We start from the raw sequence: 144,179 nt of genomic DNA on the forward strand, positions 1-144,179 counted from the left end.
GTGAAAATTTGCCTTCGTTTGCCCCCCTGGAAAAAAATACCTTCCTTGCCCCTCCCTGGAAAAAATCCTGCGGACGTCATGTACAGAAATATGTCTTGTTATAACAAAATTGAAGATATGTTGTAAAAACTCGAAATTGGTGAAAAATGTCAAAATATGCTTTGTCAAGTTTGTATATTTCGGCTCATTTTCATCAGATATGTAAAGATCTCACCCCAATATTGATCCGAAGCCAAATGAAAAATATGTTATAACATAAAGTCCAGGGCCCTAGTAATCACTGTTGTAGTTTTTCTTGCAGAATTACGTTATCACGAAAAAAGCTAACATTTATTGTTCATATTATTATTGGGGTGTAATAGGTAACTTCGTATGCAACGGCGTGTCAACCAATCGCCAACCTACGTGGTGAAGTGGTCCAGGGGAGGGGCCAGGGCGGCCGCCCCCCTCGAACCATGAAATCTTTAAACATGAACATATACAAAGCTACGAAAATAACAAATTTGTAAAAAAAAAGTCAGTTTTGTCTTTGCATAAATGACTGTGTTGTGTAGAGAGTTAGGCTCCAGAAGTCTGCTGCCTGCACTGCATTATTTGGTAGTTTCAGTTTTATAACCATTGATCCAGACCTACCAGGAGTGGCGGAGATTTAGGGGCATGGGGAACAGTTGCCCCGATATTTTCCACTTTTGCCCCTGCACAATGCTAAGCCTTGTCTACCAAGCCAAATGAAAAATATGTTATAACATAAAGTCCAGGGCCCTAGTAATCACTGTTGTAGTTTTTCTTGCAGAATTACGTTATCACGAAAAAAGCTAACATTTATTGTTCATATTATTATTGGGGTGTAATAGGTAACTTCGTATGCAACGGCGTGTCAACCAATCGCCAACCTACGTGGTGAAGTGGTCCAGGGGAGGGGCCAGGGCGGCCGCCCCCCTCGAACCATGAAATCTTTAAACATGAACATATACAAAGCTACGAAAATAACAAATTTGTAAAAAAAAAGTCAGTTTTGTCTTTGCATAAATGACTGTGTTGTGTAGAGAGTTAGGCTCCAGAAGTCTGCTGCCTGCACTGCATTATTTGGTAGTTTCAGTTTTATAACCATTGATCCAGACCTACCAGGAGTGGCGGAGATTTAGGGGCATGGGGAACAGTTGCCCCGATATTTTCCACTTTTGCCCCTGCACAATGCTAAGCCTTGTCTACCAAGTCTCGGTAAAGGCATATAATTGTTCTGATCCCACTTGAAACTATATGTCCAGTCCCGATTAGCCTAATTGTACCTAAAACAAAAACTGAAACTCGTCTGCCTAGAGAAAGAAAATTGTCCTTGTCTTACGCCCTCTTTTAAAACATTCTGGGTAGCCGCCTTAGCAACATATACAAAAATATAGAAAAAATTCGAATGCAAGACAATATAAGTATGGAATTTGAATTTTATATATATATATATATATATATATATATATATATATATATATAATTATTAATAGAAAGCAAGAATTAATTGTTGTCTTAAGACTCAATAAAATGTTACAAGTATTTTGTAATCTCTTTACATACATAGCACACATTTTTGAACTGGATTTTGTCACGGTTGAGGTCCACTTTAAGTCAATGTAGGCTAAATGGGTCTAGACCTACAGTATTAACTATGATATGAAACATTGCGCAACGTGCCTCCACGTGGTCGAAACCGGGAACCCTAAACTACAAGGCTAGCACGTTACCGCTACCTCACTCAGGAGATTCGGTGTGTTCAGCGTAACACGCTACGAAGGTTCCAGGTTCGAACCCTGAGCAAAGCATGCGTATCATTGTATTTGTAGCATCATCCATCATAACCTCATCGTCGCGATTAACACAAGGGTTAGAAAAGAAATGTAAATTAACAGAAATACAAAATGGCCAACCACATTTGCACGTAATATATTCTGGAGTCTGGAAACTGCATTATAAACAGCCAACGAGGCTTTGGCGCGATTGACTAGTCGCTAGGGGTCTTGCTGCCAAGTGAGGGAAGAGAGTTCGATTCCTGGAGTGTATGCTCTCGGATGGGTCCACCCAACTTCTCATCAATGTGTACGTACTTGCAAAAAGGTTGCTGGAACAAAAAGAACAAACTACAGATTGAATTAAAATAACTCACTCACACATTCGCCCAATGTGAAGGTACTCGATCTTACTCACCGCTATGTTGAAATACGACGCCAACTTCATTGGCTTTTTTGGGCTGAAGTTAAGCTACAGGAGCTACGATTCTTATAATGCGCAACATTTAATAAAATATGAAGTATTTATATATTTATTCTTGGCTCTCCCAGTCCAATGGAAAAAATTTTAAAAAAATATTATTTCCATTCATTCGAAATTTGATAGTTTTATCGGAAAACGTGTTTTATGAGAGCTTCATTTAATTTAAGACATAAAAAGTGACATTTTGTTGGAAATTAAGGGCATCGTCTCGAGAAGTCTCGTTTGGCTAAATAAGTGCCGATCTAGTCTCGTTTGTCTCGACAAGTCTCGATATGGTCTTGTTTGTACCGATTTGTAAATGGGGATCTGTGTCGTATCAATTTGAAAGTTAATTTGACGAAGTTTTCTTTTAAAATAAATAAAACTAGACCACTATGCACTATAAGCAGTGATGTGCCGTAGACTATAAGTTTACGTCTACATGCGTTGTCTACACGTAATCTACGCGTAGATTACATTGGGTTGTAGTTTACATAGACTACGTAGACAATCTAAAGTACATTAAAATTAATTTACAAGGGTTTCATGAAAGGAAAGTGAAATTTTCAACTATACTGGTTCCTAACGAAATGAAAAGAATCCTATTTAAAACAAAATTTCTCTTCTCTTCTATTATCAACTATGGAGGAAGATAAATAGTATGCAAAAAACAACAACGGATGGCAGTCGTGAGGCAAGAGTGATCTTTTCTCCATAAAACACTAGAATATTTCCTATGTTAGGTTCCTTCCTACGTGAGAAATTGTTCGAATTTGGAAGAAAAAGTATGAAAAGTTCTTCTCACACATCAGCAACTGATACGTGGTATAATTTTGTTTTACTTCCACGGCGCCCTTTGCTAAGATATCACCTTTCGCCACGTTGTTTACATAGATTACGTAATCTACGTGTATAAAGTAGTCTACGTGTAGATTGTAGACTATCGTTGTTTACGCGTAGACGCACATCACTGACTATAAGTCAGTAAATAGTACAGTGGACTGAGCAACCAGTCCTCTAAACACTAAGTCAAGGTCGAGACGACCAAACAAAGCTCCACTTTGCATATTCTCCTTTTAGTAAGCACCTCAACACAATGGACTCGATTCGCTACCTCACGCAAGAAACATCTCGGTCAGTTTTTTCTATTCACCATTCTCTTCCCCTGAGGTCGTTATGCAACTCGCATAACGCATGTAATTAACTCCGCAAATTCCCCGCAGGTGGCAGCATTGTAAGTGGAACAGACGCCATATTGATACTCTCTCTCTCTCCTGACCAGCTCTTGGTCATGAAACTCAGGAGCATAAGGCGGGACACGCCTTTGTAGACAAGCATCAAAAGCTTCCCTTGTTAGCGGAACAAGGAAGAACAAAGGATAACGATTGTTGCGCAACGACAACAATGGAATCGGCAGAAATGTAGGTCTTGTCTAATCGTTCACTTAACTGGTTTCATTATCACCATTCGGTGAGGCATTTTAATAGGTTTCAATCAGACAGTGAAACCTCGTACCAAATGCTCCATTTAGGTGTGGAAATGGTTTCCAGTGAAGTTGATTATGGTTATCCAGAAAGTACAAGTTGGAAGACAGATGGCGCAGCTGTCTACTGCGGGTCAGTGCAGGAAGTAAGTGATTTCTGGGCAAACGTATGCAAGGCAAGTCACACAATTTATCAACACAAAATTGAATAAATAAATAATGTTACATCTTCATCAAGATTATATGTTTTGTTGTCAACTTGTCGTTCATTGCATTACGGCAATCACTGTTATTAATTAATATTCGTTACTTACAGAATAATTGACCAGGTGATGCAGGTCATGTGACTTTACTGGCAACTTTGCATCAACACGCCATCTGCTTTGTCACTTCCTTTTCTATTCATCTTATGTGCACCTCTCTTCTGTAGCACCCTCTCATCTTTTATGTGGTCGAGGAGACCTATAGTGAGCGTGTCTGACCGCAAGATTCGAACCCAAGACTTATGGTATGCAATTCCGTCACGATAACCGCTTACCTAATTCCTAAGGTAAGAAGCTATTAAAATATTTCAGAAATTAATTGAAATCGCAATTAGGTCCATATGAATGAAGTGAGAAGTTGTTCAAAATAGAAGAAATATGTATGCACTGTTGCTTATTTAATGGTAACAATTGTCCATATGAATAAATTATAAAGAAACAGGCATACGGTGATGTGCTCAAGGTGCGGGTTATAACCCCATTGGTCCAGAAATGCTAAAAAAAAGGAACATCAAGTGCCGTAATAGGTGGCAAAATTTAATTACGAGAATCCTGTGTACGCCCAAATTCGGTTCGAATTTTACGATTGACTATTTTATGCATCCATTTCATGTCTGATAGTTCTCCACCAATGTGTAGTGGTTGGATATTCAAAATAGCTGTTTTATGGAAGCGGGGGTGTCTCAGAGAATATACAGGGTGATTATAAAGTCTCTATACTTTTTAGTGACATCGTGACAAAATACATTTCTTTTTCTGATTATATGAAGCAATGCTAACTGTAGAAGAAAGAACAGCCGTTGGTTGTGACGTATGTTCAGGTGCGGACGGACTTCACCCGGAAATTCAAAAAACCAGGTCCCACCAGGCTCGCTATCAAGGATCTGGTTAACAAATTCAAACAAACTGGTAGTGTTGTGGATGAAGAATGTCCTTGTAGGCCAGCCATAACACCACAAATTGTGCAAAATGTACAGAACGTGTCAGGACGTGTGGTTCATAGCGCCGTGGATTGGAGAACACCAAGCTCCCTACTGTGTACTTTTTCATCTGCGGGTTTATCAAGTCAAGAGTGCACATGGCGAAGATCCACATTGTCCAGTTGAAACAACGCTGTTACTGAGATTACACCAGCTATATTGGAGAAGATGGTTCAGGCTGTGGCTGGAATTTGTGCCTTTTGTGTCCTACTGTGATATATGTCTCAGAACATAATTTGTGCAACAAATCCTGTTCACGCAGAAATGTATAGTGACTTTATAATCACCCTGTATTCTGAGGCGAACAATGGCAACGAAAAGGCCGAGGACAGAATGAGATATTAGGTTTAGGAGCCATGGTACAGATAGGGATGCAGTATTCAAGATTTGAGAAATATGCTGATCGATGATTGGTTACGGATTTCAGTGAACCTGTACAACAAAAGACCAAGTAAACGTATGGCTCCATTTAGTAGTGTATGTTAAAGTTTAAATTTTCGTCGATGATAACACCAAGATCTTTTTTGAGATTAATTAAATGACTATTTTATTCCTTTGAATGGATTTGTGGGCCTTCGCCAGTTGTCAGGGTACAGCTGTAATTGTGCATATATTGTTTTTTTTGTCAGCTATTGGCCTCTATTCAGATCGTCAATTATTTAAAAGAAAATAGGACTTTGGAGAAAATATACAACAGAGTGACTACTCACCGGGAATTTCTTGAATTCAGGGAATTTTGCGTGAATTATTGTCTCCGGGAATTATGCATGAATTTTGCTTGAAGTTTTTCCCGTAGACGGGAAAAATCGCAAATTCCAAATCCCATTCAATTTATACATATTTATTAATGCCCTGAGGCAAGTTGTTCACCACAGTTTAGGTTTTATTTTTATCGAGGAAGGAAAAGAAAAGAAATCTGCGTGGAAAATGCAGAATTCTCTCAATCCGTTTGCTTTGTTAGTGTCCATTGTAGAGTAATCTATCTGGCATACGGAATATTATTGCAAGATAAGATATCTTGAAGTTGATTAGGTAAATTTGACATTGTAATACAATTAACAATATTTCGTAGATTAGTATATCCCGTAACATTTGTGACTTGTGTTTGTAGATGCATTTCTGGTCTGAGTATGTGAAATTGCAAATGCAAACTCCGAACATTAAACTAAATATATTATCATATATTATATTATCATTATCCAATATACCTGGGTATATAAAGCCCCAATCCCACCACTCACTCACTGACTGACTGACTGACTCACTGACATAAATGTTCTCCATGAAGGAAGCTACGGAGGCGAAAAATGCCCGATTACGGCCCCCCATGAAATCGTCCCAAAAGGCCGAGAAAATAAAAAAAAAGCGCTCAATTAGCCCTTCCTTAAGGGTGAAAATGTCCTTTTTTCACCTCCTTAGGAACAGTTTCCAAGGGCATTTTTTGCAGCACACATTGTTTCCTTCAATTCCTAATTGTCAATATACATTATATTTCTCAGATCAATAGCACACAGATGAATGAACTCATGGTTTTGAAAAGGTGCCTGAAACAAGGGTGACATCTACATAAGAATAAGATTCAGTCCAGATAAAATTACATATATATTGATGTACTCAATGCGAAAATATCTACATCGTGCTTGTTTTAACTAAATGTCTAAGGGGTAAAATGACATGCAATACCTTACATCTTGCCATGCCATGTGTTGTCCACCCTAAAACCTTTTTTAGCCGAAACAAAAACACATATTTCTCCCTTTGGGGCCCTCTATACACCTGCCAAGTTTCATGGAAATCGGAGGGGGACAAAGGGTTCAGATCCCCACTTCACTTTGTCCTCATCTTGACATTTGAGGGGGGCTTTGCACCCTAAAACAGTTTTTTAGCCGAAACAAAAAAAACACATTTCTTCCTTTAGGCCAGTCTATACACCTACCAAGTTTCATTGACATCAGAGGGGGACACAGGGGTCAGAACCCCACTTCACTTTGTCCTCATCTTGACATTTGAGGGGGGTTTTGCCCCCTAAACCCGTTTTTTAGCCAAAACAAAAAAAATACATATTTCTTCCTTTGGGTCACTCTATACACCTACCAAGTTTCATTGACATCGGAGGGGGACACAGGGGTCAGATACTCACTTCACTTTGTCCTCATCTTGAATTTGAGGGTGGTTTTGCCCCCTAAAACTGTTTTTAGCCAAAACAAATATACATATTTCTTCCTTTGGGTCACTCTATACACCTACCAAGTTTCATTGACATCGGAGGGGGACACAGGGGTCAGATCCTCACTTCACTTTGTCCTCATCTTGACATTTGAAGGGGGTTTTGCCCCCTAAAGAAGATTTTTAGCCGAAACAAGAAACACGTATTTCTTCCTTTGGGACCCTCTATACACCTGCCAAGTTTCATGGAAATCAGAGGGGGACAAGGGGTCAGATCCCAACTTCATTTTGACATTTGAGGGAGGGTTTTGCCCCCAAAAACAGTTTTCTAGCCGAAACAAAAAATACATATTTCTTCCTTTGGGCCCCTCTATACACCTTCAAAGTTTCATGGAAATCGGAGGGGGAAACTTAGATAACCTCCCTTATGAGTTGGACAATGGACTTTGGCCGCATCTCCCGAGACCTCACCCGCCGGTCCAATGCATCCCAAAGGAGTTCTATGGGAGATCAGGACTCTGTGCAGGCCAGACCAATCGGTGAACATTGTTGTCGGCATACCACTGTATAGCAGCCTCCGAAACATGCCACCTAACATTGTCATCATGGAAGTAACAGGGTCCCATTTCGTAAAAACGCCACAAGGTTGGGAGCATTTCATTGTCTAGTATTGTACAGTATGCCTGTGAGTTCATTGTGCCACGAACAACCACCAGTGGTCCCACGTAGTACGAGAAACAACCCCACACCATTACTCCACCACCACCAAATTTCCTGGCAGGCACTATACACTCTAGTAGAAGCCGTTCCCCGGGTAGCCGCCATACCCATACACGTCCATCAGACCGAAACATTGTGAATCTCGACTCATCACGCCACAGAACCGCTTTCCACTGCTCCAGTGTCCAGTCGCGACCGTACAAACACCACTTGAGACGCTGAGCTTTATTCACCTTGGTGCGGCTTATGTGCCGCTGCTCTTCCGCAATATCCGAGTTGGTGGGCCTCTCTTCGCAATGTTCCTATGGAAACTAACGCCCCTGTTGCTGCCGTAAACTCCTGTCTGATGGTAGCCATCGGCTGTGTCCTGTTTTTGACAATTTCACGTTTTATGGTTCTCCGATCTCTGTTAGTCAGTTTTTTCGGTCGCCTGGAACATTCACCATTGTCACAATGTCCATGCACCTTCCACTTACGAAGTACAAATGCTATTGTTGATTTGGGCCTGTTTAATTTGACAGCCCACTGAGGTGGCAGCCCACAATTATACCCTTATCAAAGTCTGATAGCTCTGCACTACGCACCATCACTTTCACAAGTGGTTCTCTTGCTCGCGGAACAACATGAAGCCCACATGAATCAAATTAGATACTAAATGATTCAAATTAGATACTAAATTTACCACCATCATAGGTGCCCAATTACATTTTGGTAGATAGTGTAGTAGTAGATGATGTTAGAGCTTCAATTTTATCATCCAAACCTATTATACTACAAGGATATTTCCAGAAAGACCCGGGAACATCATAGACTTGTTAGCGAGGTATGGTTAACTTCTTAAAATTCATACTGAAAATGATAAAAGCAAGACGAAATACTGGCTTCAAAACAGATGTTGAGTGGCATAATAGATGACGCTCTAAAGGCACCATATCCCGCCCTTATTTTGGATACAACCCAAAATATTACTAAAATTGATCAAGTTGTAATAAGATACGTCATTTTTAAACCTGTTTGTCTTAATCTTTCGTACTAGTTTTTACAGTGATTCAAATCACATGCATGTATTTTCAAATTTGTACATACGTAATATAAATGTATGCGTGAATTAATATTTTAGAAAGGAACTACTCATTTTTAACAAATAGGAGAGCACAACTAAAAGTTGCGGAGGGGCGTAGAGCTTGTTAGTTACACTACTGGTTGACTGGTTGATTTTAGGCTGTTTTTACGTAGCTTTTCTGCCACTTCTGGCTACTCGCGGATATGAGGATGAGTATGATCCTACAGGGTATTCGGGCTAGAGAACTGCTTACAATGCGAGAACTACTCCTTATATTGTCTCGTAGTAGAGCTCAGTCGATAGATCATCAGTCCCAGATTTCAGTAGTCCATTTGTACTGTGGACCAATCGTGCTGTTGAGTCACGCATGCGCAGAAACTGCCTGGCCACCGAGATCACCAGATTTGCCACCATTAGACTTTTCTTGCATTGGGCTTCATTAAAGATGTTGTGTACAAGAGGAAAGTTCACGATTTGCGTGATTTGAGACATTCTATCGTTGCAATAATAACGCGTCAAATATTGGATAACACTTGACACGAGCTTGAGTATCGTTTGATAACTGTCGAGCTACAAATGGTACCCACATTGTGGTGTACCAGCGTGCATAAAAACTTTCTAAGTTACTCTGTACAAAACCAGAACAAGAAAGTTAATAAACTTTACAGTTGCTAAAAAATGTCTGTATTTTGAATACCTCTAGCCTGAACACCCTGTATAAATATTATAAATTTGAAAATCATAAATATCAGATGAGATATGATGACACTGATGAAGGAGCACCCATTCCAAGGCCGGGATTCGAACCCGGCACTCCTGGCGTCGTACCACGCTGTGCTAACCACTCCGCCACAGAGGTGTGCTTGTTCCAGACTTGGCAGTATCGAGGTGGCAATTGGATAAACGCTTACGACCAGCTCGGTGGACAAGAAGTGCGTTCAGTGGCAGACTCAGGGTTCAGGGTTCGAGCCTGGTCATGGATGTTCCCACAAATAAACTTGATGTTGCTGTCTGACCATCCATCAATATCTTCACATCGTCATTCAACCTCTTCGTCAAAATAGACGAAAGTGGCACAAAGCGAAAATTGGAAGGGCACGCACAAGGAAACACTTCTATTGAAAACACATGTAAATGGCTTTATTTACAAAACATTGACTACATAACATAAACAAGAGTTTGTTTAGAGCTGGACTTCGTTATGACTCCAACCTTTACCTCTTGCATTGTTGGGTGGCCTCATACAGGACGACAATATGTCAACAGTGAAGAATTCTGAAAGACAGAAAATAATAGATATTAGACCATTATGAAAATAGAGATGATTACTTTTTTAGTCTCCTTGTTTTGATAACTTATTTTAATAAATGCTTTAAAAACAATTGGAGGCAGATTACAATTTGCTTAATGTTCCATATTTATATAGAATATGAATCCTAAGGTTTTATTTAAAACATTCTTACAGTCCTGTGCGAATTAATCGGAACAAGATATAGAGTCTCAAACTTTACTATAGTTTCATGATGATGAATGTATGATAAATTGTGTAATACAAATTATATAACAGAAAGAAGAACATATTAGCTATTAAGAAACATTACGAATATGTAATTTATCGTTTCTGAATAGTGTAATTGATGAATTATGGTATAAGTATAAAAAAAATACATAACGTGTGTAGTTATTGTCGTATTTCAATTAATTCGCACGGGACTGTACGTGTGTGTGAATTCGCCCACTATTTAATGTATGAACGTTGAGAAAATATTTCAAATAAAGTAGGCCAATCAGAAATGAGGTCTACTGTCCCGTGCGAATGAATTGAAATACGACAATAACTACACACGTTATGTATTTTTTTATACTTATACCCCAATTCATCAATTACACTATTTAGAAACGATAAATTACATATTCGTAATGTTTCTTAATAGCTAATATGTTCTTCTTTCTGTAATATAATTTGTATTACACGATTTGTCATAGATTCATCGTCATGAAACCATAGTCAAGCCTGAGACTATCATGCATAAAAATATCTTGTACTGATTAATTCGCACTGGACTGTAAATTCAATATTTAAAAAACAAAAAAACTCCTGTATCGTGGATATTACATTTGTTTTGTTAAGGGTGTTATGAATGATTGACAAATCCCAGTTCAATACAATGGTGATTAAATAAATCCATTGATTCCATACAATTTGACATCTTAAAAAGGTGTTAAACTAAAAAAATCTGTAATATAATTAAGCCTTGTTTCCATATTAAAAACACTAAGTTGCTGACCAAGGCAGTTTATTAAGATATAAAAACACATAACAAATAACGTTTCAACCCTGTATCAGGGTCTTCCTCAGACGAAGAACTAAACTAAATACACTAGTTTAGTTCTTCGTCTGAGAAAGACCCTTATAGAGGGTTGAAACCTTACTTGTTAAGTGTCTTTATATGTTAATAAACTGCCTTGGTCAGCAACTTAGTGTTTTAAAAAAATCTGATTAATTAAGGAAAACATTTCCCAATATTCCCACTTTTCATGGATTTGCTCTATAGTCACTGAGTATAAATATTTTGGTTAGGTTATGAATAGTGATACCTGTGTGTTACTTGGTTTACTATACTGTCGTATTCTGTGCGGGAGTGACATGCATATACACTCACCGGCAAAACAAATGGGACACCTAGCTCCTGAAATACTCGCTTCCCTGCAAGGCGCTATGTGTGTTGCCTAACTCTACGGCGGCGGTAGAAGTTGCCAATGAAAATTTCCAGCACACACAACACCTTTCAGGGAAACTTTTGAACCGGAAGGTGTTACACATATAATGCTTATACCAAATTGAAGCCTTGTTCATGCATATATTTTTAAACCGGGGAACAATGATTGAGTTTCATTAATGTGCACGCAGTGTTGCCAGATGTAACGGGAAGTGTAAATGAAATATTTTACAAAGCATGAAAAGTGGCACATAACACACATGTACGGACATGCAGTCGGTAATTTTCAGTTTGGTTAGGTGGATTAGCTCGGCATCTATGGCAGTGAAAAAAGAAATGTTCATTTCTACAGATAGACAATCGGATGAGGCGTCTTTAAGAGGGAACTATGAAAATCGTTGTTTTTAGAAATGAAGACTGTGCATTGGCAACACTGCTGATGTTTCAGTGCCACAAAAGGTGTATTTCGAAACTGTGTACATCATGCAATTAATGAAAACAATAAAAAAGAAACTTGGAAATTTTCATTTTCAATTGCACCTGGCAACCATGCGATGCATCAGCAATGCTTTACAGCAGATACTGGTAGTGCCCGCAGTTTTCATCCAACTCAGCGGGGGGGGAAATGCAATCTCGTCGCATGGTTGCCAGGTGCATGTAAGTAACACTATTTTCATGAACATTTCCAAGTTTATTTTCTATTGTTTTCAATAATTGCGTGATGTATACAGTTTCGAAACACACCTTTTGTGGCACTGAAATATCAGCAGTGTTGCCAATGCACAGTCTTAATTTCTAAAAACAACGATGGTGAACTTGTAATCTGTAATTTAGAACCATTCTGCCTGTGAATACCACAAAACTGATAAAGTAATGAAAATCCAAGCTTATGATTGTTTTAAATCTCCCGGTGGAAAAGTGGAGACGTGCATTATAATACTGGAATGTCCAACATATAATCGGGAGAGAAATAAATTATACAAATCTATATGTAGCTAATTTAAGGATTCAATTTCCAATAAATTTGACAAGTTTGGTGGTCAATCCAGATATTTGACTGGTGGGTTAATATTCATAAGAAAATGTAACATACAATTGTAAAAGGGAATCGTTTTTACTTTTGTCTAAATAGTCGTCCAATAACTTCTGTGAAATATGGGGACATAAGATATAAGGATATTATTTTATGCAAAGCAGTAATGTATATTCTAGAAAAATAATCATGGACAAGAAATCTGCTTAAAAATTACTATTAGGCCCAAAATGAAATAATTAAAGAATTTTCCGGAAAATAATTGATAATACAGGGTGGCCCAAGAAAAGGTAACCGAACACATAAGGTAACGGTTCTATATTTCGGTCACCTTTTATGGGCCACCCTGTATTAAAGGAGCTCCTATCCCATAAATATTTGAAGCCCGATCAGGAGAAGTGATGTAAATTATAAAACACATAATTTTTTTTATAGATATGTGCGTGTAAATGTAATGATAAGTGTTCTGTCTGCAGATATCGAAAGTTGACTTAAAAAAATGTCAAAAATTCCCAAATAGAATGACCTTGAAATTTTTTTAAAAAAATGACCTGAAAACTTTTAGAAATAACATAAAAATAATTTTTGCTCCGATAATGAAAGCTGATTTTTTTTATAAATTACAAGGGAGTAGTTGAACAATTCAATAACAAAAACCGTTGTTTGGCGGTTTAAGCTACTGAAACAAGGGGATAAAAGCAATTAAGTGCTATTGTAGTTTTTCTTATCTTTACTTCAAAATACACTGTAACGTTTTACTGTATCTTTTTTCAGAGTGAACCTTATACAGTAGTCGACCAGCGTCTGAAATTACGGTTGTGTTTTCGTGGTTATATTTTAAATATTATGACTAATTTTAGTTTAAAACGAGAGATAATAGAGGTCGCTAAGTTAACCTCAAAGTAGACACACAAAAGTATTTTAAGTTTCCTGAAGGAAAAATGAATTTACCACAATAAATAATTAAATGCATTGCCAAACATTTCAGTTAAAATAATATTGTACTTTCCCATTGACCGTATTTTCGATTAACGGCGAACTTGCTAAAAGGACCATGTCAGGATTGTAAAATGAAAACTATGTAAGCTAAGCATAAAAATTCAGGAAACGAAAAATAAGCCTCGAAAATGAAGAAAAATGCAATAAAAACCTCAAAAATACTGAGAATTTACTTAAAAGCCAAAAAGAGGCCGAAAAATGCAAAACATAAATAATGTTTTCTGGTTCTAGCTGAAAGGAAATGGACTGTTATGAGTTTAAAAGCTCAGAAAATAACATGATTTGTCGTGAACTTCCGAGCCGTAGACAAGTATATAAACTGAACAGTTTACCTAAGAGATCCAATGAACTCGCTGCTCAGCCTTTCAAAAATCCATATCCAAGGTCCAACCCGCCATACCCTAGACCAAGACTCAACGGAGCGGCAAGCGGAGAAACCGGAACAGCTACGGGCTGTGGAACAGCAACAGGATGCGGCACAGAAACGGGAACAGCTTGGGGAACCGGTACAGCCACGGGGTTAGGAATCGGTACTCCCACAGGCTTTGGATAAGGAACTGCTACCGGGTGGGGAATGGGTACGGGGACAGGACTGTCTATCGGAACCGCAAACGGCTTCTCTACGGGTACGGGTACGGCATGGGGTACCTTTACAGGGTACGGTGCGTCTACAGGTACGGCTACAGGATGAGGAACTGCATGGGGGATGGGGTTGTCTACGGGAACGGCCACTGGATGGGGAACAGGTACTGGGACATGGTTTGTGACGTGGATAGATTTGTGAACTGCCGGTAGAGGCGCTGATAACCCGTAGCCGAATCCGAAACCATATCCGAGTCCTCCAAGAGCTCTCTTTGGTTTCTTCGTCTCCTCTGCGGCTGAGAAGGAGAGGAGGAAGAAGGAAAGGACTAATACCTGTAAAGAGAAGAGAGAAAACACTATGTAGCAAAGCTATATAACACTAAATTATCTAGGCTTATCAAAGAGCAACATTACAGAAGTTCGAAATGCTTTCTACCCCCTGAAAATGATACCTGAGTTACATTTTATTCAGATTTCACAAGCTGGAAATCTTTTTTATTTCCTGAAGATGCTTGAAAGCATGAATTAACTTCTAATGTGGGTAATAAGCGCCAAAAAAAAATCAATTCCGGATACTACCCCAAACGCTTGGGGTTTACAAAATACATACATATCAAAGACTATAAACAGCCGGGAGGCGTATTTACAAACCCTAAAGTACGAGGGTCACTATATATATTTTGAGCCTTGGCAACAATGATTGAAGTTAGGCGCGATTTGACGTTTGCACGGAATCGTCTGGCATTATTGACCATAACGTACTTCAAATGTTTTGTCAATAGCTTCATTTGTGTTGTTTATGTTGGCTTGGAGATTGCGCGACAACAATAAAATGGAATTAACTCGTGAACATTTTTGTGCGATGATTTTTTACGATTTTCGACGTGGATTATCAAGACAAGAGTGCATCGATCAACTTACTTCCACATTTGGAGATGAAGCCCCATCCTTTGCCACGGTCAACTCTGAATGGTACACAACAATTTGTTTGCCAGAGGTCTTCGGTCAAATACGGAAAACAAACAAACGCCGTCGGGTCATTCTTCATCAAGACAATGCCAGCTGTCACACATCTCGTCTAACAACCGACTTTATGAACAGTCAAAAAATCGAATTGATGGGTCATCCGCCGTACAGTCCTGATTTGGCACCCAATGACTTCTTCTTGTTCCCGAATGTCAAGAATAAATTGCGTGGACAACGATTTTCGTCGGCGGAAGACGCCGTTGATGCGTTCAAAAACCATATTATGGAGGTGTCTCAAGAAGATTGGAAAAGCTGCTTTCACAAATGGTTCGAACGAATGCAAACGTGTATTGACCATAAAGAAGAATACTTCGAAAAACAATAAAGCAGTTTTCAATGCCAAATTCCTGTTTTTTCATTGTTAGGCTCAAAATATAAAATATAAATAGTGACCCTCGTACTGTAGAACCAGAACGCTTTCTGATTGGCTGTACGCATCGGAAGTGTTTAGTGTTTACGTCCCTTGTCCGTCATTCCTTGTTTGACTGTATACAGGATAAGTATGGAAATATCTGACTCGTGATTATTTAGGAATAAAATTTGTAATCAAATTGTCGAAATTATGCTAAGAAATATATATTTGAATGAAAAAAAAACTGTTAATTTTTTTTGGAATCGTTTTCAAGTGATAAAAATCAATATGAGGCCATCGAAAATAATAATGTTGATATCTCTGAAAGAGCTTGTAATGTAATGACTGCCTACCGGTAGAAATAGGGAGCCACCACATCATGGAGGCAACAGTGCCTCCGGGAACCAGTTGGGCAACAAAACAAGACAAATCAAAAATTAAATCCACGGCTAGCTATGCATACAACCTCAACTGGCTCCTTGTAACGCACACATTTGTAGGTGAAACTCAATATGAGGAGGTAAATCGAGATGCAAACACAACCATTATTATTTTGATAATTTTAATTTATATTATTTTAGCTAACTGAGGCATGAAACAAAACTGATCCAAGAATCAAGACCTATAAACATATTTATAAAATTTATACACACTGTCACAACTAAATTAGCAATAAAGAGTTGAAATTATTGGCCAATTACATAATGCATGCAGTACGCGTACTACACTACAGTTTGCACATTACCTTGTCTGCCGATGCACATTGGAAAGAAAAATATATATATATATAAGCGCGCACTGAGTTCATCGTTGGGGCCCAGTCTTCTAATATGGTCCTGGCGCCACGTGTGAAGAGATATGGATGGGGGGGGGGTAATAGATGAAATGATGGCGGTTTTTCAGTAGAGCATCTACAACCACTGGTGGGTTCCTTGGTCGTCTCCGGTTCAGTCCATTTCAGCACGCGTGATTACTGTATAAGCTGTTCTGCAGGCATCTTAACGTTGGACTCGCCGTACTTTGACGGCGCTTCAACACTTGCCCGTTCACACTTCCGAGCGTCAACAAATCAGCACTGCACACAGTTCGTACTTGGCGCTGTTTTAACACTTGAACGTTCACACGCCCGAAGGTCAACAGATCCGCACTGCTCTCATATGCGTACAAGGCAAGGAATCAAAGAACTTTTCGAGAGCGACCACTTTGTCTCCTTACTTCTTCACCGTTAAAACTTAGACTGTCTGTCCCAGGACTCTCCACACTCCTGGAAACACTATTTTGCACTATTGTGCTCCTCTGACCAATCAGGAGCTTGCACTTTCTTCTCCATTATGCACTACTGACAATGAACATGGAGGGTATGTGACCTCGCAAGTTTACAGCGTTATATATATCTCACCCTTTTACTAAAGTCGACAGAAACATGCCTAGATTCGAAATTTATGAAGGTAAATAGTTCTCCTTCGAGCTTAATTCTGAAATTTACACGCAAGGGATGTTTCGAAATGGTGACAGGCTTGTAAATATTCGAGAGACAAATATATGGTCGCACAGATGGACTGAGAAAAGGCTTGACGTGAGAATGTCTGAAAATGTGGTGCGACTCGAATCGGAAGAGACCCCCCCTAGAATGGAGGGTGTGGAGCCATCTAGCATGGAAGAAAATCACTAGATTTAGAAAGTTGAAAGAGGAAAAGACAAAGTGATACCTTTACATACTTATGCTGGTGAAATTTTGACATGGCTGGCAACACTGACGTCCAGGCGCGCATTTCGTTGGGGAGACCTAGCTCTATTGTTACATTTTTTTCAGCTTTCTAGACTGGCTGCTGCATTCTGTCCCTTGGCCGTGAAAGTCGCATGGTGGTAAATTCACATACTGTGACAGCACCATGCTGTGCGAAGGAGGTGGTCAAAAATAGGGGTGACGTCCATGAGAGTTCCCACGACCCACGCTAACTTTCCAAAATAAGAAAAAAAAATAAACCTTGGGGTGGACGCTGGGAAAAGTCCATCACAGAACCCCCCCTTCGGATTAATCACGATGAAAATCTGAATAATCTGAATATCTACACAATAAATTATTTGGGGCATGTGCCTGTTCACCCCCTCACAGTACGCCAAAAAAAAAAAAAAGTTTACTGGGATGAACCTACAAGACATAATATCCTTATGAATAGATAATATACAGAAACAAAAATAAACTTATACATGTAACCATAAAAAAATAATAGAAATACAAAAAGTTTAAATATTCAAAAATACGAAGAATAGACAAGTACATAAAAGAAAATAAAGATTCCCTTCTGGATCCGGAAGAGGTCTTTCCACTTTCTTTCCTTTCAAACTGTCCCTGGAAGGGTCGCAAACGACCTGTGGTCATTCATTCCTTCGCCGGCGACCTTCAGGCAAGGTTTCCTTCCTACAGCTTGTCGACCGTTTTCTTTGCGCTTCAGAAGTGGTCGGGTAGCTTTACTACAAAAGGACCCCTCTTGTTCGCCGCACAGCCATAACCTGATGTCTTCCTTTTTCCAATATTCCGAAAAAATATATACATTTATAATCTTCTTATCCTCTTCCCTTTTCTTTTCAGCAATTCCTGGCGAAACTTTTTCATTATTATTTACAATTGGCACTTTAAACATGATGCACATTACAATTATAAGAACACTAATGATGATAATAATAATAATAATAATAATAATAATGAAAATAATAATAATAATAATGACAGTTACTGTTAATAATACTAATGATACAATAGAGAAACACTAAAATCACTAAATTACATTTAAATTCCATCATCAGCCTCACTGTGCTATTCCAGTGTTGCAGTGTATCGGCGTAGGTTGGTGGTGTTGTAAACACCAATCTCCTTGTTGCTTCGTGGGTTGCACAAGAGATATGCATTGGGCCCTACTTCCTTCACCACCACGAATGGGCCTTCAAAGAGATGAACGAATTTTCTGTAGATCCCTTTGTCTACATTTGAGGTCGCAAAGGACCTTTTTAGAACATAGTCTCCTTCGTTGAATGTTGTCAAGTGTCCTTTGTCGTGCTGTTTCTTTCTAGCAGCCGCAGCTTTTTCTAGATTTTCCCTGGCTCTCATTAGCTTTACCTCACGACTGGAATCGTCGTTTAGTCGAGGGATATTGAATATTCTCCTTATTTCCTCCTCCGGGTTTCTGTTGAGAAATAGCTCGTAGGGAGCATATCCCGTCGAACTGTGCACGGCCAGATTCATGCACTTTGTGATGTCCGGAATGTGTTGCGGCCACTCACGATGTTTGTCCTTTAAGCAAATGCGAAAAAGCCTTCCTATCTCCCTCATGGTTCTCTCCACAGGGTTAGCTCTAGGATTCTTGGCACTAATGAATCGCACTTCGATTCCCCTCTCATTCAATTCCTGCTTCCATCTCTTCCCCGTAAACTGAGTCCCTTTATCTGTAAGGAACGTCTTTGCATTCGGACAGAGTACCAAAAAGTAATTCACAATCTTATTTAGGATTGCGTTTGTTGTGGCTTTCTTCAGCGGATAAACCATCACAAACTTGGAGAAGACGCACAGAAGTACCAGGCAGTACTGGAGACCGTATCTCGCCTTCGGTAATGGACCGTAGAGATCAGCTGATATAATTTCGCCAACGTTACTTGCCACCACTGGGTGCATCGGTCCTTTCATCTCCTGGTTAGAATATTTCGTCCGCAGGCAGAGATCACATGCATTCACGTGCTTCTTGATGCTTGCTCTCATCTTCTTCCAAGTGAAGAATTCGGAGATTGCAACGTGAGTTTTCTGTTGTCCGTAGTGGCCTCTCTTGTGATAAAAATCCATTATGCCATCCGTTAAGCACTTCGGAATGCAAATCTTAAACACTCCGTTTTCCTTTTTGCACAAGATGTCATCTTTTATCACATAACGAGAATTTTCCTCTCTCTCCTCTTCTTGGTGTCCCTCTAGGGATCGAACTATTGGCCCTAGCACTTCGTCTTCTCGTTGCAGCTTCGGAAGGTCCTGCATCCTCCTTTTGAGATCCTCTGGAGGCCTGAAATGTATGGCCGCTATGACCTCACACGGTTCCTTTGTTCCACCGCTTTCCTCTATCTTCCCACTGCTAGGATACCGAGATAGATGATCAGCGAGGTTAGTGTTGCCCTTTATGTATTCAATAGTAAAGTCAAATGACTGAAGTAGCAGTAACCACCTGGCTATCTTCGGATTCGTGAGGCGGCACGTAAAGAGAAATTTCAGTGCCTTGTGGTCTGTGCGAATCACAAACCGCGCTCCATTCAGGTACACCAAATTCTTTTGTATGCCGTACAAGATGGCGGTGAGCTCCTTCTCCGTGATGCTGTACATCTTCTCACAGTCGCTTAACACTCTACTGTGGCACGTTATAACTCGTACGTCACCTTCTTTAAGCTGGTACAGTATCGCACAGATAGCTTTGTCACTCGCGTCTGTTTCCAGATAAAATGCACTTTCTGGATCAGGGTGGTGCAACATTACCTCTTCTCCAAACGTCTCTTTGATCTTCGTGAACGCTTCTTCGTGCCTTTGTGACCACTTGAACGAGGTTCCCTTCTTCAACAATTCTAACAGCGGCGAGATAAGCTCGGCGTGCTTCACATGGAATATTCTGTAATAGTTAAGGTGACCCAGAAACGAGCGAAGCTGTCTGACGTTCTTCGGCCTGGGAAAATTGTGAATTGGTGCCAACTTTTCTGCGTCCATTTTTATCCCCTGCGGACTGACTTTGCATCCGAGAATGGATACTTCTTGCCGTGCGAACTTACACTTCTTTAACTTTAGTGTTAGGCCAGCATCTCTAAGTTTAATAAAAACGGCGCGCAGGTGTTCCAGGTGCTGATCGAAGTCGTTGCTTGCTATTTGCAAGTCGTCGACATACCACGACAGAAAATCGTCCATTTCATGTCCCATCACGTATCTAAGTACTCTCACCGCACTCGACATGGCTGTCTTTAAGCCGAAGCTCACTCTGGTGAAAGTATATGAAATGCCGTCAAAAACGAATCCCACATACTTCTGATCACTTTCTCTTAATTTTATTTGAAGAAAGAAACTCGTGAGGTCAGCGCAAGTAATATACTTCTTGCCCTCGAATTTCTGTAGTACTTCTAACACTGGAGGTGGCTGATCGTGTTCTGATCTTATACGCAAATTTAAGAGTCGCGCGTCGAGACACGGACGTACACTTCGCTGTGAGTCTTTTTTTCTGACACACACAAGCGGGCTCACGTACGCAGTAGTTTGCTGTTTTATTATGCCCCAGTCCAGCCATTGCCTAATCTGTGTTCTTACCTCCTCTCTGTATGCATACGGGACTGGATAGACTTTCTGTGAAAAAGGCGAATCATCTGTGAGCTCCAGTGTGTGTTCGTATCCCTTCACTAAACCTGGCTTTTCATCGAATATATCTCGAAAATCGAGTAAGACTGCCATCAATTTTTCCTTCTGCTCTTCGGAGAGATTGGGCGTGGCATCAACGTGCTTCCGAATATCCTGCATCGACGCTCTTGTCTCCTGCCCCTTTGCTTTCTTCTCGTAGGCTCTGGCAACACTGCGATTCTTTTCTCTGGCTTCTACAACTTGTGCCGCTGCGACCATCGTAGCCGGGGGGGTTGGTTGACAGCTGTCCCCCGTCACAACAAACGGATTTGCTACCTGGATGCGAAAACTGCATTCCGGCTCGCGACATCCCTCTCCACATGGTTCCAATTGTTTCACTGGAAGGAGCGGTGCCATTATATCACCATCGCACCTACAGATGGGCCCTTCGCACTCGTAGCCAACAGTAATGTGGTTCGCTGCTTGTTCAATGCTTTCGCACTCGGCGGAGACAAATTTTATTTCTGTGTATAGGCCTCTGCATCTCAATCTCATCGTCTTCTTGTGGAAGTCCAGGTGGGCGTGGTTGTCCTCTAAAAAGTCGTTCCCCAAAATTACAGGTTTAACCAGGTTCCTAACAATAAGGAAATTGACGTCTACCGTCACACCTCCAAACGATACAGGCAGATAAGTCTGCGTGACAATCTTTGAGGCCCTGGAACCGAAAGCTGAAATGATTTTCAAACATCCAACGCTTAATTGTGGCAGATTGGCGTTTTCCTCCAATAGGGATAGCCATATCTCCTCGCTCAGGCAGCTGTGGCTGGCCCCGGAATCTAATAGCGCTTCACACATTTTTCTCTCTACGAGGACATTTACAAGGGGCAAGGGGCGCGGCTTGTTAAGAGCATCTTGATTATTTTCATCAAAAACCTTATCAAATAACGTATTCACGTGTGCACTCTCTTCCATGAAACTCTTCACATTTGTTTCACACTCTCTTCCGTCACTGTAGTCACCTTGGTAATCAAAATTCCTGTTTTCGTTTCCTATGTCGTTTTCCCGGGGCCGGGGAGATGACGTCATACTTTCACTCCTTTCTCCCCATTCCCGTTCTGGCTGTCAATCGCTGCTTCGCCTTCGATCCACGTCGTCTTGCCTTGCTTCCATTATAGAATTGACGTTCATTTGTTGCCTTTCTTCCGCATCATCCCTGGTCGGTCCATTATTGTAAGAGTCATTATAACCTTGCTGCCGTCTGTCGCCTCTGTCCCGACGGGGGGCGTTGCCTCGAGGTGGCTGTCGGCCGTGTGGTTGAGGGTCGAACCTGAGTGACCGCGAAGGATTGTCATCCGATCTGAATCCCCTGCTGCTTGCACCGGCGCGAGAGGACCGACCGCGAGTCTCAAAAGTATTTACTTCCCTGCGGTTGCGATTCTGCACAGAAGCCAAGTTTTGCGTCGGCGTGTAAGATGTTTCTTGCACCTCCCTAAGCACGTTAAGTAGCTCGTTACACGTTGTAATTTTGAGTCCTACAACTGCTCTCCTAACATATGCTGGGTACTGCTTCAGAGCCACTTGCACCAATGTTTGCTCAGAGAGAGGATCTGGCAACACCGCATTTCGCTGCACCAGGTCCATGAAATATTCTGCAAGGGTCTTCCCGTCTCCCGGCGCGTACCTGCTTGTGTAAAGTTCGGCCTTCATTTTTATGAGTTTCTCTTCACCCAAAAACTGTGCCATAAACCGCTCTTTAAAAACCTGAAAATCCGTGAAATTGCGCTTATCGATGTTGAACCACGCGAGCGCACTTCCTCGAAGGGACAGCCCGACGACCTTGATCTTCTGGTTCTCCGGAATCTGCGCGAGATCCATATAAGTTTCCATCTCTTGGATATAGGTGCAAGCTTTTAATTCATCCTGATTTTTGGCGTCGAACTTGGGTAGCAACAGGTCCCTCTGCAGATACACATTTGCCGCTGCTATCCCAGCACCACACACTGAAGCGGGGGAAGGGTTGTCGCGTCGGTCGCCGTTGCTTTCCAGCGTATCGACTCTGCGTGTCTCTGACGAGGCTGTGCTTGAGATCTGCGCTCTGAGAGCTTGAATCTCCTCATTGATGGTCTCCCGCACTCTGCTATCTCTTCGTTCGATCGTGGCTTCAAGATGTTGAGACAGGGTGTCTCGCAAGTTCTCGGATATTTCTTGCATCCGGGTCTCCTGGACCTGATCCATGGATTCCGCAAATTCAGCCCTGATGTTATGCAGGCTCTCTTCAACAGTTTCCGTCCGCTGCTCTAATGATTCGGTTCTGTCCGCCACTTCATCGATCGCCTTCCCTAGCACGGTATTCACCCTTTTGAGGTCCCTCTGCATCTCTCGTTTTAGATCCTCGTTCGACCTCTGCATCTTGCGTTCAAGTTCTTCGAATCTCCGGTCCATTTTTTCATCCTGCCTTCTTTCCAGGTCTCGAATATCTGTCTGAAGTACATCTAGCTTCCCCATGATGGATTGTAGCATCGCAAACATCTGAGCGTTGCCGACCGTTGTCATCTCACCCGCGATGGTTGTCACATTAGCTTCGCTTCTTCCCTGCATCTCTGGAGTCTCAGTCACGTCCCCACGATCGGCGAGGTCTCGCCTTTTACCTTCCCGATCGCCCGACTCTTCAGCAGAACCAATAAATCTAGCCAGCCTAGTGTGCTCGCGAAAATTATACCTCGAATTCATGGTCGGTTATGACAAAAACGCTCAATTGCAACAACACAACAAACACTACTACTACTACTAAATATGGGAGGCCAATATGTGAAAGAGAACGAGAGAAAAAAAAAGTGAACGGCACAAGTATATCAAGATATAACACTTTGAGAGGGAGAGGGGGGGGGAGAGTGGCGTATCAAAAAGATGTAGAAAAATTACTGCATGAAATGTAAAGGATAATGCAAAAGAAAACAATCGATAACGCTAGCAGATAACAGCTTAATGGGCAGGAAGAGAAAAGAAATAACAGAGAAACGAAAGAAAACGCTGCTAGCGGCAAACCCTGTCACCATCTCAAAACCAATCTCACATGCGCAATAATTTCCGTTTTCAAAAAGATGTTTCAAACCTTTGCATCTCGATTTCCTTTTATTGCTGATATTATTTCCATGATAATTTAACTAATTAGTTGAAAAAAGTGAATCAAGGATTACAATTATTAATTTATGACAGATGTCCAAAATTCAATAAACAGGGTTTCTTAGCTGATTTAACAGATATTGCCCATTAGTTGGGGGCCAGGCTGTAATGACTGCCTACCGGTAGAAATAGGGAGCCACCACATCATGGAGGCAACAGTGCCTCCGGGAACCAGTTGGGCAACAAAACAAGACAAATCAAAAATTAAATCCACGGCTAGCTATGCATACAACCTCAACTGGCTCCTTGTAACGCACACATTTGTAGGTGAAACTCAATATGAGGAGGTAAATCGAGATGCAAACACAACCATTATTATTTTGATAATTTTAATTTATATTATTTTAGCTAACTGAGGCATGAAACAAAACTGATCCAAGAATCAAGACCTATAAACATATTTATAAAATTTATACACACTGTCACAACTAAATTAGCAATAAAGAGTTGAAATTATTGGCCAATTACATAATGCATGCAGTACGCGTACTACACTACAGTTTGCACATTACCTTGTCTGCCGATGCACATTGGAAAGAAAAATATATATATATATAAGCGCGCACTGAGTTCATCGTTGGGGCCCAGTCTTCTAATATGGTCCTGGCGCCACGTGTGAAGAGATATGGATGGGGGGGGGGGTAATAGATGAAATGATGGCGGTTTTTCAGTAGAGCATCTACAACCACTGGTGGGTTCCTTGGTCGTCTCCGGTTCAGTCCATTTCAGCACGCGTGATTACTGTATAAGCTGTTCTGCAGGCATCTTAACGTTGGACTCGCCGTACTTTGACGGCGCTTCAACACTTGCCCGTTCACACTTCCGAGCGTCAACAAATCAGCACTGCACACAGTTCGTACTTGGCGCTGTTTTAACACTTGAACGTTCACACGCCCGAAGGTCAACAGATCCGCACTGCTCTCATATGCGTACAAGGCAAGGAATCAAAGAACTTTTCGAGAGCGACCACTTTGTCTCCTTACTTCTTCACCGTTAAAACTTAGACTGTCTGTCCCAGGACTCTCCACACTCCTGGAAACACTATTTTGCACTATTGTGCTCCTCTGACCAATCAGGAGCTTGCACTTTCTTCTCCATTATGCACTACTGACAATGAACATGGAGGGTATGTGACCTCGCAAGTTTACAGCGTTATATATATCTCACCCTTTTACTAAAGTCGACAGAAACATGCCTAGATTCGAAATTTATGAAGGTAAATAGTTCTCCTTCGAGCTTAATTCTGAAATTTACACGCAAGGGATGTTTCGAAATGGTGACAGGCTTGTAAATATTCGAGAGACAAATATATGGTCGCACAGATGGACTGAGAAAAGGCTTGACGTGAGAATGTCTGAAAATGTGGTGCGACTCGAATCGGAAGAGACCCCCCCTAGAATGGAGGGTGTGGAGCCATCTAGCATGGAAGAAAATCACTAGATTTAGAAAGTTGAAAGAGGAAAAGACAAAGTGATACCTTTACATACTTATGCTGGTGAAATTTTGACATGGCTGGCAACACTGACGTCCAGGCGCGCATTTCGTTGGGGAGACCTAGCTCTATTGTTACATTTTTTTCAGCTTTCTAGACTGGCTGCTGCATTCTGTCCCTTGGCCGTGAAAGTCGCATGGTGGTAAATTCACATACTGTGACAGCACCATGCTGTGCGAAGGAGGTGGTCAAAAATAGGGGTGACGTCCATGAGAGTTCCCACGACCCACGCTAACTTTCCAAAATAAGAAAAAAAAATAAACCTTGGGGTGGACGCTGGGAAAAGTCCATCACAGTAACATAATTATATGAAGTGATTATTGCATTAAAGGAGAAATTTCATATCTTGGAATTTACTAAATAATTCCATTTCTGTATAATCAACCATAGACGTGACATAGTAAATATACAATAAATGAGACGGTGCATAAGTAGTTTCAATGTTTGCACTGATGTGACTTTAAATAAGAAATCCATTCACTTCAAGAAGAGTTCTGATTTGCCTTTTTCAAAGCATTAACTTAAAAAATGTGCTAAAATATTAACCTCAGTTTGAAGGGGTTTCTTATCTTGTTGGGATGAATCTCTGAAATCTACACTGTCAGTTTCAACCCTGCCATCTAGCGTTAACTTTAAGGAACACTACATTAACTTCCGGAATGACAGCCAATCAGAAGCCACATATCGCTGGAGGTTCTGCACCACTATAAGGTTTGTAAATACGCAGCCGGGAGTCAACCTTAGAAATGATTACGTCACGCGTAGTGACGTCATCAAGATGGCCGCCCATCAGATTCTTTCAAGTCGAATATCTGAGAAACTACTGAACGGATTCTACGTGGGTGAGGAAATAAAGAGCAGAGTTAATTCAGGATATGCGTGTCACTTTTCTCTTCATAAACTTTTATCTTCTCGTATAACATCTAAGAAACTAAGAGTTAAAATATACAAAACAGTAATTTTGCCAGTAGTATTATATGGATGTGAAACTTGGTACCATTAAAAGAGGAACATAAATTAAGAGTGTTTGAAAATAAAATCCTTAGAAAAATATTTGGACATAAACGGAATGAGGAGACAGGTGAATGGAGAAGGTCACATAATTTAGAACTCCATAATTTGTATTCATGTCCAGATTTATTAGAATAATTAAAACAAGAAGACTTAGATGGGCAGGCCATGTGGTACGAATGGTAGAGGAAAGAGGAGTTTACAGGATTCTTGTTGGGAAATCTGATGGTAAGAGACCTGTAGGATGCCAAGACGAAGCTGGAGAGATAACGTTGAGATGGAACTAAAGGGAATCGGTAGGGAGGGAAAAGAGTATATAGATCTTGCTCAGGATAGGGACATATGGAAGGCTTGTGTTACTGCAGCGATAAACCTTCGGGTTTTAAGAAGGCTAGAGAGTTAGTTAGTTAGAGGGTGAAGTTACTCTTGGAAGTTTGTATTTGCTGCAAATGGGGGTGAAGTTAGAAAGAATGAATACAATAATATACAAAATACAAAAACATACAATAAACAAGACTTCCAATGCAGAGGGAAGACTTAGCTTCATAAAATAGAGATAGGTTGTAATTCGTTCTTTTTTTCTTCTAGATGGCAGCAGCGTACTTATCAAATGAAGCTGATAATTGTATTTGTAAGCAATGAAACAACTATCCAAGTATTATGCAGATAATCCATTTTAAAACGCTCCAATACTACTTCCTAGGAGAAAGGAAAACTAGATTCTGTATATCGTTTCCACTCCAACAAATTGACAGTGAAGCTTGAAGTTGCTTACATTTCATGTTAATGACAATGGAATTTTCTCTGTAAAGCATCAAAATTGATTTTTGATTTAGTTCTTGAAAACTTCCAGTGTCGAAAATGGGAAAGAAGTTAAGTTTAAAGCTTGTTTTAAGTCCATTGTATGCACAGATGGGTTAATAGGAACCGGATCTGCAATTTAAAGTGAGATTCTAATCTCTATGTGTCTCCACTGAGTATCAAACCCGAGACCCCTTGATTACAAGGCAACGATTTACCACTTCACCACCGTTATGGTCAGTGAAAGAAGTTAATCTTCAAAGAGTTTTAGAACGATTTACACGAGAAAGGGTGAACACAACAACACACAAAGTACATGTTAAAATTTTTTTTAAAAAAAAGAACAACGAAACAAGTTTCCAAGAATGATGTAGATAATTATTTATAAAACTAACCCGAAAAAGGAAAATCTGTTTCTGTATGGAAATGTTCTACAGGACTACTATAAATTGCTACATTTTGTAGCTATCCCTCGTCAATGGCCATCAGAGAAGCATTGATGCGTTCCCTGAGCTCAAACAGTGTCCAGAACAACGTCTCTTCTGAATGCACGCTTCACTGCAATAACAGATGAACATCTTGTATATTCCAACACACTATTGTCGGTTTGTCGCCATTTTGTACAGGCACTGCACTCGAGCTGCCAACTGGTGTGTCACGATGCAAACTTGATGAGTTTACAGTTATTTTCATGTATCATTCATATCTGTATGTGCAATACTTTGGAAAATACAGTGTTTTGAAATCGAATGAATCATTTATGGTAGCCCTGTACTTATGTCTACACAGACCGAATACTTGCCAATACCTTAACACGCGCCAACGATATTTATAAACGATTATGTGTGTTTGGTACTTAATCTTTATGGGCGAGGTGCTTCTACATCTTTTATTTCATCTGTTATTTCACTGTTCGCGTGATGTAACTGGGGGCTGTAAAATTAGTGTTGGAACTTAGCAACGAATAGTAGAGCAACAGTGTTGCATAGTGGTCGGTATCAGAATTCGTGGTTAGATTCACCTTAAACCTAAATACAGAGTGTCCGAAAAGTCACGCAACCCGGTGTTTACGACCGTATAACGGAATAGCGAAACGGAATTAGAAGAAACGCTTTCTGCCAAGAGAATGCCCTGTATATTGGGAAAATTTAGAGAGACAAACATATGTAAGAACATGCATGTTTTAATAACAAATAAGCAAAGTGTTGCCAAAGGCGGAAAAAAAATATTTGCAAATCGTGTGTATTGATGCACAGAACTCACTGAGGTAAATTATTGCAACATTTCACAATACCAACGAACAATTTGGATGGCCATCTATTGACAGAAAAATAACTTTGACGAAGTTTCAAAAACATTGCAGAAGGGAATAAATGGGCTGTTCCAAAAATCGATGTTTTCACAATATTACGAGGGACACTGGCAACACTGTTGGTGTCACGTGTCACTAACAGACGTGTTTCACCTCAGGCTATCACACTAAGTCACTTTTAACGACAAAGGAGAAAGTTGGTTATTCTCGAACATATGCAATAAATTACATACACCTTGCAGCCCTGAAATGTGGATATCCCAAAATGCTTCTCTTACGCAAGAATATGACGATGTTCGGATATATTCTTCAACAATAAACACTCTTTCCTGTGTAGAATATGGCATTTTAAAAACACACACACGACGTCAGCATAAGTAGACACAATCTGGAATGCCGTTCGCGGCAAACAGCAACCACCTAAGGCAGAGAAAACGTAACAATTGATACACGTTCTTCTGAACACACATTTCAGGGTTACAAGGTGTATGTAATTTATTGCATATGTTCGAGAATAACCAACTTTCTCCTTTGTCGTTAAAAGTGACTTAGTGTGATAGCCTGAGGTGAAACACGTCTGTTAGTGACACGTGACACCAACAGTGTTGCCAGTGTCCCTCGTAATATTGTGAAAACATCGATTTTTGGAACAGCCCATTTATTCCCTTCTGCAATGTTTTTGAAACTTCGTCAAAGTTCTTTTTCTGTCAATAGATGGCCATCCAAATTGTTCGTTGGTATTGTGAAATGTTGCAATAATTTACCTCAGTGAGTTCTGTGCATCAATACACACGATTTGCAAATATTTTTTTTCCGCCTTTGGCAACACTTTGCTTATTTGTTATTAAAACATGCATGTTCTTACATATGTTTGTCTCTCTAAATTTTCCCAATATACAGGGCATTCTCTTGGCAGAAAGCGTTTCTTCTAATTCCGTTTCGCTATTCCGTTATACGGTCGTAAACACCGGGTTGCGTGACTTTTCGGACACTCTGTACATAACAGTCAAGCCAACGGAAACGTCCCCCTGATTTGCCACAAGTGTGCAACCTATTTAAAATATCCTTATTTATTAAATCTACGATTGATGTATATTGCAGAGCTGTTCAAATCCAAATACAAACTTTATGTCCTGTCAAATCAGCCTAGCAAAGAGTAAAGTGTATTACTGTGACACATCCTTTTCCCATGGACCAATATTTATTGTTGAAAATTTCCTTTCCGTTCTACAAATGTTTATTGTTATTCGTCTTAATCTCTGTTATTTAGTATGTGATTTTGTCTTAAATAATAAATTGAGTGGATTATTTGTTTACATATACCGAGTGTTCATAAATAGTTGAGGGGATACAAAAATTCATTGCAAATAAAGTATTGAACGTACGTTAATGAAACCAGTCCATAACGAACGAGTAACGCAAACAGTTTGTGCGTGCATGTTTTGTTAAGCTGAGGGTTCATGTTCCTGTCGCTAGGCGACACTCAAATCAGCCACATCACTCACAGTGTTTTGCGCAATGTTTTGGTCCCCAAGATCACCGGACCTAACACCGTGTGACTTTTTTCTGTGGGGTTTCATCAAAGACAGGGTATTCGTCTCAACAATGCCGCGTGATATCCCAGCCCAAAGGGACCGTACCATCGCAACGATAGGGCCTCCCCGATGGCGTCGTCGCTTTACTGTGCATAAAGTGGACGTGGACTTAAAACACCAAATCAACCAACCAACCAACCATCGCAACGGTAGTCACTATAGATAGGCCCGTGTTGATGCCGATGCAAGTGTTGCAAGAAGTATAATATCGTATCGATGTGTGCGTGTGGTGTTAAAAGAAACTGTTTGCTTTCCTCGTTCGTTCTGGACTGATTTCATTAACGTAAGTTCAATACTTTATTTGCAATAAATATTTGTTACCCCTCAAGTATTTATGAAACACCCTGTATAATGTAGTGTTCACGAAATTGCAAGTGAACTTTTTTCTGATCTGTACTACTTTCCTTAGATCTTTCGTTTGTTATTATTTTCCCATTGGAAAATAATGATTAACGTTGAAATAAACAGTATTCATCTAGTAACAGAAATATGTATTGTATAACTTATAAAGGTAGGATAATAAACCTTTTCCAGCTCCCACAAAAATAGGCAATAATTAGGCAGGAGAGTTCAATGAACTAACCGATCTCTAACTACGCACTGGTAATGATCAGGCTGGAAAGTTCATACGAACTAACCGATCACTGAAAATGCCCCTAACTTATAAAGGTAGTCATCAATAGTTAGTAATATTCTGATTCCATACAGCTATATCCAAAGATTTTGGTGGTTGCGGATTTCGAATTGAAAATAAAGCAATCATAACCGAGGTTTATTGTGTTCAAGTCTCGTTGAAGTATTAATTGTGCCTTTATATCCTGTCCATTCATGATTTATCTCTACGTTCAATGTGGCCCACTCTTCGAATCTGATAATGTCTTAACTGCGCCATCTATTGAGGGAAGTGAAAAGAGGAGAATATCTATGCAAAAAAGCAATAACATAGAACCAACTCTTTAAGGCACCTAGATAAGTGATATAGATATATACAATATAAACGTGGTTACTTATATATTCTCTTAACGTTGCTCAGAAAACTAAAAACAAAACATGATAATGAACAGTTTGTTTTAGGGATGTTTACAAAACCGCCCTCTAAAAATCGAGACGAGGCTCCGAACGAGATATGTATGTAAGAATCGATTGCTGAGTCTACTCTTGCAAGTAAAATACATGGAAATTTTGTCAAATCAAAATTAGCTTTTATTAGGAACCTTGTGTTTTTCTTAGTTTGTTTCAAGACGAGACAGACATGATATTGAAACTTACTCTTGAAGATTGAAGCGGGAATGATACAGTTTCAACTCCCAGAACAAGACAGGCTAGCTCATTCATGAGACAAGACGAGAGGTTGGCAAGTCTCGTCTCATCACATCTCGTTACGATCCTGACTGCGAAGCTTATCTCGAGTCTGCAAAGATGAATGAGTAGCAATATGCGCAGAAAATAAAAAAAGAGGAGTTTCCCCATTGAACGTCACACAGCATATGCGCAAAGGCATGCGCAGTAGTTTTCTTGCGCTTGCGCAGTAATATGCGCAGAAAACTGAAAAGATGTGTTTCCCCATGTAACGTCAGACAACACATGCGCAAAGCTATGCGCAGTACGTTTCTTTTACTTGCGCAGAAGAAGAGTGGCGAGTGGGACTAGTCTAAGCAACATGAGACTCGCTTCCAATGTGACCACAACGTGTGACAATTGATGCGAAAATAGATCACCCCCAGCAGTTGGTCCCAATATACAACATGCTAAATCAGTACCAGTAAAAAAAAAAGTAAAATAAATGCAAGCTACTTTCTTCCTTGTCCCACAGCCAAAGAGGAAGCAACTTCAACGCCCTTGGGTGATTCACTTACATAACATCTTCGATTTCACACAGATCATAATTCAGTCCAAACCTGTTATCAGGTGATAATAAAAGGCGATTATAAAGAATTCCAGGTAAGCTTTACGCAAACGAAGTTTCACCGCGCCAATTTTTCCCCCCTACCGAGACGCACACACGCACATAAGACACAACACATTATTTTGTAATAATTTTTCGCACAACACGGTCTCCCTTGAGCAAATCAAGGTGTGCCTACATACCAGAGCCCGCATGCTAATTGGATTGACCGCTGTCGATTCTTGATCTGCTGACGGTGGAATGGATGACGGTCAACAGTGTGATTGGACTTTTATATGACGTCCCCTCCAGTTCGCTTTCACTGGTCATTTTGTTTCTTCGACAGAATTATTCCAGGAACTTTCTCTTATGTAACCTGACCAGGAGGGAGGACTGTTACTTGCCAATGTAAGGTTTTTCCTTAAGGGTTGGCTGGCTCTGAAAGACCAACACCTTGCCAGGACATCTCTGCTTGCTTTTCCACCTTTTTTTTCATTACATTTATTGCTTGTCAGCTTTTCCTTCTGAGGACCGGTGTGTCTGGACGAAGACCAACTTCTTGTCTTGGTACAGTTTCAGAACATGGCTACCTTAACAAGTTTCATCCACATTTGCTCAATTGCATTTCTTTTGTTTTTGGAGAAATCCCAATTAAGGAATCGTACCTTTGGGGCGGGTCTGAAGGGGGAGGAGGCGTAGCAAGGCCAAGGACGCGACCTCCAGCGTGAAAGTCAACTTGGCACTGCACAGAGAGGACGGAGAAAGGTGAAATTGTTGGCCGACGCTCGTTGCGGTTGTTTGCACGGTTCTGGTATTATTCAGACGTGCGAAAGGGCATTGCACTCCGTGATTGAATGAAACCAATTGGTCAGGGGCGGCCGACAAGCCGGGGCGTCAAATCGAGGCGTTTCCCTTGAGTAGCGTCAATTAATTTATTTATTTACATTATTTCATTTCGCTTTTTGTGCCACTTTTGGCTAATTTGCGAAGATGGAGATCAGTGATGATGTGATGAAAAAGACACTCACAGACATCCATGCCCAGGCTGGGATTCGAACCCGGGATCCCTGCGTCGTAGCGCGATGTGCTAACCATTCCGCCGGCGTGGGTAGCGTCAAAACCTTAAAAATAAATTCTACTGTTTTTCAAACAAAGAGCCAAGCTTATATAATCAGAAATAATAGTGGCTCTTTGTTTGAAAAAAACAGTTGGATTTGTGTAGACAAGAGTTAATTGAAGTTACTGTTGCATAACATAAGTATATTGATTGATTGAATAAAAATTGTTGACTGCGTCGGCACATATAACCAATTTACTCCCTTCGATGTATACGGTAAATATCAAAAGTTCTTGTTCCCATATTAAAAACCATAAAGTTGATGACCAAGGCAGTTTATTCAGATTTGAAAACACTTTGCATGTAACGTTTCTACCCTCTGCCAGGGTCTTCCTCAGTTGAAGAACTAAACTAATTTTTAGTTTAGTTCTTAGTCTGAGGAAGACCTTATAGAATAAAAACGTTACATGCAAAGTGCTTTTAAATCTTAATGAAGTGCCTTGGTTAGCAACTTTATGATTTCTAAAATTCTTACTAAAGAATATACAAGGGCATAAAAAGCCCCTTGAGAAAAGTTAATAGCGCTAGGTTGTAAAGGAACCTGCCCAAGACAAACAACACAAATTAAAAAGTCAGAATAAACAAAGCTTCCTCACAGAGAGTGGAAGAGACCATCTCTTCGCAAAAAGCTAAAACCATTTCATAAAACAATGTCGCCATCTCTTAACAGAAATGACAAACACTTGGGAAGATTAAAAGTCTGCCTGAGGAAAGGAAAATATGCACATTCAACAAGAATATACTTTAACGACATGACAAACACTACACAGAGGATGATCCAGTCCTGACAGCAAGTGACCATGGGTTAGACGGCTGTGGCCGATACGCAGTCGGGTAAGAACAACTTATTCTCGACGAGAGGAACGGGGCGAGGAACGTCATGCATCTATGATAGGCTTAATAGTATAATAAGTATATTGCGAAATCATGTACGAATTTGAGCACTGTGGTAATTAAGTTTTTGCTTTGGGGAGGAGGGGTGCAGGTGCCCACTCAGTGGCGTATTTTTATTTCATTTCCGGGGGCAGGTTTTTTTTTAGGGTATGCAAATTTGCGTGTTACCAGTCAGTATACTAAACTATTGACAAGCGGCTCTAATTATTTTTTAACATTGGTTCTAATTTTGATCTTGAAATCTTATGATAACATTTACACGTAATTTAGAAAACACTTAGTATAGCTATTTACATTCTATGGCAATCCAAACTTATACATAAAAAGAGCTATCGAGCTAGTAACAACGCAAATTTGACTAAATTTCAATTGCCAAGTTTATCTAACCTACCTATAAGAAGGGATGTTAAACTGATTGATTGATTAGGTTGGTATTTTAAGTCCACTTTATGCACGATAAGGCTAATCAGGACTGGACCTACAGTTTAAAGTGAGATCCGAACCATTATGTGCCAGGTACCGAACCCGGGACCCCTTGATTACATGGCGACGGCGCTACCACTGCGCCATCGGGAAGGCCCGTAGGGTTCTTAAAGGTCCAGGAATTTTAATTAAATTCGATTCCGGTCCAGGAGAGAAAAATCAGTAAATGGTTTTATCTGTAAAGTATTTCAATTCTTTCCAAGAACCTTTTATCCAGATCAATTTAAATACGATCCAGGAACCTTTTTCCAAATCAATTTAAATACGGTCCAGGAACCTTTTTCCAAATCAATTTAAATACGGTCCAGGAACCTTTTTTCCAGATCAATTTAAATACGGTCCAGGAACCTTTTTTCCAGATCAATTTATATACGGTCCAGGAACCTTTTTTCCAGATCAATTTATATACGGTCCAGGAACCTTTTTTTCAGATCAATTTATATACGGTCCAGGAACCTTTTTTCCAGATCAATTTAAATACGGTCCAGGAACCTTTTTTCCAGATCAATTTAAATACGGTCCAGGAACCTTTCTTCCAGATCAATTTATATACGGTCCAGGAACCTTTTTTCAAGATCAATTTAAATACGGTCCAGTAACCTTTTCTCCGGTTCAATTTAAATACGGTCCAACTTTTTTCAATGGAACAATACGCAACTTAGACCGAATTTAAATTGTGCGAGAAAAAAGATTCTAATCCTGCAGCGGAACCCAATGGAACCCAATAGAATTTATGGATTCCTGGACTTTTAACAACCCTGCCTATACGTTTCTACTCAACATTTTAATACAATGTAAAATATCATCACTATGCCATGAAAACGTAAATGGAAAACAGGCTGCTGTTGTCTCGGCATGGTATGGTTGGTTAGTTCAGAATGATGTCCTTTTCTTATCCACAAGGCTGCATATTGTTCGGCATGGAAGGCTTTGATAAATGGAACATTAATGGACACGAATAATTTTTAAATTGTGTTTCTTACATAACTAAGAAATGGTTATATGCTCTCAATCCCATTTTCTTTGACGGACATATCAAAGATCCCTGGCAATAATTTGTATAATATTTTCCATGACCCAATCAGTCAATGAGCACAGAACACCAACGCTTGCTTTACAGTCTGGGCTATAGTGATCAACAATGACTGCATCCTTTATATGAATTCCCTGTTCATTATTGGTTCAGTACAAGATACATCTCGCAAATATGTTCAACATGTATAGACCGAGATCCGGAGCGGAGTGGTTTCCTCAGCGCGCTACCACGTCATAGATCACGGGTTCAAATCTCGGGCTGGGGTTGGATGTTCTTTATGAGCGTTGCTTCATCAATTTCAACCGATTATTACAATACCTGGCACATGAACGAAAAATATTAAACGAACATTATTTACACACACTTAAAAATACTTATATAATACGTTTGAATCTTGCATAAGTTTCCATGTTCATACATTTCTCTTCAGTGGCACATTGAACAGTGGTTCGGATCAATTTGAACTGTACGTCCAGTCCCGATTAGCATATCTGTGCATAAAGTTCATAACAATTCAATTTAATTTCTTCAATGATGTACCAAATTGATTTGTGTAAATAATAATCAGACCAATAGAGGGCAGAATTACTAACATTATATTAATATCAATTCTCAAATCTTGTGATTAGAATTTTTATCATTTTAGTAACTAAATTATATTCCTTCCATGTATTAATGAATAACAATGATACATTAATAAATATATATTAATTTGACTCTTCAATAATCTTCCATCTATATATATTTCTTTCCCATGATTTACCGAATAGATTTGTGTATATGGGTATTGTTAAAAGGTGCACACATTTTTCATGAATAGTAAATTATTAAAATTTATGACTGCCATTATTGTTATTTTAGTGCCATAAATATTTACTAATTCATTTTTCTTCCATCTATATATACAATAATTACATTTGATACAAACCTTTTCTGTAGAAAATTTAATTCGTCATACCACAAGGAAGAAACCGCGAAAAACATTTTCAAATTAGATATATTTGAACATGGTACGTTGGTTGCTTATTTCTTAAACTCAATGTGATGAGGAATACAAACAGAATGAAATTGGAAATTTCGTTTACTGTGTAACCGATATGGGTATTAATCATAATCCATATTCGGAAAAATGAGAACATTGTAATTTTTATTCTTCCAATAATTTCTCGAATATATATTTAAAACTCAAACACTAGCATTAGATTTATAATTATTATAATTAGAGATTCGTAAATTTGATTGTCGTTTTTTACAACAATTATGAGGGCCTCCAACCTATTTCAAACATAATTATGAAACTATAAAACTAGGTGTATATGTGCAGAGAAGTAGCATTGCATTGCCTACGAGAAAACTTGCCAATTATCCATCTCCGTCAGGTTAATGATGCACCTTTATTTTAACAACCTGTAAATGTATGTTTCCGTGATATTATACAGAAACAACATGAAGGATTATAGTATAACGAACCTGAGCGTTTAAGGTTTTATATTTGTAAGATATTAAGATTTTAAAATGTTTGTTACTTCAAATAATGTGCAAGCTGTCACAGATAACTATAGTTAGAATGATACAGTTGTGGTTGGAACTTGTGTATATGTTTAGAAATACGTCATAATCTGTTCGTGTTGACGTCACTTTTTCATCTCAGCAGAGTAAGTGAACCCTATTGAATGTTTTTCACCTGACGACAGACTCAGTTAGAAAACAGGTGAAGGTGAGAAATCAACAGAAACGTGGTAACGGTTAATGGAATACCCGAATAGTGTAATTGGTAATTATTTTCGTTTCATTCTGGCTATACTCGGAAATAATAATTAAGTACAGAAACTTTCGTGTATTTACGTTTGCCTTGTCCAACGTTAATGCTATATGCAAGTGTGTTTAGTGATTGTGATGTGATTTAATATGGTATAGAATTGTTCCTCTTCAGGCAGAAACGTAAGCAAATCTGTACCTTGCATGTAAGTCCACATACGATAGGAAATATAAATGATTATAAAACTGCGTTTAACTTTCAATACTGTGTTGGGTTTCTTTTCTACCCAGCAAGCCCTGATGATTTGCAAAGATTCTCATGTTCCCGACTAAAGGAGTAGCGGACTAACTTTCTGACGACTGGTGTCTAACTGGAGTACGTTGCAATAGAGATTTCACTTTGCTTTAATAAATTATATCGTGGTTAACTACATCAAATACTGTAGAAAAACTATCTAAGTCACATCAATTGCCTCCCCGATTGCGTAGTGGTAATGTCTTCACCTTGTAATCAAGTGGTTCCGGGTTCGAACCATGGTGGAGGCACATTCCACAGTGGTTCGGATCACATCATTAAACTGCAGGCCCAGTCCCGATTAGCCTATCTGTACATAAAGTGGACTTAAAACAACAACTCAAAAAATCAAATCACATGAACTTACTAATAAAATCAGTGATGTCTCAGAGATACTGGCTTATAACTAGACCTCGGATTTTTAGATTCTAAAAACAGTGGTTTTAGGTTCCTTAAATAGGCTCTAAAATCCTAAAATAGGCTCTAAAATCCTAAAATAGGGTCTAAAAATACTAAAATAGGTTCTAAAATCATAAAATAGGCTCTAAAAATCCTAAAATAGGCTCTAAAATTCTAAAATAGGTTCTAAAAATCCTAAACTAGGTCCTTAAAATCATAAATTAGGTTAAAGAGCCTGAAGTTGGTTCCAAAAAATGTAAAATGGTTCAAAATTCATGAAAAATACTGATAAGGTACAACCGTTAAAATACAAAATTTCAATTTTTGGATACATTGGAATAGCACCATTTGTATTGTTAATATATATTTGTGTATGTGTGTGTGTGTGTGTGTGTGTGGTGAGAGGCGGCAATACATAAAATTGAAATAGAGAAAATATCTGCCTGTACCATTGAATTCTTGAAAATTTCGCCTTGAAAACCAGGAATTATAGTTGAATTTTATCATGGTCCTAGAGTGACCACCCTGAATACATAACAATTTTTTTCATGTTATCCCCAGTCAAACTTCGCTTTTTTTCTGTGAGGATCATCTTACGTATTTAACATGATCTTTCGACAAAAACAGTCAGTGATGCAAATTTGAATCTTGAAACGTTACTTGGCAAGGCTTTATTTAGAGCAGTAGTTTCAAAACTTATTTGTTTTACTGCGCCCTTAGTGTTTGAAAATCTTTCCTCGGCACTCGAGTCAGAATGTAGGCTTGTCTAACACTTGCAGCGCTCAGTTAATGTGATTAGGTTGGTTACCTTAAGTTGAAAATTAAGCACATATATCAAATTCAGAAATATTTTATGTCTAAAAGTACTAAATAAGCACATATTTCGAACAATCATATCATTGATTGAATAAGTTTGCTTCAAACGAGTTAATCATTGACTTTCTTCAGTACCATAGCAAGAAAATACCTTTGTGTGATACAAAAATCCTTAAAAACCTTAACCCTTAAGCGCTGTCATGAACGTTTCGGGCACTAACACAGTCGTGCTGTCCACAAGACCTCTAAGAAAAAAAAGGAGTATAACTATATCAGGACATATTTTAAATTATATGAATTTAACCATATTGTATGCTTTGTTATTCACTGAACACGATTACATAGTTTTGAGAGCGTAACATTCTTTTTTAACTTCTCCAAAAAAGTATTTCGTTTATATTGCGAGTTTAAGGAAAACAAATTCACTAAGCCAAAATATATCTTAACTGAGTATTTACTCTGATCAACGTGAATTTAGTCCTTAGTTATTGTTTAACATTCATTCTTCAAAACCATGGGTCCTTATAGTCAGTATATGCCACAAATAAAAAATCTGCCATTCTCTTGACTATTGATCATAATAAATCGTCGGTGATTTTTACTCCCAAACACAGTCGTGACGTCCGCAGGACCGCAGTATATAGATAGAACACCACAGAAGCAGATAATGGAAAATTTACCTTCACGCTTTCACAGCACACTGAAGTTGAGGAAGGTACTGGAAGATAGGTAGCCTCAAGGTCAAAATCAGTGATGTGCGTCTACGTGTAAACAACGATAGTCTACATTCTACACGTAGACTATTTTATACACGTGGATTACGTAATCTATGTAAACAACATGGCGAAAGGTGATAACTCAGCAAAGGGCGCCGTGGAATTAAAAGAAAATTATACTGCGTATCAGTTACCGATGTGTAAGGAGAATTTTTCATACTCTTTCTTCCAAATTCGAACAATTTCTCATCTAGGAAGAAACGTAACATAGGAAATATTCTAGTGTTTTATGGGGAAAATACCACTTTTGCCTCACGACTGCCATCTGTTGTTGTTTTTTGCATACTATTTATTTTCTTCCATAGTTGATAATAGAAGATAACAGAAATTTAGTTGTAAATGGGATTCTTTTCATTTCGTTAAGAACCAATATAGTTGAAAATGTCACTTTCCTTTCATAAAACCCCTGAAAATTAATTTTAATGCACTTTAGATTGTCTACGTAGTCTATGTAAAGTACAACCCAATGCAATCTACGCGTAGATTACGTGTAGACAACTCATGTAGACTTAAACTTATAGTCTACGGCACATCACTGGTCAAAATTAATGGCGGGGCAACAAGGAAAAGGAACGCTCCGGTCCGTGGGACGTCACAACTGTAGTTGAGGGTTAAAAAATCCATGAAACCTAAAAAAGGTTTGATTTAGGGGCATAAGCATAAAATAGGTTCTAACAAGCAAAATAGGTTATTTTAGGTACTATAAAACTTAGTCAGTTGTTTCGTTTTTTAATGAAACGCTGACGTAACTCGTTATTTTTTATTTACCTGTAAAGGGAAAAATAGGTTAAAAACCTAAAATTCGACGTCTACTTATAACGTAAGAACCCATGTTGAAATCTTGATACAACACTCTGTACATGAGTATATACATACGAGGGGCGATCAGGTTGCTCTGACCCTAACATAGAAAGAGCGGCAATAGGGTTTCAATATTTTTTTATTTCTGAACATACTCCGCTGCAACTCCAATACACTTTTCCCACCGGTGCTCCAACGCCTGGATACCTTGCAAAAAAAAATTCTTCCGACTAGTCCTCCAACCATGAGTCCACAGCCCTTACCACCTCAGAATCATCAGAAAATTTTTGCCCACGAAAGTCATTCTTCAAATGTTTGAACAAATGGAAATCACTGGGGGCCAAATCTGGGGAATAGGGAGGGTGAGGCAACAATTCGAACGATGCATCTGTGATAGCAGTCTTCGTAATGTGTGAGGTCTGAACAGGCGCATTGTCCTCGTGAAGGAGCACACTACGGGTCAACATCCCACCCCTCTTTTTCTTGATGGAATCACGTAATTTCTTGATTAGGTCACTGTAGTATGTGCCAGTGATGGTTTGGCCTCTTTGTAGATAGTCCACAAGAAGGACACCCTTGCAGTCCCAGAAAATTGAGGCCATCACCTTCTTGGCTGACGTTTGCACCTTGAACATCTTCGTTGGTGGAGAATGTGGGTGTTTCCACGCCATGCATTGTGATTTTGTTTCTGGGTCGAAGTGATGGACCCATGTTTCATCCATAGTTACAAATCGGACAAGGAAATCGTCTACATCAGCACGAAAGTTCTCAAGAAGTTCTTGACTGATGAACACTCGGGTGCGCTTCTGATCTGGGGTGAGGTTTCGAGGAACCCATCTTGCAGCAATTTTTTTCATTTGCAAAATCCTGGGTAATTATGTCTTGCACAGTGCCATATGACAGGCAACACATCTCAGCAACATGACGGATAGTGACTCGACGATCCTTCAGCACGACATCGTGGACTTTGTTAATGTTTTCGGTCGTCATGACAGTTTTTGGTGCTCCACCTGCATGTTCATCCTCACACGACTCTTTCCCACAATTAAACTCACGACACAAACTCTTCACCATACTGTAGGAAGGAGCAATGTCCCCTAGTGTATCCACCAAGTCCTCATGAATTTTGGATACCGTCCACTTCTTCTTCACAAAATATTTGATCACCGCTCTCACCTCAGATTTCTCCATTCTGCGTCATTGACATAACTTCATTCAGTTAAACTCCTGTAAAGAGAAAACTGTACGCCACTCAGACTTGCAATTCGGAATGAAAGTATATAAAGGATCACTAAACAATAACAAAATAAAAAATCAATCATAATATCATTCCTTCTATGTTAGGGTCGGAGTAACTTGATCGCCCCTCGTATAAAGTTGTTCCGAATATTTTGGCTAGCATAGAAGTGAGCCCACACACCTTGACGTACAGCGCGCTACGACGCCAGGGGTTCGAATCCCAAACTGTGCATGAGCCATCTTTGTGAGCGTCCCTTCATCAATTTTATCATCTCATCTTCGCGATTGGCCAAGAGTGGCAGAAGAGCAAAGTAAAATATACCAATAGCTTTGCATCAATTAGTTTTCTGCTTGTTGCAGCATCTCAATTCGTCATCTTCATCTCCTGTTGGAGAAACTTCCAAACCATCGCGAAACACGAGAAGAAGTTTACCCAGACTGCGGGTACCAAGGGCGTGGTGCGTCTTGAGGAACCACACCTGATGCTTGACTTGTTTTTCAGCGAAGGAGCGAGCTGCCCCACTAGACTGGAAGCAGTGCGTGATGTGCCGTAGGAGGTCGTAGAACTCTGAAGACAACCACCCGGAAACGGAATAGCTTCTCGGTGGGTGGAGGAAATGGGTTGAAGCCGTTACTTCCTTCCACTCAAAAGAACTGTGATATTAGTGCAGTGGGGCTATCGTTTTCCTTCCTTCATAAGCTATTGTGCCACTTTTGTCTTGGAAGTAAACAATCGTTACGTGATATACGAGGAACGTTCCGAAAGTAAGTTTCGTCATTTTTTTTCACAGAGAAGCTTTATTACGAACAGAAGAATACAATGTCATAACAAAATACAATATTTTGGCTATTTTTCCACATAGTCGCCACCAACATTGATATATTTGTCGTACCGTGAAATCAATTTCAAGAAACCCTCCTGGTAAAAATCGGTGCCCAGCTATTTAAGGAAGTTCTTCACAGCCTGTTGCACCTCTTCGTTGCTTCCGAAGTTACGTCCCGATAGTGCTGACTTCAACGCAGGAAGAAGGTGGAAGTCTGATGGGGCAAGATCAGGGCTGTAGGCCGGGTGATTCAATCTTTCTCATCCCAGACGTCGAATGTGTTCTGCAGTGACCCTTGCTGTGTGGGGTCTTGCATTGTCGTCCAACAACAAACCCCTCGACTCAAGAGCCCTGGTCTCTTACGTCGAATGGCGGACTTCAGTTTGCTTAGTGTGTGGCAATATCGTGCCGCATTGACGGTCCCTGTAGTGAGGTATATTAATCAAACCAAACGACACACTTCGCGTCCCAGAGCGAATGAGCTCGGGCACGTCGCTCTGCTGCTAATCTCTATTCTTCGGCACTCTGCGCATGCGCCATCGCTCCTCGGCTCTCGCTCCTCCCGTCGTGAATTCAGGAAAGATTGTCTTTTGTTATGGCAATGTGTTTTCTCACTTTGTAATACAGCTTCCCTGTGAAAAAATGACGAAACTTACTTTCGGAATGTCTCTCGTATCTCTCCATGGGCGTGTGCAGAAGGAAATATTGATTTCGTATTCTTCCCTTACAATTCGCATTTATTAAGTTATAATTAGCAAATATTATTCAGACTCAAATGTAAAAGCAAATTAAGTCAAAATTTACTAGTACTTAACATAATTTTAGGTAAAGAAAGGAATACAACTATTTGTCTTGAAACAAAGTTTTGGTATTGACTTTGAACGAATTCTTGAATTTGGCATTTTTTATGTAGTTATATGAAAATGAAAACATTGTGCCCTCTCTTGGTTGAATTTTAAGTAAAGTTATGTGTAGAATTTCATATAAGAGTGTGCATTCAATGAACAATGTAGAATCTTTACGCCGATTTTCTATCTATGTAGGTTCATCGTAGTGATAATGATGAATTGATGAAAGTACTGAAGTCCATGCTTTATCAAGGAATAGAACCTAGGACCGCAGACTTCGTAGCGTGCTACATTAACTATTCCGCCACGGAGCCTGCGCCTTCAATAGAGTAAAGTAGGGATAATGCTAATGAGAAACAAAAGAAGGCAAAAATTTTCACGCTTGAATCACTTTTAACCATATCAGAACACTGAAATGCGGATACTGTGGTCAATAATTGTTTGAGACTTGCAAGTTGGTTATGGCTTGTTTCATACGAAGAAAAGGTGTCAACGAAAACTTGTACACGTTTTGGAAACGTATGTGCAATAAATATATCAATTGAAGCCTTCGGCGGGCAAATATTATAAATTGTATACAATATACTCAACAGAAGGTTAGTTTATAATTCTGACACACCACTTTCACATTTTAATGACTGTTTACAACTTCTCGGTAGAACTTTTCTCCGAATGATTGTAGCGTTTTGTAAGCAATGACCAATGATTACTTAACCGGACTGTCAATCTGCATAAAGATATTATGCATTGATTGTGTTAACGTACAATCGGGCAACTTAAACAATGTATACAATGCTTAATATCCAGGAACACTATTGTGTGGAACATACCACACACAACACTCAATAACAATCAGTCCCGGATCTACAAGCTGCAAAAACCCGCAGTGCGGGGGGGTGGGGGTGGGGGGCGCTGAGACAATTAAGCCTTTAGGGGCCTTCAGCCATTGACATAGTATTGATTGATTGATTGATTTGCGGTTTTAAGTCCACATTATGCACAGTAAGGCTAATCGGGACTGGACCTACAGTTTAAATTGGGATCCGAAGCACTATGTGCCTCCACCGGGTATCGCCATTGTAGATGGTTCGTATATGCATATGTAAAGAAAATAGTTACTCAGGGGTACAGAAACCAATATAATGCCGGTAAAATTCTCTGTGAATATAGCACCGTGCCATGAAGCCACATTTAGAGTATGTGGGCCCCATATATTTTCGATGTAGGTCATCTTGGAGGTGATGTGATCAGCACCACGCTACGGCCGCCTTTTTCCTCCGAGTACCATTTGATTTGAGGCTGGGTGGGCCCTAGAGTCGATTTATTCGGGGACAAAACCGGAAAAATTCTGATCTTAGATCACCCACCCCGGGTTTCCCGCGCGGCAGTCAGACTAGAATAAAACCAAGCTAGAATTTCACATGAAATGCAGTTGTGAAGGTGAAGGTTTCTTCAACCTATCTTTAATCAGGAAAGAGTTACGATTGTAACAAATGTATCATTTTCCAGGTGTGAGAAAACAGTGTCATGTATATCACATCATCCCCTTCCCATTTAAAAAAATTGAGTTGAATTCAATATGGCGGACATCCGCCTGGAACAAACCAATATGGTCCCCCCTGAGCCTAACCTGTGTCTATCATGACTAATTGTACCCAGCCTAACTCCTTTACTTTCTAAAGGGAGTCTTAAGGGACTTTTGAATCACCCTGTACTCCCTTATATGTGAGTTTGTCAACATGAGATCAAGAATTGCATATATATAATTGATTGAGTTGGTGTTTTTAAGTCCACTTTATGCACAGTAAGGCTAATCGGGACTGGACCTACAGCTTAAAGTGGGATCCGAACCACTATGTGCCTCCACCGGGTATCGAACCCCGGACCCCTTGATTACAAGACGACATCGATTACATCGGGGAGGCACTGTATATGTATATGTATATATGTGTAATATATGTAAAGGTAAGTAGCGGGGGCCCCAAGTTTTGTAGATCCGGCACTTGTAACAATACATGATTTTACCTCTAAATTTCATAATAAAATTCGCAGAATTGATCAGAGGGAATAAGATATATTGCTATTGTTAAGGGCTGTGGAAGCAATATTCCACGCAATAACCTTCCAGGTTATTTAAATATCTTTCTTTCATGTTCTAGTTGGGTTATCTGTCGTACGTTAATACAATAAATGAATAAATTCTTCATTCAATATAAAAGTCGAAGAGTGTCGCCCTCTAGAAGTCTAAAATTAAATTACGTTTAAAACAATCAATAGGCGGCACACGTAAAAGTAGGTAAATTATATATTACTATTTCAGTTCCTAATCAAGAGGTAATAATCAATATTATGTCTGCTATTAAATTGACCACTTGATGTATACAATCGACGGCTAAAGGTTTTACAATTTAAGGGAGGGGAAGGAGATATGAGTTTGGGTATTTATTTTTAGTCCATTTTATGTACAGAAAGGCTGATCGGTACTTGATCTATAACTTAAAGTGGGATGGGAACTACTACTAAGTGTCTCCTCCAGGTATCGAACCCGGGACCCCTTGATTACAAGGCGACGATGTTACCACTACCACTACGCTATCGGGAGAGAAGAGGTATGAAAGAAGCGATAGAGAATAAGAGAAACAAAGAGGAATGAATAAGTAAAGTACACGGAGAGAGAGAGAGAGAGAGAGAGAGAGAGAGAGAGAGAGAGACTGGAAGAGAATGATGAAAAATTGAGAAGCAAGGAAAAGAATTGAAGAAATCAGGCAGAGAGAGGGTAGAAATTAAGAAAAAAGGCAGCGAAAGATACCAGAGATGGAAAGAGAAGCAGAAAGAAACAGAGACAGGAGGTAGAGAGGGGAAGGAAAAGAAAACATACAAAGAGAGAGAGAGAAAGAAAGAAGGAAAAGAAACAGAGATAGAAAGAAACGAGGAGAAATTAAGAAACAAGACACATACAGTGAGCGAGAGTGAAAAAGAGAAGAATCATGGATAGAGAAAGAGGGGGAAGAGATATTAAGAAGAAAATCAGAGACGGAGAAATGGAAAGCGAAAAGAAGAAATAGAAACAGAGAGAAATGGAAAGGGAAAATAAGAAATAGAAACAGAGAAATTGAAAGGGAAAAGAAGAAACAAAAAGAAATTGAACTGGAAAAGAAGAAATAGAAACAGTGAGAAATGGAAAGGGAAAAGAAGGAATAGAAACAGAGAAATGAAGAATCAAAACAGAGAAAGTAAAATGAAAAGGCAAGCAAGAGAGAGTCAGAAAGAAGGAAATAAGCATGAAGAAATAGCCCGAGAAAAGAAGACAGCTAGAAAAGCATGGAGACAACAGTTACAACAGTTGTTCCAGTAATCTCTGGAGCAAGGCCCTGCATATCGACAGAAATGGTTAAATGGTTGGGGGGAAATCGAGTGGACAGAGTGAAGCAGTACACGCTGCTGGGAAGGCTGGTAACAGCAGTCGCTTTCCCGCTCCACGCAATCCTATTCCCTCTCACGTGTTCATTGGTGTTGCCGTCTCCCGTCACTACTTGCGCAGAGACTTGTTTTCGTTCGCTGGCTCAAGAGATAGATGGGACAGAGTATAGTATATGTGTTCTTATAAATAGTTACTAACTATAAATCAACTTTCCAACGATTAGATCATGAACTTTGTTGTCAAAGGTACTTCCGGTTTCAAAATAAAGGACCAAAAATTGTTGAATAGGGCGGGGAAGCTTACCATTTCTTGCAAATAACAGTAACCTTTCAACAAGGCGAGATATTGGCCACACAGGGCTAACCTATGCTTTCACCATACCACAAAAACCAACACGAACCGCTGCTTAAATTTCAATTATAACTTTCCCCTTCTTTGTTTACTGTCCGTACAATCATCGTGCCTTAACGTATGTGTTCCGTACAACGTTTATCAGATTTCTGGTGGCTTTTTTGCGTTCAGTACACTTAGGAAGAAGAGGGCGCATGGTGGGGAGTGCTGACAATCAAACAAGAGGACCAGGTCGGCCAAACAGGTGTTCTTTCAGCGTGGAATATCAGGGCGTTCGATCTAGCGTCTTGTCAGTTGATTCAAAGCGGCTGTTCGGCTCACTATTAGCGGCAATTTCAAAGATTGACGGCCGCTCTGACCTGGTAACGATCGCCATTATATCAGTGCCATTATACAACACAGTCTTTACTTCCTTCAGACATTCTTTGTTGAGTCTGTAAAGTTCAAGTCCTGATTGGAACGCCAGTTCGGTATCTTTCACATTATCTCGTTTCGAGCCAGCATCTGTTTTTCTGAGAAGCGCTGTCGCCACCTTTACCTACAGTGTTTAGACATCCATCACGAGCTCCCAAGGTCTACACATTGTGTTAAAAAATGCAGAGCAACACGATAGCCTCGTCTAGTTGGCTGCACCTTTTGACACTCGGTGCAGTGCAGGTGTATCAAGTGTCAGAGTGGTGCAAGGAAATGACGTTCAACCAAATAGACGGAAAGCGGTGTTCAAGTTCAGAAGATTCAACAAATGCCTGTCTGCTGCTTTAAACGGTCATTTGATTAGTTAGCACGCACCACGTGACCATACACCATACATACACCGGTCCGGAAGGTAGTGCAGACGGTGCAGACACCAAGTACACTACTTGACACCAAATCAACGAACTAGACGTTTCGGTGCAAAGAGAGTCAAAGCGAGTCAAAAAGTAGCCAACTAGACGAGGCTAGTAACACAACCTAGAAAAGATAACCGCAGCCTCACGTTATGAAATCTCTAAAGAAACTGAATTGGCAACATTTAATTTACTCCACGTGGACTTGACAAGTGCTGTCAGTTCCTAAATCGGACGCTATTGGTGGAAAAGGTTTGACGGGAGGATATACTGGGCTCCACGTGGACATGTGGTTGTCAGAGGGAAACTGATCTTCGGAACTTTCTTTGAAGTAAAGTGGCGTTCCAATGAGGACTTGAACCATACCATTGTAGTGTTGCCCACGAGACGAGACGGGACGAGACTTTTGTATGTCCCGTCCCGTCTCGTGAAAATGCTGTCTCGTCTCGAAAATATTCGTTTGTCCCGTCTCGTGTCCCGTCTCGAAGGGTTCTGTCCCGTCTCGTCTCGTCCCGTCTCGTTTTGTCTCGTCTCGTCTCGTAAAAGTGATCCGGGATATCATGCCAACAAAAGTCAAAAGTAGCAGAAACACGAAATATTTTTCCGGAAAGTGGGATAAAGCTCCAAATATTTTACCCATTGCGTGGTGAGAATAAATAAGGTTCGTTAATCATGAGGACATTAATATTAAAAATGCAGTTTGTTGGTTACTGATTGCTAGGTATCTTATGAAATCTACCTTGTGGTTTTTCTGGCTTCCATACAAGAGTGCTCTTTTTATTACTGCTATACCTTTTGGAAGTTTTGAAATGTTTTCCACTAACCTTCTTTTATTTAAAATTTCAATACTTAGTATATTACAAATAGAAAGCATTTATTGTTTTTAATATTGTTAAACATCTTCTATGACATAAGTTTCAAAAAGTGTTTCTTTGTGATATTGTGCTGTTTCTTATGCTCAGCTTATGATGCACATACTTCTTTGTTTTCTCTTTAGCCTCTAAGTCAGATACCACCACCGCTTGATCTAATTTATCCTTCGGCAGGCACGCATCTAGAAATATATGTCGGGGGAGGGTGTCCGAGCCAAGTGTTTCAGAAAAAATTATAATAATAACATTAACGACAACAATTAAGCAAATGTTTAAATTAATACATTAATATAATTCATAGGTCTATTCACTTGAATATGTAAATTAATCAATTATATTATTGTTATTACATGAAATGTTACAAAGATTGTAGAAGAATAGTAATATAACAGCACGAATATTAGCTAATATCTAGCTTACGTGTAGTTAAGATCGCCTAAATTTGCATAAAAACAACTGTCCTGGCAAGAAGTTTAATGTCAAAAAAGGTGATGAATTGAATATTTGATAAATAACAAAAAAGGATGTTAAGTCCACTTGACGAAAAATAAAATTCCTGATTAATATTTTATTCTCATTATTATAAGTAGTAGTGTACATAAATCTTCATTGATACTGTCATTCAAAGTCGTATGATCGCAATAAAATCCTTGTTCGGCATGAAAAAGTAACCCTCGATTATGCTAAAGAAATATATTTTTGTTTAGCTAGAGCAAGGCCCCAGGAGGATGCAAGAAGCCGTTCTTGCAAAAGTGTATGTTGTACGAAGCGAAGAAACGTGACAAAACCACCACGTATGGAAGGCAAACCTGCATATATTTTATATCGCACATTTACAGAGCCGTGCCTTCTGAAGTTATAAAAATCCCAACTTCAATGATTCGTTTAGACATGCTATAGTTGAAAAAAATATGTTTAGATGCACCAAAAGTGCATCATTATCAGATTATACATATAACGTGTTATTGGAATCAACATATTTGTGTAAATTGGGTGCCTCCCCGATTACGTAGTAATAACGTCGAGGTCTTGTAATCAAGGGTCCCCGCGTTCGATACCCAATGGAGGCACAAAGTGGATCGGATCGCACTTTAAACTGTAGGTCGGTTCGCGATTTAGCCTATTTATGAATCAAGTGGACTTAAAACCCAATATCAACCTTAAGAATATTAGAACCCACTAATTCACCCGCAGCTAAGTCAAATTTCACATATCCCTCTTCATCCTCGTTCATAGACTTCCTGCAATACTCTTGTGCATGTGGGTTGCATCCCACCAGGTGCGAGAAATGTGAAGAGTTATTCTTTCCCTGTACAGCGTTATTTTTTTTTCATAAGAGTAAGGCTAAATTCTCGATTTATCTGAACTTTGAAAAAATGTGCGAAATACGTCACTATCTTTAAACAACCACCCTTTCTCATGTATGTGTAAAATAATCCCACTCTGTCTCAGAAAACCTCTTCCTACGATCAAATGAAGGAAACAACTCTCAAGTCTCAACAATTATAATTTTTTGCTTAAATTTCCTATAATTTATACAAACAGTAGCACACATCACGTCCTTTGGTGCAACACTGTCAACAGCTAATGTTACTTTCCTCGTCCTAATAAATTTACTTCCAACCAGTGACGGAGCCAGGGAAATGTGACTGGGGGGGCGGAAGGCTGGCAACAAAATATTGTAAGGGGGCAGTCACATTAAAACGCGAGAAAACACTACACATATATATATACATATATAATAATACTTATAATAATAATTATAATAATTATTATTATTATTATTATTATTATATTCATGTATGGTGTTTTGTGTTTGTCTTTTATTTAGAGTGGACGTTTACTGCCTAAATTTACTTCTTGATTACGAGTTTATCTCCAACATGATTCGTTTTAATAAAGACATTAATTCTTTTTTATTGATAAGTTGCGTTGTCTCTAGCGGCCTATTTCAGTATTGGAAGACATTCATAATTTTATAATTCATCGTCTTTCTTGAGATGAAACTACTGATATAAATATTTTAGTTATAAGATATTAATATAAATGACGAAAAAATGCTTCGAAGAGTTTAATTTTCTTGCAAAATAAACGTGACGTTGGAAGAAATGAATCTTCTTAAGTATTAGAAACAATGTGAGGCACTTCTCCTGTAGGAGAATTCTGCTCTATGTGCTTTGGAGAACACATTGCCCACCTTTGGTACGTCCAGGACTTGTCATTTCTTCTCAATGGCAAGAACAGTCAAATGAGGCAGTTTGCATCCAGCATCCTGTTTCGAGAAAGCCTTTTCAAAGATTTTAAGGACAACCATCTTCGTAATGCTGAAGAGTTTTGGGCAAAATTTGTGTTTCACCTTTCAGGGAAATGTTATCACAGGATAAAAAAATCAGACAAAGGTTACAGTTATCTCATAATTCAAGAAATATTCTGACCCTGGCATTACTTACTCTTACTCTATGGGGTTCATGGGAAGAAGTTCTTCGATTTTGATATGTACGAGAAAGAACAAACCTGCATCCAATGATTGAAGAGTAGCAAATCCTAATAAGCGTTATTTTACCTGCACGCGATATGTTTTGAATCGAATTTTAAGTGTAATTTGCATTTTAAGGTTCACGTTCAATACATTTCCAAATAATATCCCCTCATTAACTTCAAGAGTATCGAAGAAATTCCCTTTGTTAAGGTTTTCCCAGACTCATCATCTCGAAATTCAAGTCCCTGAATAGTAAGAAACCGCGATGAATCCACAACAACTGACATGGAGTGTCGGGTTTTCTTCGATCACCTTTGGTCCTGGATTCGATACCCAGTGGAGGCACTTTAAACTGTAGTTCCAATCCCGATTCTAAAAATTTCGCAACCCGTGCAAATAATCACGTGGTAAAATCTTGTCATGGTTCCCTGTAAACACTAAAATCACCAAATTACTTCTTTCCATAATACCCGTATTTTCTCCTCCTCTTTAGCTCTCAGCTGTTCGGAGTGGGATAATGCAAGATTATTTGTCCCTAATTATCTCTTTCTCTTGGTCTTGCTAATATCTTGGACTCCTTAATAACTTTCCCAACAACTCCTTATCAATTTGTACTGACATTTTTCCCCCAATGTTTTTCCTACTTCCTAATAACATTCACTTCTGTACACCCTTTGATGTAAAAATTAAATAATAATAATAAACCCTATCCGTCGGTCCGTTTATCTTTCCAACCTATAGAGCTGAGACTATGTTTACAAGATAAATCTCGGACTCAGATACTCCACGATCTTTTGGCCCCTCCTTCCACCTTCTCTACCTGCCCTTTTACTTGATGTTATTCAGAATTGTATTAGTATCTGGAGTACTATCGTAACATAAAGTTATTAACCTGGAATAAATTGAAAAATAAAAATGGGGAGTAACCCTGTGTTTCGAAAGAGTATTGAAAATAAGTTTAGGTATTCATTCATTCATTACTCTCTCTAGAATAGTCTTCTTTTGACTTAACACGCGCTTATCAACGTTTCTAATTGAAATACCTTTTTCCAAGCAAACAAGTATTTGCAACTGATTAAATATTTTGCTTTTATTTTTTCGAGACATTCGAGACCAGACGAGACTTTTCAAAAGCCGTCCCGTCCCGTCTCGTGTCTCGTCTCGAAAACGAGACGAGAAAGGCATTCCGTCTCGTCCCGTCTCGAATTTCAAAAGGCTTGTCCCGTCTCGTGTCTCGTCTCGAAAACGAGACGAGACACGAGACGAGACGGGACATGTCCCGTCCCGTGAGCAACACTACATACCATGCAGGTGTGCCATTCTAATCTAATACATGTCTGAATGTTAGTGACAATTACTCTTTTATTGCATAGTGCTTCTTATTATACACTAGGGCCTCTCCGTCGTCGCCTTGTAATCAAGGGATCCCGTGTTCGATACCCGGTGGAGGCACTTAGTGGTTCGGATCCCACTTTAAACTGTAGGTCCAGTCCCGATGAGCCTTAATGTGCGTAAAGTGGACATACAGCACCAAATCAATCAACACTATGTGTCGTGTATAGAGAACACCTCTTCTCTCACCTTCAGTCCAACAAATGTTTTCTTTGCTGGGGCTGGAGATAGAAATTACGACAGACTCGTGTCTTCTGTACTTCAAAGCCATCAATTCTGAGTGGTTAGCACAGCGCGATACGACGCCAGGGGTACTGGGTTCGAATCCTGGCCTGGGCATGGGTGTTTCTGAGTGTCCATTCATCGATTTCATCATATCATCACTCATTTTCATCTTCGCGATAAGCGAAAAGTAGCAGAAAAGCGAAGTAAAATAATACAAAATTAATCAACTACAAATCTGGTACTCGCAATGAGCAATTTAATGCTGCTCAGTATAATATTCTGATAGTTCCTTCTTTTATTATATTTAAGTGATTAATTTGGTTTATTTCACTTCGCAATTCAGCCATTGTGGCTAATCGTGAAGATGAGGATGAGTGATGATGTGATGGAATTGATGAAGGGACGCTCACAAACACCCATGCGTAGCTGGGATTCCAATCCGTGACGTGCTCTAACCACTTCAACACGGAGATCGGCTAATACAGTAAAATCTCGTTAATCCTGACTAATGGGGGATAAGTTGACCGGTTAAACGGAAGTTCGGATTAACTGAAATAACCTAAAAGAACAGTAGAAAGTGCATTAAAACTCCGTTTATAGCAACAAAACACGTTTATTATAGTGTTTTTAAAGGGCATAGGCCCAAATACACTATACAGTACAGTAAATGTAAAGCAATACTGTACATACGCGATACTCATATTATGATGATGTGTCCGACGGACCTGGCTCTGCATTTAAAACCTTGCATTCTGCTTCTTTTTTTGTCCTTTCGCCTGTCCGGATTAAGCGAAGTCCGGCTTATTGGTTAACGAGGTTTTACTGTATATTAAAATAGAGAGTAAACTAAGGGACTATGAATATTTGCGTACATCAAACATGGGGCGCTGAATTCTATTTTCACCCGTGGTGAAAAGATCTCTTTTTAGCAATGTTTGTTCTACATGCCTAATTTGTGTTGATTATGTTTTGAACGAACTGGATTCTGAGCCAAGAATATATTAAAATATGACAATAGATGTCACATCAAACTTCATAATGTAAATTTAAAGATTATGATGACAATTTACAATCAATTGAAACTATGCTCAAAGTACTTTCTTGAGTTATTTACTGCGCGCACAAAAATAATTTTCTGATACTTGAGTTTTGGATAAATTTCAAAATTCATACATCACATTCATGTTGCATTTCAAATGAAAGTACATTAAGAAGATAGAATATGAATTTTGTGTTCTGACTCGTCAAACAAGCAAATTCTACATCTGTTGCAAGATCCCAAAATGTCAAATGTTTGTGATATTTTCTAAGTCAATAACCCAAGAACTAAGAGGCGACATGAATCTGAAGTTTTACAGTTTTGTCAACTTTACTGGTAATTATCAATTTGTGAGATGTCAAGGTTCATTGGTTGATTTGGCACCATGGTCTAACCTTAAGATAACATGCCTAAGAGCTTCGGCATAAAGGCACCTAGAGATATCATAGCTCAAGAAGAGGATACATTCTAGATAAGCACGAGAACACATCCTGAAATCAGCAGCAATAGCCCCTTCTAGTTCGCTGCACTTTCGCGTCTGGTTGGTGCAACACTAGGCTTACCATACGTCCGGGATTAGCCCGGAGAGTCCTGGTTTTTTGTGCTGTCCGGGGTGATGTCCGGGATTGCAAAATGTCCAGGGTTGTGAGAATCTGAACATGAAAATAGCTACCGGTATTGAATATTCACGACCAGAATTTATGACCGGCAAGGATCGATCGATTATAAGGATCGATTATACTTTTTCTTTCTTCGAGATATCGACTTCCGAGCGGTTCCGTTTCCGTACTTCCGTGAGCGTCTTCGTGGTCTTGCAAGCGTGTGAAGTAACTCGTCTACACGTTTTTGATAATTATAAGTATTTACAAGGGCTTTGCATTTGGCAATGGGCAAAAGAAAGTGTGTATTTAACGTAAACAAAAAAGTATTATCCCATAGCAGCACAAGTTTCCTTAGTTTGTTGCCTGCAATAGAAAGAATTCTTGCCATTTTTGATGGGCTAAACTCATACTTCCTCTCTTGTGAGAAACGCCAAAAATTATTATTTGATTTTTTTTAATCCAGAAAGTGAATTGTATTTGAAGTTTTCGCATGGTTCTCTACAGTTATTTAATAATGTAGTTTTGAAATTGGAAGCTAATTCTATAACAGCAACAGAAGTATTTCAGACATATTCTCAATTAATTTGTCAACTTCAGGAATGAAGAACCCATAAATTTATACCATTTTTTGCCAAAGAATTCCTATGCACTCTAAAAGAAAATAATGATGTTCAGGAACAAAAATTATTTTTAAGCGTAGACAATTTTCACAATTGTAGTACCTAATACTTAGAGGTGTGGAGAAACAATAATAATAATTAATAACATTAATAATGTTCCAATAAAATGTTAAGGCTTTTAAGTAACTTCAATTTATTTTTGTAAAAAAAAAAAACTGAAATTCAGCAGTAATGAGTTGATCGCGAATATGTTCTGGGTTGGACACAAGAAAATATGGTAAGCCTATGCAACACTGATTCGTCTACTTCGTTGATATGGTGTCAAGTAGTGTATTTGGTGTCTGCACCGTTTGCACTGCGTTCTGGAGCGGTGTAGCGTGTGGTGTATGATCACGTGGTGTGTGTTAACTAATCAAATGAATGTTTAAAGCAGCAGAATCTTCTGAACTTCAACGCTGCTATTCCTATACTTGGTTGAACGTAATTTCCTTGCAACAGCCTGACACCGGGATACACATGCACTACAAATAGTATCAAGAGGTGCAGCGAACTGGAAGGGGCTATTATAGTATGGGAATGCCTGGAGCAGGCGAATAGAAACAAGTCTCTGCACAAGTAGAGACGCGAGATGTCTCCACCAATGAACACGTGAGAAGAAGGAGATTGCGTGGAGGGGGAAAAGTGAATGTTGTTACTATAACTTGACAAGTTTAAAAAAAAACATGACGCTGCAAATAGCTGTTGCGCAGCTCACACCACATTTCCCCACTCCATTCTCTGCAGCGACGTTGGTTCGCAGTGTTGCAACCTGGAGGGAGCGGAATGGTCTGAGGATTTTCAACGAAATTTGTATTCGCTTTTCCCTGGGCTGTTTTCTACCTGTCGGAGTACATAAATTCAGCTCACCTTTCGCCAACGACTGTTTTCCTTCTTTAAAAACTTGAACTACCCGATGGCGCAGTGGTAGCGTCGTCGCCTTGTAATTAAGGGATCCCGGGTTCGATTCCGAGTAGATGCACAGTGGTTCGGATCCCACTTTAAACTGTACGTCCAGTTCCGATTAGCCTTACTGTGCATAAAGTTGACTTACAACAACAAATCAATCCAATCCAGTTCTTTTAAAACTTGAGAAACCATCCATTTAGATACTCCCGTGGCGGCGCTTGTGGACTCGACACCATTATACTTAAATTTATGTAACTCCTTCTGATTTCGCAAATATGTTGCAACATTGTAAACAATTTCTCTGGCCTGTCCTCTAAGGGGCTTTCCAGAGCAGATTGTGGATTTCGTTATACCCGGCATGATTTGATTTTTGCATTTCAAAAATATGCAGCCAAGAGTAAAGAGCAAAAACATTTCAGTGCTTTAAAAAAGAACACAGGCAAGCGTGTTATCAGATTGCCTTCTCGTAGTAATTGTTGTACGATAAACAAAATAACCCCCACTCCACTCGGCTTTAAATAAAAACAAAACAAGCCACTGCTCGATGTCGAATTCAGAAAATGAAGTCATTTGCCCCAGTAGTTTATCTTCGTTATAAACGTTAATGCGCATGCGTAATAGTACAGTTTACGATCCGCGCACCGCTCGCATTTTCAAAGACCAGATTAAATCAAATGAATCACTGATAAACTGATATGAGCCGGCACCGTCAATCTACACAGTAAAAATAGTTTGTAATATTTGTTTTAGCTTAATTTTGCTGAGTTGGCACCACTCGTAGTCTCAAGGCCAGACCAGTACGTAGAAGAGTGGTCGGGAGGATGACGTAATAGGAAGTGCTCCGCAGCGATTTGCGCATATCGGGACTTAACTTGTCAGGCTGTAGCCCTCCCAGCAGCGTGTTCTGCTTCGCTCTGCCCACTCGATTTCCTCCTTCTCTGCCGCTATGCGCTGCCTTGCTCCAGAGATAGTTAGGACATGATAAACATTTGTTGACTTAAAAATCAATAAATATGAAATGTCTCTCAGCAGTGTTATTTGTTTGAGCTTTGTGGTCCAGAAACAAGCAAGGGTGCACCGAGTATCTTACGATCTCCACTTTATTTATTTTTATTCTGTATACACGTGCGTGCTTGCTTGCTTGATTAGGTTATTTTACGTCGCTTTTCTACCACTTTTGGCAAATCGTGACGATGAGTGATGATTTTAAACTGATGAAGAGGCACTAACGAAGCACGCCAAATCTCAGGCCTTGATTCGAACTCGGAACCTCTGGCACCGTAGCGCCAAGTTATAACCACTCTGCAGCGGGGATCGACTTATACGTGTGCATTGTGTAATTACGTAGAATCAGCGGCGGCTCAAGGGGTAGAGCCGCCGTGCCATGGCACTACCCTCAGAAGATACGCATACGTCGCCAAGTAAAGTTAAATGAATACATTGATAGTTTACAGACAAGGAGATTCGAATCTTGCAGTCGGTCAAGCTGACGTGACGACCGCCCCAACCTCCTCACTGCATCGCCAGCTGTTTCTTTCGTACCCTCGCGAGGCAACAGTCCGTGCCGCCCAAGAGCTGGCCTAACCCATGGACCTAACCAAGTTGAGACACGTGCAGAGGGTTGAAGAAGTCTCAGCGAGGAACATTTCCACCATGAGCTGAGAACAAAGTGGCAGGGGGCGGGGTTAGCCCATAAGAAACCGTGCCAGTCTTAGCCTGGCCCGGCGAGGGAACTTTCGCAGTATTGACACGACACAGTTGCCACCTTCAGAAAAAAAGTCGCTAAATACGACTGGTTTGTAAGACCCGTTGGGAAAGTACTGTCTACTTTTGGAGAAACGAACCTAATCTTTTTCTAAAGTTCAATGAACATTTTCCATAATAGATAGATGCACCAAGAGGGCCATCCAGACTTTTTTAAAAATATAAAAGTAAAAAATCCTATGATGATGCGAGTTTCCTTTGGCATTTCGACAATTTCTTTTCATAACAAAGATATTTTCGACATCCAGTTAGAATACGTGTGCATGGAGGAGGAGAAGGTGATAGGATTTGTTTTTCTTTCCTCTTGTAATTGTTATATTTTTAGGGAAGTGTCCTGTAGTGTATAAAGATAGGTTAGTGAGTGAAGATGAATCGGATTAGTACGTTATTACTTAAACACACACTGTTTTCCACGTTACCAAGCGAGGATAAACATCTTGGCCAGTGGCGCAACCTAAAGGAGGGGGCGGGAGGGGGGTCATTGCGGAGGTTTTTTTCTATTTACTTGATCACGTTGGCACTACCAATCATAGTTGCCGCCGGCCGCCACTGCGTAAAATAGGATTTGCTGTATGTTATTGTTTCTTCCCAAGCGGGCTAGTACGTTTTAAAGATGTTCTTCAAACACTAAGAAATAACTCAAATATATCCTTAGATATGCTGAACTATTTTTAAAACGGAAATTCAAACTACGAATCTTACGCCGAAGTCGCGCAGAAAAAATAAACTTCTGTCATTGGTTGCGCGGATCACTATTATGATCCATAGAATATTATCGCTTTTAAGCATTACTGTTCAAAATTTCTCTGGCTTTATTGCGAAAATATCATTTTCAAGTATTCTGGTTCACTTAATAAAGAATCGTAAGTTATTTATCTCAACACATTATTATTTGGATGTGATGAAACCAACCAAAAATAGATATGTGATCTTACTTTTTGTTCTATTGTTTCCCCCCAAAAATTCAAAAATATGGTTTGAGTGGTCTGCTGGACCACTTCGTATATTTATAACAGATTTATAACGTACTTATATTGTTTATTATACGTACCCGAAAACACTCCTGTCAATGATCGCGTGGGTCACAATTGTGCCCCACTGAAATATGAGCTGTAATAAAAAGGCAACAATGGATACATTACAAATAACGGCTGAACGATCATAGTCCCTGGACTGTTTCAGGAACGTAGACTGGGAGCCAAGGTCAACAGTGTTGCCAAACTGCAGTAGCATCATAGACGTAGTTTTGTCCGTCCACTTGTGGGGGTGGGGATGGGGCTAAATGAAACTAATATTATTCATGTTTTTATCCATTATGAAAACCATCATGGCCATTCTCCTTGGGAAACAGATGATCCCCAAAATAATCTTATCCAAAAGAAATGGAATGCCGACTGTTACTTTTGTGAAAGGAATAAATGCACTATTACAGATTGGTGCAAATTTATTAAAGAACACACTCCTTCTTTAGGATGAAGAAAGTATATTTTTAGTATGTTATTATTGTTTGTTTGTTTGAGTTGGTGTTTAAAGTGGGCTAATTGGAACTGGACCTACAGTTTAAAGTTGGATCCGAACCACTATGTGCCTCCATCGGGCATCGAACCCAGGACCCCTTGATTGCAAGGCGACGACACTAGCACTGCGCCACCGGGGAGGCCCAGACTGTTATTGGATAGCCCGGTGTTCATGGTAATAAACAAATAATACTGCTGCAAGGCAAAACACTGAGAAGCACGTACGATTAGTTTCGTGGAAGAAACTAAGGTATTACACAAATTATATAATTGCCTTATTTAAGTGCTATTTTTTTGCTCTTCTGTATACATTCCTTAAAAATTCTATGTGGTTCGCTACAATTTCCCTTTCTATGTTCAACGTTTCTATTTCCGTAATTATTGTGTGCATATGCCGCATGCGTTTGGGCGGGGGCTAATGCCGGGCTCTGGGGGCTAGCCCCTACCAAACTACGCCCATGAGTAGCATGTGAAAATAACGAGTGAATCGCTATTGTGATTCTCGCGACCACTGCAGTGTTATAACCTGCATCGCTTTTAAACAAGTTTTTCTTTGTTTCCTCATTTCAAGATTTGTAGGATGTACAAACCATGAGAAAATATCGAGGCACGCACATATAATGTTGGTGCGGGGGGCGCTAAACAACAATTCTGCCTAGGCCGCCAAAATATCTAGCTACGAGGCTGTCATCCCTCCCCTCTTCATTGTAACCAATGAGAGGGTTTCACATTCATACTGACCAAGCGTAATTATCGACCTGTTTTGTATCGAATTTTAAAAATGGGAGAAATTTACCCGTATGAAGTGACAAGCCATGTCCTCATTTGGTGAAAACCGGAAATGTCTGCATCTTGCATACTCAGTTCTCTTGTACTATGTATATCATTTAACGTTGTAACACGTTTTGTGTAAGTGATACTTTCTCCCCTTTCGGATTTCTAACCTATCCCGAATGGAAAAAGAGAGTAGATAAGGTAAAATACCAAAATAAGACACACTTTTCGTTAATTGCCTATGAATGAGGGTGGAGATGGATATTTCTAATCTGATTCGGTATAATACGTATATTTTCTCTATTTTTAGAATTTACAATAAAACTTACAGATAATTTTTATTATTATTTATAATTGGGAAAGAGTGGTGTTTTGGACAGGAGTTCCAAATAAGAGATAAGTGCATTTTTACATTTGTTTGTAAGCATAAACAAACATTTGTCACTATTGAACTCAAAACTGAAGGAATTCTTATCATATATACTTCAATAAATTTTAGGAACATTTCAAAATTGTTTATTTGTTGACATTTTCCAAGTAAAATTAAAGTGTTTGTTTTTCTAAATATTTTAATGTTAAGTTGATTAACTTATATAATTAGTTTGCGACCACTTCTTTTGATATTTGCGCTGTTTGGAGCAAGTAGTACAAATGAAAGGTTCTTCGTCATCGAAGGGTTTTTCTTCATAATGGAGCATTGAATTTAATATTTTTAACAGTTATTACCTAAGGTTTTCTTTCAACACGATAGTCTAGTTCTTGTAACACTCGCATCAACACGGGCCTGTCTGTAGTGTATATCGTTGCGATGATATGCTCCCTTAGTTCTGCGATATCACGCAGCATCGGTGAGACGAATACCCTGTTTTTGATGAAACCCCGCAAAAGGAAGTCACACGGTGTTAGGTCCGGTGATCTTGGGGACCAAAACATTGCACAAAACACTGTGAGTGGTGTTTGAGATTTGAGTGTCGCCTAGCGGCAAGGATATGAACTCTCTGCTTAACAAAACAGAGAACGCACAAACTGTTTGCGTTCCTCGATCGTTCTATTCTGGTTTCATTAACGTAAGTTCAGTACTTTACTTGCAATAAATGTTTGTAACCCTCTAGTATTTATGAAACACCCTGTATTAAAAACAAAGATTCTAAGCAAGAGATACTATCTCTTAATATGATCCCTAGCTATCTCTTCTTTGGGAACAAAATTGAGAAATATAAAATGGTCGCTCCAGGTCAAAATTGTAATCTTCTGTTTTAGTAATCTTTCCTATTATATGTAATATTTTGTCAGCAAATTGATTCAATTAATATTAAATTTGTTGTAGCTTAACTTTACAACTGTACTTTTCGTAAAAAAAAATCACTATAAATATTCAAAAATGTGCAAATAATTCGGCGTGCTCTCAGCTTCGTTGTTCACTTCAAATGGCGTCAGACAAAAGACCACGATGCCTTCGAAGCATAAGCATTGAGTTCTCATATTTGCCAACTAATAACACTACATCTTATTAATGACCTCTCTTATCTGTGTACTTTAACTTATAACCAAAATCTACTTTCATTACTAAAGAAGTCAGTAAGGTTGTTTAGTTATAACAATTGCAATAAACATAAAATATATTAGAGATACTTATTACAACTAATTCATTTATGTCCTTTCAAATCCTACCTTTTGTTTGCAATTCTTTGGCTCTAATGTATTTTCAGGAAGGTTCTAAATATTAGTAAAATTCAGAGTCATCTTGAAGCAGTATCTGATAACACTGCAAAACATTAAAAAGAAATAACAGCATATTTAGAAGAATGTGCCAACTTGGTGGGCAATTATCAGAGTTGCCGCTAGGGTGGGCAATCGCTCAGCTAAAATTTCCTTATACCATACATTTGCCCACCGGAAGGAATTCAATAAATAAAGAAGATTTTTTTTTAAGATATTCTGTCATGGATTTATGCATATTTTTTCTGTGGATATTGTCGATGCTAGAAACGATAATGCAATCTAATTCAAGAAAGCTGTAACTTTATTTACTGGGTTTAGGAATGAATATAGTAATGCAGACATGCAGATCATTCGTTTATTGAAATTTATGTGTCGCGTTGATCGATTACCTTTGCTCTCATAAATAAACAAATAATCGATAAAAATTAGTTTTTTCTACTTAGTAAAATAGGATGACGAAAAAATGTTAAACGTTTAATATAAAATATAAATAGAGATAGGGATGAAAGAGACATAGTGTAGACATCCGTGACGGAGTGGTTAGCACAGGGTGCTATAACGCCAGGGATCCGGGTTCGAATTCAGACCTGGCCTTGGGTGTTCATTGTGAGTGTCGCTTCATCAAGTTAATCACTCATCCTCATCGTCGCGATTAGCCAAAAGTGGCAGATGAACGACGCTAAATAACCAAAACCAAAGTTAGAGGAATAGAGGATAGATAGAGACACAAACAAAGAGCAAAAGATATACAAGCAAAGAAGGAGTAGGAGAAAGGTATAAGTAGTTAGCCATAGATAGGAAAAGGCAAGAAATGAAGTTAGTTTTAAGCTCACTTAAGGCTCATAGTGTACTAGAAACAGAAAGTATACAGTAGAGTGCGCAGGAAGAGGGTTTCGCTCGATCGCCAAATAGTTCGTAAGATTGACGCTAGATAGCGCACGGAATCGAGAGCTGCTTCGTTCGAGCGAATAACGCGCGAACAGTTATCGAGCGGTATACACTCGAAGGGCAGTAGTACACATATAACCAACCGTAATTTGTCTATAGGAGTGAGCTGTAAAATATGGATCTTAAAGTGAAAAATGCAGCAAAACAAACGAACATAGCCATCATCTCCATGTTAAACTGAATTTTTGTCTACCGTACCAATACACAATGATATGTGAACATTTGATAGATGATTGTGGGCTGAAACTACCAAGGCAGATGTGTGTCTACGGTTATTATCACATTAAATTATATTTGAATGTATAATATCGAGGGTGGGAGGCTCGAGCGAGCGAAAGTGGTCGACTCTAGTATACAGCTTGAAGTGGGATTCGAACCACCAGGAATCGAACAGGGGAGACCTTGATTGCTAGAGGAGAAGGAAAAATGAGTTTATAGGAGAGAGAGGAAAGTGGGGGATGGATATGATACCGGACATATTTGTAAAATACTAAGCCTACATTTTATGCCTACCTTCATTTCTTTCTTAAGTTTTAACAGCCGGGTGAAAGTCATGCCCTCTCACCTTCCACCCCCTAATAACGGAGCACGATGCTGATCACATCAGCTCCATAGAATGGTCAAGATCGTGGTGTAGGCCCATACCTCCACACCCCCATAACGCTTCATTCCATGTTGCAATGTGAAGTGAACACCTTTACGTTCTTATTGGAACGCCACTGATCAAGGTATGTTCAATTAACCAAAGCATGCATGTACATATTGTATAAATAAGATTTATTATTAAAGTACAAAAATAGTATTACATGAAATACAAAGAGTCAACATATTTCCCCTCTTAGAACAGAGATCTGAGACAGTTATTTGAGCAGTGCTGAGAAAAATTAACTTTGTATGTTTTGACCTGCGTACATCATTTAATCTGGCTGATTGCACGTCCATCTGTTGCCTTTCTTCTCACTTCTCATCTGGAATATAAGAATGTTAAAAACGAACTAGAGTTGGAGATTTGCGTAAATTGTCTATACTTTATCTATTCTAAGAACGAAGTTGATGTAAGAAAATGCACGGGACTTGCGAAATATCTTGTTGGCTAATTTCAATGTCAGCCGTTCGTGTGGGAATACAGAGCGTATTATAAAGATACTTAAATAAACCACTAAAATTTGTACGAGCGTATTTTATGACTAACGTATATGTATCTATGGATGAGCCCAATTTAGAACTTTGTTTAGATTGATTTCGTTGTTGTTGTTGTTGTGGTAACAACTTAAGTACGTCTTCTCTCGTTGGACAAATATTTATTATTGTTATTTTTTAAATCTCTCTAACTTGGCATGTGATTGATGTGTGTGTTCAATATTTTCTATTCCTGATAATGTCAGAGAATAGTGACTTACCTTTATATGCACATCTTGTGAAACTCATTGCCATAAGGGTTGTGGTGTGTGTTTTGTTTGATCTTTTAGTTTTGAGTGTAGTTGACAAAAGTGAGAAAGTATGAATTACGATTTACTGTTTTAAAAGCTTGAGAAGATGAATTATGAGTAGTTATAATTTAGTGCCAACAGTCGAGCCATGGAAAGTTGAATTTGATTTTATTTAACAACGAACGAGGAAGGATTTCCCATACCCTGAGTGACATCCAGTTCTCATGTGAATATATTCTTGTGTTTTTTTTTTAAATAACGTTATTTTGTTAAGAAAAACACGTGTTATTTTCCAGATCATCTAAGCTTACGAAGTATGCAACACTGTTGCAAGTTTCTAGCATCATAATTCTTATTTTAAAACCATAGAGTTGAAATATCTAATAAAGCTATGATGATTTATTTTTAAAGGCCCTCTCGATGGTGTAGTGGCCAATATTCAAGGGTTCCGGGTTCAACGCCGTGGGACGCACGGCGCACAGTGGATCGGCCCGTGTCCGAATTTGCACTAGCACCGATATGTTCTTACCGGTTGTTTTGTTGTACCGTAAGTTCGAATCGAAAAGGTCCCGGGAAGTACAGTTGCCATTTCTCCCGCCAGGTGTCAGTTCGAACGTTACCCACCGAGGTCTGAGATGCAGACGCAAAATACAGAAAGCATATGGCAGACGCCAACCAAACATTTATATCTTCTTCACCTAATCACTACTTAACTGCCAATTTGACAAGTAATTTCTTCCTTTGGAATTTTATAAACACAGTCTTATCGATAAAATGTGCAAGAAATGCTAAGTTTTTACATCGCCTGTTCAGTAAACATTGCCTGTACAAAGCGAAAGTTCCAATCAGTGTTTCCATAATCTGAGGGCATAATTTCCCTTTCCAATGTGCAAAATTTCCCTTTTTGCACTGTTTTCCCCTTCACTAAAAACCTTTAAAAATAATAGTAATAAATAGTACATAATCTGTACTATTTTTGAGTTTGGTGTCTTAAAATTTCCATGGAATTTTGATATTTTTCATCCCCTTTGGTTCAAAATTTGGTTCCAATTTCCCTTCATGTGGCAAGACTGGTTCCAATATGGCTGCCGAGCTTAGGAGTACAGCGAGTTGAAGGGTATCCTTGTTACGCTGTCCACCTCTTCCCTCCAACTCCACCGCGAATTCGGACTGTAATGATGCTCTAGATGGAAGCAGATGTCAATTCGGACATGGCCATAGTTCTACTTTAAACTGTACACCCAACAGCATAAGAAATAGTAGCCAAATTGACCATCGCTATTTTCATTCTACAATTATTCTATATCTTGTCTTGTTTTAATGAATGGAGTTATGTTGATACGATGTAGATGTTGTCCCCTGCTTATTGACGTTTTTATTTCAATTCATGATCGCCACATCGTTGAAAAAAATTGAATGAAAATCGTGATGAACAATATGGTTCCTGTTACTTTTGCCGTTGAGTGTACCAGCCCCAATTAGGATCCCCGCAGATTTCGACCAACTTTTCAGACCTTACTGAACAGTGGCGTGCCCAGGAGTTTCGAAAGGGAGGGGTTATCCTTTTTAGTAGTCGGTTCTCATTACGTCACTTTCTCCTGCCTTTGACTTTTTTTTTAGGAATCCTGGACCAAAAGGGGGGGGTATGACCTACACCATCCCTCCAACCCCCTGGGCTCGCCACTGTTACTGAACATGAACATTCAGCACAAAAGTATCAAAAAGTAAGGTGAATTTGTCTGTAAAACCCAGAGTTTTTTGTGTAGCTAATATTTTTTTTTTGTATGTGTGAGATACCAAGGTGATGCAAGTCTGACGGCAAGTACAGTCTTCTACGTCAACCCGTCTGGTACCTAGAGCAATTCAAAGATGGCGCAACGACTTGAACATTACTCCAAGGAGGAGGTGCGCAGTGTTATTCGTGTTTTATGGGTCAAGGGAAAGAAACCATCTAAAATTCATCAAGAATTGTTGGAGGTCTATGGAGAGAGTGTTATGTCGCAGAAACAAGTGTATGTGTGGTGTAACTCATTTGCAAGTGGTAGGAGTAGTGTGACAGATGATGACAGAAGTGGCAGACCAGCAACGTCCATCACCGACAGCAATGTGTGAGACGTGGATGCGATGATTCGTGAAGACAGAAGAGTCAGGTTGCATGTCATTGCTGATGCATTGAACATCTCATATGGTTCAGTGAGGAGTATCGTCCATGACCAACTTGGCTTCAGGAAAGTGTGTGTGCGCTGGGTGCCCAAAAATCTGAGTGACGACCAAAAACACCACCGAATGGGCATTTCCCTGACGCACCTCACACGTGTAATGGTCGGATTGACCATTACTGGTTTTGGTAATATGTTAATTAATTGCTGGCCAGCTACAAGGTGTAGGGTTAAGTAATATGTTTCCATGAGTGTACTTTTATGTTATTATTGCAGGTAAGTGTATGTGCTTATTGGATTGTGCTTTGCTGGATGTTAGATTCTCCAGTTTTTTACCTCCCCGGTTGGGGGAGCTAGCTGTCTTTCAAAAGACCGTTGCAGTGGAACTTTTCAACGCTACGGGGTCCACGTCCACGAACGTTTACCCCGGCTATAAAAAGGGCCAGTGGGCTTTAGCAAAAAACAGTGTTTCCCCATTGATCGACGACGAGGAATGTCTCCTCAAGTTTAGTCCACTTATGGTGGCTAAACTGGATATAATAATGTAGCATCTGGTTAAGCCAGCCCCTGTTGCTGTCCCAAGTCCCCTTTTAGAAAAAGTCCGTATTGATTAATTGATGCCCAAAAGAAGGAGTGAAGGCGTAAGGAAACACATTTGTAATGAACGGAATATCATTTAAGCTGAGAGTAGGCCCGCAGAGATAGTTATGCTAACTCTGCGGTAATGGAAGTGCCAATGGTTATGCCATAGGTGCGCAATTATATTGATTTAGAGATTTGTTAATTTGGTCTATGCAAGACACACATGGAAACGCTGTGTAAAATATGTATATAACTACGTATAATAAACCAATATATCCTACTAGAATGTTATGATTTAAAAAACTACGGTACTGTCCATTTAACAAGTTGTATATTCACTGTCTGTACATGTGTAAACGAACCAGGGACATAAAAATAAAAATTGTTATGTGAAACCCCCCTTTTGTAATTCCGGCGCAAATATAATCTGCTCGCTTGGCACCCAAGGTGAGGTGAAAGAAGAGATTGAGAGATTAAAGCAGGAAGAAATCCAGAGGGCCGGATAGAAACGAGGGATAGGGGGGCCGAACTTTCACACACGATATGTCCACGAAGGCAGTGGTACCTATGTGGAATTTTAGTGTGATGCCTTGTGTCAAACATACTACAGTTTCATTTCTTTTTTGTATGCACGTTTTTCAATAAATCGAAAATTCATCTTACTTTTTGATACACGTAGTAGTATCATGTAACTAGTACCTACACACACTATACATTTAAGAGAATATCAGAAAAAATATAGCTATACCTACTGAAATGTACACTCTTCACAAATTCCAGTTCACCTAGAAGAAGCACTGGTTTAGCCATGGTAGCCATATCCCAAACCATATCCTCCTAGACCAACTAATGGTGCAGCGATGGTTTTAGTGGCTACAGGAAACGGATGCGGTACAGGAACTGCTACTGGCGTTTTCACTGGAACTGCAATTGGCTGCGGCACTGGAACAGCATATGGCTTGGGGATCGGTACTCCGACAGGCTTGGCATATGGCACGGCTACTGGATGGAGAACTGGGACAGGTACAGGCTTTTCAACGGGAACAGCGATTGGTTTTTCAATCGGTACAGCAACTGGATGCGGTACGGGTACAGCGTAAGGCTTCTCTACAGGGACGGCGACTGGATGTGGGACGGGGACTGCAACTGGCTTGTCTACTGGGACCGCAACTGGGTGAGGGACTGGTACTGGGACGTGGTTGGTTACAGTGATGGTCTTGGACGCCACCGGTAGAGCGTGCGCAGCCAGGCCATACCCGAATCCGCCGGCGTAACCTAGACCTCCATACCCGAGGCCGCCATACCCCAAGGCACCATACCCCAAGTCGCCATACCCCAGGCCTAACCCTAACAGGCCTCTCTTCTCCTGCTTCTTCTTTTCCTCGGAGGCGGAAGCGAGGGCGAGGACAACCAAAAACACCTGGAAGCAATAACAAAAGAAATTTCACTTTTCATTTTTATTCTTATTTTGTTTGGATGATTTCATTAAGGGGCATTCCAGAGTGCCCCTGAATCTTAAATTTTGAAATTACATTAATTGCTGTAACTTAATTCTATCTTGTCATTTGGATAAAAAGTCAAGTATTATAGCTTCATAATTAAATAAGAAGGTAGAGTGTATTTGACATATTGTTAGGTTATTTTAATTTTTCAATTTACTTCTGTTGTCTATTGTGTCCCACCCATTCCACCAAATAGTTAATATCTTCTCTAACTAGGCTTACCATATTTTTTGGGTCCAACCCAGGACATATTCGCGATCAACTCGTTACTGCTGATTTTTTGTTTTTACAAATATAAATTGAAATTACATAAAAGCCTTAACATTTTATTGGAATATTAAACTACAGGGTGTCCCAAGAACGGCGCAACTGGGAATTAAGAGTGGCGTTACTTTGTAACCGAAACCTGTACATACATAAGTCATACACCAAATGTTAGCCCTGTCCAAGTAGATATTTTTAAACATAAAAAAACAAACGGGGTGCAGTGTTGTTCATGCAGTGTTGCCAAATGTAAGTGAAAGTATAAATTTATTTTTCCACAAAGCATGGAAAATTGCTTGTCAAACATTCGTACGGAAATTTGGACGTCAATTTCCACCTTGGGTAGGTGGACTATTTCGCCATCTATAGTTCAGAGAAGAAAACCGATTTCCCTTATAGCCAATCCTGAAATGCCTCGTAAAGGCGTACCGGTCCAAATGGGTGTTATAAAAAAATTGTGAGGTACAGTGGCAATACTGTTGATGTTTGAAGGCAACAAAAGGTGTGTTTAGTGATGGTCTATGACATGGAAATACTGGAAACAGGAAAAAAGAAAATGAAAATTATGGTGAAAAAAGTGCCAGGAGTAGGTAACACTCACGCGAAAACGATAGGTTTTCTTCTCTGAACTATAGATGGCGAAATAGTCCACCTACCCAAGGCGGAAATTGACGTCCAAATTTCCGTACGAATGTTTGACATGCAATTTTCCATGCTTTGTGGAAAAATAAATTTATACTTTCACTTACATTTGGCAACACTGCATGAACAACACTGCACCCCGTTTGTTGTTTCTATGTTTAAAAATATCTACTTGGACAGGGCTAACATTTGGTGTATGACTTATGTATGTACAGGTTTCGGTTACAAAGTAACGCCACTCTTAATTCCCAGTTGCGCCGTTCGTGGGACACCCTGTATAATGTACAAGAAAAAATATTAACATCATTTCCTAAAATCAATCAATTAATTTTCAAATCTTTAATTGAATAATACATTTTCTGATGTTTAGGAAGCCTCTCTGTTCTGTTAGTTGACTCAGTTGAACACTAGACATGACTTTTTTCAGTAATAGCTTGTTTGTTTAATAACATCATAAAATTCACAACATGAAAGTTCTGAATTAATTTTAACATTCAGCAGATGTTTAACAGTGGATACTAGAAGTCTACCTCTTTCTGCTGACCAAATATTCCTCGTAATTGAAAACACTTTCTCAACTGGAGCAGATGTTCCTTGTATCGAAAACGTGTAGACGAGTTACCTCACACGCTTGCAAGACCACCAAGACGCTCACGCAGTGATGTGCCGTAGACTATAAGTTTACGTCTACATGCGTTGTCTACACGTAATCTACGCGTAGATTACATTGGCTTGTAGTTTACATAGACAACGTAGGCAATCTAAAGTGCATTAAAATTAATTTTCAATAGTTTCACGAAAGGAAAGTTACATTTTCAACTATATTGGTTCCTAACGAAATGAAAAGAATCCTATTTATAACAAAATTTCTCTTCTCTTCTTATCAACTATGTAAGAAGATAAATAGTATGAAAAAACAACAACAGATGGCAGTTGTGAGGCAAGAGTGGTCTTTTTCCCATAAAACACTAGAATATTTCCTATATTAGGTTTCTTTCTAGGTGAGAAATTGTTCGAATTTGGAAGAAAGAGTATGAAAAGTTCTCCTCACACATCAGCAACTGATACGCAGTATAATTTTATTTTAATTACACGGCGCCCTTTTCTAAGTTATCACCTTTCGCCATGTTGCTTACATAGATTACGTAATCTACGTGTATAAAATAGTCTACGTGTAGAATATAGACTATCGTTGTTTACGCGTAGACGCACATCACTGCGCTCACGTAAGTACGGAAACGGAACCGCTCGGAAGTCGATATCTCGAAGAAAGAAAATGTATAATCGATCCTTATAATCGATCGATCCTTGCCGGTCATAAATTCTTGTCGTGAATATTCAATACCGGTAGCTATTTTCATGTTCAGATTCTCAAAACCCCGGATATTTTGCAATCCCGGACATCACCCCGGACAGGACTGAAAAACCAGGACTGTCCGAGCTAATCCCGTAAGCCTGCCTTTAACCGTTAAATTACCTCGTCAACTCCACTAAAATATTAAAAGGCCAGTTACCTTCTCTCTTTGTCTTAAACAATTTATTTTAAAAAAATTTCAAAATTCACAGAAATTAAGACAAATTTCTTATTAAGTGAAGAGGAAGTGTTTTATCCGTCCCACCCATGACACAAAATTGTTCACTTATAGCTATGAATCCGGGAAAGTATTTTAAGGGTAGTTGTGTTAAATCAACAGTGTTTAGTTTCATAATACATTGTACAGAAACTGTGAGAAAAATGTTGCTTAAATTTCCCACCCGTGAAAATGGAATGCTCCTTAACCATGCCTGTTTGTAAGTTTCTTAATTGTGATGACGATATGATTTAACGACAAAAGAAAGATACATGCCCGTATATGGGGGAGGGTTTAACGAGTCCAAACCTTTGCTATTGGTTTAGTAAACCTTTTGCATTATTTACATAATCAAATCAACAATTAAGCATTTCATTATATTACTTGGACGCATTTTGAAAAAAAGTATTTATGCTTTATTTTGTCACATATTCTTATTACAATAATGATATCTTCTTTGGGCATGGATGTTTGTGAGTGTCCATTCATCAGTTTCACCATATCACTCATCCCCATCTTCGCATATTAGCCAAAAAGTGGCACAAAGCGAAGTAAATCAAATCAATCATTCAATTCTTCATAATATATTACACAAGAAATGTTGTATTTGGCAATAATTTATTATATGTAGTCTCAAAACTTTAAAATTGAAACATATTTTGACAAATGTTTTAAACGTTGAAGAAATAAATATGAAAATAATTAAAAATAATGTTGTTGTTAATAGGTGCACATTGATATATACTATATATACAATTTATATCGACTTTGTATATTTGAGTTTCTGAAGAAGAATATTTGAATAATTGTATTATCATTTTAACAGTTTAATCCAATGAACTGCCCGTGTGAAAGTGAAGTTCTATTTAATTACCCCTAAAGAGCTATAAATTACATGAAAAAAAGGCAGTTTAGTGCAAATTAATTAGAGTCCCCAACTATGTCGTGTCTTCAAACGGACTGATAAACGAATCACTATTTTACATTTTGTATCCAGGTGTTTTGAAGCTTTCGTAGGAAAAAAATGCATAATTTGAAAAAAAGAATTTAACTTTTAGTTAACTAAATCAGTGCTAATGTTTACCTTGAAACGATTTTCATATTTTTATGTTGCTAGTCGAATGAAAAATCAGATGGTGCTGTGCTATATAACCTGAATATACTCCACGTGAACTTCACAGAAACTACCATATTCATATTTTGAAGGATAATATTATTATAATTTAAATTATGCCATTAATTACTCAGATATGCGTAAAGGTTGAGTGATAAAAAGTAGCTGTTCTCTTTTAAGATATAGTACTTTATTCTGATAAATGTAATAAATATTTTATTTTGATAAATGTAATAAGTATTTTACGAGGTAACTATCATAATTTGTCTGAATGAGATTTAATTACATAAGATTTTATTAGCACTTTCCTAAATAGGCATATAGAGATAACTACTAATTATTTAATCTGCACTTCACTGCATAAAATATTCATATTTGTATAAGGAGGGAAAGGATTTATATGCACCAAGAAAGTGTTAGATGTGTAAATATATATTTAGGTATTTCTTTTAATCAAAATTTGGAATTAAATATGGATTTGCATTTGTGAATTTTCAATAACTAAAACAAAATGAAATGCATTAATTAGGCTTATATGTTATTCATTGTAATTCAAAATTCAAATACAAAATGTGCTTTATTTTTATGATAAAACAATGGATTACCAAACTTTCTACGTGCTGAAACGTGAATCTCCTTCTTTTGCCTCTAAAGACAGATTTGAATGGGCTGAAACTGCGTTGAATAGGCTATAGCATGAACTAATAGGACTAGAGCAATGGATTTCGGAACGAAATCTTGAGCTTGCATTCTCTATTCTTGACAAGAATGTTAGTATGACAGATGCGTCGTCTATTGTCAAGATTTAAAATAAACAGAGTACAAGACGAACAGAATACAGTTGAACAGGGGACCATTTGGTATCTAAGACAAGAAGAGGATGTGTACCAATAGCTTGAATATGGAATGTTTGTCGGCAAATATGAAAATTATATGTAAATAGGTGTATGTAATGCAAATATGTGGAATGTAGCATTTTCCAAGCTTAGCTACATACCACAATTTGCAAAATAGCTTTGTTTTTAGCACAATTTGAAGACTTGCATTTACATATAAATAAGTTTCCTGGTGATAAGTTACAATCTATTCTTTGACTCCCATTATTGTCATAGAGAGAGATTGATCAAGGTATAAACTTCCAGAAATGTGGCATATTCTTTTGTTCACGAAATTCCATCTTCATATCTGTTGGCTTTTGGGAGAAAACAGAAGAATCGAATGGTACGATTGTTGAGTCGATCAGATCGATTTAATAATTCAACCTGAAATACTTTGTCGAGTCAAGTTGTTATTTTAATATGGCTCTCGGTACAACAAATTGCAAGTTTGTATCTTTGGTTGATTCTGATATAACCGAAGGATCATTAACTTTCAACCAGGGTGTATAGAAGTTATGATTTTATTAAAAAATATTTTTTGATGATTCTTTTATCTAAATCTGATTTTTTAAAAATTTAAATCGATATATATATATATATATATATAAAATATGTATATATAACTAAAGAAATATATATATATATATTAAAAAACACGCTTAAAATTGCTTGTATGGATTTTGGCACCATATACATATAGAAACATGTTTCTTATAGAAAGGCTTTTTCTAGTAAATGGCCCTGTAAAATATTTCAACAGTTTGATTAAAGCAAATAAAAAATTATAAGTAAATATACATTTTTCTGTTTCTGATACTGTATATATGAACCAACAATGTAAATGTTTGTTGAGTGTGTTAATGAAACTATAATAATTTAAGTAACTTTTCTTCCAGTGAAAATAAAACATTCTGGATGTACTCTACAATTGTAACTTAAAATATAAACTTAAATATTTTTATAGTCTTTGTAGATGAATTTTGACATTTTTTTAAAATGATAGTTTGTTTACAGTTTATTTACAGTTTAATGATAATGACACTATTTATGGTTTAACATGATTAGTATTTTGTATAGTTTTCCAAACAAAATGTTTGCAATTTTGAATGTTGAATTTTAAATCAAGATAAGTTTAAATGCGTTTACAGTTTACACATTAGATTTTCTTTCGTTGGAGCTTCACCCCTTCATATATTTTATTTCCTTTACTTTTCTATCTTAGAGCCTAATAATCACCATTAAATGATTACAAGATTATTGTACTTTCAGCAAAATTGTTTCTGATATCTACAAAATTCTTATGTACATTATTGTATAAATTATTTATTTAAAGTGATTTAAATTAGTGATTTGAAAAAAAAATCACCTGATTTAAGTCAATCCACATTGCTTTCAACTGCTTTGGTTCCCATAGGCAAGCGGGGATTATTCTTGGAACAATATAAATTACAAGATAATAATTGTATCACTGATATTTCTGAGTGTTGGATAGGTATCGATTGTTGTCTACAGATAAAGAAGATAGAGAAGATAGATATCGCGTCAAGAGATAATTCACTGTTCTTTTAACTTGTCTAATTTTATATTTTTAGTTTGAATATTTTTGAAGTTATCACATTACAAAATAACCGATTGCATTATTTTAATGTCGTGAGTAGACTGTCTTGGAGAATCTGGGCAGTTTTTAACGCCCCTAAATATTTGGAGCCCCTCCCCCCGTTATTTCATTCTTCTCTCTCTCTCTCTATCTTTTTCTTTCCAGAAAGGCGTGAAAGGAAAGAAAGAAAGTTGGAAAGAAAGATCTTTCCTTCCTTCTTTCTCCTCTCAGTCTCTCTCTCTCTCTCTCTTTCTCCCTCCCCTTCTGAAGGAAAAAGAAGGGTACTTTCTCTATCTTTCTCTATTTCTCTCCCTCTTGTCTTTTTTTGGACAGAGAGAGAGAGAGAGAGAGAGAGAGAGAGAGAGAGAGAGAGAGAGAGAGAGAGAGAGAGAGAGGCTGGCGAGGGAGATAAAAAGAAAGAGAGAAGATGATTCTTTTCATTGCTTCGTAAGAGAGAAGGAAAGTTAAGAAGGAAAGAAAGAAGGAGTGTAAGAGAGAGAGAGAGAGAGAGAGAGAGAGGGAGAGAGAGATAGAGAGAGAGAGAGAGATAAAGAAAAAGGAAAAAGAACAAAAGAAAGAAAAATAAGAACAAAGGAAATAATAATAAGAAAGATAGAGGGAGGTACAAGAGAGAGCGTAGTCCGTAGGTATTTAATTTTGATAAAATTTCGAATATTCATACAGGGTGGCCCAAATAAAACTTTACAAAAAAAGGCTGTAATAACTCAGTTATTAATAATCAGAATGTTTCTGTTGTTGTTGTCAGAGACTTCTTGAGTGACGTGTTTTGGTTTATTCTTGAATTTGTGGACAAGGGGCGCTTCCAACATCTGATCTGGGCAGTGCATTGTGTGGCACGCTTGTGACTGCATTTGCCTCCGTTTTAACATGCTACAGATGTACCTTATCAAACATACTAACACTCTTCGCTTCGTTTTGTATAGTTTTGTTTTGGCCGCCCTGTATTTATAAATTTCCGAGATATCACTTTTGATCGATTTTACAGTCGTACCAATAAGAGAAAGACCGTGGTCAACCCGCAAGGTTTAGGGGACAGTCATTTGTTTACTCCCCTCAGTCACCAAAGACGAAAACGTTTCCCCTGCCATATTTATAATTAGGGCCCGGGACTTTATGTTATAACATATATTTTATTTGGCATCAGATCGGATACTGGGGTTAGATCTTTACATATCTGATGAAAATCAGTCGAAATAGACAAACTTGATAAGGCATATTTTGACATATTTGACTAATTTCGTGTTTTTACAACATATTTCTTCAATTTTCTCTTAATGAGACATATTTCTGTATAATTTCGTAATTGTCTTGCATATAATCGGTTATTTTGTAATTTATTTATTTTTATTTTATAATTCGTACGTTTAGTACAACGGATAGTTCATATTATCGATGGAAGGATAAGGAAATTACGAACGAAGAAATTAAAGCAGATGTCTTCTTCTTACCAACTAGTACAGAACAAAAATACCCCTCTTTTATACCGAGCTGTCAATTATGCTTTACTTTCCACAAAGGTGTAAATCTGACATAATAGCAAATAACATTTTGGATAATTGCAGTGAACCTCACAATATATTGTCAGTATTTTCCCACTACCTTATATGATTAAAGGGATTCTGACTTCATTTAATACCCCTCCCCCATCGTTGTCGATCTTGCCTGGAAGATACTGACATCCCGTATAATGAGACATTCGAAAGTACTGTTGTTCATATTTTTGGCTTTACTGGGGATACTTCTGAATTTTTCTGACATATTTTTAATTTTTCATGACATATTTTTCCATTTTTATAACATAATTACATACATATTTTAAAGTTTTATAGTACATAACACATAAAGTTCCGGGCCCTATTTATAATATATGTCAAAAAGCTTTAACAGCGTTACATATTAAATTTTTGCTTTTTCTGTACACGGTCTATCCTTTCATGAAGATACAAAGGTATGGTGATAAAGGCAACGATGATGTATTGCTGAACATTACACGTTTTGGCAACGCAGGGGCTGGAGAAGTTTACTCTTCTTGGTACAGCAGCAGTCCCTTAAGATCAGACGGACGGGTTTAGTTAATTTATGTTTCGTCCATCAGGCTACTAAATTTTGGCTTTATACTCGTATAACTTGTGGTTCCTGAAACATTGACGCTACTAAGCCAGAAGTCCCACGATCTAATCCCGGACTGGGCATGAGTGTTCTATGTGAGTGACCCGATATCAGTTTCACCCCACCATAACTCATCTGCATCTTCGTGATTAGCCAAAAGTGGGAGAAAGCGAAGTAAAATAAACCAAATCAATATCAACACTTTCCAAGAGAGGAAAGGGTTATATGTTTCAATGTCAATGCTTCATTTTGAATTATTTGAAAAGAGAACAACATTTATTTTACTTTCCACGTAAAAAGTACAATGAACCAAATGAAAACACTCTTTTTACAGGGGAGCTAGTGCCCCCTTGCTCTCATTGAATACACCAATGGGGTGGAACACCGAATATTCCTTCACCTTCACCGATCTGTGCCCCAAAATTAACTCCAATATCACGTAAAGATGTCCCTCAATTTCATTGGAGATAAACGCTCATATTGAAAGAACATTGTAGTCCAGGCGCATATGTCAATATTTCTATAATCCGTGGGTTTTTGAATCAAGAGAATATATGACTACCGTTAATATGTTGCTAGTGTGGTACACAATAACGTACTACCGCGTGTTTTGCCAGCAATTGTGGCAGAAGGTCTGTGTGACGTCATAAATCCAAGATGGCTACCGCTTCATGCACTAACTAAGAAAATCCATCATAACTCCTTTAATAGTGGTTTTGGAATTTTTTTTATAAATACATGTTTTGTTCAGAATTGAAAAAGGAACAAAACGCATTTCGAATGAGATTGAGACATTTAAGACTCGGTCTTGTCTGAAAATTCGAAAAATGACGAATAACTTCCGAAATGGTAATAAAAAATAATAATACAAGAGAGAACAATGTTTTCAGATTCTAACTGAAGTTAAACGGAATGTTGTTACTCCTAGCATCGTTTTCCAGGTTCCGATATAAAGAGAAAAAGAGGGTGAGAAGGAGGAGAAAATAGAGCGATAGAAAGGCAAAGACTGAGAGTGGGAGAGGAGAGGCAGAGAAAGAGATAAAGACATAAAGAGATAAAGAACGATTGAGAAAGAAGAGAGAAGGAAAGCGGAAGAAAGAGAAACACAAAGGAAGAGAAACAGAGGGAAGTGGAGAGGAGAGATAAAGAAAAATGTGAGAACCAAATAGACAGAGACGGAGTAAAGCGAGAAAAACAGGAAGACAGAGAGAGAGGGAAGTGGAGAGGATAGATAAAGAGAAAAAGCAAGAATGAAAGATAGAGGAAGACAGGGAGAAAAGAAGATAAAAAGAAAGCAAGAGAAGGAGAAACAGAAAGGCAGAGAAAGAGAGATAAATAGAGAGGAGAGACAGAGAAAGAGATAAAGAGAAAGCAGATTGGAAAATAGAGAAAAAGAGGGCGAGATAAAGAGAGAAACAGAAAGACAGAATAAGTGATATAAATAAAGAGGAGAGACAGGGAAAGAGATAAAGAGAAAACAGATTGAAAATAGAGAAAAAGAGAGATTAAAGAGAAAAAGAAGGCAAGAGAAGGAAACAGAAAGAGAAAGAGAGGGAAATTTAGAGAAGAAACAGAGAGAGAGGAAAAAGTGAGAATGAAATATAGATGAAGAAAGAAAGGGACAGAGAGAGAGAGGAAGAAGAGAAAAAGAAAGCGAGAGAAAGAGATACAGAAAGGCAGAGAAAGAGAAGGAAATGAGAGTAAACAGAGAGAGCGGGAGAGAGACATAAAGAGTAAATGTGAGTAAAAATAGAAAATGAGAAGAGGACAAGGAGATTGAGAGAGAAAGGCACATCTTAACGACCCCTGATTAGTAGGAAATCAGCACGACTGTTTTATGATAATTTAGACGAAGGAGCAAACAAACGAACATCGGGCCTTCCAAAATGGCCTACTCGTAAGGTTGTCGCTTTATAACCAATGGACCCGGGCTTCGATCCGCGTTGGAAGCACATAGTTTTTCGGGTCCCTCTTTAAACCCTGGTTCCAGTGATGTGCATAAAGTCAACTTTAATAAAACAACAATAAGTAAACCACAAACTGACGTCGAACCCAGAAGAGTTTTGTTAGTTGCGCCCTCGACAAGTTAGAACACCGAGGCACCTTCACAGTTTCTATATCTTGGCTAGATATGTATAGGTTCGGTCTTCCATACATTAGAACGACACGCTCGTAAAGGCTTAATTTCTCTAATTTTGTTGCTAAAGCTTCCTTGACACCTTACACTGTAGGTGCAGTCACTATTACCCTGCCTGTGCATAAAGTGGACTTTGGGTCTTGTTATGACGGAGTGGTTAGCACAACGCGCTGCTACACCTGAAGTCGCTCGAATCCCACTGTCTCTTCATCAATTTCATCTTCGCGATGAACCAAATGTGGCAGAAAAGCGATGTAAAATAAACGAAATCAATTAAGCAAATGTCTGTCACGGTCACTTTGTCTTGTTCTTGTCCTAATTGTCGAAATCACTTTAAATGAATTCTTTTTTTACATTAAAAGAACCTGTAGCCTGTCTATAAATAAACATGTAGTACATCCGTTGGTAATTTGATAAGTCGCGGCACAGTAAAGCTGTTTTAATCTATGTTATAAACATTACTTTGAACTCGTATGTCTTCATTTTGCAAAGCATTTTTTTCGTTCTCGGTCTACAAGTTCCGAAGTGTTAGGTCTTGGTCACGAGTTTTGTCTCATGTCTCTTCGACTCTCAATACTGCATTTCCCAAAGAATGTACAAGTCTTGAACGTTATACCATCAGTGGCCGGTGAAGGCTTCTGCACATCTTTGACAGTTTCTCTAGTGAATCTGCCCCTTATATACCGAAGAACCACGACGAAAACGAAAGCACAAGACCAGTCCAACCATTTCCACAACAAAAAGACGATTCAACAGTCCTTCAATCAACCTGAGGCCTTCCTGGTGAGACTTCCTACCATTGCAGTCGAGGAAACCAGAATGTACCGGAAACTCATAAAAAAGAAGCAAATTCCGTAAACATCATTTACAACTAAAACGTTTTCTCTAACGTGCAACTTAACATCAATTACTTTCTCATACATACCAGTGCCTTCATGTTGCTAAGGGCAGATTCCTGTAGCTTTCACTAAACCAGTGCAAGAAGGGGAATGAATTCGGATCAGAAACTTGGTGTTCTACGTTCCCATATATATAGAGCCCTCTTTTGATCATATGGTTTACTTTCACTAAGGACAACTCCCAATTCCCTACTCTGTATGTCGTAGCTTTCTCTTATGCCCCCAAGTACCGAAGACCCATAGAATATATACAAGGCTTCCGTTTCCCTATTATTTGGTTTGTTTTTCTTTCCCCCACTAACGTTTAGTGCTGCTTTTGCTGTCGTCATCTTTCTCACGTGCGTGCTTCAAGGCATGCAACACATATTGCGTAGCGTTACGTAGCGTTGCTGGACGTAATGATGTAACTGACAAAGAAGGGCGGGGTAAACGAAGCAAATGGCGGATGGTTTCAGTGACGTAACACGGCCATCAAGGTAGATTAAGGAATGCACGTATTTAGATGATAGTGTACGGTTTTTGCACAACAAGGACAGTCCTTCTGGGTAATCTGTACTTGTGCAAGTATGGTGACCATTCTTTCTGCAGCCACCGTTACTGTACCACGACCTCATGGGTCCTGGCCGATCACGTGGCGGAGCGGTTATCACAGAACTCCAGGTTCGAATCCCAACCTGGGTATGGGTGTTCTTTGTGAGTGTCCCTGCATCAATTTCATCATATCATCACCCATCAGCATCTTCGCGATTGGACAAACGAGATGGAAGAGACAAGTAAAATAAACCAAATCAATCAATCCAGAATAAGACATGAAAGTTTCGATCTGCGTGTCCCATCTACTGCATCAGTTCTTTATCCTCATCGTCACGATCAACCAAACGAGAAGCAAAGCGACGGAATGTGCGCAGATAGGCTAATCGGGACTGCACCTTCAAATTAAACCCTGTACCGCCTGACTGCAAGGTCACAGGTAACTACTACAACATCATGGAGGACCCATAATTTGGACGAACAAAGTCCGTTACAAGTAAGAAAATTTCTGCATTGTTGAAGAAAATTTGCGAAAAGTAGAAGCCTGTCCAGGACTCAAACCTCCGGACATTACCAACTCCCTTTTTTACGGAAAATTATATTTGCCCTGTAAGTCTGTGTGATGTGCTTTTGAGTGTTGTTTTCATCCCAACAAACACACGCATTAGTGCCTTACCAAGAATTCGAACCCATGACCTCTGGAATCTTATCACGCGACTCTGACCACTACACAACACAGGCCGGTTTCCAATTAAGCTACCATGACACCCAGGCACTACCTTATTTTAGCCTTTTTGCTGTTTCATCTTATGTAAATCATTCCAACAGGTGTCACCTGTGTGTTTATTATATTTATTTAGTTATAATTTACTATTTTATTGCGAAATTGAAGTTGAAATTTGGATATATTCAAAAAGGGGGGTGTCTTACTCCCCTCCGACCTATAAGGTTCGTGTCCCGATCAAGGAATTTTCATAGTGCTTGTTCTTTAATCTGATAATCATCCATGTCAGCGTCTGTGGTGTATTGGCTAGCACTGTGAAACTACAGTATGATAGAAAAAAATGATTACTTATTTCTTTCTTGTACATTTTACTTGTAATAGTTTTGTTCCTTTTTATTTTGTCGAACCCGGAACCACTTGATTACAACGCGACGAGGCCTCCCCGATGGCGCAGTGGTAGCGTCGTCGCCTGTAATCAAGGGGTACCGGGTTCGATACCTGGTGGAGACACATAGTGGTTCGGATCCAACTTTAAACTATAGGTCCAGTCCCGATTAGCCTTTCTGTGCATAAAGTGGACTTCAAACAACAATTCAATTCAATTCAATACAACGCGACGATTTTACTATTACGTTGTGTCGGCCATATATGTCTATCCTGGCATCAATATCACCACTAGAGCCCGGATGTTCAGGCACTGAAAAGTATTAAAAATGGCAGGCAAAAAGGCAACGAAGAATTGAAAAAAGGCAGTGTATGTCGAAAAAAGGCAGTCAAGTTTCAGAAAGAGGCAGTGAAAATTGAAGAAGAGGCATTAAAAATTGAAGAGAAGGACTTAAATTCTTCTTAAATCTTTAGAAATGTATTTGCAAATAATAATTTGAATAACAAGGGTTATTGAAAAACGAAATCAAATAGAAGAAGAGAAATATAATTTTAAAAAATGCCTTGTCGGAATGCCAAAAAGAGGCAAAAAAGGCAGCGTAAGGTGAAATAGGCAAAAAAAGGCAACATCCTATTGTTCAGAATGTTAAGAACATTCGGATCGGTGTACTTTTGTGTTCAATTTTTGTCTACCAGCGTCGGAAACGAATAGGCATTTTGCCTAAAATCCGGGCTCAAATCATCACTATTCATCCTCATCGTCGCGATTAGAATAAGTGGTGAAGTGACGTAAGGTAAACAAAATAAACAAATGAACGAGGATGAGAGAATCTTAGAGAAAAGAAGAGTAGCGGAGAGAGAGAGAAAGTACAAATGAGAGAATGGAAGAGATGAAAGAGTGAAAAATAAATAAAACGTTATCTAAGCGAGTGAGTGAAGGAGAAACGAAATAGGGAAGGAGATGTAGAAGATAGAAGAGCGCAAGTAAAGTGAGGAAATAGAGAAGATGGAATAGTAGAGAGAAAATAAAGAGATTGTGGAAAATAGAAATTGAGATGTACAGATAGATTGATGACTAAAACAGAAAGAGAAGAGAGAAGGAAGGACGTGAACAAGTCAGACGTCAAGAACATTTCAAACGGTCCGTTACAGCCCGTCAAAATTCATTGACACCGCTCCTAGCTTTCAAACAAGGAAGCGTCTGTGGCGAAAGCAGCAAAAAGCCATTTACTAGTTTATGAAACCGCTCGGCGAATTAAAAATAAAGCAGCGGAAAAAAAATCATTGAGTAACTTCTGGAGACCAAAACAAGGCCTATCTGCCTTTCGTGCGATTGTTAACAAATGAACACTCTTGCAACAATGAAGGATCAGCATACCAAAAAAGCGACCGTCCTCAATACCATTCAGGTAAAGCACATATTCTAATCGACCCAGACAATGCTAGTGATGTAGTACTTACACTTCAAAGTGGGTTGTCTGTCGTTAAACTGGAACATTCATTCACTGTGGATGCTAACCAGTTCTTTGGCTTCACTGGTGCTAGGTAAAACCCAATGCGTTTGTCTTGTATATGCAAAGAACCAGAGTGCCTGTGAATGGTGTCAGTCTCGCATTCGAAGTTTGATTGTTGTGGTGTCAGTACATGCTGGAACTCGCAAAACGTTGCATTGTTACATTATAAAGATGTGGCCTTGGAAAACAGGTGATGTAGTGCAATGGGTGGCTTACGGATGGGCACATGAAAGCCTTTGTTTCATCTTGCAATGACCTAGAAAACGCTGCCACTCAGTTTCGTGCAATGGGGTACTGTTTCTGCAGTGACGCAACCACAGGGAGGCAGGGGGGCATTGCCCCCCTCAACCTTGGACGGAAATCGATTCTAGTGGGGCACAGAGGGGCAATTGGCCCCCTCGATTTTAAATTTTATGCAAATAAAAACACCATTCTTAAAATTGTATTGCTCGCTTCGCTCGCATTACCTGTTTTTCTTGCTTTTATCAAGTTTAGAGCCGTAGCTAAGGCAGCCTTTCAATTCTGCACACTCGCAGTAATGTTCCCAAGGGGGGCGTTCGGAACGGGGGCAGGGAATGGCTACCCCTCCCCCGTAATATGAATGCCGGCTGATTTATCATATGTACCGGTAATTTAATTGCAGTATCAGCATACTTCATTCATCTAATCTAATCTATCTAATCTAATCTATCTATTCTAATCCAATATACATATAGCCCCAATCCCACCACTGACTCACTCACTGACATAAATGTTCTCCATGAAGGAAGCCCCGGAGGCGAAAAACGCCCGATTACGACCCCCCATGAAATCGTCCTAAAAGGCCGAGAAAATTAAGAAATCGCTCAATCGGCCCTTCCTTAAGGGTGAAAATGCCCTTTTTTCACGTCCTTGGTAACCGTTTCCATGGCTTTTCTTTTTTTCCCCACATTGTTTCCTTCAATTCTTAATTGTCTAGCTACATTGAATGAACTCCTGGTTTTGAAAAGGTGCCTCAAACAAGACTGACATCTACATAAGAAGAAGGTTCAGTCCAGACACAATTACGTATATATTATTATACTCAATGCGAAAATATCTACATCGTGCTTGTTTTAACTAAATGTTCGGGGTATAATAACAAACAATTCTTTAAAGCTGGCCGTGCTTGTTGTTGTCCATGGAAACGGACGTTGCCAGGGAACTTAATGAAAGTTTATTTTCAACCGGAAAACTACTGTAAGTGAATTATGCCAGACTTTTCGAATTTCAAAACAGAGGAGAGGTAGGAAGTTGATGGAAAAATACGGAAAACAATTATTTTTCAATTACGTTTACAAATGTGAAAATTGCAAAGGACGTAAATATTGCTTTTTCAATTTAGTGTCGCTATTGAATTCGTTTATACAAGAAATATAACTATCTTGAAACGGTTATTGCTTACTCACTTTATTATTAAGAAAATTGGCAATACTATTTTGAATATTTGTACAATATTAGAGCCCGTACACATGTAAAGTTACGTTCAAAACTTTCCAAATAAGCGAAGCACGTCGGCGAGCGTACGAGAAGTGGCCAAAGGCCACGTCGATAGTACGCGAGTCCATCCATCCAATATATATATAGCCCCAATCCCACTGACTCACTGACATAAATGTTCTCCATGAAGGAAGCCCCGGAGGCAAAAAATGCCCGATTACGACCCCCCATGAAATTGTCCCAAAAAGCCGAGAAAATTCAAAAATCGCTCAATCGGCCCTTCCTTAAGGGTGAAAATGCCCTTTTCTCACGTCCTTAGCAACCGTTGCCACGGACATTTTTTTGCAGCACACATTGTTTACTTCAATTCTTAATTGTCGAGATACATTATATTTCTCACAGATCAATAGCACACAGATGAATGAAGTCATGGTTTTGAAAAGGTGCCTGAAACAAGGGTGACATCTACATAATAAGGAGTTTCAGCCCAGATACAAATACGTATATATTGTTATACTCAATGCGTAAATATCTACATCGTGCTTGTTTTAACTAAATGTTTAGGGGGGTATAATGACATGCAATTCCTTAGATCTTGCCGTGCCTGTTGTTGTCCATGGAAACGGATGTTGTTAGGGAACTTAAAGATAGTTTATTTTCATCCCGGAAACTACTGTAAGGCAATAATGCTAGACTTTTCGAATTTCAAAATACGAGCATCAGAATTTATTACAGAGGCAAGGTAGGAATTTGAGGGGAATGACTGAAAACAGTTATTATCCAATTACGTTCAAAAATGTGAAAATAACAAAATACGTAAATATAGCATTTTCAATTTAGTCGCTATTCAATTCGTTTAAGCAAAACATCCAACTACTTATCTTGAAACGGTTATTAGTTACTCAGTTCATTATTAAGAAAATAGACTATATATTAGTTTGAATATTTGTACCTTATTAGAGCCCATACACACATAAAGTTTCTTTCTAAACTTTTCAAACTTATACATATGTTCCCCATCATCCAATACAACATGCAGACATTTTCAAAGTCATTAAGATCTATGACGAACCCCATCTATAACATGATTGCGCCCACAACGTGGCCGAAAGTCACGCATGCGAGCGTACAAGACGTGGCCAAAGGCCACGTCGAAAGTACGCGAGTCCAATATATATATAGCCCCAATCCCACCACTCACTGACATAAATGTTCTTCATGAAGGAAGCTCCGGACGCGAAAAATGCCCGATTACGACCCCCATGAAATTGTCCCAAAAAGCCGAAAAAATTAAGAAATCGCTCAATTAGACCTTTTTAAGGGTGAAAATGCCCTTTTTTCACGTCCTTAGCAACCGTTTCCATGGCTTTTCTTTTTTGCTCACATTGTTTCCTTCAATTCTTAATTGTCTAGCTACATTATATTTCTCACAGATCACACACAGATGAATCAACTCCTAGTTTTGAAAAGGCGCCTCAAACAAGGGTGACATCTACATAAGGAGTTTCAGCCCAGACACAATTACTTACGTATATATTGGTAAACTCAATACGAAAATATCTACATCGTGGTTGTTTTAATTAAATGTTTAGAGATATATTAACATACAATTACTTAGAGAGTTTGCGGTGCTTGTTGTTCACCATGGAAACAGACGTTGCTAGGGAACATAAAGAAACTTTATTTTCACCCCGAAAACTACTGTAAGTGAATTATGCTAGACTTTTCGAATTTCAAAATATGAACGTCAGAATGTATTACAGAGGAGAGGTAGGAATTCGTGGGGAACGATGGAAAACAATTAGCCTATTTTTCAATTACGTTTAAAAATGCGAAAATGACAAGAGACGTTTCCGATTTAGTGTCGCTATTAAATTCGTTTATATAAAACATACAACTAACTATCTTGAAACGGTTATTACTTAATTAGTTTATTATTAAGAAAATATACAATATTTGTAACATATTAGAGACTATACACACATAACATTACGTTGAAAACTTTTAAAATAAGCTAACCACGTAGGCGAGAGTACGAGATACTCGCTTAGCCTTTTTCAAAGGGTGAAAATACCCGTTTCATACTCCCTTGCAACGTAAGTTTCCGTCCAGGGGATACAATTCCGCCATTTTTCCATCATGGCTTTTACAACTTCTACATACAATAATTACATTTGAAATTGATATACCATCTTTAAATATTCTTTAATTGCAAACAAAATTGGAAAATAGTTAATCTTGATATCTAAAATAACAACAAATCTCCTGCATATGTTTCGATTTTTATTAATCGCACTGATTAATGTAAGCGCAGATGTTGCAATGCTGGATTAAAAATGTATACGGTCATATTCGACTGAGGCGACACATGGTGTCCAAGAAAATAATAACAATTCAAGTAACTTGCATTTTGTATCTTTCGGTGCTTAGTTAAGAGTTTTTACTGCCTTCGAACATTTTTATTATCCTCGAGGTAATCAATATCACATATGATTAAATTCATAGTTAGAAAACATGCATCAGGCAATAGTGACATCTAGATAAGAATATTTAGTCCAGAGATAACATAAACGGTCATGTATAACTTACTTAATTAGTACTCAAAATTCGATACATCATGGTTATTTTAATGAAATGTTTTAGACATGTATTACTGTTGTGTTAGCCATGCCTGTAATTGAACTTGGAAACAGACGTTGAAAATGGTACCTTAATGTCATATTTGTCAAGTAGTGACGTCACGTAAAATATGACTCCTATCTACTGTCCATACCTTACGGAAAATAAATTTTGTGAAGGGAATTGACTACCAGAAGAAAACTAAGAGTGTGGCTCATGTTGTTTAAAAGTGATTCGTGTGCACAATAAGAGATTCTAACAATATACAGTAGAAAATTATGGGTTGTATCTAACAAGCGAAGATAACATATTTCCTTAATTTTCATGTAGGAAACACAAATGAACACTGATGTATAGTATGTTAGATATAACTAGAATTACCTTCACCATAAGTTAGGTTTTAAGTTTTGTGCACAATATATTTATTGTGTTATCTTAAAAAAGCGATACTAGGGAATTTAAAGAACGTTTATTTTCACCGCGGAAACTACTGTAAGTGAATTGTGCGACACTTTTCGAATTTCAAAATATGAGCATCAGAATTTATTACAGAGGAGAGGTAGGAATTTAAGGGGAAGGACGGAAAACAATTATTTTCATTTACGTTCAAAAATGTGAAAATGACAACAGACGTAAAATATTGATTTTCCGTTTTAGTGTCGCTATTGAATTCGTTTATACAAAATATCTAACTATCTTGAAGTGGAGCGCACGGAATGACGGAAGACAATTATTTTTAAATTACGTTTAAAAATGTAAAAATTACAAAAGACGTAAATACTGCTATTCCAATATAGTGTTTCTATTCAATTCGATTATATGAAATATATATTTTGAAACGGACAATATTTACCCAGTTTATTAATATGAAAATAAGACAAAAATATGTTGAATATTTGTATAATACTAGAGCACTTCCACACATAAAGTTAATTTCTAAGCTTTTCAAATAACCGAACTTATACACATGTTCCTCTTCATCCAATACAACATGCAGACATTTTCAGTCATTAAGATCGTTGAGGAAGCCCATCTATAACATGATTGTGCCCACAACGTGTCCGAAGGTCACGCATGCGAGCGTACAAGACGTGGCCAAGGGCCACGTCGAAATTACGCGAGTCCAATATATATAAAGCCCCAATCCCACCACTGACTCACTGACTCACTGACATAAATGTTCTCCATGAAGCAAGTCCCGGAGGCGAAAAATGCCCGATTACGACCCCCCATGAAATCGTCCCAAAAGGCCGAGAAAATTAAAAAATCGCTCAATCCGCCCTTCCTTAAGGGTGAAAATGCCCTTTTCTCATATCCTTAGCAACCGTTGCCACGGACATTTTTTGCAGCACACATTGTTTACTTCAATCAAGACCATCTTGAGGTTCAGGCCACAGCGCTCAGTCAAGACGTCATCATCTCGAGGCGATCGTCTTAACGCTGTAAATCCCTTGTCGTATTTTTATCATAGAGAATTAAGCTATATTTATTTCTTTTATGAAGTTGAATTTTGGCATTTACCTTCCCGACGAATTTAGTTAGAAGAGAAAAGTAGAATATTGAATATTTATACCAATATTTTCATTCAGGAAGTCACTATGGACACCACAAAAAATTCCTAGCATAGCACAAAGAAAGGGTTGAAAACCGTTAGAAACTTCCTGGCGGAAAAATTTAAACATTGTATATATTTGAAAAATATTATTGGGAATATTTGTCAGCTACAGTAAAACTCGTAACCCCTTTTGTATGAACTGTTGTAGTGTAAAAATCAATTGATTAAATCAAAACCCTGCATGTTAGGTTGACCGCAAACTTTCCAAGTTACCTAATGAATTAAATTGTCTATAACTTTACCAAATTAATCAACCAGATAATGCAGACATTCTGTGTAGCTATACAATCTCAATACAAAAACTTACGAAAGTTATTGGTACAAGGGCAATGTTACATTTCTGCGTATAAAGACTAAACGTAAATCATTTGTCACATTGTAATTTCGACCCTATTGACTTATTGAACGATAATAAATAAATTGAATCTTTTCATTGTAGTTAGTAAGATCTGTGACAATAACTAGAGTTTCCAACATTTTCATTGAAAAGAAAAAGCAGATTAATATTTCGATCTTAGCGTTCACTTGGGAAATAAACATTTGGAATATTTCTTCACATTGTCTTTACTCTGTTAATAAAATCGTGAAGAATGTTAAAAAATTATGAAACAATAAACATTATCACTGATCTAATAATCAAAGTTACGAACATCGAAGCTTCACAAATACAAAAGATAAAAAGCAGTTCATATAAAACAGTTTTATTAAATTTAATACATTTGTAGTTCATATTAACATAGCTAGGTAACAAAATGCTTTCTGTGTGAAAACATTTGTGTTTGAAACATAAGTAATATATTCTTAGATAATTTTACACACGAATATTTCATCGAAGTTCTTGTTACACATCGCACCCTCGTATTTGAATGCACGACATATCTTCCATTAGCCTCCGATTAGCCTAAAGAAGCATAAAGCGAGCTAAAATAAGAATGTAAATGTACACATCTATCAACTTTGCCCTGTCGTATAGCTTTCTTTCATTAAGCATATTTCGAAACTGAAAATTTGTGCAAATAATATGAATATGTTATCGAATGCTTGCATAAAAGTTACACTAACAAACTGCTTGTAGACACGAACGTATATTTTAAACGTTGACTAAATCTTGAAATTAATTTGTAATCATAAGCAACAACGTATCTTAACGTCAACCAACGTTTGTAATTCAGGGTAAATTTAAAAAAATTGTTGACAAGAGAGAAAACATGAACACATTTAAGAGTATATTGCATTCCTATTCCGGCCACATGAAATGTTTACATCATGAACTATTACTCTTATTTATTTATGAGTATAAAACCTTTGTTACTTAACTTGTATCTTTTCGTAGGGGCCGAATGGCATGGAATTGCCCTAAACATGTCTCATTTTCAACATCTTGAAGAAATGTGAACGATACTCTTACCTTTTTCATCATAATTGCCTCTGCAATTGAGTACACAACACTTACACACCAGACTTCTTGCACATTTGAGCATATTTACACGTCATGTAAACTCAATTACAGTTCTTAAATTTGCATTACAATCCCACATTCACTAAAAAGGTTCAACATTGATTCCGAAGAAGCAAATCAAACATGGCGGCTATCTCGCCTCCAGTTGATGACGCTTAGTCATGTGACCGGAGCAAGCCATTAGGCTTTCAGATAGAGAAGGTAATGCTTCAATTCTTAATTGTCGAGATACATTATATTTCTCACAGATCAATAGCACACAGATGAATGAACTCATGACTTTGAAAAGGTGCCTGAAACAAGGGTGACATCTACTTGATAAGCAGTTTCAGCCCAGATACAATTACGTATATATTGTTATACTCAATGCGTAAATATCTACATCGTGCTTGTTTTAACTAAATGTTTAGGAGGTATAATGACATGCAATTCCTTAGAGCTTGCCGTGCCTGTTGTTGTCCATGGAAACGGACGTTGCTAGGGAATTTAAAGACAGTTTATTTTCACCCTGGAAACTACTGTAAGGGAATTATGCTAGACTTTTCGAATGTCAAAATACGAGCGTCAGAATTTATTACAGAGGCAAGGTAGGAATTTGAGGGGAATGACTGAAAACAGTTATTATCCAATTACGTTCAAAAATGTGAAAATAACAAAATACGTAAATATTGAATTTTCAATTTAGTCGCTATTCAATTCGGTTAAGCAAAACATCCAACTACTTATCTTGAAACGGTTATTACTTACTCAGTTCATTATTAAGAAAATATACAATAATAGTTTGAATATTTGTACCTTATTAGAGCCCATAAACACATAAAGTTACTTTCTAAACTTTTCAAACTTATACATATGTTCCCCATCATCCAATACAACATGCAGACATTTTCAATGTCATTAAGATCTATGAAGAACCACATCTATAACATGATTGCGCCCACTACGCAGCCGATGTCACGCATGCGAGCGTACAAGACGTGGCCAAAGGCCACGTCGAAAGTACGCGAGTCTTTTATATATAAAGCCCCAATCCCACCACTGACTGACTCACTGACATAAATGTTCTCCATGAAGGAAGCCCCGGAGGCGAAAAATGCCCGATTACGACGCCCCTCTCCCAAAAGGCCGAGAAAATTCAATAATCGTTCAATTAGCCCTTCCTTAAGGTTCAAAATGCCCTTTTCTCACGTCCCTAGCAACCGTTTCCAGGGGTATTTTTTTTGCAGCATACATTGTTTCCTTCAATTCTGAATTGTCTAGCTAAATACATTATATTTCTCACAGATCACACACAGATGAATCAACTCCTGGTTCAAAAAGGTGCCTCAAACAAGGGTGACATCTACATAAGGAGTTTCAGCCCAGACACAATTGCTTGCGTATATATTGGTAAACTCAATACGAAAATATCTACATCGTGGTTGTTTTAATTAAATGTTTAGAGGTATAATAACATACAATTACTTAGAGAGTTTGCGGTGCTTGTTGTTCACTAAACGGACGTTGCTAGGAAACTTAAAGAAAGTTTATTTTCACCCCGAAAACTACTGTAGGTGAATTATGCTAGACTTTTCGGATTTCAAAGTATGAGCGTCAGAATGTATTACAGAGGAGAGGTAGGAATTCGTGGGGAACGATGGAAAACAATTAGCCTATTTTTCAATTACGTTTAAAAATGCGAAAATGACAAGAGACGTTTCCGATTTAGTGTCGCTATTAAATTCGTTTAAACAAAACATCCAACTAACTATTTTGAAACAGTTATTACTTACTTAGTTTATTATTAAGAAAATATACAATATTTGTAACATATTAGAGACTATACACACATAACATTACATTGAAAAGCAAACCACGTCGGAGAGAGCACGAGACGCTCGCTTATCCTTTTTCAAAGGGTGAAAATACCCGTTTCATACTCCCTAGCAACGTTTGTTTCCGTCCAGGGGCTAGAAATCAGCCATTTTCCCCTCATGGCTTTTACAACTTCTACATACAATAATTAAATTTGAAATTGACATACCTTCTTTAAATATTTTTCTAATTGCAAATGAAATTGGAAAATAGTTAATAACAACAAATCTCCTGCATACGTTTCGATTTTTGTGAAACTATTTTTCGAAAATTGCTACATCATGGTTATTTTAATGAAATGTTTTAGACATGTAATACTGTCGTGCTAGCCATGCCTGTAATTGAACTTGGAAACAGACGTTGAAAATGGTACCTTAATGTCATATTTGTCAAGTAGTGACGTCACGTAAAATATGACTCGTATCAACTGTCCATACCTTACGGAAAATAAATTTTGTTAGGGGAGTTGACTACCAGAAGAAAACCAAGAGTGTGGCTCATGTTGTTTAAAAATGATTCGGTGCACAATAAGAGATTCTAACAATATACCGTAGAAAATTATGGGCTGAATCTGTCAGGTGAAGGTAACATATATCTTCTACAAATGGATCTGTGTGTGTGTGTGTGTGTGTGTCTCTTCTCAACTTTCTTTAGCCCGAGGCCCTGTAAATTGTTTATTAAAGTGGATGACCCAATCCCAACAATATTACTCGTAAATAGCTTACTACTTTTTTTAAATTTATACAGTAAAACCTCGTTAATCCGGACCCGCTTAATTAAGCCGGACTTAGCTTAATCCGGTCAGGCAAAGGGTAAAAAAAAACAGAATGCAAGGTTTTAAATGTGACTAGAAGCACTGCATTGTTGTATTTCTTATATTTTTTTACTGTACTGTATAGTGTATTTGGTCCTATGCCCTTTAAATGCACCATAATGAACTATTTTGTTGCTATAGACGGAGTTTTAATGCAATTTCCACTGTTCTTTTAGGTTATTTCAGTTAATCCGGACTTTCGTTAAACCGGTCAACTTATCCCTCCATTAGTCCGGATTAACGAGGTTTTACTGTATATTAATAAATATATACCATTGGATTTAATATTAATGAATGAATTATGGTAGAGTTAATCATAGAGAATATTAGTTTGATTATCTGTAGGTTTTTCGACAAAATATAAAAGATATAAATATAAAAATATAATAATATAAAATATAAAATATATAAATATAAAATATGGTTGAAATTTGTTGATAACGACTCGAATTAATGGAATCGTTAGTATATCTGGCCAACATCGTAAAATTAATTTGGTAGGCTAAGATTTTCATTCGAATGTTTCATTTCGGACACCCAAAAATTCCAATTAATGAAAATATTTCCACTTCAATATATTTGTTAATGAATATTCATACGCTAACTAAATTGGCCGTTGTGCCCGTCCGTCAACCTCCAAATTTGGATGGCTATACGTCCTCCGGTTAGATGGTTTGATGGCGCACCGCCACTGTAGCGAAAGGATATCGCAGTCGAAACCATCTCTCCAGGTGGTTTCCAGCTGGAGCTGCAAGTAAGGATGGTTCCGTATAGGACGCCGAATTTGAATCGAGTGTATTGTTTTGTTTCGAGGTTGGCAGACCTGTTCTTACCAATGTTGGTATCTGTTGTCATGGCGATTAATGTAGCCTCAATTGTTTTAAATCGTTTGTTGTGGTTTCCTTCCGTAAATACTCGAATAATCCAGGAGCGTGAAATGCATTAATCCGCTGAGAATGACTCTGTGGTGTGGGTTTTGGCAGGTGGAGTGTGATCTTCCACCGTGTGATTTCTTCTTATGGGGGTTTGTGAAATCACAGGTGTACGCCAACAAACCACGAACCCTTTTGGAACTGAAGGCGGAAATCCTACGGGTGATTGGAGGCATAGCGACAGACATCTGCGAGAGGGTTATCAATAGTTTTGTGGAGCGTATAAATGCATGCAGACTCAGTAGGGGTGGACATATGCCTGACATTGTCTTTCATAAGTAAATGGGAGATGTTACTGCTTACATATGTGAAATATAACTATTTTCATGATATTTTCCGTATTTTTATTTAATTTTTTAATCCGGGGTCCTCTACGGAACACCCTATAATTTCACTCTTCTGTCAACTTGAGAAAGACCAACCGTTAAAATTCAAATTTGGAGGCTGTACGGGTGACTATGCTCTCTCAGTATTTTTGAATCCTCACCAGCTCTGGCGAGAAGGGTTGTTAAAATTTAAGGAACTCATCAATTCTAATGAGTTCTTTGGGTTCCTCTGCAGAACCGGAACCTTCTTTCTCACACAATTTAAATTCGGTCCAAGTTGCGTATTGTTTCATTGAAAAAAGGTTCCTGGACCGTATTTCAATTAAGCGGGAAAATAGGTTCGTGGACCGTATTAAAATTGAGCCGGAAAAAGGTTCCTGGACCGAATTTCAGTACTTTACAGATAGAAAGTTTCTTTACGGTCCAGAACCCAATTAGGCTTGCTGATTTTCCCTCCTGGACCGGAATTGAATTTATTAAAAATTCCTGGACCTTTAACAACCCTGCTGGAGAGAAAGGCTTTCCTCTTATCGCTAGTGAACGCCAAACGAAAAGACATATTTCCAAGAGGTTTCCAGCTCGGGCTGCAAGTCTCAAACTTCACGAGAACCTCTCGCGGCACGGCGGTTGAGAAACAGTGCCCTAGACTGCACATTGCAGATTGGCAAGGCTCTGGCATCTGCACTGACAGCCAGTATATTACCCTGTGGGGCACGTGTTGTGTCATTTCCATGAATTCCTGTGATTGTTCTTTCATCAATTATATCTTATAACCAATTACTTTCATCTTCGCGATTAGCCAAAAGTAACAGAGAAGCGAAGTAAAATAAACCAGCCCAATCAATCAAAACTTAAAAGGGTTGACACTGGATCACCTACAGAAGAGGTTACCTTTTTCAAATACCAAAATTCTTGGCATTCGATCCAAGAGATGGCACTTTTTCAAAAAGCAAGTAATGTTATTTCAAACAACCTTACAACAATGTACGACACAAACATTTTTCTTGTATTGAACTACTTTTTTTAAGTAGGAAGAATGCTTTTGTGCAATAATTTTTTAAATATACAATTCAGAAATCATCTGTAATATTCCCAAAACTCGCGAGAATAATATATAAGCATTTAAGTAACAAATCAGTTGTTGAAATATGATTTTTACATAGTCTATGAATCGGTTCTTGGGTTGTCTAAAGGACCAAAGTCAAAAGTGGAAACTGAACCACACTCTAATATGCTTCTGGAAATGCAGGGTTAGAATAGGAAAAAGTGTAGGTAGTAGATAATGAACAATGCCCAATTAATGCATGTTTTTGTCATGAATTTCAAACGGTTGATTGGTGATGAAATATTTTTATTACTTGTGTTTTCAATGCTTTCTGCCTTTTCAAGTTAATCACAACGAAACAATTACATCATCGGATATTGAACTCGGGTTATTTGACTAGTGCGTAATTCTTTAAGCAATACTTGTTGATATTGGATTTTAAGTATATTTTTAAGCCAGTATCCTTAAGCATTTGTAATTTAGATATCTGAATACTTTAGATAATGTGAACTACAGGAATGCAGTTTGATCAAATTCGAGGTTAAAGGTATCAATAGAAAGTAATATACGAAATATAGCTACAGTACTTATTATCAAGTTTTTAAAGTAATTATGTATCCTGCTTCTCTGCAATTTTCTTAACAATTCCATTTCGCTCGATAGATGGCGGAGATGTTTAGAAATATTACTTCCCTGAAAGAATATGTAAAGAAGATAACATATTGCATAAAAGGTAAAGAAGGTTAAATTACTTTTTTAACTTTAAGTGTAGTTTCTTTCCCATTCATAACGTCATGGCACGCAGAACAAGAAGAACTGTAGAGTTGCTTGTATTGTGTTTATACATATACTGCTTTCTTCGTGATTTATCAGTTCATTTAAGCAACTTCGAAATGAATTTAGTTGTATTCCATACCTTTCCTAGAAACTCTAGAAAAATTATAGTCACGATTCATAATCTTTAAAAGCTGATTGGTTCTTTTGTTCCTCGTACGTCAGCCATGGGTTGCATTCTCACCATTAATGGATGATCCAGATTTTTTAGGAACATCTTAACTTGACTGCCTAAGTCTAGCTAGCCAGCCTACAAACAGCCTAGAGCGTGAGCAAGAGGGTTAGCGATAGGTGCTGAAGTGAGATGACGTCATCGCCTCACTGTTGATCGATTTCGGGAGTTATGACTCGCTTCCAAGCTACAAATGCATAACAGCTACAGATGTTACAGAAATAATCTCACTATAATCAGTGGCGTATCCAGACATTTCTAAATATGCACTGCAATATTTTTGCATCTTTCAATGTCTACCTGACGTTCATTTTAGAAAATGTGGCTCAAAGATGGGGTAGAACTCCCACCATCCCTCCTATGAGTATGCCGCTCTGCTAGTTTTCATGAGAAGCGTGAACAATTATTAACACTTTTCATTAATTTTTCAGAATTTTAGACTTCCAATCAAGATTCTTCTGTGTTTAATCTCAGTTTTATAATTACTCAGATCATTTTATAAGTTGTACTGTCGAGTACCGTGCCTGCAAATTTCGTAAGGGGTAGATATGAATCCAGAAACGGTTTAGGCAACTCGTTTGCACTTGTGGGGGCCAGCAAACACTCCCGTGCTGTTCGCCTGCACGAATCCTCCTGCCCTGCTCATTCCATCCTTTCCACCCCTCTTATAATAATACAGCACAGCCGATCGCTCTTCAATCCACGAGAGCGCTCTTTCACAAATACGGCGGGTTGCCCAGATCTGTTTTAATGCATGGTTACAACTTTTCTTTAAAGCCAGAGCTATATCTAACCATCTCTTCCTGTAGCCTTTTCTTTTAGGAGAAACTGGTCCAGAAGCTGTGTTGAGAGCTTATGGCCCCCAATAACCTCTCCTAGGCAAAACATTGGCAACAAACTGATGTTTCGATGGAATGTATATTTTGCGTTTTTTTCTGTCACTTTTGGATAATCGCAACGATGAGGATGAATGATAAGAAGATAAAATTAATAACCGTTCACAAATGAGACTCAAATCCGGAAACACTGATCGCTCAGCCACCGAGGCGATATTTTAATTATATGACGAAATTGCGAAGTGGTTATTGACTAACCTGTAGGTTTTTGGTTGTTCACGTTTGTTTTTTTGTGAATCTTTTTCAAGTGCAATTGAAGAAAGGTAGTTCATATTAATATTATTTATATCTCATTCAGTGTTTCTATTAAAACACAGTATCGTCGCGATTAACCAAAACTTTCGAAAAATTGCCTAATTCGAACAATTAAAGTATAGTGATTTAATATTAGTGGTAGCAGTGATTAGAACTGAATTAGAGAGTCTATGTACTTTAGTGTGGATTCTTATAGTATTTTGTATGTTCCCGCGTCGCTTGTTGGTGTGAAACCTGCCTAAGGTGTTCGTCACAATAGGATAAGTTCCCTGGAAGAACCAATCACATTAGAGTATTTAGAAAATACGTTACATTAGTTAATGTAGAATTTGATAATGTTGCATTCAAATTTGTACCACGTTCGTTCAGAGTGGGTAATCATATTCGCAGTACAATTTTCCATAAAAGGATTTCACTACACATTGGCAAGCTAATGCGAAGAAATATAATCAAATTATATAAATTTGACAAGGAGTTGTATCCTTACTGTGTAATGATGTTCAAGCAAATACACAACATACATATATTTTTTATAAAACCTTTTTTATTGTACAAAATATATATTTACACAAGCTATAAAGAAGCAACGATGAGCATTATAACGATATGCTTAATAGACATTAAATGCGGAGATGATCTTGTGAATATGAAGGAGTAATGAACGGCTCAGTCATTGGATGAAGTTATTCTATGAGAGTGATCAGGAATCTATCTGCAAGAAAGACATAGTTACGTGATTAATACTCTGAAGTAAACGTCATGTCAACGACAGGTATGCACAAATACGGACAGGTAAAAATCAGATTATTTTCATAACAACTCCAGCTGACCGTGCGAGTCCAGTTAGTGAGCCTACCAACAGTCCAGAGCGCAAGCAACAGGGTTAGCGATAGGTGCTGGGTAGAGATGACGCCAGCGGCTCGTATGTTGATTGGCTGTTCCAAGACTTATGACTCGCTCCAAAGCTGCCAATGCAAAACAGCCAGAGATGTTATCTCACTCTACATTGATATAGACGTTCAAAGATGGGACTAGTTTTGAATACAAATACTTAGATACTGATAGATTTTAATTGTTTCTTTTCCTTTTCATTAAAAGACATGTTAATTAGTCATTCTCTCTGGAGTATAATGTGAACGTTATATACATTTTTACTATGTATAATCCGCAAAGTATATTAGTATATCTAGATACCTACAACATAAACGATACGATTTCAAAATTAATATAGCGTTATCCGGTGGTTTTGTCAAATTTTTGTTTGAATTCATCAATGTTTTTTCACATGGTATCGAAACTGGAACTCGTCGATGAAACACAATAGTTTATCAATATAATGTGAATTTAAATTTCACGCTAACTTAAAATATACTATATCAATGAAACAGCACAAACAATATTGCAGTCAGATACCGAAAAATTGGAATCAAATCATTTCAATATATAAACATAATATTTAACCACTATAATAATTTTATGAACTGTATTGAATCATTAAAATTATCGGAATAACTAAGCAACAAGACTTAGATGACAATAATTTAAGATATATTCAGAATGAGACACGCACACACACACACAATGAACTGTTCAACCTGTTCTGCTAACTTAAAGTAGTATTTCTTCTACCAATCAACATATATTTATATTTTTAACAAATATGGAAAGTCTATTAGAGTTTGTAAAGCGTGATAAGTGAATGAGTATTCGTCTTATTGTTAAAGTTTATTTGGGAGACTAATCGTAGAAATATGATATCGGTACAACACTATAACATAGGGATATTATACCTTGTTCTGTAAAAATATTTTTTTACGAAGAAGCACGAGAGTTTCCGAAAGACTTTTAATGAGGTTTATGAAGGGTGATATGTGAATGTTATTGTTAAAATTTATTTGGTAGACAATATTATAGACATATTGTGTCGGCACACCAATATTACATAGCGAAGTCACAGCTTCTGCTTTAGAAATGTTTGTTATCCCGAAGAAGCACGAGAGTTGACGAAAGTTCCCGAAGTGTTCTATACACAGTATAGTATTTTTGATAGAGATAACAATAGTATTATATCATCACGCTGTGTGTCATGGCTCTGATCGATATCTTTCCGAAGAAGCACGAGAATTGACGATTAAGCCCGACGGGTTGTTTTAAGAAACACTCTCAAGGTATAGTGTGATACTAAAGTTAATGGTTCGGTACTCGTTGATGTAGTCTTACCTACGTAAAGACATGATGCGTATCTACCCAAGGTAGCCGCCGTGGCCATAGCCGCCATAGCCGCCATACCCCAAGCCATAGCCTCCAAGACCATATCCTCCAAGGCCATAGCCGAGAGCTGGTTTGCCGATGGCAAGTGCTGGCTTGGCAATGACTGGAGTGACTGGAACAGCGACTGGTTTAGGAACTGCAACAGGGTGGGGAACAGCGACCGGGTACGGTTTGGGTACAGGAACGGCGTAAGGTTTAGGGATGGGTACACCGACCGGCTTGGGTACGGGTACAGCGACAGGATGCGGGACTGGAACCGGGTAGGGCTTGTCGACCGGTACAGCGATCGGCTTCTCGACTGGCACTGCTACTGGGTGCGGCACGTGGACGGCGTACGGCTTGTCGACTGGGTACGGCACTGGGTGAGGCACTGGAACTCCAATTGGTCTGTCTACTGGGACGGCTACTGGGTGTGGCACGGCGTATGGGATGTGCTTGGTGATGTGGATGGACTTCGTGATTGGTGGCAGCGGGTGGGCGGCGATGGGTGCCGCGTGGGCTATGGGCGCCGCTGCTATGTGTCCTCCATATCCTCCATACCCTCCATACCCTCCATACCCTCCATACCCTCCATACCCATACCCTGCTATCCCTCTCTTCTCATGCTTCTTCTCCTCTTCGGCACACGTTAAAGAGGCAAGAAGGAGTAGAGATAGACAGACCTGAAAAGAAAACCACAACCATTATATTTGTTGAACAGAACATGTTCTCAATGAGAAAAATAACAGACAATTATAACTCCGACCTGAAGGCACTGGTGTACGCAGGAAGGATGGGGCTAAAGCCCCTGCAGAAATTTTGAGAAAATAAAAATTTTCAAATAAAAGCAGTGGAAACCCAAAGACGAACTTCCGTTAAAATGACACCCGAAAACCAATTTTGTCATTGAACAACATCTAAAACAAAGGTAAAAATGGTAGTTGCACAATATTTTGTGGTTTAACCCGCCCCTATCTGGAAAGCTATGTGATATGCACTTTTACTGCGCATGTTAAACGAAATACTACTAATTTTGCGTACGTAAGCAGATTTCAAGTTCATAACAATATTCCTGTGAAAGCTAGTATGTTTATTAAAATGTAGTTAATCTTAATTTTCTCATGATTACATTAAACTGTCAATTATGTGTGTGTATGTAAGGAAAATTATAGAACAGACAAAGAATAGAGATAAGAACAGAATAAGAATAAGAGTACGAAGGGGGTGTAAAGGGTGATTCTTTCTGCATTTTGCAGACTAACGAGGCTCTGGCGTCTGAACTCACAGCCAGTATATACCTCAATGGTACTGTGTACTGTCCATTTTTGAAACTGTCCTCAGTTTCAACTTATCATCAATTATCCTTATATTCACGATTAGTCAGAAGTGGCAGAAAATGCGAAGTAAAATAAAAACAAATCAAATCAAGAGTAAGAAGAAAAAGCAAATTACATGCTACAAGCCATAAGACCAGTAAACAACGATAGTCTACATTCTACACGTAGACTATTTTATACACGTAGATTAGGTAATCTATGTAAACAACATGGCGAAAGGTGATAACTTAGCAAAGGGCGCTGTGGAAGTAAAACAAAATAATACTGCGTATCAGTTGCTGATGTGTGAGGAGAACTTTTCATACACTATCTTCCAAATTCGAACAATTTCTCACCTAGGAAGAAACTTAATATAGGAAATATTCTAGTGTTTTATGCGGAAAATACCATTCTTGCCTCACGACTGCCATCTGTTGTTGTTTTTTGCATACTATTTATCTTCTATAGTTGATGAGAGAAGAGAAGAGAAATTTTGTTGTAAATAGATTCTTTTCAGTTTGTTAGGAACCAATATAGTTGAAAATGTCACTTTTCTTTCATGAAACCTTGAAAATTAATTTTAATGCACTTTAGATTGTCTACGTAGTCTATGTAAACTACAACCCAATGTAATCTACGTGTAGATTACGTGTAGACAACGCATGTAGACGTAGACTTATAGTCTACGGCACATCACTGCATAAGACACAACGTTAAAGAAAAGGAAAGAGAATGACCAAAGCAAGAGAACATGGAAATAATTAATAAATAATACAGGGATAAAGTAATAATGAATGAAATAATGACTAAATAAATATAAGATGTAGAAATAGAAAAGAGAGATGAGTGGGAAAGAACAATAATTATGGAAAAAAGTAACAAATTAAGAAACTCTACGCTATTAGCAATCAATTAATGTAGAAAAAGATAAATGCACTTAAAACATTGAACAACTGACGCCAGCACTACGAATTGAATGTTGAGAATAAGCGTGAACAAACAGAAGACGAAACAATCAACATGATTTTTAACTTCCTGTATATCTTCAGGCCAAGTTCAGATCATTTCATGTTTTTCCCGTAAGGATCGACTTAATTCGATATCACCTTGGACTCTGGCTTGCAGACATCGTAAACCCACTTTTTATGTGAGATGATATCGTTACATTGTAATCATATCATGGCACCCTATAATAAGTCTCATCTTATTCACTTCTCAGCTATGGAGCTTGCATCACTGTTAGCATATCTCTGCCATACAATATTAACGAAATGCAAGTTAATTTATCATAGATGAGGTTGATAATTAGTTACAAATTTTGGTTAAAAGCCATTATATGCAAAAAGAACTACTCGGAATTGGATTGCCAACTGTCTCGGAGTATCAAACCAGGACTTCTAAATTATACCGCTAGATGGCAGAAAATCCAGGAATACGTCCACATGATGTTATTACTATAAGTTATGAAACTGATGAAAGTAAATTACTTCAATTAACACGTACATATATAATATCGAAACTGTATACAATATTACTACCTTTCACTACATCCAAATTCACAGCTTTCACTTTAATAATATTGTCTCCTAAGGGTTGATTGCAAAGATTGTATGGTGTAATAAAAATTAAGATGAACATTTTAGGGCATGTGTGGGTATGTGCGTCATTGTTTGACGTCCCAACATCAGTCCCTCAAATCCGACCACCGTGGCGGAGTAGTTAGCACAGCGCGCTACAACGTCAGGGGTCCCGGGTTTGAATCCCGGCCTGGGAACAGGTGTTCTTTGTGTGTCATCACTCATCCTTATTGTAGCGATTGCCAAAAGGAAGAGAAGAGCAACGCTACATAACCAAAAAAACTAACACCCTCAACACAACCACTCTGTGCTCGTTTAGATATGCTTATGTTCAGTTTTCGTAATGGTTATTATAGCGCGCTTAAGATGCCATGGGTTCGGAGTTGAATCCCGGCCTGGGCGATCTCTTTGAGTGTCCCTTTATCAATTTAATCATAGTATCACTCATCTTTATCTTCGGGAGTAGCCAAAAGTGGCAGAGAAGCGAAGTAAAATACACCAAATGAACTTGTGAAATGTGCTTCGATCGAGGATCGAAATATGACATCTGATCACAGGACAATAACGGGAAGGCCATATTTGTTAGAATTTTCCCCATGTTTTCTTTTCTGTTGATTTTTGTTACTCGCGACAATGAAGATGGATGATGATTGGATGCAAGAGATGCTCATGGTGAACATAGTCAGTCCCGAAGTAGTGGAGTGGGAATCACTATACATTAGTTTGCCCTTTCTGATAGAATTGCAGCTAATACTGTCGCCTTTAAAACCAGTAGTTCCGGGGCCGAGTCCAGATGATGACACAGTACGCACTTTAAACTGCAGGTTCAATCACTATTAACCTTTCTGAACGCGGTACTTGATGGCGAACCTGGATACTTATGATTACAAGTCGACAACGCTAACCAGTACCTCAGCTGATAAATCCAGAGTGAGGATACGGTGCGTGAATCGGACTAGAACACCACACTAGAATATATGCTCCAGTTGAAGTGATAATCGCCGATAGGAGTTACTAGTGGAATGACAACTTACCAGGGACTTCATGCTTTCTATGAGTATCTATCCAGCTGCCGTATTATAGAACGGGGTAGCTCCTTGGTCACCAACGAAATGTCTTAAAGAAAGTGGAAGCTACTTGCTTATATACCGGGTTAAAGGGAATCGCATGGAAGTATTGGGTGTGTGGTCACTTTTATGAAACTTTCACTGACCTCCACAAAACCCTTTCTTGTCCGTCTCTCTTCCGACCATTATAAGAGTTGACTTGGGTCCGGTGCCTGAAGTGTTGCAATCCTCCGGAGCGGAAATCTCTCCAGCTCTTCGTGACACTTCTTTCTCGGAGAAAGAGGGGCGGGGCTAGGAAAGGGGGTGGAGGGACGAGGTGCGTGCAAGCACTCCGGACTTCCGAGATCTGTTACGTGTCTGGTTCGGATGTTGCCTTGGGGAGATGGGACGTTTGAATTGCACAACACAACTTGTCACAGCGTTTTGCCGAAGGCATTCACAGAATGATCAGGATTTTTGCCCAAACCGGGTTCATTAATATGGTCACAAAAATATGCCCAATTTGGTCTTTTTTTTACCATAAAGCTCAATCAAACGTTACTGGATTAATCAAATTTGTCAGTACCCGAATGATAGTGCTCTCCTCTCCTTTGGTGCCCTCGGTCCCGGGTTCGATCCACAAAATTCGATGTTGACCTAACATTGCGAGGACAATTGTGGAGCTACTTGAAAGCAATCGTCGCCGACTGCGGTCTCGAAAGCCACAAAACATAGGTGATGGGAGTCGATGCGCTGACCACTCGTCACCCAGTGAAAAAGCCCTTTGGCACCCTTGTTTCGCAAAGGGCTTTGCGCCAAGGAATCTTCACTTATAACAGTATATTTATCATCATCATCATCTAATGATGGTTGCAGCAAACCATGCGATACGCCTTTCTTAACAGTATAAGTTCGATACTGACTTCATGGTTTAAGAATTTCAATAATAATGACGTATTTTCTTTTGATACATACCTATAATCAAAAGAAGAACTGTAATAAAATATAATGTAGAATATACAATAGGAAAATATAATTTCTGTTAGACTTACGCAAAATTTTCTTAATCGTGTGTTCTAACTGCATATGTGTGGGGAAGAGAATGTAGTTAAGAAAATCTGCTTAAAATCATTCTCCAAACTAGGATAATTAGCTTTTAATTTATTTTGTTCATTGAAAGGTATGGTTTAATAATAAAGTACATGGAATTGCAAAATATTTACAAGATACTTTGTAAAATGGTTAAACTATTTATTGAGCTGAGCTCTTCTGCATTCTCCGCCTTCTTTATGGTTGAAACATGACGTAAGACAAAAGGAAATTAGCATAAATTACCCACCAACTGCAATGTTATCCGATAGCAGTAAACTCGACACCAGATGGTGCTACTAGCTTTTAAGTATTTTTTATGTGTTTTTAACCAATTTCTTGCTTAAAATACTACTCACGTAAGATGGTTTATTTTGGTATTTACAATACAGCATAAAGTGTTAAAAAATAACAATTTCTTCCTTAAAATTTTAGTGAAAAACTCAATGAGGAACACAATCCACATAGGAATGTTAAAAGAAAATGGAAATATATATGTAATAAGAAATTAGCAAGATCACAGTCGAGATATTCGATATTCTGATAGTCGATCATATCTAAAAAGCTATTCACATTTGTGGCATATTGCAATCGCGCTTATAACAAAATTATACATTTATCTGTGTAAATTGGTGCATTAGAAATTAAAATTTGTTATCTTTGAAAGAATTTTGTTTGATCTTCCCAATTGATGCGTTTTTAGTACATCACACTGAACACCAGCTGATAAAAGTGCCTTTTTATGCACTTGTATGTATTTTCACACGCAAAAAGGTGTATCATTGTATGTGCATCAAGTGTGTAGTATTGAAAGGCCTTATTCCTAAAGCAACTCTTCTGAGTGTCAAGGACAGTTGGATTTATGTAAAAACCGATATAACGTATTGACATTCAAAAAATAAATTATGAAGTTTTTAATTGTCTGCTGTAAAATAAGGAATATTGGACATGTGCCCTTTCAATAATGAATTATTCATTTTTGATTATATTGTTGTAGCTTTTATCGGAATATAGAGTTTCTTAAACCTGCTACACGAAGAGAAATGCATTTTTTCCTAATATCAGTGCTCACTTGTTTTTCCGGAAACAATACGCCGCTAAAAAGTAGTCAAATGCCTGTGGATCGAACGTTAGTTCTTTTTAAGCCTATTTTATTTTCATATAGACTAACTGGGATTAGGCCTACAGTTTAAAGTGGGTTCAAAACTACTGCGCAGCGTGCCTTCATGTGGAATCGAACGCGGAACCCCTTGATTACAAGTCGACAGTGTTACTGATATATGACCGGGGAGGCCCAAATGGTTATCGGTAAAACCTAGTTGTAACTATACTGGAATTTATATTTAACTAGTTAGTGGAAACTAGGATTGTTGGATGCTACTTAGTAAAATTACCTTCTAAATCAGGTGACTAGTTGAAGCTAATTGTAACAAACATCACTATATTGATTAAATTTTTGTGAACCAATTGAAATTTTGCTTACGTCAGTCGTTCTCCAGTTTAAACCATATTAAAGGAACTACTCGTACTTAACCCATGGATTCTTCTCTTGTCTTAGCCGACTTCCGTCACGGAGTGGTTAGCACAGCGCGACTGGCGTGGATGTTCTTTATAAGTGTCTCATCATAACGTATATTTTATCACCATTCATCCTCATCGTCGCGATTATCCAAAATTAGCACAAAATGACGTTAACTGGCCAACAGAAAAATAATATTATGGAGCCGCGGTGGTCTACTCGGTAAGGCGTCTGGATACCACGCGGTAGACCCAGGTTCGATTTTCAAGGTGGAAGATTTGAGGTGGCAATTTTTCCAAAAATAACTCGGCATGTATCGGCTCTGGTGGTCACTCAGCCTTGAATAAATGGGCACCATGAGGAAACCCTGGGGAATAAGGGCAGAGGAGCGTGGTACTGAACACACCGCATCCACAAATGGACGTGATTTAACGTCATATTCATAATTACGTTATGTTGCATTATAGAGAGGGGGGTAGTTCAAACTTTATTGGTATGATTTCTGACATTATTTGCTAATCGCGGAGATGAAGATGACTCATGAAAGGACACTCGCAAAGAATACTCATGCCCAGGCCGGATTACGAACCTCCGGACTCCTGACGTCGTAGCGCTCTGTGGTAACCAGTGACGCATAAACAACGATAGTCTACATTCTACACTTAGACTATTTTATACATGTAGATTACGTAATCTATGTAAACAACATGGCGAAAGTTGATAACTTAGCAAAGGGCGCCGTGGAATTTAAAGAAAATTATACTGCGTATCAGTTGCTGATGCCTGCAGAGAGCTTTTCATACTCTTTCTTTCAAGTTCGAACAATTTCTCACCTAAGAAGAAACCTAATATAGGAAATATTCTAGTGTTTTATGGGGAAATACCACTCTTGCCTAACTACTGCCATCTGTTGTTCTTTTTTGCATATCATTTATATTCTTGCATAGTTGATGATAGAAGAGAAGAGAAATATTGTTATAAATAGGATTCTTTTCATTTCGTTAGGAACCAATATAGTTGAAAATGTTTTTTCTTTTCATGAAACCCTTGAAAATTAATTTTAATGCACTTTATATTGTCTACGTAGTCTATGTATACTACAACCCAATGTAATCTACGCGTAGATTACGTGTAGACAACGCATGTAGACGTAAACTTATAGTCTACGGCACATCACTGGTGGTAACCACTCCGTTACTGTTTTACGTTATATGTGTATGAATAACAGGCAATAGCCCAAAAATGATTACATGAATTACAACAATGAGTAATTGTTGACGGTATCATCTTCTGCCGGCGTAATGACGTTCTAATGATTGTACTAACTCATGCGTACGGAGTGTTTTATCTGCTACATTACCATTTCTGGGAAGGTAAAAAAAATCATCACGTGTTGCCCAAGATATGAAAAAAAAAATACCCTGCTCACTTTCTCTGAAAACTTTCACAGCCGCCATAAACATCTGCAAAACGTTTTCGTGTGGAAGTCTTTAACTGGATCTGTACGTGCTCTAGGTGTGTGTCTTAATCTACGCATATTAATTGCACGCAATATTTATCTCTTAGAAAAAGGGAAAAAAGAAAGTTAGGTAATTGTTTGAAGCAACAGCTAAGCAATCACACAAGGAAGTATGAAGAAGTCAAGGACGTATAATGGGGAGGCACAGAGGGTCGAGACCCTCTCCCCGAAAGGACTTAACAAGTACAGTAAAACCTCGTTAATGCGGACTAATGGGGGGGATAAGTTGAACGGTTTAACGAAAGCACTGATGAACTGAAATAACCTAAAAGAACAGTAGAAAGTGCATTAGAACTCCGTTTATACCAAGAAAACACGTTTATTATATTGTATTTAAAGGGCATAGGAATAAATACACTATACAGTACAGTACAAAGTCTGCGGGAAACAGAATTTCATCAGTGGTTGACTGCCTTTTCTTTGGGAAGTCCTCTTGTTGACTTCTACACACATTTAAAACCTTGCATTCTGCTTTTTTTGTCTTTTGCCTGTCCGGATTAAGCTAAGTCCGGCTTAATTTAGCGGGTTTGGATGAACGATGTTTTACTGTACTAAAATTAAATATGAAAATATGCTTGTTTATCACTTGTATAATCTAGTGTTATTTATTCCTGCCGGGTAGAGGTACGTAGAGTGATTTAAACTGTAAGTCCAGTCCCGATTAGCCTTATTGTGCATAAAGTGGACTTAGAACACCAACTCAACAACAACAATTATTTCCGCTGAACTTACTATACTCTCTCCGTGTATCTCTGGAGCAAGTAGTGATGGGAGGCGGTTCCACCAATGAACACGTAGCAGCGTGTACTGCTTCGCTCTAACCACACGATACCGGCCTTCTCTGCTTCCTAGCTCCAGAGATAGCTGGGACAGAGTATAGAAGAGGATTAGATTGGGACCATACGGCTTTGAATGACAGTACGAAAGCAGACTCATGCACACTATTGATAAAATGCATAAAATATTAACCAGGAGCTACTTTTCGTCAACTGTATCTAACATCATTTTTTGTTATGATGTTAACCGCGGTGGCTCAGTCGGTAACGCGTCTGACTACCATGCTAAAGGTCCCGGGTTCGATCCCCGGCCGGTTCAAATCCTGGAACTTTTCTAACGGTGGAAGCGGCCCCGGCGCACACCCAGCGTCGAATAACATGGGTACCTGGGGGAAACCCTGGGGGGTAAAGGCGGTCAGGGGTGTGATGCTGATCACATCAACCCCTCTCACGACCGGATCAAGAAAGTGTGGGACGTTACCCCCACACCCCCTATACGCCTTCATGGCGTGGTGCTATGCACAGGGGAACACTTTACTTTTTTAATAAATATTCAATTCTTATCTATTTGACATTAATATCCTAGATAGGACTGTTGTTTTTATGCAAATTTTAGCAATCTTAACTACACGTAAGTTAGATAATGAATACGTAATGTTATATCTCAATTCTTACACCATCTTTTTACCTAGTCATCTAATAATAATACAATATTAATAAATTTACAGATTATTGTGAATAGACCTATAAATTATATTAACAAAGCCTCACCGATGGTGTAGTGATAACGTCGTCGCCTTGTAACCAAGGGGTCCCGGGTTCGATACCTTCGAACTTGTGTACACTTTAAACTGTAGGTCCAGTCCAGAATAGTCTTAACCATGGGCGTAGCTACGGGGTGGACTGCTTTATCAAAGAGAATTAAAGACAGATATTTCAATGAGAGAGAAAATAAGCGGCAGTTTGTAAGAAGTTGAAAATGTCATTACTTGGTACAAACGTGTGCATTATCGCTGATGAAACGAGTGTCTATAGTTTTTTGATTTTTTAATGTCATTGGAGAAAGAAGATATTTTCTGCATTGTACTCTGTACTGCAGCGCCTATCTTCTATACCTGTCACAAGCTGCACGTGTGAGAGAGCTTTCTCGAAGCTTTCCCAAGTTAAAACTAAATTAAGAGCAACTCAGAAGCAGGATAGATTGGAAGCCCTGCTCTTGCTATTTGTGGAACAGGAAAAAGCTTAGTCTATTGATGTAAATGAAGTTATTGATGAGTTTAAGAACATTGTACCTTTTGACAGACGTCTCTCGTTATAGATGACGTGTATTTTGATGTAGGTTTGTTTCTAACATTTATGAACATTTTTTGTGTGTGTAATTTCTATGCAATTTGATCTTTTTTCTACTACATAGCCTATATTCAGAAATTTTCAACACTGTCGCAAGTGATGGTGTTGCAAAATATGCTATTAAAAAGGTACAAGACCTTTTTTTTTTTCTTCTTTGTGCACACCCAAATATAAAGTTCTAGCTACGCCTATGGTCTTAACTGTGCATAAAGTGGAGTAAATAACAAAACTCAAATTATATTAACGTGTTAATGTAAACATTTATATTATTACTTCTGAGACTTCGAAGCCCCTCCACTTTCCCCCGCCCGAAAGAATTAAGTTAATAATCGCAATGTCATGACTTAAACAGGCAGCGCCAGTGGGGGAAGCGGCTGGTTTCAAAACTTCTCTTGTACACAACATTACTTTGATTACGTATCATCCTGAGATATTAGTCAGTGGTGTGGGTTGAGATGTTCAAATTTATTGTACCTAAACTAACCTACTAATCTTTTTGTAAGATAAATTTCTAATCTTTTATTTCATTTGGGCATTGATTGAACATAGCCAGATGTCGGGCACACCTGGTACTGGCCTCTGACACTACCAGTGTTGCCAGTGCACCTCGTCATTTACTAAAAAACATACTTCTTTGTGAATATGCCATAATTAACCCCACAAATCGTCTGTAATGCATAGAATGCGTAAAAAATATTGTTTTTTACAGTTCGATTAATATCCACAGAGACCATCGATACACATCGAAAATTATTGCAAGCCACTACACAGCTGTCTTTTATTCATGTTTCTTTCGACTTTGTACAAGAAGTTTTACTTAGTTACTTTTCCACACACTGAACGTCAGTGGGGTCGATTAGGGGGGCGAGGTGGCAGTTGCCCCCCCCCTCTCACAGTTTCGGAACCCAATCGCCGCCATTGCTGAACGTTCATGTAGAACATAATTTGGTAAACTTTCAGAATCCGGAAAACGGATTTCTGAAAATTTACAGGAGAAATTTCTTACCGAATGCAGTTTCTATAGACTTGTGGAAGTTCGGGGAAGTGTTTTCTCGCATCGTTCAATGAATTTTGCCGGTAAATCATCTATTTTTCGATATAAATGTGTGACTGATGCACGAAAGCTGTTGCATCCATTTCCTTCCAGCCGGATGTTGCCTGTATGGGATGACGTAATCACGGTCAGTGTTTCCAAACACGTGTTTTTGTAACTGAAGAAGGTATATTTCCGCAAATGGTTTTGTGGGGCTATGTGTCTATGGTTCGTGGGACTCTGTGTCAATGGTTCGTGGGGCTATGTGTCAATGGTTTGTGGGGCTATGCGAGAATGGTGTGTGGGGCTACGCATTTTTTTAAATCAATTTTTGACTATTCTAACTTAAACGTGACCCAACCTAACCTAACCTTACTGGAAATGGTTCGTGGGGCTATGCGTGAATAGTTTCTGGGCCTACGTAGGTATTTTTGGGTGGAGTGGGGTGGAAACACTGCATGCCGACTACGGTAGTGAAACTGTGGCCGCCATTTAGCGTGTTACTGAAGGAAAAAAGAAAAGAACAAAACTTAGTTCATACGTCGAAAATATAGATTATTTCCATGAAAAAAGCAAAATGCCACCTTCAGCAATGTTTCTCAATGCAGAATACGTAAGTAGGAATATGGAAAGTGACAGAAATAGCGAGTTTCAGGCGTTTTGCGGATAATGAAAGTTTACTCTTAATTTTCTTGTTTAATGTTTAAAAAATATGCACATAGATAAAGTTAATACCCAGTGTAAGGTTCTTATCTCTATCGCTTTTTTGCGTGACTTTTTGAACACACTGTACAACAGACCTCATTACACAAAATCGTGATTTCGAGATGTATGTCTGCAGCAATTAAAGTTTACTACAGGATAAATATATATATCCCATATGTAATGCCTAATTCAAAACATTTCTTGTAAATACATTTCTTTTCCCTAGATGGAGATGTGTGTTTAGTAATTATGTTCAGAATTTGAGTTGGGTTATTTTTGTGAGTAAAATTCCGTACTGAAAGCGAATAAATCAGAAATAGTTAAGTTTAATAGATACATACACACATATACTTGTATTTCAGTAGGATAAAACGAACAGGACTTCTCTCTTTTATCTCTCATTTATGAAACTTTCAGTTATATTTAAAAATAAATTTTATATTTTCAATATTGGATTACAATACAATTGACGGCCTTCGCTGTTTGATTGTTAGTTTGTTGTTGATTAGAACTTCTGATCTAATACATTGCTTATACAGTGCGTCCATTTCGATCTTCAGCCGAGAGATCGGGAGAAGCGTGGCGGGCGGCGCTGACGGAGATGCCGACATTTGCGGCCTGTAATGCCCGCTTACTTTTATGGACATATGCAGACATTTATATAAATATTGCAAAACGAGCACTAACCTGTGTTATAATTTATCATCTGTAATTCATCCAAGTTCTGCCATTATATATACAAAAAATACGCTTTAAAAAACAATGTAATGAGCCACAGATAATAAAACATTTTAATCATAGTTTTGGCCAGTAACGTCCTGCTTAAGTTTATATCCTTGAAAGAGTTTTGTGTCGATGGGGATCGTTTGGAGGTTTCGAATGTGCAACACTGTATCAAGATTACGCTGTAGATGAAACCGTTAAAAGTCAATGGTGTTCGTGAGCTTCCTTGCGATCCGAAATCTCCGAGCTCGAGTTTTTTGTTTCTTCGCGACAGAGTTGTGAATATAGCGGTGAGCAGATGTAAACCAAGAGCGTGTTAATTTCGTACTGTGCGCAAGAGTGTTATTATTGGTTACTTTCCGTTACTTGTTTGTGTTATTGCAGTGTGTATGTGTGTTGCGTCAGTGAGAGGATTGGAATGCCAGCCGCAAGGTTCACGTTACGAGGGTGGCTGATAAGTTCTCGGCCCGACCCAGAAGGACTTTAGCTACAGGCACGAAAGTTTCAGGCTATTCAACGTCTACACACTTGGCACTTGGTGGATATCAGTTTAAACAACTCTTATAACACAGGTTAGTGCCTTTTTGCAATATTTATATAAATGTCTGCATATGTCCATAAAAATAAGCGGGCATTACAGGCCGCAAATGTCGGCATCTCCTTCAGCGCCGCCCGCCACGCTTCTCCCGATCTCTCGGCTGAAGATCGAAATGGACGCACGGTACATTAGCAGTAAATGATGCGTTTATATGAACGAAGAGATACACTGGAATGCAGTGGCGTGCCCAGGAATTTCGAAATGTGAGTGTGTGTGAATACTTATTTTTAGAAGCCAGTCCTCATTTTGTCATCTTTAATGTTCTTTTGTCAGAAATGTTGGGCCAAAGAGGAGGATTTGACCTCCACCAACCACTCCCTTGAGTACGCCACTCCTGGAATGCCCTTTTTTGTTCTTGGATCAAAATTATATGATTGTGTTCTTACATTTATTGCTTCATTAGTTCTTGTGACTGGTTGACTGCATTTTCTACTATTTTTACTAATATTATTCTTGTTACTTTGTTGCTAAATATCTTATGAAAGTTGTTAGAAGGGACATTATTTCCATAACATCTTTGGCTGTTATGCATTTGAAGCTTCGAAACGAGTCACAACTCTCGTAGCTGCCAATCAACGAAGCGAGCCACTGATGTCATCTCAACCCAGAACCTATCGCTAAGCCCCTGCTCAGGCTCTACACACCCACTAGGCTCGCTTGACAGACTCGCGTAGTCCACTGGAGATGTTCCGAAAGTAATTCGAATCTAACAATATTTAGTACGCTATTAATATTATTTGCTCCATTGCAAGGAAGGAACGAACTAGTGGTATCTTATGAACTCAATTTTATTACCATTTGGAAGAAAGTTTGATATCTGTTTGACTGTCTAATAATTTGATATATATTAGTCATATTTGTAAAAATAAGTGCATTTTAATACATATACATCCCTATAATTCGAACTGGACGGAACTGAGTTTATAACAACCATAGTTGTTTTTTCGGAGGGATACAATTTTGGAAAATTGTACGCAATTAAATATGAAACATTTTATTTTGTTAAGTTTAAAACACCAGAATGTTGTATTTTGTGGTATTTTTAGTTTTCTTATGCGAAAAATGGGTCGCAATTCGCGAAAAATGCCACAGTTCTCATTTTATGCCAAATTCGCGTTATTTTGCGACAGCGAATTACGAAACGTGTTGAGAACATGTCCCTGTACACACGTAAACACTTTCTGGAAACAATAGACATTTCTCGCCGTTTGCGAAAAATCACAGTCCCCAATTATCCACACGGAATATCGGCTTATCGAGACTCTACTGTATTTAATATACAGAGTGTTCCTAAAGGTACTTTAAAACTTTGATGTCATATAGCACAACTTGCAATTTACATAAAGAAATTGATTTACCAACGCATGAAGTTTTATTGTGTATTAGTCCATTTCAACATGTGCACCCATGGTGGCGCGTACATCTATTCAAAGTTTCAACTCTGTGCATACCCTCCCTAGCATATCCCTGTCAACTGTAGCAATTGTAGCTTTATTCTGACCTTCAAATCATTAAGATCTATGACAGGAGTGCTGTACATTGTGTCTTTGACATAGCCCCGCAAAATAAATCCAGGGGTGTAATGTTAGGGGATCTAGGAGGCCAGGCAATTGGACCATCTCTTCAAATGCAACGTGCAGGAAATGTCCTGTTTGGGACATTTCTCACGTATAAGGCGCAGTGTGGTGTGCACCATCTTATACAATACTTTACAAAATAAACTTAATGCGTTGGTGAATCACCTAAAACAAAGGATATTCCTCTTTGTCCATTATATGTGCTGTAAGACATCAAAGTTGTAAAGTACCTTTTGGGACACGCTGTATGATGCATTTAGACTTATGCTTGAAGATGTTGCTTTTATGTAACATTTTTTGCGTTAAGTAATGTGTTTACTTTTTGTGTACAGAGGCGTAACGTCTAGTTACAAAATGGGCAGGTTTGCAACATTGCGCCCAGAAACTCTCCATCATCCGGACGTAAACACGATGGGCCTGCAATTTGTGAACCCACCCTATTCGCAGATGGCGCCTCCCATTTCTAATAATATACAGCATACATCTCTGGAAAGTGTAAGAGGCTGCCCGGAGAAACCGGATGAAGTGGAACAGGCAATGTTTCCATATCGAGATAAATGTCAACAAACGCACTCGATAGGATCCAGATTTTTTTTACTACCAGAGCGCCCTATGAAGTGAAAGGTGTTTTAACGTTACCCCTCTTGTCCCCACCTGAACCAAAAATGCTGCTCTGCTACCTTCCGGTTGGATCTGGAGGAAAAAGAAAGTTGATGGTCGGGTCTCATTGGTGTTGTGACTTCTTCCAGACGTTACTCCAGAAGACCTGGTCAGAAGAACTTTTTTTCTTCTTTGAGCTGCTCGGTCAGGAAGAAAAAGTTCCCATTATGTCAACGGTTACAGAACGGAAAAGTACTGGCGCAATGAAATATGTAACACTCGATCCTTAGGATTTCCCCTGTTTTACTTTTTAGTCGAGCTGTGCAGGAAGTACCTCTCTTGATGGTTTCCTGAACATATTTCGCACATGTTGACGTTGAATATTAACAAGTTTGAAAGTGACACTGTGCTTCGGGCATTTAGCACAGGTGACATGGAATTTTGCTAGACTAACACCAGCTCGTAGCCGAAAGGTTGGCGCCCACTTTGGGGCTGACGCAGCATCGTAGGGATGATTGGAGAGTTGCTTGAAAAGAGGTAGTGTACCTCAATAGAACAGGGTAGGGATGGGAGTCGATGCGTCCACCACACAATGAAAAGCCACACGGTAAGTCCTCAAATGTCCTGGAGTTTTTATTTATCTAATATATAAAAATGGATGTGTGTGTGTTTGTTCCCCCATAACTCTCGAACGCCTGGAGCGATTTCAACCAAACTTGGTACACATATCACTTGCAATATGGAGAGAAATACTGTGGTGGTAAGACACCCCTGGCACCTCTAGGGATGGGAGTGGGAAGGGGGTGACATGTAAAAATAATCGAAAACGACCGATATTAGTGTGGAATCCATAGTTTACGGGGTAACTAAGATGAATAGTGACACTCCCAATACCGTTCAACTTCAAGACACCCCTAGCACCTTTAGAGGGTTGGGGTGGGAAGGGAGTGACATGTGAAAATAATCGAAAACGACCGATTTTAGTGTGGAATCCATAGTACTTTGGATTAAATGGTGGTCATTGGTTTGATTTAATGGTATACCATTCTCTCATCGTACGCATGCCGTTAAAATAACATTTTGCAGGTTTGTCTAAAATTCAAAGGGAGGTAACGGGACTTTTGGTACACCCTATACAGATTTTCAAACAGAGACGACAGTCTACTGTCCTTCATGACCTCTGCTTCATGCTTTTACGTGTCTAAGGGTAATGTATATTATATAAATGGCAAAATGACAGGGTTTGAATTACGATCAGATCCCATCTTTGAGAAATGTTTTCCTGACTTTTCGTAATCCCGAAGAGCCGACAAATTCCAAAGGATCTTATTTTCAAAAGTTAATTTTTTTATATTTCTTGCACTATAAGTGTCTGAAATATCTTGTGTAAAAACAATCACTTGTCGGGGAAATAGTGTGTACAATTCAAGATTTTCGCCGCATCGGGAAATTTTAAAAAAATCCTGGTATCTCAGGGGGAGGGGGGGCAAGAGCCCCCCTGCGGGCGACCTTGCATTTGATAAAGCAATACACAAGTCAACCTAGCTGCAATATTAAAGTTGTGGAACATTTTTATGAAGTGCGCAGATACGACCAAGATAGCAAAATAGCGCCAGAACTGACACTTATTCACTTATTTTTTAGTTCAACGTAACCTCATCTTTCTGTGTATTAACTTTGCGAGACGAGAGAAGACGTGCACATTCTCGTATCTTCTCGAGAATGTCTCGTTCTTGGCCTTGCCTCGATTTGCAAATCTTGTTCTCATCTCGAGTCCCAAAACATCCAACAGATGTCACTTTACTTTAAGATTAAGTTGTACACCATATAGAGGCCATCTTTAAAAACTAAGACAGCCAGTTATATTCAAGTAATCCGAACTCAAGAGAGGCTTTCAAACACCTTACATTCTAGTTCACTAAATTTCGAATGGAAGGAAATTGCATGAAATTAAGTCTCGCTCTTATGACAATTCTGAAAGCAAACCTGAATATCTAATCTCCACCAGCAAGGTTTTTTTTCAGAAAAGTGTCATATTAAGAAAGGCTCACCTTCTAGAAAAAATCACGTTAATCTTGGTGTGGTTGCTTTGCTCTTGTCTATAGAGTGACCACAAGCAAAAGAATCTTCGGCCAAAATTCTTCCCGCACCTTCCCCTCCATGCGTTTAACTCGGCCCATAAGGAAGCCTGCTCCACCCTGCCCCTCCCATCTACGAGGAAGTACGATGCGTAGGACACGCGGTTCTGCAAATCTTCAATGCTTCTGTTGATGTTCCTTGATGCACCTTCCTGCATCTTTTTGGATGATGCACTTAAACGTTTGGTCTGAGCTACAGAGTTTATGTAGCTCAGACGAAACGTTTAAGTGCATCACCGAAAAAGATGCATTCTGGTGAATCAAAATTCATCAAGGTGCATCAACTGATACATTGAAATGCATCTCTACAGTAATAAGTCCTCACTTGAATCAAATTATGCACTTTGGTGTTTCTTTCACGACACAAAAATGCACCCAAATGAATCAAATATGAATCTGATTATTTGAAGAAGCCATAAAACATACTTTAGTGCATCAATAGATGCATTCTGGTGCATCAATCAATATGATGCATTTAGTTCTCTGAGTAGAATGCGAGAACCCCATCCGTTCTTTACATTTGAAATCTCAATGTGAATCGATACAAAATCTTCAGGGATACGTCGACACTTTATCAAATAATGATAATAAATTACTGACAAAAATGATTTAATAATATGCGACGGTGAAATTTGCACCTGGCAGAGGTATATTCTTGTAACAAACTGCTGGAATTTTCTATAACCAAAGTAGTAGTAATAGTATGTTCCTAAAAATGTTCTTCAAGCACTTAGACGTAACTGAAATATCCTTAAACATGCTAAACTTTTTTAAAAAAAACAATCAGAAATGCAAGCTACGAATCTTTAAATATAACTTACATTATTCTTAATGAGCTTTTCTTTGTTTCCTCATTTCAAAATTTGAAGGATGTAAATTCACACACCATGGCGTAAGAAGAAAATATCGAAGGACGCACATGAATTATCGATCTACAATATTTGGTACAGCGGGGGGAAAGGGACACTAAAACACAATCCTGCCTATGCTGCCAAAATATCTAGCTTCAACACAATCGAATGATAAACCTTTTCGAGCAAGGCCTCATATCCAGGAAGCTATCAACTCGCGGCAAGCCACGGCACCTAGCGACCTGTTGAGTGAGATGAGTCTAGGCATAATGGATAATAAACCTTTTCCTGCTCCCACAAAAATAGGCAATAATTAGGCTGGAGAGTTCAATGAACTAACCGATCTCTAACTACGCACTGGTAAGGATCAGGCGGGAAATTCAACACAATCGGTTTCAATATCAACAAATCTTAAAACAATAATCATTGTGAGGAATCTTTTGTATAGTCAACTGGTACAGACAATTTCTTCCAAGAAATGTAAGTAATTACTTTAATAGCTGGTTGGGATAACTCCTCTCAGAATTAAGGCTTTCTGTAATGCTTTCAGAATCTAAACTAAGGAAAACACACTTTTGTTTTGATCTTTCTTGGTGGGCCATCTATTGTCTGGTAAATTAAATAATCTGTATGGAAGAATTCGATGTCCAGTTTTTAACAATTCTCTCTACTTAGCAAAACTAACACTGTGACATTCCTAAACCGAAGCCTTACACTTCCAGTATTGATTATTCTTTAGGTTCATCTGAACATTGTTTTCCCATCTTTGTAGGCTTTCTACAGGTCTCTTACCACTAAGTTTGCGAACAACGATCCTACTAATTCTTCTTTCCCATCCCTTGGGCACCGTCGAAGTTTTCATTTCTAATCATAATAATATAAATTCAGCCTCTTTATATGTTTTTAGGTTAAAATCAATTTCTAAAGACCTTATTTTGAAAAAAACTTATTTTCCAGAATAAATTCAACAGTTTTGACTTAACAGAATCTCAAAATGGAACACACATGACAAGGAGTCGAACCCAGAACCTTGGTGTCGGGATTGTAAGCCTAACACTCTAGAATTTTCCACATGGAGGTGTAAGGTCGATTTTAGAGGAGGTGAAGATGGGGTACTTAGAGCCAAAATGAACAGAAATAAGACTTCTGGGAAAATTATCAGGGAGGTTTTCGGAACAATTTGAGGGGTGTTACAGGGAGTATTGGGGTGTGGAAAACTGAACGCTACCTGGTACGAGTTTAATATAAACACACCCAGTAGAGGGTTTAAAATCAAATTTATTTTCTTTTTTTGGGGGGGGGGCAATGCACATTTATACCTCAACATATTATAGTTGTACCATAGGACCGCTGCGGTCTTCTCGGCAGGGCGTCTGACTTCCACGCGGGAGATCTGAGTTTGATGATCCAAGGTCGGAATTTTTCCCCGCATAGAGCGGCCCTGGGGCTCACCCAGCCTGAAATCTCCCCGGGGGGAAGGGGGAATAAAGGCGTAAAGCGTGGTGCTGATCACATCACCTCCAAAGATGACTGAGATCGAGAATGTGTGGGAGCCTACCCCACACTCCCTAATTGTGCCTTCATGGCACGGTGCTATATGCACGGGGAACTTTACCTTACCATAGGGCATTCATAATTTCATGCGCATATATAATTCATGATTATGTACTATATACAATATTATATAATAGAACTAATTACTTGCCATCGTGATGATACCCAGGACATTGAGTAACTATCAAAGGTTCCCAATAATATTTCCGTTCTTCTCATGAGTGTTCTTTTTTTTAGGAGTGTCTTTCATCAATTTCATCTGATCACCAATCCGTCGCGATTAGCCAAAACTGACAGAAAATCGACGCGAAATGAGGCCGATTCAATCGGACACTTCATTACAACGAAGTCCACCACAAGCATTCCGAGCGCTTTCAGTGACCTCTGGTGAGAGTCGACGCACTGCCATAGTATGCCCCCATGCGGCAGAACGCTGAACTACTAAGTCAGCACTGTCTTTGTCGAGATTCAAGATGAATCTGATCACGCTGCGGAATGAAAGGTCGTGGGTTCGAATCCCACACATATCATGAGTGATAGTGTTTTGTTTTCCCGTCACGATCATTACCCTTGTTTTTCCAATCGCCTCTGACAACGTAGGCGAAGAAATACGGGGTGCCAAATTAGCAAAGCACTGAAATTGGAGAATCGAGAGCATTTATGACACTGTGAGAACTATTATTCATTAACAATTGGGGTGTGACGTAGGGATAACGATTGATTGATTTGCTTTATTTTACTTAACTTTTCTGACAATTTTGGCAGATCGCGAGTATGAAGATGAACAATGATGTCTGAAATAGATGAAGGAACAATCACAAATACAACACGCAGGATTATACCGGCTGTGAGTCCATACGCCAGACACTCGTTAGTCTCCAACATGAATTTCAAGGTGTCTTCACAGATGGTCACCCCGTACACCACGTGATCTGGAGAATGGGTGTCGTCTACAATGTCTTTAATGTAATTGGTTTGAGTTTCTGTTTTAAGTCCACTTTATGCACAGTAAGGCTAATCGAGATGGACCTACAGTTTAAAGTGGGATCCGAACCACTTGTGCCTCCACCGGGTATCGAACCCGGGACCCCTTGATTACAAGGAAATGACGCTACCACTGCGCTATGGGGGAGGCTCCTACAATGTCTTTAAAAAACGTAACAAAAATATTGATTTATTCTGTATGTCTTGTGTGCAATTTAAAAACGCTGTAATGAAAACACTCTCAAATAATGCTCACTGAAGCATGTTTGATAACATGTGTCTCTGTTCCATTATGTAACATGAACTATAACTGGGCGTTAGCCTGTTGGGTTCATTAATGTAACTATATTAATAAATAAATGTACTACTAATGACATTATGGGACATTCTCTAGATTAATTGGTATTATTCTCATATATAAGGTAAGTCTTTTTGTGCACAAATTCACATAAAATGGTGGCGTTCCCGTGTTACTGAGGGCCTCCCCGATGGCGCAGTGGTAGTAAAGTCGTTGCCTTGTAATCAAGGGGTACTGGGTTCGATACCCGGTGGAGGCACATTTTTCGGATCCCAATTAAACTGTAGGCCCAGTCCCGGTTAGCCTTTCTGTGCATAAAGTGGACTTAAAACCCCAAATCAACCAACTAACCATGTTACTGAATATAGCTTTACATGCAAGTATAATATTTATTTTTGTCATTATACAGCTCTCGAAATTTAAAACTCTGAGGTATAATTCAGTCGTTGAGAATTATTATCCAATTAAATGAATATGTATTATATTTTGTTTAAAATTTACCTAATATTCAAGTTAGTTTACATAGAAATTACTCCTTTCAGAACTTGAATATTCGGTGAATCTGCTTTCGAACTTAAGAAATAACATCTATTTTTATTTTATTTTTCATGACCATCTATTGTCATCAAAATGAATTAAGGCGAGAATTCGCTCTGTTGTGCGATTAGTTTCGTTCAAGTTTTCATTTGCGCTAAACTAATTTCTGGCGTACTAAAACCCGCAGAACAAGCTTTTAGTTTTGGCGTTTGGTTGAAGCTCGGTGTGCCCCGTACCACATGCGAAATTTTCTATGAATATCGTTTTCTCTTGATAATTGTATTTTTGTTGGTGATGTCGTGCACACCTGTAGAAAATATGATGTGCAACTCAAAACCAGCTCAGCTTCCCCTCTTTCGAAGGAAATGTTCGCCACTGAGCGTGCGTTTATTTTTCTCCTTGCTTATTGCTACTTCAACAAGTATTTTTAGTATTATTTTTAACTGCATTCACATCTTAGCCTATACCCTGTCCCAGCTATCTGTAGAGTAGGCGAAAGATAAAAAGTCTCTGCACAAGTAGTGACGAGAGACGGCTCCACCAATGAACAGTGAGAGGAACGGGATTGCGTAATGGGGAGGAGGGAGACTTGAGTTACCCGCTGTCCCTGCTTCGCTCTGGCTTTGCCCACTCGATTTCCCTCCTCCTCCTCGCCGGTATGCGCGGCCCTGCTCCACGGTTAGCTGGGACAAGGTATAGTTAAGTCAAAATAATCTACATATTGTGTGAACGACCTTAGTTTTAATATAAACAAATGAAGGATAAGGGGGAAAAGCAAGGAATGTCACAAAACAAGTTTTTGGAGAAAACTACATTTTAATACTAATCTTTCCTATGTTCTTTCCCAGTACCTCAAATATTCGAATGTCTCTTACACGCACATTTCTCATTCCATTCCAGCGGTACAGTTGTTTAGTACAAGTTCCGGTAATTATGCGATATCGCCCGAACACCTCTCACTCGTTTATTTCGTTCATTTTAGCATTGATACTTACCTATTCTGCATTGCGGAAGATTCTTTAAGGTGCAGTTATGCCTTTTTCCATAAAATAATGTCAACTTTTCATATTACGAGTCATTATTTGTCTTGGGTAACAGACAATATGGCGTGCACTCGTCATGGATCATCGCGCGTCGAGCTTGTTTTGTCGATTTGGAGTGGGTATGCAGTGTTTCAATCTTCTTAACCGAAAACTACCTACTTTCGTGTTCATTATGTCATCACAAACCATTGACGGATAAATAGCCCCAAGAAACCATTCACGATAGCCCCACAAACCATTGACGGATAGCCCCAAAAAATATTCACGATAGCCCCACGAACCATTGACGGATAGCCCCAAAAACCATTCACGATAGCCCCACGGACCATTTCCGGTTAGGTTAGGTTGGGTTAGCTTAGGTAAGCATACTGGCGAGACCGCGTGACTTTCGACGCTCGCGCCATCTGCAGGTAGGCCTACATAATGAAAACAACGGCATAATGTTGTCGCTTTACAGAAAATGCAAGTTCCTTACATAAAAAGTGATTATTTCTTTTTCTGCAGCATTCTATGGTGAAGTTTTCAGTTTCCGCCAAAGAAAATGCCTCGAAGAACTTCGACAATGCTACAGAAACTGATTTCAGTAAGTAGTTTCTCCTGCAAATTTGAAGAAATCCGTTCGGGCGATATCTCATATTTACCCAAGTTCCAACCAACTGAATGAGCTGTAAAAATCAAAATCGAAAAAAATGGACATTTCTTGTTTTTTCCCCTTACCCTGCAAATGTTGTTTCATGCACTTGACTAATAAGAGGTTTACTTATCAATATACTTACTCTATTAATGATCAAGTGCTTCCACAGGTAGTTATAGTTAAACATTCTTGGTGTCCATTTAGATTCTGACCTGACTTGAAACAACATGTCTCGCATGTGCTAGGTTTTGTTATAAGAAGTACGAAGAACTTTAGAGATATTGACTGTATTAAAACCATATGTAAAAGTATAGTGAGAAGTAAACTTAAGTATGCGTCTATTATGTGGTCCCCTATTTATAAATCTTATGAAAATAGTCTGGAAAGAATTCAAAAAAAGGTTTCTACGATTAAAAAATATAATAGACGACCACGAATTGACACGCACCTACACTGGTCCTCTAGGGCCTAGGGTTGATTACTAAGTTACCCTTGATCGGGCCTCTCAGTTGGCTGATAGACTAACTAAATTATAGCACCTGACTTGGTCACTGGTGTTGGATTGTATACCTTTCTTAAGTTTTTAGTAATGAAAAGGTATGGAACTTCCTTCCAATAAAGTCTTGGTCTATTTTCATTAACAGGTAAATATGCGATATAGCCCGAACGGATTTCTTCAAATTTACAAGAGAAACTACTTACTGAAATGAGTTTCTGTAGCATTGTCGAAGTTCTTCGAGGTACTTTCTTTCGCGGAAACTGAACACTTCACCATAGAATGCTGCAGGACAAGAAACAATCACTTTTTATGTAAGGAACTTGCATAGCGACAACATTTTGCCGTTGTTTCCATTATGTACCTGCAGATGGCGCGAGCGTCGAAAGTCACACGGTCTCGCCAGTGTTTCCAAACGTGCTTCTTTTTACGAGATTTTTTTTTAAACTATGCTTACCTAACCTAACCTTGCCGGAAATGGTCCGTGGAGCTATCGTGAATGGTTTTTGGGGCTATCCGTCAATGCTTTGTGATGACATAATGAACACGAAAGTAGGTATTTTTCGGTTAAGAAGGTTGAAACACTGCATACCCACTTCAAATCGACAAAACACAAGCACGACGCGCGATGATCCACGACGAGTGCACGCCATATTGTCTGTTACCCTAGCGGAACAAGGAAGACAAAAAATGACTCGTAATATGAAAGGTTGACACTATTTTATGGAAAAAGGCATAACTTCACCTCAAAGAATCTTCCGCAATGCAGAATAGGTAAGTATCAATGCTAAAATGAACGAAATAGAAGAGTAAGAGGTGTTCGGGCTGCATAATTACCGTTTTTAGTAATGAAAAGGTATGTAAGTTCCTTCCAATAAAGTCTTGGTCTATTATCATTAATGGACAATGTACAATGATACTTATTCCCTGGCAATCTTAGATTTAGGTAAACTGATTCAGATTTGATGGCAAATCTGAAACGGATAACCCTTCCAAGATTATTGACAATTGCTTTGGTATCGCAAGCAACTAGACCAGGTTATGAGAAACTATCCCAAGCAAAGACCGGGTAGTTCTCCCTACAAGGTAAACTTGTGATACCAGCAATCTGGTAAGAAAGCCGAAATATACAGAAAACCGGCTTCCTTTTATACTACACAGTTTTTTACAAGAAACAAAGGAAACTTGGTGGATATTTACAAGTTTCTATGGATTTACATAATTACGGCATTTAAAATAGATTTTTACAATACTTACATAAAATAGTTAAAGTTGAAAATAACATACCTTTCCAATATATTTTTCAAATTTTTCAAAATTTTGTTACCTTAAAGAAATTCAAATTAGTTCTCGAAAATTCTAAACTTGTGCGAATCATAGATTATGCAAGCACGCGCAGATGTTGTTTTCCTCCTTTACAAATGGTAAGTAGCGTGTTTGGTACTATTATTAGCACAAAATCATACAAATGAAAGAGCCATATTCCCGATTTGGCTACACTTAAAACTATGCCAAGATGCCCATATGCCCCAATTGTTCAAATGTGATATGCTCTTAATCCCAAGAATTCTGAGTCCTAGTGTACAAATGAAGAATTACACAGTGTACAAATGAAGAGCTCATATGATTAAACAGCCCGATTTGGCTACACTTAAAACAATGTCAAGATGTCTATATGAATCAATCGGCCAAGTGTGGACACAGTTGAATCTAAAGAATCTTGAGCCCTAGTGTACAAATGAAGAAGCCTCAACATTTGGCCATGTGTACAAAAGCTACATCTGTGAGATTGTTGTCCATAAGCTTGTCAAAAATATGCCCATCTTGATATTGTTTTGGCCACACCTAAAACTAAGCCAAAAATGCTCATATGAGCTTATTGCCTCTAGTGGAATACTCTGTCAAGTGTGCTTAAATACTTGACAGTCAGTTCAGAGTATTAATATGTTAACCCGAATATTTTAATTGGACACCAGGCCCAACTTGCATATCTAGTACTAAGACAATGCATTGTGCAGAGGCCTTCTAGAATTGCTCTGTGACTCTCTCATTTCTTACATCGAATAACACTACATATAGTGTCATCAGGGAGTGTATCGTGGAATTCACAGATAATTTTAATGTTTGTCCTTTCATTAACCACAACTTGTTTTCTTTTTGAGGTGTTAATTACAAACATGGGTCTCTGTGCTTTGAATTCATCTGGTGTGTAATACATATCAGTATTGCCAGAAGTGACCCTCTTGAAAGCCGTAAAAGCCTCATATAATTTAAGGAAATCATCCTTGGACATGTCTAAATTGTAATTCTCTCTAGGAAAGACCTCATTTCTGCAATTTTTAAGATATATGTTCTTGATGTTGCAGTTATCAAATTTACTTGAATTTTTTTCCTGATTGTTGTGTCTCCCAGTTTGAAACAGTACTACCACAAAATCAGGCATGTCATATTGTATGCTGGAGAATGAATTTGTAGCATCAAACTCATAATATGTACCAGATGCGGGCTTCTGTACACATTGATATGTATAAAATTGTAGAGGAATTTGTGGATTTTTTATTATATCAGCTTTGTATTTAAGAGCATAACTGGCCTCATACTCAACAACAGGGATTCTTAACTCCATAGTCTGAATAATGCATTTGCCCTCATCAGGTAGGGTATCGGGCAGAGCTTCCCCTGTAGAGTTTATTGCACTGTACCTCATCAAAGCATTATTATCATTTGCAGCTCTTCTAAATGTGATTCTTAACCCACCCTTCCACATAATTTCTTTGTAATCTGAGAAGAATCCTGGCAATAGGCGCATGGGGAACAGCACAGTGTGGTTTTTAGATAATATCTTATCACCAGCCTCAAATCCACCTATTTTGTAGTAAGAAGCCTCGGTTTTGGATAATTTTAGTGTGGCCAAAGCTGTAGAGGTAGTGCCAGGGTAATCTACTCTGTTTATAACAACATCATGTTTTCTGATCTCAATTTCAGAGAACAGATGTGGCACAAAATTGTCTACCAATCTTATATTTGAATTTGCCGGATAATCTGTACCATCGAGCTTTACAACATCAAATTTGATGTATAGATCTGCTCTGTGGGGGTGTATAAATCCATCCCCTACATCAAGATCAACCTCAATTTCTGTGTTGGGTTGATTTAAATTTGCAAATGTCCTCCTGTTTGGGGGGAATGATTGTAGCTCATAACTCTCAATATTTTCCATTTTTTTCTTGTATGTATTTTTATTTAAATATTAATCTCTATGATTGCAGTTGTTGTGGCTCCAGCAAAATCAACTAATTCTTCTTTTTCATTAGTGACCATCAATTCAATATAATCTATTCTATTATGACACACAGGAAAATATAATGTTGGGGATGGATTGTAGATGATTGGCTCCATAAATTCAGAATTAGGTTTGAATGTTGCAATGATGCCTGTTTGTTTGTGAGTGCCTATGCCATTTGATTTGGTGATCATACCCTCTGCCACATTACAGTGAATATTCAGAGTTTCTATGGCTAAGAATTTAGGTATATTCATAGCAGTGTGTTTGATGCCTGGTTCAAGTTTTGTGTTGTTCTCAAAGCCTAACAGCTCTCCTATGGTACCCAGATCCACTGTTTCTGTGGCAGATACAATCTCTACTCTGTGAGTGACAGAATTTTGACTTAACACTATACCTCTGGGTAATTGAGCATTTAGAGTGGAGAGATTATACTGCCCTGGAGTGATGACAATTTTTTGATCACCAACTGCAATTGTGTTGTTGTGGTGTGTAATATTAGGGATCAAGTACATGCCATAAAATGCTCTGAGAGCTATTGTTTTGGGATACACTATATCATCATGTAATCTAAGTTTCAATATTGAATTTTGGCTGGTGAGATGGAATACTCCCATGATGCTTCAGATACCACAAGGCTTTTTGAAAATCTTCAATTGATGGTTTATTTATTTGAGACAGATATCTAAGAACAGATAAACACAGATGTCCACAATTAACATCTTTGAAATTTTGAACACGGGCATTATTGTAATAAAGATTAGTTGATTTTAGATATTTTACTAAATTTTCAGGTGGAATACCTCCAAATGAATCAAAAACAAATGCCTCATCTTTTAAATATTTAAGATATCAGATCCAGTGAGTGCCCTGATTTTTGTTCTTATCCAAATTAACTATGCCACACTCTTTGTTGAGTGGTTGTTCTGGCAAAGAATCAGACATGTACACACCTCTAAAATTTTTGATGCCCAGTGGCTTGATTAAAGCTTCAATATCTTGGTTTGTAACATATTTTAAACTTATTCATGGCTCTCTTAACACCTTTGCCTTGTTTCTCTATGGCCAGATTATGGCGCTTCAATTCATCTAATTCTGCCTTATTCTTCTTGGCATCTATTACTGTTTTTGCTATAGCAGCTGATCCCCCAGCCAAGCTCCCAACAGCACCAAGTGCTGCTAAGATGGCCGGGATAGTAAATATGAAGCCACTCACATGTGATTTTTTTCTAGATTGCTGTAATTTTTTTAATTGAGGGGTACTAAGTAATAATTTCATAGCATGGCCCTTGGCAAGACAAGAATTTTTTTTCTTGCGCTGTTTTTTTTGGTTAAAAGACTATCAATAGTTTTAAGAGATTTGAGACCTGCATAAGGTATCTGATACATAACACCCTTGGCCTTCATCCTAGGTTTATTATATACATATTCTGGGTTTACATAGCTTAATTAAGTGGCTTAAATTTATTTTATCTATCACAACCCCCACCCCAGTTTTTGTTTGGTGTTCATAGCTATGGTGGTCCCCAATGCTGCTATTCTCTCACTTAAAGAAGCATCTTTGCTTACAAATCTACCAAATGCAGCCTCTTCTAATTTCTTGTCTGCAACATGTCGCCTATCAAGATCAGAATGTGTGTTGTATGCTATGTCATGGTCTCTACAAGCAGCATCTAGAGGATTAACACCAGGGTCACCTCTGTTTAATCTATGGTCCAATTTTGTACCGGGACCACAATACTGATAGCCTGGTATGTGTAGCTCAAATGGCAGCTTGTTTATGATGTCATTAACAAGCTCCCGACCCTGAGAGATATTCCAAAATTTAGGTGGTAGAGTATTAATAATTTTTATAAGATATCCAATCCCCTTAGTGTCATTCACTATAAAATTTGACAATTTGGTTCTTATCATATCCATAATTCCAACCTTTTCATTGTAAAAATTGTGGTTGCCAGCATTTTCCTCCCCAGCTATGACCAGCAACCTATCTACAAGTTTCCTGACATCATCAACCCACACAAATTCTTTAGGCAGGGTGTTGTATTGTTTGATTCCACTACCAGTCTTGATCTGTGACCATATGGGCTTGATTAAGTTGTTATATTTTGCTCCACTGCTAGACTTGACTCTTTTTGTGTGGGATCATTGTTCTGGTATAGAACATCTGATTTTATTAATATTTCTTTGTAATGCTCATAGTCTTGATCTGTATAGTTGCCAGGCCTTTTCCTAGTCATCAGTTCCCACAATCCAGGTGTGCCAGGGTACTTAACAAAAGCACCTCTTTCTCCAAGATGAGATTCTGAATATACAATTAGATCATCTCCCATAAATGTTACTCTGAAATTGCCAATTCTATGTATGATGCTACCATCATGCTCTGTGTCAGCATATAAGCCAAACACCTCATCTTTGTTGTCTTTAGGTGTGCTTAAATATTTTTGAGCAAGAAGACCCAATTCAATAGGATCCTGAGTAGCTTCAATTCTTCGAGGAGCAACAGGACTAGGTGTATGAATACTAGAAAGTGGGGTGATTGGATAATCTAATATGTTCCTAGCAGCTACAGGTACAAGCTCTGTGATCAAATTTTGATTTTGCTCTGTAACAGTTTTGATATTTTTACCTAATTCACTAATAGCATCAATAATAGGCTGTTCTGTTTGCTTGTGTTGTTCATAGATTCCTCGGTTCTCTGATTTCCATCCCTTAAATCTTTTTACAAGATAATCTCTTAATTTAAGATCATCAATGATTGGCCTTTTCATGGTTATTTATATATGTTTCAATGTCTAGAAAATTGTTGATTTTATTTCTGTATTTGCCACTATTGGGTTTCCTTGTCATATCAATTGTGACAAACCCATAGCTGTCCTGGTTCCAGCACCTACTGCAAAACTTGGAAAAATCATTGTAGCTCAAGTCACCACCTACATATTCATCATGTATGTGTTTGAGGTTGGTATGATCTTGATGAAACACACATATAAAATTGCTGTTGTCTCGGATCAGCTGCTTCGGTATTTTAGAAAAAGTCTGTGCCAGGTAGAAGTAATCTATGTTTTTGTGTCGGCCCTGTGTAAAAAAATCTCTAACCTTGTTTTGATTATCCAGTATAATGTCATCAAATACAACAACAGAATTATCGAGACATTCATGGAGTGGCTTAACATCTGATTCAAAAGTGGCAATATCCAGTCCATCATATAGCTTCATCAGCTGCTGATATTTTAATTGTTCCAAGCTCTTAGAGAAGACATACAAGTGCCTGTTTTTCCAGTCTAACCAGTTAGGTGCCAATAAAAAATTATCAATCATTAGTGTAGTTTTACCACAAGCCGATGGCCCAACAATAAGACATCTAATATTATCAGGCAGCAGCTTTCCATTTCTCTTAATCTGCTGTTCAGGATCTGGCAGCCTCTTTATAACATCCCAGGTGTTCATAGTATCACTTTGTCTGCCTCGATCCAGCTGTGTTCTGGAAGTCCTAGCCATTTGACAAGTATCTTTTTGCCTTTTGTGCGGATGATTTTTTCTATAAGATATGTGTCAGGCTGTTTAGTTTTGTTGAGTTCTTCTTCATATAACCTGCCTTTGAGAATTTCTCCTCGGTGATCTTTTATTATATATGTGTATCGGGTCCCAGGTTTAACTTGAACCACTTTAAATAATTCAGTGCTCCAGTTTCTGGTAAAGCCTCTTTTGAATAAGTGCTTATATTTGCTGATTCTTACTTCATCACCTACCTTGTATTTGGCTTTTTTTGTTGTTGGCTGGTATCTAGGATAATAAACAGTACTGATCAATTTTTGCTCATCAGATGAAGTTACCTCAGAGGGCTTCATGTTGATTGTGGAATGGACCGAGTTGTTATATTTATGTATAAGTTCTGGTAGGATACTGAGCCATTTATAATTACCTTGAAGTGTGAATTGTTTATACATATGATTTTTTAGGGTTTTGTTGAATCTTTCTACAGTAGAGGCCTTGAGATCACTGTAACTCGAGTAATGTTGTATTGACTGGCTTTTAATAAATTGTTGGAACACTGAATTATAGAATTCTTTGCCATTATCTGTTTGCAAATAGCGCGGTGATCTTCCACTCTGATTGATGATTGTCCTGAAGGCTTCTGTAACACATTTTCCACTCTTGGATTTGAGTGGCACAGCCCAGGCAAATTTTGAAAATGTATCTATGACAGTGAGTAGATACTTGTAGCCCTTGTTGATCTTGTCGAAGTTTTTCAGCTGTCCACTTGCCATCTCAACCAAGTCACACTGCCATAAATCATCTATGCCTTTTGTAACCACTGGCAGTCTCTTAAAATTATGTCTGGCTTGTCTGTGTAATTCATCAACAATAATTTGTCTAGACATAGTATGTAAACAAGAATATTGCAACTATAGGGTGTTCAGCAGCTGATACTACAGGATTTTCTAAATATAATTTGTCTCCTATTTGTATATTAAATTCCAGAGAACCATCATCTTCAGCATAAGATGTTTCTAATGTATTGGGGTCTGTAAAATCCTCTAACTCTACACTGGTGACTTTTGCTTTGTTATCAGCATTTGTTATTGATAAGGTAGGGTAGTGGTGTGCCTGTGGTTGTAGCCAATATTTGATCTTGATTGGTCTAAGTGTGCCCCCAACAAAAAACTGGTAATAAAATTGTGCAGGGGACAGCATATATATTTTGCCACCTGGTGTAAATGGTGAATCATATTCTTTGTTGGGGATACTGTATAATTCAAGAATTACTGTATGTTTAGGATTCTCGATTAGGCCAGTTATTTCTTTTTCTGCTGTAAGCAATCTACTTGTTACAGATTCAAGGTGCTCATTGATAGTCCTAACAATCTCATCGTGCCCTGGTTTAATTCTTATGTCCACAGCAAGTTTCTTGTATTGTTGGACAATCTCTTGAAGCTGCGTGGCAAAAACAGACAGAGCATTTGCTTGGTTGGATTCCATGGTCCCTAGCTGTTGCTTGGTGTTGGCTACAATTTGCTGTAAATTTTCAACAACTGCCAATTTTGAATTTTGAGCTGTAAGATCATGGACTTGTCTTCTGATATCCTCAAACAAGGCATGGAATTCATTAATATGTTGATTAGTTGGTAGAGTGGCTACTGTCTGAGTAAGTTGTTTGATCTCTGTCTGGATATTCTTGATATCTTCTGATTTCAATATGCGATTCACAGCTCTCTTAATATTTTAAGTTCCTGTGATGTAGGCAGATTTGATACAGTATTCTGCAAAGATTCAAGTGCCAATTTCACATTATTTAATTCAGAAGCATCAGCCACACTTTGCATAGCATCTTGAAGCAGGGTTATGTCTGCCTGAGTAGGTGTTGATTGTTGTAAAATTTCAAGCTTTGTTTGGATTTCATCGATCAAGTGATGAAAATGAGATAGCTCAGATTCAGTGTTGAGGTTTTCAAGTTTTGTGATCTGTTGCTGGACACTGACAAGGGTGTCTACAATACCAGGCAGGCGATATTCTAGAGTTTCTTGTACATTTGTCAGATCACTTTGCACTGCTGCTATTGTACCCTCGAAATGGCTTATGGTACTCTGAATTTTTCCAAAATCTTCATATGTTTCAAGTTGCAGCTTGATGTTGGCAACACTACGAGTTATAGCACTCAGAGCATCAGAAGATGGCAAGTTGTTCATAAAATTTTCAAGTGTCTCAATTTTTTCTTTAACCTCAGCTATGGCATTGTTCAGAGGGTCCAGATTAGGTATCTGTAGTGATTGAATCTGTTCCTTTAGAGTGGAAATAACTAGATCAAAATCTTCTTGTGATTGTATGCTTTTGACAATTGTTTGGAGCTGTGTCTGGACATTATTAATCTGTTCTTCCAATTGTTGTTTCAATTGCTCAGAGTTGGTGGCCTGGGTCTTAAATTTGGCTTGAAGAGCTGCTACAGCCTCCTCTAAACTTTGAAAATTATCCAATGTTGCCAAGTCAGTATATTTTTGAAGCAGCAATTTGAGTTCTGAGTCAATTTTAAGAAGAGGGTCCATGCATTGTGATTGTAATTTTGTAATTTCTAGTTGAAGACTGGCATTGAGTGTGGTTTGTAAAGCTTGTAAATCACTTCTTAATTTTTTGACTCTGACATCAAGCATCAGAATCTCATCACTGTGATCTTCATGCCTTGTATGGCCAAATATATCATTAGGCATTTTTGATTTAGTGGTTATTTATTATTGAATATCTAATTCTTAATTCTATAAAAAAAGGTATAAGCTTGTCATAGGATCCCGGGACCTCAATATATAAGCAGTCACCAGCAGAAACAGTATATACAGAGCCAGAAACCATGTTTGAGTGCTTAATTCTATAAATATTTCTCCCTATTGAAATCTTGACATTACCCTCGGGGGTTGTAATAAATTGTAATTGACCACCTACAGGTAACTGGTAGTGATTTAAATTATTGTTAAATATGTACAATGTTTTACCTGTTTCATCATCAACATCTGTAAGTATGCTGTTCAGATGAATAATTAACAAACCACTTAGTTTAGATATTATATCAGAAGAGGGTGCTGGTGTTGGCAGGTCCATAATAGCCTGTTTTTTGAACCCAAATAAGTTCATAGGCATGTTTATTTATTTCAAATCATGCTCTGTAATTGGGCATTGATTACCACTTCTCAAATCACAATGACCCCATGGTAGAGTATGTATGCCACATGATAAAATGCATCTCTTATCATCATGTGGGTCTAGAGCTACTTTTCTTACAATATTGCTAGTCAACAAGTGATCCACACTTTGAATTCTATTTTCTGATGTTCTGATTAAACTCTGGGTTTTGAGACAATTTTTGTAATCTTTAAATTGGAGCTCTTTGTCCACAGTTACTCTGCCAATGCCCTTGGCCTTTTTGGCAACAACACCACTACATGTTTCAAAACTATACATCTTGGCCTTTAACCCAGCAAATGCCACAATAACATCACCAAGTGTCTCATCTTTTAACTTGCCAGGCACCTTTTTGTTGTGGGGCTGAATCTTTGAATGTTCACTGGTATCAAAATATTCAAGCAATGCAGGCTGTGACATATCTTGATAGACATCTTCTGTCTGAATATCAAGAATAAAACTATCTGTGTCCATGTACATCAGTTTTACACAATCACCATAAAAAGGCTTCAACACATCATAATAGAGCTCCAGCATGTGTAATTTGGCCAATTCCAATATCACAGCCCCTACATAAATAGGCTTATCAAACTTAATCTTTGTTTTTTTCATGTTGAAAAGTGCCATATTTTCATCATAAATTCTTCTATAATTGAAATTAGACTTTGCTATCAATTTTTTGCTCAGGCTGGGGTCAGTAATTAATTTAACATCAGTATTGTTTTCTGACATTTTCTATGGTTTTGTCATACACTGAATTTACCATCAATTTAAACAAGGTCTTATCAAATTTGCTCACTGCAGATGTTCGAAGCTCTGTGTTTGTATCAATATATGGCTTCAACCATCTTGAGTGCCTGAACCTCAAAACGTTGCCAACTTTGGTCACTTGAACACCATGATTCATTAGGAACTGGAGGTTTTTGTAATATATGACATAATCCTGTTTTGGCTCTAGAGTCATCATGAGCTTCTTCTGTTTAGAGCCAGGTGAACACTTAACCTCAGGAATTGAGGGCAGATCAGAAAATGTGTTGTGTAAATCATCAGGAATTGTCAGATCAACTTCTAAGAACAGGCCATAGTCACTGTCATCAAAATCCTTAAGATCTTCAATATTGAAATCTTCAACCCACTCAAGCCCTGCATATGGCAATTTATCCATCATAGCATAACCATAGAGGCTGTTGGCATCTACATACAGTATATAATTTGATGGCAGTGCTGGATCATAATCATTAATATATTTGTTGTTGGCTCTGGCATATCTCTGAGAACATTGCACCATGCCTCCTCTTATACATTGTTCCATAAACAAATACATATCTTGATCTTGGATCAGATCCAACTGCATTTTAGTGTTTAAAAACATTGCAGACCATAGGGCACTGTAGAAATATATTGGATCCAGCTTATAATTTTCCATGGAAAATTTTCTATATGCCTGAAGTATATCAGCTAAGAGAGTGACATCAAGTTTTAAATATGCCTTGTGATAATCACCAAATGTCTGGCAGTTTAAATTGTTCCACATCAACTGGGCATGGTGATAATCTTCATCAGTGATTCCAGATGCTCTGAGTTTGCTGTAGAACTCTTGTTGTGGTGGCAGAGAACACTCATCAAATTTAGAAAAACCTGTAACATAATCATATGGGTATACACCCTTCCGCCTAATTAATTTCAGGTCCTGATTTGGAAACAAAGCACATGTGATTTTGAATTGATCATCAGATAATTGACTGGCCAGTGTAGCCAGGCTAGCCGATAAAATTCTGTATGAATCAAGAAATCTTAAGTGAATGGGAACACCATTAACTTTAATTATCTTGCTAATAGCAATATATTTCTCATCATTTTATGCTAAAATATTTAAATTCTGCTTGTCAAACCCCTCGTACCTGATCAAATGATGAAAATCATAATTGGATGCTCCATGGCAAAATATAGGGATAAATTTTGGTCTCTGGATCTTAATATTACAGCTATTACACAGGGCCATTAAGAATTTACCATCTGTATGAGAATGGTGTTTCACCTTGATATTTGTATCTGAAAATTCAGAATCACATACAGGCATTTTTCTGCATTATTGAAATCTTCAATCTGATCCTCTGTTAAGGGCAACATAGGTTTTGATTTTAATAAGATATTAGATGCTATGTTATGGCACTCATTTTCTATTCTATGTGCAAATTTTTTGATGGCATCTGGTCCCATGTATAAATATTCTTCACTAACAACACCATCCTGTACAACAACAAAATAAAAACTAGAAGGCTCATGTAACTGGTATGATGTACTTGAAGATTCATCAGGATCTGGGCTGCAGAATGCAAGGGGTTTGAGGTTTGATTCAAAATCACAGATTATATATGCTGGGTGTTCCAACAAGGCTTCAAATTTTTTGAATTTGGCATTTTCATTTGGGTTAGGCATAAGCATATGAACAGGTTTATGGTTGCCACAGTATTTTAGATGCTCAATTAACTTGTTGTTAGCAATTTCTGCATTCACTTCCCGAACCCCATTCACCATTTTTCTACCATCAAATATAGTCAAACATCTTCTGCACAACTTGAATATTGTATTGGATTTGCCTTGTTGTTTTCTGACTAAAGCTTCAAGACTGTGTATCAGAGTGTAATGGTGTGTGTCATCCCCCTCAATTAAGAGCAGATCAATCGGGACAGCAGAATCATCATCAAGTGTACTGATTCTGAGAGGTGCTATCAAGCAATTGCCACGGCCAGTAGAACAAATAAATACATTAATAGATAATTATTTACCATTGATATCCCTGGCCTTTTTTTCAAATTTATCAATATTCTGAACAGACATTGGATATTCTAAGCCCTTCATAGCATCATCAAAATTGTGTTCATATTGTTTATAATAAGTTATTCTCTGAGGATTCCTTAAAACTGGATACAAAACAGCTAAAATACACCACAAAAAGCATTTCTCATCATTATTTTCTATGTTAACCACGGCTTTTTTGTTTTTGATATTGGCAGGTAATGGCAGATATGTAGAACCTTGTAGTGGGCTGAATTCAGAAATATTAACATAGAGCTTGTGTGAAGTTCCGCATAGGCTCCATCCTGATTCTTTTGCTGCAAATTCAGAGTGTTTAATATTCAATTGCTCTATCAAACTGCTTATTATTTTGTCTAAATTTGCATTTGAATATACAGCTACAGTTTTTGTTATGTGGGGCTATGTAAATTTTGTGCCATTTGATTTCTTATATTGTGTAAACAATTTGAGGGACAGCTTATAAGAGCCATTTTGTGCATTTAGAATTGCCTGCACATCAGGATTTATACTTTTCAAAAAATTCTTAATGTCACATCTTGGTTCTGATTCAAAACAGTGATCCCTAAGTTGGCCAGCAAGTACACTTATGCCTATTGTAATATGCTTTGCTTAATATTTTATGGCATCTTGGGCACAATTTAGTAGCCTTTCTGCTTTTCTTAGGATCACAATTATGCCGGTGCCTAGCCCAATTAGAACTAGATATATTTTTATTGCATTGATTGCAATATTTTAAGTTTGGCATTTTTATTGTTTCTTTATATAAAATTTCTTGGTCCAAAAAACAGAACTATGGATAGAATGCCAAAACAATTATAACAGCAGTTAGTGGCTGAGCTGGTGCTTTTATACCCAGACAACAGCAGTAACTAGGCTCTGGTGATCCCCATTATAAAATAGTTTTGCTCTATTATGCTGTTGTATAACACACTTTACCAGGTATCAAACCTGGAAGCTATCAGCTGGATATCAGCTAGCAGTGAATATTCTCAAAGTCTCACGTGTGGGGATATTATTCTGCCACATGTATTTCAATCTCACACATTTTACCAGGCCTCAAACCCAGGATCCTCTTGATTACAAGGCATATAATACCAACACTTTGCCATCAGGGGAGGCCTACACATTTTTACCAGGTTTCAGACCCGGAGCCCTTGATTACAAGGCAGCAATATTAACACTTCTCCATAGGGAGGCCTCAAACCCAGGAGCCTTTGATTACAAGGCATATAAGCTATGGGACTATGCCCACACTCTACTGACTATAGGACCCAGGAGCTCTGAGCTGTATATCAGCTAAATACAGTCAAAGTTGGACTTGGAACTGTGCAATGAATATTATCAATGTCTTACTTGTGTATATATTATCAGAGCAAAGCTTTTTAGAATTGGACTCAGGCATACATGCTGTCATGCAAGAGGGCAATGTTCTTTTACTAAGAATTTCCCTCTCTTACACAGAAATATTAATTGAAGTTTTATGCTCTTTCAGTGAATTACACAGAAATATCAATAATGCCCCCTTTCAGCTTATTTTTCTGTGTAGATTATATCCCATGCGTGCCAGCATATGAAAGCCCCCAGGCGTGCATAATTTATTGCCCGGGGCAAGCAATTACTTAACTCAGAAATGCATCAATTTTCCCGATCGAAACTGTCTGACAGACTAATACATTTCTGAGTTAAGTAATTGCTTATTAGTATGTATTAGTCTGTCAGACAGTTTCGATCGGGAAAATTGATGCATTTCTGAGTTAAGTAATTGCTTGCCCCGGGCAATAAAACTGATCAAAGATTAGAAAGAAAACATGTAACAGTTCAATTTTGCAGCCTGCCTTTGTCCAAGGTAATCCTGTATTGAATTAGATCTGTAAGTTGTTAAAGCATGAGGATATGAGCATTTTTGGCTTAGTTTTAGGTGTGGCCAAAACAATATCAAGAGGGGCATATTTTTGACAAGCTTATGGACAACAATCTCACAGATGTAGCTTTTATACACGTGGCCAAATCTGTCTGTTGAGGCTTCTTCATTTGTACACTAGGGCTCAAGATTCTTTAGATTCAACTGTGTCCACACTTGGCCGATTGATTCATATAGACATCTTGACATTGTTTTAAGTGTAGCCAAATCGGGCTGTTTAATCATATGAGCTCTTCATTTGTACACTGTGTAATTCTTCATTTGTACACTAGGACTCAGAATTCTTGGGATTAAGAGCATATCACATTTGAACAATTGGGGCATATGGGCATCTTGGCATAGTTTTAAGTGTAGCCAAATCGGGCATATGGCTCTTTCATTTGTATGATTTTGTGCTAATAATAGTACCAAACACACTACTATGGTAACATGAACAAATTCGACTAGGGCGACACAGAATGACAACGTTCTACCAAGACCTACTTCAAGAATTCAATTTCGAAACTCTTGGTAATAGGCGAAAATTGTTAGATTGTTAGTTCCTGTACAAAACAGTAAACGGCATATTAGATAATAGTTGATTTCTTGGACAACTTCAGTTCAATGTAAGGAAGAATAATTTACGTTGTAGAAATATTTTCATACCCAAAATTCCAAGAACCAAAAAATTTAAGAACTGCCCGATTAATAGAATTTGTGATAGGTATAATGAAATTATGATTAATAATCATTCCATAGATTTTTCAATGCCTTTCCTGACTTGAAAGAAAACTTTAGAGTCAATTCTGAAAGTACGAATATGAGGTAGTTAATACATAGTTGATATGATCCTCCCGAACCATATCAAACATTCGGTTATGTTTAATATTATTCTTAATCTTTTTGCTCCATATAATTTTAAGATATTTGAGGATTAATCTAATTACATAACTTGTCACCTGGAAATTTCGTATTTGCCTTTTGCAAGCTACATGAAAGCAAAACCTTTCATTGTTGACAATTAGTTAAAAATATGTTGTTCTCAGTTTTAGAATTAAACTACAGGGTGGCTCAAAAAGTCACTTAACACCCCCGGTACAAGGCCACTGTAGCGCGCAACATGGAAATGGGGATGACAAATCGTTGCCAGGCCAAGGGGGAACCCCATTGACGCCACCCGCACGGTCGGCGGCCATCGTGATGTCCGCCATCTTGAATTCAACTTCAGAATTTTAAATAGGAAGGGGTTGATATGATATATCAAATCAGGCTAGAATTTCACGAGAAATGCAACGGTGAAGGTTTTTTTTTATGTATCTTTAACCAGGAAAACGTTATGACTGAATTCTTGTACCAATTTGCTCCTTTTCGAGGTGTTAGAAAAATACCTTAAAATTGGTTTAGTGCATCGGTAATGCATCGGGATCAAAGTGACGTCTAGGGAAACAAGTTCGCATGCCATTGCACAAGATTTTAATCGGATACATCCATGAAGTGCTGGGCATTATGAATGGTTGTCGCGAACAATTACAGTGTGACGCTTCCATTAAATGAAAAGTTCTTCACAGTGACAAGGCTAATGTTTATGTTCATAAGGAAGTTCATAAACAGAATATTCGATGCTTTTTATCTGATAACCCATTTTCGACAAATCAAAGCTGAATGGTTGGTTAGTGCTGGTAAGTTAATGGTGTGGCGTGCTGTGTGGAACACGACTGGTTAGTCAATTTTCCATCAACGGAACCTTAAATGCTTAGGGCTACTTGGATTTGTTAAATAAACAGGTTTTTTCATCCTTGCTTGTGGAAGAAGGTACTTTTTACTGAGTTTTTTCTTTCAATACGGAGGAACACCAGAACATTATGGGAACGTTGTGAAGCAGTTTCTGTCCAAAGTTAGTTATCAGATGACAAGGGTAGCATATTCTGTTTATGAACTTCCTTATGAACATAAACATTAGCCTTTCACTGTGAAGGACTTTTAATTCAATGGAAGCGTCACACTGTAAATTGTTCGCGACAACCATTCATAATGCGCAGGTATTCGTGGATTAAAATCGTGTGCAATGGCATGCGAACTTCTCTCCCTAGACATCACTTTGATCTCGATGCATTACCGATGCCCTAAACAAATTTTAAGGCATTTTCCTAACGCCTCGAAAATGAGTAAATTGGTACAAGAATTCAGTCATAACTTTTGACTGGTTAAAGATACGTCGAAAAAACCTTCACCATTGTATTTTTCGTAAAATTCCAGCTTGATTGGATATATAATATCACACCCTTCCCATTTAAAATTCTGAAGTTATATTCAAGATGGCGGACATCAAGATGGCCGCCGACCACGTGGGTAGCGGCAATGTGGTTCCCCCTTGGTCATCACCATTTCCATGTTGCGCGCTACAGTAGCCTTGTACCGGGGGTGTTAAGTGACTTTTTGAGCCACCCTGTATTATGAAAGCCATAAGAGCTAGATTTCAATTAACATTATTAGTAATATAAGCCTTATGGACCTTGGAAAGAAGTTTCTTTAAGAATGTGACAACTTTCTAGTAGAGAATATTATAGAATCTTCAAGGGTCATAATTGTTGGTTTAGACATATAAAAATGAACCTTATGGAACATACTGTTTAATCTTTAAAATATTGCCTATATACACAAATTAGTTCTAAATATCACAGCTGTAGCTATGTTTATCTTTTGTGTCACGGGAGGCGCTCTGCTTGACATGCGGGGGTATAAATACAGCTTCGGAACCTAATTCTGGGACATTTTTCATCACCGACTCCGATGGATGAACATCTTAAATACTCAGCTCCCTTTATGGGAGGGTTCAAGAACTCAGTCTTCGTTCTCAAATTGACTTAGAGACATAGTTATTCTGTCGTATGGGTAGGTTCGCCCTGTGGACATGCTAACATGTGACCATACGAAAGAATAAGTTCATTTCAATTTTATTTTGAAGTTTTCTGAAATTTTAAATAAAATCTTCACAAAATAATGTTAAATTTCGACTCAGAACTTACTGTTATTCTGACGCATGGGTAGGTCTCGCCCTGTGGACATGCTAACATGTCACCATGCGTGAGAATAAGTTAATTTACGATTGCTTTCAACCTTTGTGATAATTCCGTTTGATTTCTTCGAAACTTATACGCAATATACTTGTATTTTCAATTTTGCATATGAACATCTTAAATACTCAGCTCCCTTTATGGGAGGGTTCAAGAACTCAGTCTTCGTTCTCAAATTGACTTAGAGACATAGTTATTCTGTCGTATGGGTAGGTTCGCCCTGTGGACATGCTAACATGTCACCATACGAAAGAATAAGTTCATTTCAACTTTATTTTGAAGTTTTCTGAAATTTTAAATAAAATCTTCACAAAATAATGTTAAATTTCGACTCAGAACTTAATGTTATTCTGCCGTATGAGTAGGTTTGCCCTGTGGGCATGCTAACGTGCCATCATACGGAAGAATAAGTTCAGATTATTTCGTCTCCATGATTATTAATTATTGATCAGGTTATTCATTATTGATATCTGGCATGGTTAGGTTTCGCCCTGTGAACATGCTAACATGTTGCCATACCCGATATCAAGTCGATGTCTCTAATATATTACGAATTATAGCAGTTCGTATTTCTTCACATATCTTGAAGCCAGACCATAATGTCCAATTTACAAGGGTCGTTTAAGGTTGACCGGGATTTTCGTACGTAAAAAATCGATGAATAGCCGGATCATGATGAAACGTGCGGGTGACGTAATGTATTGCTTCGCGAGTAACTAGCGCCCGGCATGACGTATTTCGCGCATGAGCAGAAGTTGCAGCGAACATGGCGGCAAGCAGTGTGTCTGTGGCTGTGGAGCAGCGGTGCGTAATCAAATTTCTCGTGAAGGAGAAAGTGAAACCAGCTGAGATTTTCAGACGATTGCAAGCACAGTATGGTGAACAAACGATGTCGCGGTCAAGAGTGTACGAATGGTGTGAGCAGTTTCGCGAAGGACGGGAGCTGGTGACACATTCGCCCGACTGCAGTCACACCAGTGAATATCGCACGTGTTGAGCCAATGATTCTTGAGAACCGGCGAGTAACAGTAGGGGATATTGCTGCCGAGGTGTATATATCAGTGTCGGGAGTGTTGAGACAATCATTCACGACCACTTACGCTTCCGCAAAATCTGTGCAAGGTGGGTTCCCTGCCAGCTGACATTCGATTAGAAGTGGACATGCAGGACGGTCTGTGAACAGCTTCTGAATCGGTTTCGAGCAGAAGGTGATGAATTGTTGCATTCCATCATCACATGTGATGAAACATGGTTGCACAATTCAACCCCAGAGACCAAAAGACGCAGCATGGAGTGGCGGCATAAAGGTTCCCCGCCCCCCAAGAAAAGCAAAACGCAGCCGTCCGCTGGAAAGATCATGGCAAGTGTCTTCTGGGACATGAAGGGCGTTATCCATGTGGATTTTCTGGACAAAGGGAGCACGATTAATGCCCAGTATTACTTCACATTGTTGAGTGGTGCTGTACGAAAGTCCACTCGCAAGAAAAGACCTGGGATGATGTCTGGAAATGTCATTCTTCTCCATGACAATGCCCGCCCTCACAAGGCCAATGTGACAACAATAACTCTGGCCGACAAGCGCTGGGAACTTCTGCCCCATCCCCCCTACAGTCCGGATTTAGCCCCCCGTGATTATCATTTGTTTGTACCCCATAAAGACCATCTGGGACGGAAGAAATTCACGACAGACGAAGCACTGCAGAGCGATGTCCTCCAGTGGCTACGACAACAACCAAGTTCTTTCTACCGTATCAATCCCTAAGATTATATGTTTATTTTATTAAGTCTCTCTGAATGCTTCACGTTGACCAGGGCATTCACTTGTTTTTCTCAGTTGTCTCAGCCTCTGAGGCATGTAATCAATGCAATGTGTTGTGCTATGCAAACCTCCTGAGCATTCAGAAAACAGGTAGTTTCCTCTGCCTATGGAGTCGGCGGTTTGCATAGTGGCAATTAAAAACACGATTCGGCATCGAGGAAGAGCTCGATGGCCTAGTGATATAGAAATGAGACAAGCTGCGAGGGGACGGACTTTGGATTGGAGTTGAGAACTGAGAAGAGGTTAGGAGAGCAGTAGGGCGGAAGTGAGACGACGCTCTGGTCGACAAAGTGAGAAGCCAACAGAGGACTTCGAATATTCTATTCAGCCTAATTCATCAGATAGACAGGTAATTATCCTAACACCCAGCCATGATTCAGGTTCAAAGGTTCACAAAACCCAACGAGTGACCATTGTCTTTTCTGCAGTTTAGTTCCTTAATTTATTTGTACCTTTCGCATTGCCAAGCGTTAACTCGTCATGCCAATGACGAGTGCTCTCATCAGAGGATGAATGATGAATAACTTACATCACACATGGCGCAGTGGTAGCGTCATTGCCTTGTAATCGAGGGGTCCCGGGTTCGATACCCGGTGGAGGCACAAGTTGTTCGGATCCGACTTTAAACTGTAGGTCCAGTCCCGATTAGCCTTACTGTGCATAAAGTGGACTTAAAACATCAACTCAAACCAAACCAAACCATTGATTAATTGGTTAACATTCTTAGTAAGATCCCACGAACTTCACGGTTCGTTACGTGGTGGATGCTGGGGCTTCTCATTCATTTCTTCAGAAATGCGATGAGAAAATAGCTCGTTACGTGGTGGAGTGCTTGAGGCCTTTTCATTTTTTTAGAAATGAAAAGAGTTTGTTAACCAGTTTTAAATTAACCCCACCCCAAAATTTTGCTAACTTGTTTAGTTTTTTTTTAGTATGTCCTTGCCACAATTGATGTTGAAAATACATAGGGCTTAAAGTTTTTGTTAACATTAATGGGGGAAGAATATTTGATGCCATGAT

General features: G+C 38.4%; 2 protein-coding genes across 2 annotated transcripts; both read right to left on the reverse strand.

Moving 5' to 3' along the window:
* Positions 1-10,058: 10,058 nt before the first annotated feature.
* LOC145980852 (uncharacterized) lies at positions 10,059-80,078 on the reverse strand. Its single transcript, XM_083113934.1, has 5 exons — positions 79,973-80,078; positions 68,020-68,632; positions 32,461-32,531; positions 14,001-14,583; positions 10,059-10,191 (listed from the first exon to the last, which is right to left on the reverse strand). The coding sequence occupies exons 1-4, from the start codon at positions 79,982-79,984 to the stop codon at positions 14,026-14,028; spliced, it is 1,254 nt and encodes a 417-aa protein (XP_082970060.1). The 5' UTR covers positions 79,985-80,078; the 3' UTR covers positions 10,059-10,191; positions 14,001-14,025.
* Positions 80,079-97,909: 17,831 nt separating this feature from the next.
* On the reverse strand, positions 97,910-103,658 carry LOC145980656 (uncharacterized). The gene is made up of 3 exons (XM_083113707.1): positions 103,556-103,658; positions 99,599-100,311; positions 97,910-98,090 (listed from the first exon to the last, which is right to left on the reverse strand). Exons 1-2 carry the CDS (start codon positions 103,565-103,567, stop codon positions 99,622-99,624), a joined length of 702 nt encoding a protein of 233 aa, XP_082969833.1. The 5' UTR covers positions 103,568-103,658; the 3' UTR covers positions 97,910-98,090; positions 99,599-99,621.
* Between the last annotated feature and the right edge of the window lie 40,521 nt (positions 103,659-144,179).

This window comes from Lepisma saccharinum, chromosome 28, assembly GCF_977018435.1.
Source record: "Lepisma saccharinum chromosome 28, izLepSacc3.1, whole genome shotgun sequence".
NCBI lineage: Eukaryota > Metazoa > Arthropoda > Insecta > Zygentoma > Lepismatidae > Lepisma > Lepisma saccharinum.

Bases quoted from the DNA above. Each gene is read 5' to 3' on its own strand.
- LOC145980852 (XM_083113934.1), bottom strand. The intron at 32,532-68,019 runs GCTAAACCAGTG...AATCACACTGTT, and splicing joins TTTGGGATATGGCTACCATG to GACCGTCATCCATTCCACCG. The intron at 14,584-32,460 runs GTATGTAGGCAC...TTCTCTTTACAG, and splicing joins CAATTAGCATGCGGGCTCTG to GTATTAGTCCTTTCCTTCTT.